Here is a 144,179-nt window from a genome sequence, read left to right on the forward strand (position 1 = left end):
CGACCCAACACGTCTACTATTTATTCTCTTTCATAGATGATAGGTTGAGAGAGATAATAAATCAGCCATGATGGAATTGCAGAGCATACTCACTGGGTCAAATGGCCTAATCCTGCTCCTCTATGTCTTATGGTCTTATGCTGCCTGACTTGCTGAGTTCTTCCAACGTTTTGTGCGTTACTGTGTTGTTCTTTTTTTTTTACTTTGTTGACTACAAGTTGACAAGTGGCTGTGTAAAAGTACAGCAAGACACTGAGCCAGAATTTTATAGCTAACAAAATGAAAGCTGTGCTTTGAATCACCAGTTCCCATGAAGTCACTATCATGAACCATGATTAGCAGCTGTGCTCTTCAATTGCTGTCACAGTGAGCCACAACGGTCTTGATTCGGACATCCTCAAGCGGTGGAATAGTGCCAATCAACACAGAAGAAACACTAGAATTCTGATTAGCTAAGAAGATTCTACTGTTACTTCAGTCACACACGCACTGATAAAACTCCCTTGTGTTGTTCTGAGGTCTCCCCACCAAAAGATGCCATTAAGAGCAGAAAAGTGACACAGATACATATTCTAACAGGGATATTTTGCAACTGGGCATTTGAGGCTGATTTACATATCTATGTGTTATAATGAGACAATGGGTTGAACAAGTTTAATTTACACATAGTTTGAGCAGATGTTTTAATGCGGAGAAGAGGGAGCTTTACATCTAACAGTCTCCTGCATGAGCCAGCAGCCTCAAGACTCCCTAATCTGAAATGGTACTGCTCTCAATAAAGGCATAGGTCACACTTGATGGGAAGGCATGGTTGGTACTCTGTGAGGGAGTTAAAACATATGGAGCTGGTACATGCGGATGATGTGAGGATACAGATGAACCAGGAATTCATTGAGTAGCAGAACAAGCTAAAGGGTTTTACTGGTCTACTCCTGTTCCTATATGCCTCTGTTATCTTCTGTACAAGTGCCCCACATCTGACCACTGAGTGCTTGGGTAATGTTAGAACAGAGGACAAAGTCCACTGTTAAATTTACAATGAAAGCAGACAAATAATTAATGGGATATGTGGGAGATGAAGCGAGGTTTTAGGACTGATGGTTGTTTATCCTCATGGTTGTACTTTTCCTACCTATCCATAAATACCAGTCAAATTTGACTCTAAGTTCAATTCTTCCAGTGAAACAAAAAACAATCTGTGAAGCAATGTGAGATTGAGTCAGTGTATTGTTGAAGCACTGAGAAAGATTAGTGTTACTGATAGACCAAGTAAAGTGAGACATGTTAAATTCTGGTGTTGAGACAGGCAACAGTTCCAGCATCTAATTCATGATATTCCATGACCACCCACCTCCCCACACTTCTCGTTATGGTCGATACCTGAATACAGGATGTATCTCATGACCACCACTTCCTCACACTTCTCACTACAGTACATAGTTTATGCAGGGTGTATCTCAAGGGCTTAGGTACTTAGATGCAACTCTTTTGTTGCACTGTTCTCTGAAGAACACAAGGTTAAACCATTCTGCACTCTCTCTCAAAACCACAGATATTCATCTTGGTCTCGTTACATACATGTCTCATGTTTTTATACCAGGTACTCATCCTCAGTGAAATCAAATCTCTGATAATATTGCCAAATTAGTGTTTGCTCTGTGCTGTAGTTCCATCTGTCTTTACCGGTTCATTGGGAGGACAACCCTATTGCCTACTGTTTTGATTTCCTGGAGGTTTTGCTCTTGATTTTGAGTCTTTACAGCCACAGACTACTTTGGGTGGGTTTCCACAAGTCTTGGCTCCAGCTGGCTTAGGCCGTCCACAACTACAGACTTCATTCCGTTGCTCATTTCCCCAGCCTTTAGGTGGTTTAGATTTTCCAGAGCAATTGGCTGGAGCTGGTTCAGAACTTTTAACTTCTGCGGTTGATGTGACAGTACAGCGACAGGGTTCTGCTGCTTTAGGCTTTACACAGGGAATGACTGGTGCATCGTTGTTTTTTCTGGGGCTTTCTACTGGTGTTTTGAATTGACAGCCACCAACCTCTGGCTCTGTTCTGGGAGCACTTTGTGCTGCTTTTGGCTTGTCAGTCATGCTCTCTTCTAGTTGCTGTTTTCCACAGGATGTTGCTTCTGACCATTTGGGTTCGGTACTAGCACTATCTTCTGCTGCTTTTGTGCAGCCACCTTGGGGTGGTTTTGGTTTTTGATCTGGGCTGTCTTCTGGTTTGGGTTTTGCACAGGTACCTTCTTTTGATGTTGATTTATTATCATTGTCCTCATTTACTGGCTTTGATTTCTCATCTTCTGGAGGCTTTGGTTTTGGACATGTTTGGCCCTCCTCCTCTTTTGCTAGTTCTGCAGGTGCTTTGTCCTTTTTTGATATTTCCTCAGGTGGTTTTTCCTCTTTTGGAACCTCCTCAGGTGGTTTCTCCTCTTTTGGAACCTCCTCAGGTGGTTTCTCCTCTTTTGGAACCTCCTCAGGTGGTTTCCCCTCTTTTAGAACCTCCTCAGGTGGCTGCCCCTCTTCTGGAGCTTCCTCAAGTAGTTTCTCCTCTTTTGGAACCTCCTCAGGTGGTTTCTCCTCTTTTAGAACCTCCTCAGGTGGTTTCTCCTCTTCTGGAACCTCCTCAGGTGGTTTCTCCCCTTTTAGAACCTCCTCAGGTGGTTTCTCCTCTTCTGGAACCTCCTCAGGTGGTTTCTCCCCTTTTAGAACCTCCTCAGGTGGTTTCTCCTCTTCTGGAACCTCCTCAGGTGGTTTCTCCTCTTTTAGAACCTCCTCAGGTGGTTTCCCCTCTTCTGTAGCTTCCTCAGGTGTTTTTTCCTCTTCTGGAGCTTCCTCAGGTAGTTTCTCCTCTTTTGGTGCTGCTTCCTCCTTTGGTGCTTCCTCCGATACTGCTCCTTCTTCAGGTGCTAGCTGTTCTTCTGCTGGCACTGTCTCCAGTCTTGTTGGTTTCTGCTCATCACTTGATACTTCCTCCTGTGCTACCACCTCTTCTTTTGTTTCTGCTGGCACTGACTCCTCTTCCACTGCTTCGGCAGGCATTGCTGGCTGCTCAACTTCCACAGGCGCGGCCTCCGGCTCCTTCTCCATTGTCACAGATACCAGCTGCCTTACAGTTGACACAGGCCTTCATGTGTGCTGCCGGGCAGTGAGTGCTAGCAGCTTGATGGAGCGGGGGCATCACAATGAAGCTTTGTCCTTTTGTCACCTGATGTACACTTGCTCAGACTACAGGGCTAAAGAGGTGGGATGGGGAAATTGATTTAACCTCTCCTGTTTATGGGATACTTCCTGCCTACAGTTATAGACTCGAAAATGGAACCCACCTGAACTCACTGGTGATGCTCACAGGAAGAGAGCAGCATCACACATGGCTTTGTTGTCCATTGCTTAGCAACCCTATGATTCTGGGATGTTTTTACAGATCAATGACACTCACTTTCATATGACTTCTAAAATTATCTTTGTTTCTTGTCCCATAATTGTCTGATCTACTGTTTATCAAAGGAAAAATTGATAGGAAGTTAATGGTAGTTTAATGCTATTCTGCAACACTGTATAAGCTAGGGACGCGAAGGCTATTTGGAGGTTTAACAGGAGTATCTGAAATCATGAAGTGCTTTCATAAATAAAAAAAAGAAAATATTTCAAGTTGTCAACAATCTGAATTTAAAGTAAATGGTAAAAGATCAGAAACAGGCAAGGAAAATGTGGTTTTATACATAAAATTGTGAATTTAAATAAACTAGGTTAAAGGTGCAGTGGTGGTGGCAGGGTAACTGGTTCAGTAATATCTTTCGAATGTTTTTTGTAACACCATTATAACACCAGCGGTCGGAAGATTGGGGTTTAATTCCTGAAAGGAGTTTCTATGCTCTCCCCATGGCCGTGTGGGTTTCTTCTGAGTGCTCTGGTTTCCTCCCACATTCTAATAAGACATACTGGTTAGGGCTAGTGAGTGCTGGGTATCTATGTTGGCACCAGAAATGAGGTGACACAGCACAATCCTTATTGATTTGAGTTGATGCAAATAACACATTTCACTGTATGTTTTGATATACATGTGACAAATAAAGCAAATCTTTATCTTTATATGAATTCTCACATACTCACACACTTCCTTCTGATTTTTTTAAGAACAGGATACTATTTTCAGCTGCAACGACAGTGAGGATTGTTTTTATGCCTGCAGCATTAACTCTCCTGTTGCTTATGTATAATTGCAATTATTGTTCCATTTACTTAATGAGAAAGCTTTTCCATGTATCTCTGGGTGCCTGAAGTAAAGATTAAAATAATAAGACCATAAGACAAAGGAGCAGAAGTTGGCCATTCGGCCCATCGAGTCTGCTCCGCCATTTTATCATGAGCTGATCCATTCTCCCATTTAGTCCCACTCCCCGGCCTTCACACCATAACCTTTGATGCCCTGGCTACTCAGATACCTATCAATCTCTGCCTTAAATACACCCCATGACTTGGCCTCCACTGCTGCCCGTGGCAACAAATTCCATAGATTCACCACCCTCTGACTAAAAAAATTTCTTCGCATTTCTGTTCTGAATGGGCACCCTTCAATCCTTAAGTCATGCCCTCTCGTACTAGACTCCCCCATCATGGGAAACAACTTTGCCACATCCACTCTGTCCATGCCTTTCAACATTCAAAATGTTTCTATGAGGTCTCCCCTCATTCTTCTAAACTCCAAGGAATACAGTCCAAGAGCGGACAAACATTCCTCATATGTTAACCCTCTCATTCCCGGAATCATTCTGGTGAATCTTCTCTGTACCCTCTCCAACATCAGCACATCCTTTCTTAAATAAGGAGACCAAAACTGCCCACAGTACTCCAAGTGAGGTCTCACCAGCGCCTTATAGAGCCTCAACATCACATCCCTACTCCTATACTCTATTCCGCTAGAAATGAATGCCGACATTGCATTCGCCTTCTTCACTACTGACTCAACCTGGAGGTTACCCTTAAGGGTATCCTGTACGAGGACTCCCAAGTCCCGTTGCATCTCCGAACTTTGAATTCTTTCCCCATTTAAATAATAGTCTGCCCGTTTATTTTTTCTGCCAAAGTGCATAACCATACACTTTCCAACATTGTACTTCATTTGCCACTTCTCTGCCCATTCTTCCAATCTATCCAAGTCTCTCTGCAGACTCTCCGTTTCCTCAGCACTACCGGCCCCTCCACCTATCTTCGTATCATCAGCAAACTTAGCCACAAGGCCATCTATTCCATAATCCAAATCATTGATGTACAACGTAAAAAGAAGCGGCCCCAACACGGACCCCTGTGGAACACCACTGGTAACCGGCAGCCAACCAGAATAGGATCCCTTTATTCCCACTCTCTGTTTCCTGCCAATCAGCCAACGCTCTATCCACATATGTAACTTTCCCGTAATTCCATGGGCTCTTATCTTGTTAAGTAGCCTCATGTGTGGCACCTTGTCAAGGCCTTTTGAAAATCCAAATATACAACATCTCCCTTGTCTAGCCTACTGGTAATTTCCTCAAAAAATTGTAATAGGTTTGTCAGGCAGGATTTTCCTTTAAGGAATCCATGCTGAGTTCTGCCTATCTTGTCACATGCCTCCAGGTACTCTGTAACCTCATTCTTAACAATCGACTCCAACAACATCCCAACCACCGATGTCAAGCTAACAGGTCTATAATTTCCTTTTTGCTTCCTTGCCCCCTTCTTAAATAGCGGAGTGACATTTGCAATCTCCCAGTCCTCCGGAACCATGCCAGAATCTATCGACTTTTGAAAGATCATTGCTAATGCCTCCGCAATCTCCACAGCTACTTCCTTCAGAACACGAGGGTGCATTCCATCTGGTCCGGGAGATTTATCTACCTTTAAACTATTCAGCTTCCTGAGTACTTTCTCTGTCGTAATTGTGACTGCGCGCACTTCTCTTCCCTGCCACCCTTGAGTGTCCGGTATACTGCTGATGTCTTCCTCAGTGAAGACTGATGCAAAATACTCGTTCAGTTCCTCTGCCATCTCCTTATCTCCCATTACAATTTCTCCAGCATCATTTTCTATTGGTCCTATATCTACCCTCACCTGTCTTTTACTCTTTATATACTTGAAAAAGCTTTTAGTATCCTCTTTGATATTATTTGCTAGCTTCCTTTCATAGTTAATCTTTTCCCTCTTAATGACCTTCTTGGTTTCCTTTTGTAAGGTTTTAAAAACTTCCCAATCCTCTGTCTTCCCAATAATTTTTGCTTCCTTGTATGCCCTCTCCTTTGCTTTAACTTTGGCTTTGACTTCTCTTGTCAACCACGGTTGCATTCTTTTTCCATTCAAAAATTTCTTCTTTTTTGGAATATACCTGTCTTGCACTTTCCTCACTTCTCGCATCAACTCCAGCCACTGCTGCTCTGCCGTCTTTCTTGCCAGTGTCCCTTTCCAGTCAACTTTGGCCAGTTCCTCTCTCATGCCACTATAATTTCCTTTACTCCACTGAAATACCGACACATCAGATTTCGGCTTCTCTTTTTCAAATTTCACAGTGAACTCAATCATGTTATGATCACTGCCTCCTAAGGGTTCCTTCACCTCAATCTCTCTAATCACCTCCGGTTCATTACACAATACCCAATCCAGTACAGCCAATCCCCTTGTGGGCTCAACAACAGGCTGTTCTAAAAAGCCATCTCATAGACATTCTACAAATTCTCTCTCTTGAGATCCAGTGCCAACCTGATTTTCCAATCCACTCGCATGTTAAAATCCCCCACAATTATCATAACACTGCCCTCTGACAAGCCTTTTCTATTTCCTGTTGTAATTTGTAGTCCACATCCCTGCAGCTGTTTGGAGGCCTATAAATAACTGCCATCAGGGTCCTTTTACCCCTGCAATTTCTTAGTTCAACCCATAAAGATTCTGCACCTTCGGATCCTATATCACCTCTTTCTAATGATTTAATATCATTTCTTACCAATAAAGCCACTCCTCCCCCTCTGCCTACCTTCCTATCCTTCTGATACACTGTGTATCCTTGGATGTTCAGCTCCCAGAGACATGCATCCTTTAGCCAGGTCTCAGTGATGGCCACAATATCATACCTGCCAATCTGTAGCTGTACGACACTCATCCTAATGGCTACAAATTTGCCCCATCACCTGCCTGTCTTTCCTGACATCTTTACTGCTCACTTTCTTAGATTTATTTCTGTTTTCCCCTTCCTCCGCTGTCATTCCGGTTCCTATCCCCCTGCCAAATTAGTTTAAACCCTCCCTAACAGCTCTATTAAATTTTCCCGCCAGGATATTGGTCCGCTTCGGGTTCAGGTGTAACCTGTCCTTTTTGAACAGGTCATACTTCCCCGAGAAGAGATCCCAATTATCCATAATGTCATGCTGAAAGCAATTGAGTCTTCACCTGATGTACACTGGAAAATCCAGTGTTACCACGTGTAGTCTGGTGCCTAACCACCCCATCACCACTACATACACATCAGCTACTCCTCTCCACCGTCCCACAGTACCCTTCATCCTCTCCCCCATGCACTGCCAATTTACATTTACCCTCCACACAGTAAGCTGGAAGTTCCCAAACTTTTTTTGGCTTCCAGACCACATCATTCTCACCCCGCTCTCCCTTTCCTCCATTACACAAAAACTATGAAGAATTTTGATTTATAATGCACAGTGACAGAAAATATGAACTGCAAAGTCAAAGCAACAGCAAATAATTGCAAAAATATTCAAATCTATTTGTTTACAAATAAAATTAATTCTTTATTTAATTACTGTAAAACAATTTTCATCAACAATTCTAGAGCATACATTAGTAGTCCAGCTAAGTAAAGTTCAAAGTAAATTTATTATCAAGGTACATATATGTCACTATATACAATCCTGAGATTCATTTACAGTACTTTCGGGCATTCACAGTAAATACAAAGAAACACAACAGAATCAATGAAAAACTGCACATAAGACTACACAACCAATACACTTCTTCATTGCCTTTTCATTTTTCAGGGAGATGGCTGGGCTTGCTGCAGTGATATCAGCTTCTCAACCTCCGGCTGAATGTCACTCAGGAGTCTCAGATTCCCACGTTCAGTAATTTGCAGCCTGTCTCATTGCTTTAAAAGAAGTTGGGTGACCGCACGGAAACTGTGCTCTACTAAATTTGATGTTGGAAAGGGAAGAAAGAAGATTTTGATCTTTTTCCACAGTGCTGGATAGTATTATAGTATTCAGAGATTTTTTTCTGTAACCAAAGGTCTTGATGATTGTTTTGAACCTTGGCTTCAGCTCAAAGTCATTTTGTAGCAAGAGTAGTTCTCCCTCCATCCCTCTTGAAAATTCCTCATTACAAGTGTTCAAGAATAGATTTATTACCCGATTTGGAATTTGGATCAAGAGAACATCCTGAAATCTCTCCGACATGCCTTTATGCAACTCACCCCAGTGGGCACAGTATACTTGGAGATCATCATCTGGTATTCCTCCTTTCTCTTCCAACTCAGAGAAGCTCAGAAACTGGAAAGGTCAAGACAGCCAATGTTGCATTTAAATAGGGTTAACTTAAACAGAAATGTGGAGACAACTGATTTGCCTTTGATAAGATTCATATAATTTCATAGCAATTGAAGATTGATTTAATTAAACTTTGTGAATAATTTTGACAACTAAGCAATGTCCTGACCAATATTCTTGTTGATTACTGAATGAAGCATTCAAGTCTTCTCAGAATTTTATCATAGTTTCAAAAAGTGTATTAAAGTGTCTCAGATGGTTTCCTTATGAAAGTCATCTGATGCAAGCATTCAAACTGTTAATCTTTCTCAATAAATAGCTCTCAGAATAGTTGAGATTCAGGAGTATGGGTCTTCATTTTATTTACCGCTATGACAACAGTATTTAATGATTTGTGCAGCTGATCCCTTACAGTAGATCTTATCTGTGAATTACACAGTGAATGGTAAATATGTTAGGTATAGTATTTTTCAAGAATGTAACAACCCCGCGGTGGAATCCTGTCATTGATGGTGCCCCTTCTATTGCACTAGTAAGAATGTTGGTAGCAGAATGCCCTTCTCTTTGAAAAGTTGCCCAACAACCTGAAGTATTGACTCCCCCTTCATACCTGTTTCTAAATCCCTTGCAAATAAGAACTCTTGAGCCATGTTTCATCTTTTATGAAGTGAACATAACCAAGAAGCAAATATTCGTTGTTTGGCAAAGTTAACTTATCTAACAAACTTATCAAATTCTGTTGTCCTAAGAATATTGCACAATGTGTCTTCCCCATTCTCAGACTGTTCATCTATTTGTCTTTGAACAGAATTGTCGCTGAGCAGAATTACTTTATTTGGTCTGGTGACTTATGCAAAACCATACTCAGAACCTCCCTTACTGCTGATAAAATCACTTTTCCAATTCTATAGGGCTGTCCAGATTTAACAACGAGCAATGAAATGTTGTATGAAGCATGCAGGGCATCACTGTTTTGTTAAGTGCTGGTAAACATGTTTTGAAGCATTTTCTGTTTCTGAGCTAATAAAACTGCTAACAATTCTACTAAATATACTTTCTCTGCACTACAATCTGCAGTTTCAAATTTCCCTTTGGGGGCTGTGTTTTTGAACTGTCTGAAAGGCCTAGTGTTTTGTGGCATCTTGAAGGATTTGGTGATTCGGACTCTCGAGAATGCACGTATGGCCGTGGCAGCCATTTTTTACTCTCGGGCTGAATTGAAGTGATGTGACCAGGGCCTGAGACTGAAAGATAAACCAAGGTTCAGCCAATTTAAGTTCCGTTCTTTATGCTGCCACAGATTTGAAGTAACAATCATTTCAATCTCCTTCATACTTGTATAATGAAGAATAACAATAAACAATCTGGAATCTTATTCCTCACTCCAGAACTGTTGCTGCCAGAACTCAGCACACCATTTATGTGAAACTGTTCTTGAAGCTTTTAGTCAAGACTGATCCAGCATCTTCAGAGACTCTTGGCAGTGGAGAACAGAAAACAAATGCCTTTCTGTTCAGTGATGTAATTCGTGTTCATTTATGAAGAAATCTGGCCAAAGGTTTTTTACATTATGAAGTAGACACGAATATATAAATTATAGATCAAGACCTGAGTGATGACGATGATAAAGTGAATAGTGCCACATTCACAGGAGGCCCATAGAGGCAGTGACAACAGAAGTCAATTTCAGTAATTTTTTTTGAGTATTTGATACTGGGAGTGGCAGGTTGATACGGGTGAGATTGTGAGGGTATTCAAGACAATGTGGTCCAAGAACATGTACTTGCCTTAGGCAGCCCAATACACATTCTGAGAAGATTCTCTGGAGCTGTGAAGGCTGAAGGAAATTCTGATATTGGTTTATAAGATTATGAGAGGTGTAGGTAAGAGTTGTCAGGCAGTATCTTTTTTCCAGGATTGATATGTCTAATATCAGAGGGCATGCATCTAAAGTGAGGGGAAGTTTTTACACAGAGAATGGTGGGTGCCTGGAAGGTGCTGCCTGGGGTGGTGGTAGAGGCAGATACATTAAGGATCTTTCGAGACGGTTAGATGGGCATATGAATATCAGGAAAATGAAAGGATATGGTCACTACAGTTAGTAGTTTTGTAAGCTGCCTGCCAGCATGGATCTCTTAGAAATAACAAAGAATTTTAGCTCCCGATAATGTCATTTTCACCTATTTACATATCTGCAATTTTCACTTAACTGTTGTATATCTGTAATTACACCTTTCAGGACATCTTAACATCACAGCAAATCAACACACTAAAAATGCTGGAAGAGCTCACTGTGCCGAGTTCCTTCAGGACTTTGTGTTTGTTGCTCAAGACTTCCAGCATCTGCAGTTTCTTGTTTGATTGACAGGCAATCAAGTACTTTTGAAATGTGATCATTCATAAGATATAGTAAATGTAGCATCCAATTTGAATATAGCTTGTCTCTGTTACGTGATAATGATCTGAAATCTCATTCTGAGACATTGGTATGGAATTAAATATTGTTCAATCTTCAAGGGATATTTGTTTTACCTATTTTCTAACAGTTCAGTGGAGATTCTTTTATATCCACATGACTATGCAAAAGTCTTAGGCACCCTAGCTATATATATGTGCCTAAGATGTTTGCACAATACTGTAGTAATTTTATGTATTGTACTGTACTGCTGCTGCTGCAAAAAATGATGACATATGTGAGTGATGATCAACCTGATTCTGATTTGGGTCGCTACTGTGGACTGAGAGTGGGAAGGGGACAGGGAAAGCAGAGGAAGCGGGAAGCACCAGAGAGGCAATCTACAATGGTGGATAAACCAATTGTTTGGAATCAAATAACCTTGCCTGGTGTCTCAGGGCTGGGTGTGTCTGCATCTGCATCACACCCTCCCTCTGACGCTCCACCCTTGCCATCCACTGCTCCCACTAGATTTACAAACTGGCTCTCGCTTCACGATGATAAATACAGTACTGTGCAAAAGTCTTAGCCACCCTAGCTATATATATAATATATACACTTAAAATTTTTGTACAGTACTATACCTGTTGGATTCTGAAGCTTTGCGATCCGAAGGACCTTTAGAAGTTAAGAATGAGACATAAAACTTGTTGGTTATGATCATTTTATTAAGTGTTACAACAGGAGAGGAGAGGAAGGGAGAAGCATGGTGAGAGACAAAAGTGAAAGAGCAGGCAGTCAAGAGCAGAGCAAGAGGGCAAGACAAAGGTGGGGCACTCTTCTTATAGGAGATTACTACAGGAACTCCCAACACAGAAGAGATTAGTGTGCAAACTTAAAGCACACGGTATTGGGGGTAAGGTATTGGTGTGGGTGGAGAATTGGTTAGCAGACAGGAAGCAAAGAGTGGGAATAAACGGGACCTTTTCAGAATGGCAGGCGGTGACTAGTGGGGTACCACAAGGCTCAGTGCTGGGACCCCAGTTGTTTACAATATATATTAATGACTTGGATGAGGGAATTAAATGCAGCATCTCCAAGTTTGCGGATGACACGAAGCTGGGTGGCAGTGTTAGCTGTGAGGAGGATGCTAAGAGGATGCAGGGTGACTTGGATAGGTTGGGTGAGTGGGCAAATTCATGGCAGATGCAATTTAATGTGGATAAATGTGAAGTTATCCACTTTGGGGGCAAAAATAGGAAAACAGATTATTATCTGAATGGTGGCTGATTAGGAAAAGGGGAGGTGCAACGAGACCTGGGTGTCATTATACACCAGTCATTGAAAGTGGGCATGCACGTACAGCAGGCGGTGAAAAAGGCGAATGGTATGCTGGCATTTATAGTGAGAGGATTCGAGTACAGGAGCAGGGAGGTACTACTGCAGTTGTACAAGGCCTTGGTGAGACCACACCTGGAGTATTGTGTGCAGTTTTGGTCCCCTAATCTGAGGAAAGACATCTTTGCCATAGAGGGAGTACAAAGAAGGTTCACCAGATTGATTCCTGGGATGGCAGGACTTTCATATGAAGAAAGACTGGATGAACTGGGCTTGTACTCGTTGGAATTTAGAAGATTGAGGGGGGATCTGATTGAAACGTATAAAATCCTAAAGGGATTGGACAGGCTAGATGCAGGAAGATTGTTCCTGATGTTGGGGAAGGCCAGAACGAGGGGCCACAGTTTGAGGATAGAGGGGAAGCCTTTTAGGACCGAGATTAGGAAAAACCTTCACACAGAGTGGTGAATTCTCTGCCACAGGAAACAGTTGAGGCCAGTTCATTGGCTATATTTAAGAGGGAGTTAGATATGGCCCTTGTGGCTACAGGGGTCAGGGGGTATGGAGGGAAGGCTGGGGCGGGGTTCTGAGTTGGATGATCAGCCATGATCATAATAAATGGCGATGCAGGCTCGAACGGCCAAATGGCCTACTCCTGCACCTATTTTCTATGTTTCTATGTTTCTATAACAATTAAGTACTGCCGAAGGGTTTCTGCCCGAAACATCGCTGACTGTACTTTTTTCCCCATAGATGTTGCCTGGCCTGCTGAGTTCCTCCAGCATTTTGTGTGTGTTGAACCAATCAAATAGACAGATTCAAGTAATGCAATACTCACAACTGAAACCAAGAAAATACAGACACAACTGTAATCACTGAAATACTGACTCAATGATTACATATTTAATATATATAATTATACAAAATATGAATGAGCATAAGGAAGTTAAACTATTAGAAAAGTAACAATTCTACAGCCCAATCCAACATACCTGAGGGAAATTCAAATCTACAGTTTGGTCAAAGGAACAAGTGCTGGAAGTATCTGTTTCACTATCATATCAACTACATCAATTTACTAACCATGGAGACTTTTCCCCAATATAAATAATCCCAGGTCCAGGTATAAATCAAAGCCCCACCATTTCCTGTCACTGGAGATTAACTGAAGTGAGCATCTTCACAAAGAGCTAGGATAACACCACACGTTTTTAATGACATGGGCACATTTTGAAAATACAACAGATTCGAATCCCTGTCATGAGCATCTCTCAGTTCAAGTACACAGTGAATAAATAGTTTTACTGAGAAGTATATATATTAGCACAGGATCTTTTATAAGATCACAAGACATAGTAGCAGAATTTGTCCATTTGGTCCACTGAGTCTGCTTCACCATTTGACCATGCTAATTAAGGACAATCAATACATAAGTAAACAGTTTTGTTAAATGATATTGAATCAAACGTACCCAGCAAATGTGGCCACACCAGTGAAGGATCAGTGTTTCAGGTTGAAACGCTTCCATCTGAATTGGGAATGGGTGAAGATCAACACAATCTGATGTGCAGGTAAGGACCGTGGTCTGTGACTGGTAGAAGGGAGGGGACATGATGAGATGTTCTCCCCCCAATCACCACTCCCCTCTGAGCCCCGTTAAATACAACCTTCACTTCACAGAACAGGAGAACCACGCTGCGTCGTGCTCCATGGCAATGTAAGATCTATTCGCGAAGACTCGACCTGGCTCCATGTGCTGAGGTATGTGCAGTGGACAGCACCTGACACCCTGGACCCATTGACCGACCCGCCAACCTACCGCGGCCGCGCGCCGCGATCCCGCCGTGCGCGCGCGTAGGAAAGCGCGGGACTCTGCAGGGGCGGCGCCGGACGGGCGTCTGACGTCATGTGGTACGTCGGGTGGCCCTTAGCGACGGGTCTCAGGTGTCACCGGAGTGGCGGTAATGCACCATTAAGCTGGATGCCAACTGCCGTAAAACAAGACACGGACAGACAGGTGTCACCGGTGTTGGAACCCTTCTGTGCCTCGGGGTGCACGGCACGGCGTGAGTGAGTGAGGGTCATGCGGATAGGGAGGGTGAGAGGAAAGCGGGGCTCATGGTCCCAGTCCCACCAGCACAGTGTTGTCCAACAACCCCACATACAATGCCGGAGGAACTCAAAAGGTCAGAGAGCATCCGTGGAGGGGAATGAACAGTCGACGTTTAGGGCCGAGACCCTTCAACTGGTTTCACAGTGACCAGCCCCAGGAGCGACCAACCATTGATAGAGCTGGAGAACTGGTGTAGATACCTTGCTGGGTCAATTTAGAAGGCAGATACCTCTATCGTACCTCATGAACATTACATACCTCATTGTTCTTGATCAACACACAAAACGCTGGAGAAACTCAGCAAGTCAGGCAGCATCTGTGGTGGGAATAAACAGTCGACAGTTTGGGCTGAGACTTACTATTTACTTATTTTGTAATTTACAGTAATTTTCTCTTTTTGTACTGCTGTCACAAAACAACAAATTTCACATCATATAAGACCTGTTTTTGATCAGTAATTGCCCCATCCTGTGGAGGAAATCTGATTGTGGCACTTATTGATACTCAGAAGAAAACGTGAACCATTGGATTAAGTCAGTGGGTCCAGCAGCATCTGTGGTGGCAAAGAGATGTTATTTCAGGCTGAAATCCTGCATTATAATCTTGAGTTTGGTAATTACATAAATCAGAAATTAAAATGATATTCACTTCTGAATATGACATGATTGCATTTTTAAAAACAGGGTCTAGTTCACTAATGTCCTATAGGGAAAGAACTTTGCCATCCTTCTCCAATCTGGCCTGAATGTAGGAGCCATAGGTTGGCTCATAAATGTTTTTGAATGGCTCAAATAGAGTAATTAATATGAGCTTTGTTAGGAGTGGCCAGAACCTGCAGGTGAATAATAATAATAAACAAAATAATTTGAACAAAAGGATTTAAGAGAAACAGCTAGACACAGGAAGTGCACTAGCTTTTCGTCCTTGGTTATCATTTTGGAGGACTGATATCTTGAGAGGTATTGTTGGGGCTTTGAAGAGGCTGTTCCAAAATAACCCTCTATCCTCAGTGGATTAGAGGGAATAGCTTGTTTTCCAGGCAGAACACCTTATTCAGCATCAGTTTGTATGATTACATGAAGCTGATTAAGAAGCAGACCCAGCTTCTGTGTGTATGAGAGAGACAGAATGGCTGCTCAGTTATCAGTGAGGCTTTGGAACTTCAAATAACTGAGGAAATAGATGCTGAGCTTTCACTGAGGGCTGACTTGGTTCCAAACTTCTACAGAATACACAAATACAAATTTTATTTTCCTCATAATTCCCCAATGGAATCTCACAGTTTAGAAGGAGATCATTTCTATGCTGTCTCTTTTAGAAAATTTCCACTTCTTTGTTTCTTCCTTGTGGTTATGGTACTAAATTTGTAAATGACCATCAGTTTGTGTCTGAGGTGTTAAAATGTACAATCTATATTCTTAGAAGCCTAGAGGTAACTCTGTCCAGCTGAGCTACATTGAGCCATGTTTCGTTCTTAATGTGCCGTTAAAGGATGTTGGGTGGAAATTGGGGTTTCCTGTTCATGCAGTTTATGGAATTTTTGTTGAGGGCCATCACTTGGAATGAAGTACCAACTCCATGGTTTTCTAACACAGCATAGATAGTGCTTTACAGGGAGGAGACAACTGAAGCAAAATGAAACCTAATTGAATTTATCATATCTGATGCAAGCTGTTAAACTCTCCTGCTTTTAGACCAGGATGGCCAATACAGATTATGACAGTGAACAAATGAAAGAAAGTATTAATGAAAAATACCCGCAAACAAGTGGATGCAGGAAAAATCTCTACACAGAGGTCAGTGTAAGGTGAGCAAGCCTGAAGTTATTTTATTATGGGGCAATGATATAGGACTGAGCCTCTGAGTTCTGTGTTCTGAGGCTGTTGATTTTGCATAGTAGTCAAAGTCAAAATGAGTTTATTATCAAAGTACATATATGCCATCATATACTACCTTGTGATTAATTTTCTTATAGGCATTTACAGGAAAATAAATAAATACAATAGAGTTTATGAAAATAAAGCTAAATATAAACAAAGAGTGACAAACAACCATTGTGCACTAAAAAATACCGAGAACAAGAGTTGTAGAATCCTTGAAAGTGAGTTTATAGGTTGTGGAATCAGTTCAGTGTTGTGGTAACTGAAGTTATCATGCTGGGTTGGCTGCTTGATAGTGGTAGGATAATAACTGTTACTAAACCTGGAGGTGTGGGACCCAAGGCGTGATACCTCCCACCCAATGGTAGTAGCGAGAAGAGATCATGGCTTGGATGGTGGGGGCTCTTAATGATGGAAGCTGCTTCTTGTAGATATGCTCATTGGTGAGGACGGCTTTGTCTGTGATGGACTGTGCTCTATCCACCACTTTCTGTAGTCTTTTCTGTTCTTGGCCTTTGGTGTTTCCATATCATCCATGATGTAATCACTTCAATCAGATACTCTCTATTGTACAGTACAGCAGTAGTATGAGTTGTTGTTCTTTGTGCCTTGATTTTCTGCTTTATTTGCACCTGATGCCTTTTCTGTTATTAACTTGAATGCAGCCCTTGATGTGAGGAGCGCATAATGTTTGTTTTATCAATTGGTACTCTTAAGGTCCACACAGTCAAACACAGATTTAGCGGTTGCTTAACTCTGGGTTCTACCTTTAGGAATTTGCTAATAAAAAATCTTTGATATGCTTGGTGCAGTTATAATGACAAAAATGTTTGGTTCATTTGCTCATGAAATTAATAATGTATTGGTAATCTGTTACAATCAGAAATTGAAATGTTGTTATTTATGAAAAATCATTAGACTACCCAACCTCTCACCCCCAACATCACTCTTACCCCCATCTCTCTTTGTCTTGGTCTGATGCCCCTCTTGGCAAATGAGTGTGTTAATGTCATGGACAAGATATAAATCTTGTTCTATGTTTAGTTGGTGTGTTCAGTCATGTTGGTGGTTGGACCCTACATTGGTCATTCCTCTGCAGATGTTGGAAATCCAAGCAACAGACTCAAAATGCTGGAGGAACTCAGCAGGCCAGGCAGCATCTATGGAAAAAAATACAATTGATATTTTGGGCCGAAACCTTTCAGCAGGTCATTCCTAATCACTAAGCAGTAAATGTTAGTGATTTACTAACATGTTGGCGCGTGACCAAGTGGTTAAGGCGTCGGCCTAGTGATCTGAAGGTCAGCTGAGGCAGCATGTTGTGTCCCTGAGCAAGGCACTTAATCACATATTGCTCTGCTATGACACAGGTGCCAAGCTGTATTGGCCCTAGTGCCCTTCCCTTGGACAACATCGGTGGCGTGGAGAGGGGAGACTTGCAGCATGGGCAACTGCCGGTCTTCCATACAACCCTTGCCCAGGCCTGCACCCTAGAAACCTCCCAAGGTGCAAATCTATGGTTTCACGAGACTAACGGATGCCTATTATTACATGTTGCAAGACAGCATGTGTGGAGTTTCAAGCTAGGTCAGGATCTGGATAAACTGTGATGTTCCAGTGTTTCTTATGTTCAGGATGTGCAGGGTAGTGAATGAAGGGAATTGGAGTATAAAGCTTGGATTAGTTTAACAACCACTACTTGCAGTCATAAAGTGCATTTAATAAAATATCCAAGGCACTCAAAAAAGTTTGATCAAAGATCTAGGTGTTGAACAACAAAATTAAAGAGAAAATTAGGTGTGTTAAGTTTTAAGAATGGGTTCTCAGTTCTCAGTTCTCAGTTCCCAAGCAACAGCAACTTGGCCATCAACGGTAGAACATCACGGGCTGAACCCTGCTGTACTGTTCCATGTATTTTGACAGCACCAGTTTCAGACACCCGCAACTGCAACTGTCCACTACCAGCTCCAAAGATTGTTAACATGTTGCATATTCCTGCATTATGGCTTCAGTTATGAACCTGGCAGGTGACCATTTTTGTCTGACTTACAAAAAGGAGTTGTACTTGTATCGTTTATTAGGATTGAGACACATAATTTATTTCCCAGTGAACAATCAAGAACACTCATTGCTCTGTCTCAGCACAGTAATGATTTTTTGTTCTGGATTTTAAAACAAATTTTAGAGATACAGTTAATCTCTAGAAATACAGATATTTTAGAGGGTGGAACAGGCCCTTCCAGCCCACCGAGCTGCCTGCCCAGCAGCCACCGATTTAACCTTTGCCTAATCACAGGACAATTTACAATGATCAAATACGTATGTCTTTGGACTGTAGGAGGAAACTAGAGCATCCAGAGAAAACACACGTGCACATGAAAAGAGTGTACAAATGTTCTTACAGGAAGATGCTGGAATTGAACTCCCAACTCTGACGACCAATGCTGCTACGTTAACGTGGTGCCCTTTCACTAAAAAGATTAATCGCACATTGATGATTCATTAGGGCTGCTTCCTGAACCCATGCTGAGTTCATCAATTTCATGAAGTTTACCTCCAACTTCCACCCTGCCATCAAATTTACTTGATATATCGTGTACACCTCTCTCCTCCTCCTGGATCTCTCTGTCTCCAACTCTGCAGGCAGAGACAACTGATATCTTTTATAAATGTACTGACTCTCACAGCTATCTTGACTATGCCTCTTCCTGCCCTATCACTTGTAAAATGCTATTCCTTTTTTCCTGTTCCTCCGTCTCCCCGCATTTTTTCTCAGACATGGCTTTCCATTCCAGAACATATGTCCTCCTCCTTTAAAGGACAGGCTTTCCCTTCCTCTACCGTTGATGCTACCCTCACCCACATCTTCTCCGTTTCCTAGAAATCTGCCCTTAGCCCATCTTCCTATTGCCATAACTGGGATAGAGTTCCCACACCCTTACCTACCACCTCATGAGCCTCCACATCCAGTACATCATTCTTCACAACTTCTGCCATCTTACCACTTAACACATCTTTCCTCCCCGCGCCCCCCCCCCCCCCGGGACTCTCCACTTTCTACAGTGATTGCTGTCTGTGACTTCTTTGTCCACTCACCCCTCCTTACTGATCTTCCTCCTGGCACTAATGGCTGTAAGTGGGGCAAGCATTACACCTGCCCCTACACTTCCACCCTCACCCACCATTCAGGCCCCCAAACAGTCCTAGGTGAGACAACACTTGAAGTTTGAAGTTTCATGCTTAGTTTCCTGATGCAGTTATTGATCTACAAGGTTATTTTTCTCTTTACCAGTAAGACCCTGTGTTTTGATAAACAAGATTCTGATCATGAACTGAAAAATGTTTCATGAAAATTATTGTACTAATGCTTTCCATGTTTAATTAAAAGTAACTCATTATTACTTTCAACACAACACACATCAAAGTTGCTGGTGAACGCAGCAGGCCAGGAAGAGGTACAGTTGACGTTTTGGGCTGAGACCCTTCATCAGGACTAACTGAAAGAAGACCTAGTAAGAGATTTGAAGAGATTCATTATTACTTTAGTGGAGGCAATAACCTATGTTAAAGGACAAGGTGTTACACTTTGGGAGGTCAAATGTAAGGAGAAGCTGTATAATCAACTTAATAACATTGATATACAGAGGGATCTTGGGGTCCGAGCTCCCTGAAAGTGGCCATGCAAGTAGATGGTGTGGTAATGAAGGCATACAGCATGCTTTCCTTCACTGGCCAGGCATTGGGTAAAAGAGTCAGGAAGTTGTGTTGCAGCTATGTACAACTTTAATTAGGTCACAATTAGGAGCATTGTGTACAATTCCGAATACCCCATTACAGGAGGGATGTGGAGTCTTTGGAAAGGGCATAGAACCATTTCACCAGGATGTTGCCTGGACTTGAGGGTATAAGCTACAAGGACAAACATGGTTTATTTTCTCGAGCGGCGGAGGCTAAGGGAAATCTGAAATCTGCTAGAGGCTTATAAAATTAGAGGGAGCGACAGGATATCTTTCTCCCAGGGTTGAAATGTTTAATACTAGAGAACATGCATATAAAATTAGAAGTTGGAAGTTTAAAGGAGCCTGTGGTGGCTGCCTGGAATGGGCTGCCATGGTTAATGAAAGAAGTAGATATGATAGTGACATTTCAAAGGCTTTTAGATAGTCACATAGATTGTGCAGGAAATGGAGGGATAGGAATCGTGCAAACAGAAGAGATATAGTTTAATTTGGCATCATGTTCATCACAGATTTTATGGACTAAAAGGCTTATACTGTATGTGTACTGAACTGCTCTGTGTTATATGATAGTAACGATGATCTTCATAGTTCTCCATGCCAGCTTGGCATGTTAAGGTTTATGAAACACTTATTCATACATTAGTTGCATTAGGTGAATTGGTGTTCAAAGAACTCCATTAAATGGAATGCCATGTGTACTGAATACATTTTTAAAAATCTCTGTGGTTTCAATTACTGATGAATACAATTGTCTAGGTAACAAATTGGTAACAATGTTTGGTTATTGTATCAAATTATACTGTTTGTCTCACCAAACAGTTCTTCCTGTCAACCCCTCTTCACTATATTCAAAGATTTTAAATGGTTCTCCCTGTATTTTATGGTAAACCTTGATAGAGAACAAAGACTAAATAAGATTGTGTTTCTTAATTTAAAAGATCCAGATGGTGCCACTGTAATCTAATTGTGGCACATACTGGTGCTACACCTATGTTTATTTCAAGAAGGATTTGACTCTAGGTATCATTGTACCCAAGTATCTGTGATTCTAATTTTCATTTTCTTGTAACAGAGAGGAATCCTGCAGCTTAGTGAATGAAGCAATGGCAACCTCAGATATGGAGGATTCCACAATGGATTTCACTGTCAAGCCCGCAAACTGTTTTGCAGGATCAGATTCCGGTGTAGAAGGGTTGTGCGAAAGAACAAAACAGCTAGTTAGCGAAATAAATAAAAGTAGAATAAGAGATCACAAGTTGATGACCAACTTTAAAGATATTCTTATTATGAAGGTAATTATACATCTTTCCTGTAACCAACCAAATGTTGCAACACTCTAATTTACGTATGGCAGGATTTTGTGTGAAGAATGTTAAGTGTTTGTGCATTAAGGGAATTATCTCTTTCACAAGATTTTATTCATCATGGAATTCTGTACCTCTAAAGAGCCTTGAATGCTTGCCAACTATTCCTTGTAGGCATCAAGTGCAGTAAAAGTTGTGACAAAGGAAATCTCATGCACAATTGCTTCCCTAATAGAGGATTATGGTTTCATGTTTGCAGCCTTCTCCTTTCATTTCCAGATTCAAGATTCAAAAATCAAGATTGATTATTTCATTCTTCAGTACCAAGTGTAAAAGAGAACGAAATGATTGTTACTCCGGGTTCGATACAGCATTAAACAATTGCACTCAGCATAAGGAATAAACAATAAAAATACCCTTTAAATACATCACATTAGCTTATATACATAGACTGATTGTGTGTACATAAAGTGACGCTAGCTACAGGGGTATCTATATATAAGATGACTCTGACAGGAAATGATAAAGCAGTGGTGGGAGGGGTGAAAGTGTTGATCGGCCCAGCGGCTTGAGGAAAGTAATTGTTTTGAGCCTGGCGATCCTGGCGTGGATACTGCGTAGCCTTTTCTCTGATGGGAGTGGCACAAACAGTCCATGAGCGGGGGTGGGGTCATTCATGATATTGCTGGCCTTTTTCAGTGGCACAGCAGTGGAAACACCTTGCCCAACCTTACATCAGCCCTGAACAATCCTACACAGTGATAAAGCTCACCAATGCCTCTTCTTTCTGAGGAGGCTGAAGAGAGCTGGATTACACACATCAATAATCACAATCTTCTACAAATGTGCATTTGAGAGCATCCTAATATGCTGCATTCACTATGTGGTATGGAAATGGCACCGAGGCACACAGGAGGGTTTTACAATGGGTAGCTAAAACTGCTCACCGCATCACTAACACCAGCCTACCCGCCATCAAGGGCGTATACAGAAAGGTGCCCAAATAACCGTTGGATTTGGTGATTTCAGCCAATGATAATGTGTAATTGGACTCAGATGAGAAAACAGAAAATAATCACCTTTCTCTGTTTCTTGATAATCAGGTGATTCAGTTCTGCAAAAATTCAGTTTAAAACGGGATTGGTATTAATCTTAATGATGCCCATTCACTGTGCAACAAAAGTGAGAAACAGGTCACGCGGGTGGGGATTGCAGGTGCAACTTGGGTGGATCCTCTCTTTTAGGAATAGGTGTGGGGATAGAGAGAATGCAGGGAAAAGATGTATAATCACTTGTGATTTTTAAGGTTTCAGAATTCTCTAAGAAGCTAGAAGAAAGATTGTTTGAAATCTACAGCAATGAGAATAAATTGATTGAGGACACTCTACAGGAGCTATTGACCAGCCTGGATAGAATCAGATGTTTAGAGTCTGAACTTAAACAGACCTGCAATGCCATGGCCACAGTCTACAAGGACATGTGTTCACATCCTGAAGTCTGAGTGGTATTTTATGACATGAGGTATTCTGTGGGATCAGTGTTTATTTTCTTCTTTTTTGGTGTACTAGGTAGATTTCTTTGTGGCCACTTGGCTTGATGATTTAATGTTTTTTTGCAATCCAGTACAGTTATGCTTTTGCCACAAAATGTCACAATGTACACTCTGTTGAGATATTATTTCTCAAACTTAGAGCTATATTTAATTAATACTCAACATAGATTTATATAATTTTGTTTGGCAAGTTCATCTCTTCTAACAATTGTAAAATAAATTACAGCTTTTGAAATGGCTTTAGATTAGTTTGTGATCTTTAAAAAGAGAAACACAAAGGTGGGGGGTAGTTGTATTGATGTATTAGTATAACATGTATTAACATAGTGAATGTACACTCAGCAGGTGCTTACTGTACTCTTTCCAGTCCCAAAGAATTTGTAGATAAATGGATTATTTGTTTACACTTCTAGAACACACACAACGGTAGTAAAATAGGAGCATATGGGGGATAACTCATTTTAAAATATTTTATTGATTATACATTCTGCTGTGCTTTTTGCAAAGTTAATGAATAGGGAGGACTGGCCTGTACTTGCCCAAGCTTAGATGAATGGGGTGGGGGAGAATCTCATTGAAACCTACTGAATATTGAAAGGCGGTAATAGAGTGGAGATGGAGACAGTGTTTCCAATAATGGGAAAATCTAGGAGCAGAGAGCACAGCCCAAAATACAAGAATGTCCCTTAAGAGATGAGGAAGGAATTTCTTTAGCCAGAGGGTGGTGAATCTGTGGAAGCCAAGTCATTGAGTACACTTTAAGTAGAGGCTGATAGGTTCTAGATTACCAAGTGTGTCAAAGATTATGGGAAGAAGGCAGGAGAGGGGTTGAGAGATATGATTAGTCATGATCAAATGTTGGAGGAGACTCAATGGGTTGAATGGCCTAATTCTGCCCCTGTATATGGACTATGCATTAATGATTTAATACTGCAAAGGGCAGATGAGAGGACACTTACACTCAGTTAACCTCTGATAGAGCCTTTATTCAAGAGAATTCTGTGATGAGGACTCTAACGGATCACTGAAGAGAAAGGAACATGGATATTCTAAATAACAGAACAGAGTACAGCATAAGAACGGCATTTGGCACACAATGTTGTGCTGAACCAGATAGACGGTAAATCAAAAACACCCAAACACTAGTCCCTCCATCTTCCTTACATGCACCTGCCTATCCAAATGTCTCATAAAAGCCTCTACTGCATTTGTCTCTACCCCCATACCAGGCATCCACTACTCCAAATAAAAACAACTTACCATCAAATCCCCCTTGAACCTTCAATGCATGCACTCTGGTTTTATACATTAAATAACTGATTTTTCCTACATTCACAGCTTCTGAGAGTTGGGTGGGTTTCAATCAGTTGTTCTGAAGTTTTGCCATTTCCCAGGGCTATCAAGGGAGCCAATCTAAATTGCTCCTATTAGTAATATAAATGAAGAATCCCAGTGGTAACTAGACCAGGCATTGATGGGTCTCTATCTAGGTGACAGTTTTGATAAAAGAAACAAATCAAAACTTCTAGAATAATATCTTTTTTCCATCTAAAATGGAAGAACAGTCAAAAAATACACCAAACTTTTCTTCCTGTATTTCAGTTTGTAACTCGGCATTATCTAAAAGTTTAGCTGTGCATTTTTTTCAGGATGGCATTTGTAGGCTGTGACAGATGTATTGTCACATTGTAATGACTTTACCAGTAAACCTGCAGCTAGCATCATCCAGTGACAAAGGTTGGATATCACAGTACTTAATGATTTTTTTAAAACAGATTAAGAAATTCCTGTCCAGAAACAGGCCATTCTTCTAATTGATTAATGCCTGTGTTAAGCTCCAAACAGCCTCTTCCAACACTATGTCCAATCTTGGTAACATAGCATTTTCTTTTTTTTTAATATAATTTTTATTAAGTTTTCAAACATAGCATTTTCTGCAGAGATGTATCATCTCTGCCTGGGTCTTGCCTTAATGAATTCAAATTGCCCACATGCACATTAATTTTCCTCCAGGTCCAATTTGACTCAATTTTATTTTCCCCATCAGATTTAAAGAAGCATTTTCTACTAACTGTGCAAATACAACTCCTTTATCCAAACATCCTTATCTATAAACTTGCACTTGATTTATGATTATATATTACGATTATTTAAAAACATGCATGGTGCCTGATAATATCATCCCCATTCCTTCAAGATGTAAACTATAGCACCAATCAGACCAATATTTACAGGGTAAAACAGTGGGAAAATTAAAAATAGAACTTATCTGCAAAGAGTTAGTATTTTCCCCTTTATCTTATACAATGCTTGATTAATAGTAGAATTTAACAGCATAATGTATGTAGCTGGCACAATTCTCCATTGTATCCCATGGAGTTCAAATCTCTTGTCAGCTTATCCATGACAGCAATTCCCAATCTAGAATTAGTGAAACATTACCATACAGGAGCAGCAAATCAAACAGATTCTGCAGATCCTGGAAAACCCATGGTAACACATAGAAAATGCTGGAGGAACTCAAGGTCAGACAGCATCTATGGAAAGGAATAAACTAGTCAATATTTTGGCTGAGTCCTGATGAAGGGCTGCAGCCTGAAATGTGGACTGTTTATTCCTTTCCATAGTTGCTGCCCAAAGCACAGAGCTCCTCCAGCATTTTGTATGTGTTACACAGAGCAGGAAGGGGCCATTTGGTTCATCAAGCCCACCCTGACCATACTATCCAAGAGTCCAACAGGCAGCATTACTGATTGTAAGGGAAAAGTTCCAACCCAAGATTATGAACTGAAGGCAATGAAGTGTAATGTATCAGTTTTAGGGCAGAAATGGTAGTGAATAGGGGCTGGGTGAGAAAAAGTTCAAGGAGGGCACAGTAGGGGAAAAGCATACAACAAACATTTCTATAAAAGAGGATCTTTATTATTTACTTCTGTAGATTAACAAAATAATCATGCTGAATTTAATTGTGTACAGGATTTACAAAAGAACATTTTCTTCCAATTCATATATTACATTTTATCCTTAGTTCAGGCTTGCATGTTATAGCTTATAACAATAGTGGCTTTACAAGCAGCATTTTGAAAACAATTTTTTCTTAAGTAACAGTAGCTGATGCACCAACACACTGTGAGGCAGCCAGATACAAATTTTACATAGTCAATACCTGTTATCCGGGAAAGAGTGGCTGTTGAAGGAGAGCTGTTTTCTTCCCAAAGGTAAAGATTCAGGAACAAAAGAGACAGTGGAGCTTCTATCCATCTGGAGACTGCAGAGAAATCTTAGGACAGAGGGACTTTGTAGCATATTGACAAGGATAATTTAATGGCTTGGTGAATAACTATGGAGAAGGAGCACTTTCTTTTAATTGTATAAAATATTCAATGAGCTTCAATGTTCAAATCTCGTAGGAGTCAAGTTTGTTAGGTAGTAACTGAGGCAACCTGTCACAAAACATTCCACATGCTGCGTTAAAGGTTAAAGATTAGTTTTATTTGTCACATGTACACTGAAATACGGTGAAACAAATTGTTTGCATCAGCGACCAACACAGTACAAGGATGTGCTGGGGCCACACTGCAAGTGTCGCTATGCTTCCAACACCAACATAGCTTGCCCTCCTTACTAACCTGAACCAGCATGTCTTTGGAATGTGGGAGGAAACCCATGTGGTCAGCAGAAAACAAAGTACTTTCAGTCAATGACAGGAAATGAACCCCAGTAACAGATGCTGTAAAGTGTTATGCTAACTGCTGTACTACCATTACTTTGATCAGCTAGGGGTTACCATAACCAAACACCCACTGTTCATGTTAGTAGTCTCCATGTCAAGCCATCATAAATTAACATGGGCAACTATGGTTTGTCTGACATAAAATGTACATGTGTTGAGATACCCCAACAAGAAATATCTATAGACACTCAGTGTTGTTCCGACATTGAAGTTTTACCAGCTAAAATGCTAAAACTTCTTACCCAATGGAGCTTTAGGAGTACCTTCGCCACATTATCTGCAGTGCAAGGAAGTAGCTAACTACTACATTCACGGACAGTTAGAGATAAAGAATGATTAGTGGTCTTGCCAACCACATCTACATCTAGAAAAACATAAACCTGCCTTTCCACGTCCAACATGGAATCAAACTGGCTCAATAAGAGCTCCCTTCATTGTGATTCTAGACCAGAATGATTTACACTTTCAGAAATAGTTCTCTTCCCTTATTTATTTTAAAAATTTTATTTAGAGATACAGTGCAGAACAGGCCCTTCCAGCCCAATAAGCTGTACTGCCCAGCAACCTCCCTGTTTTACACTAATCTAATCATGGGACAATGTACAATGACCAATTAACCTACTAACCAGCAGGTCTCAAGACTGTGGGAGGAAACCAGTAGAAACCCAAACGATCACAGGGGAAACATACATATTCCTTACAGAAGTTGCTGGAATTAACTCCAACACCCGAAGCTGCAAGTGTCATACTAACCGCTATGCTACCAGGCACCTGCCATTATTATATGGAAATTTATAACTAAGAGCTTTGGGATGGGGAAGGGATAAATAAGAGGAGCAATTAATGCAATTTCCTCTTGCCCCATCCACTGCATTATAAACCAATGATTTAGAAAACGATGGCCACAGTTTCCTACAATTAGGTCCAGCAGTCTGTGGCAATCTAGGTTTGTTACCATGGGACAACAGTTTGTTCCTTTGATTGGAATTAGTCTCAGTTTTTATGTGCAATCGAAAATCTATTAACAGTTAAGTGACACCTCCCCCATGTTATAAACATGTAAGAGGAAGCAATGCAATTTATAACTTGTGTTCAAGGGCAACCAGGTGTACATATTTAATATAAGTGAAGGCACAAATTAAGAGGCATATAATGGGTAGTTTAAAGCAGTTGCCTGGTATAGCATGGAGAGAATGAAAATTCATATTCTCTGGTGATTTCATTTGTGATCAAACTCTTGACATCCTGTACAAAAAATGAGGAGATCTGATAGTTTAAAAGATTCAGAATTGAAGTAAATTTCAAGGCATTACAAAAGCATTTTTAACAACCTGGTATGGTTCCAGAGGACTGTAATGTTGCAAATATAGTTCTGCCGTTTAAGAAAGGAGGGAGGCAGCAAAAGAAAATTACAGACCTATTAGTCTGACATCAGTAGTTCCAAAGTTATTGGAGTCGATCCTCAAGGACGAGGTTATGAAATACCTCAAGGTGCATGACAAGATAGGCCCAAGCCAGTATGGTTTCATGAAGGGAAGATCCTGCCTCACCAACCTATTGGAATTTTTTGAGATAATCTCAAATAAGATTGACAAGGGAGAGGCTGTGGATGTTGTGTATTTGGATTTTCAAAAGGCCTTTGATAAGGTGCCACATAAGAGGCTGCTTAATAAGATGCGAGCCTATGGAATTACAGGAAAGATATTGGAATGGGTGGAGCATTGGCTGATAGGCAGAAAGCAAAGGGTGGGAATAAAGGGATCCTATTCTGATTGGTTGTCGGTTACTACTGGTGTTCCGCAGGGGTCGGTGTTGGGGCCACTTCTTTTTACAATGTATATCAATGATTTAGATTATGGATTAAATGGTTTTGTGGCTAAGTTTCTGGATGACACCAAGATAGGTGGAGGAGCAGGAAGTGTTGAAGAAACGGTCAGTTTAGGAGAGTGGGCAAAGAAATGGCAGATGAGATACAATGTTGAGAAATGTACGGTTGTACATTTTGGAAGAAGAAATAATTAGGCAGATTATTACTTAGATGGGGAGAAAATTCAAAAATCGGAAGTGCAAAGGGACTTGGGGGTCCTCGTGCAGGATACCCTAAAGGTTAACCACCAGGTTGGATCGGCAGTAAGGAAAGCGAATGCTATGTTGGCATTCATTTCAAGAGGAATAGTGTATAAGAGTAAGGAGGTGTTGATGAGGCTCTATGGGGCACTGGTGAGACCTCATTTGGAATACTGTGTGCAGTTTTGGGCCCCCTATCTTAGAAGGGATGTACTGATGTTGGAGAGAGTTCAGAGATGATTTACGAGGATGATTCCTGGAATGCAGGGGCCAACATATGAGGAGCGTTTGTCAGCTCTAGGACTGTATTCATTAGAGTATAGAAGAATGAAAGGGGATCTCAGGAACATTTCGAATATTGAAAGGGTTGGACAGAGTAGATGTGGAAAGGCTGTTTCCCTTGGTGGGTGAGTCCAAGACAAGAGGCCACAGTCTTGGAATTAGAGGGTGCCCATTTAAAACAGAGATGAGGAGAAATTTTTGAGCCAGAGGGTCGTGGATTTATGGAATTCGTTGCCACATACAGCTGTGGAGGTCCGATCGTTGAGGGTGTTTAAGAAGGAGATTGATAGGTATCTAATTAGTCAGGGTATCAAGGAATATGGGGATAAAGCCAGAAATTGGAACTAGATGGGAGAATAGTTTAGCTCATGGTGGAGTGGTGGAGCAGACTCGATGGGCCGAATGGCCTACTTCTGCTCCTTTGTCTTGTGATCTTGTGAATCTGACAACAAGAATGTGGATGCATTTTTTTAAAAAAATCCAATTAAGTTCCTTCTCATCTACCATCCAAACATTAATTTCTTCCAAATTATTTGCTCAAAAGCAGTAGAATTTAAATGCCTAGAGTAACACGCAAAATACTGAAGGGACTCAACAGGATGGCAACATCTACGGAGGGGAATAAGCAGTGATATTTTGGGTCCATACCTTTCTTCAGGCCTGAAACATTTGTTTATTCCCCTCCATAGATGCTGCCTAACCTGCTTAATTCCATCAGCATTTAGTGTGCATTGCTCTGGATTTCCAGCATCTGCAGAATCTCGTGTTTATGAATTCAAATGCCTACTGCCTGGAATATTTATTTTGAAAGACAGAAGGTTACAGAGAAGAGGGAAACATGATTGGAGCATTCAAAGCTCCAATTAAAGGACCAACACGGCTGTCAGATGGCTGCCATTGTGATGTTTCTGTACAGTAAATATTTAATTTAAATCCAGTGCCAAACAGGGAGTTGATGAGACTTTTGTTTCAAAGTTACAACAGGTTAGGAAGTAAAACAAGCACAATGTAAATATCTTTAATAGTACAATAAACTAAATAAATACCGGAGGAGAGCAGCAATGGATCACCAAGCTCTTTCAAATATGCACATTGCTTCATGGTTCTACAGCAAAATAGTGTTTAGAGAGCTGACAGAAGTCAGTACATGGAATAACCCATCTTACCCAGAGATATGGCTCTACACACAAACAACTGTCAAGATGTTGTTTTTCCATTAGTCACTTTGTTGAACAATTGGGATCATTTCTCTATAGTGAAGGACTGCAGACCCGTGATTGCTTTTCCAAGAATCAGCGCGTGGATATCATGAGTACCTGAGGAAAGAAGCAGTGAAGGAGAAATTGTTAAAGCACAAGAGATTCTGCAGATGTAGGAATGCTTGAGCAACACACAGATGGAGAATTAGACCGGTATGGGGGATCTAGAGGAGTCCAAGGCAGCCTGTTATGAACAGTCAAGTCAACCAAGAGAGACCTTATTTTTGTAAGATTGAGAAGCATATAGTCAACAGACAGTTTCTTTCTTTTGGGATTGAAGTGTCTAACATTAGAGGGCAGAATTTAAGGTGAGAAGTGATAAGTTTAAAGGAGATTTACAGGTCAAGGATTTTTTTTCTTGCACAGAGAATGGTGGCACCCAGGGTACTGGTGGCAGCAAATACAATGCAAGAAGCTCTTAGGCAGGGACATGAATCTGCAGAGAATAGAGAAATATGGACTTGCGTAGGCAGAAGGAATTAGTTTAATTAGACATTTAATTAGTGTGGCACAACATGATGGACTGAAGGGCCTGTTTACTTTATTGTCGCCAAACAATTGATACTAGAGCGTACAATCATCACAGCAATTTGATTCTGCGCTTCGTGCTCCCTGGAGTAAAAATTTATAGTAAATAGTAAAAATTTAAATTATAAATCATAAATAGAAAATAGAAAAGGGAAAGTAAGGTAGTGCAAAAAACCGAGAGGCAGGTCCGGATATTTGGAGGGTACAGCCCAGATCCGGGTCAGGATCCATTCAGCAGTCTTATCACAGTTGGAAAGAAGCTGTTCCCAAATTTGACCGTATGAGTCTTCAAGCTCCTGAGCCTTCTCCCGGAGGGAAGAGGGACGAAAAGTGTGTTGGCTGGGTGGGTCGTGTCTTTGATTATCCTGGCAGCACTGCTCCGACAGCGTGCGGTGTAAAGTGAGTCCAAGGACGGAAGATTGGTTTGTATGATGTGCTGGGCTGTGTTTGCGATCTTCTGCAGCTTCTTCCAGTCTTGGACAGGACAACTTCCATACCAGGTTGTGATGCACCCTAGAAGAATGCTTTCTACGGTGCATCTATAAAAATTAGTGACGGTTTTAGGGGACAGGCCAAATTTCTTTAGCTTTCTCAGGAAGTAAAGGCGCTGGTGGGCCTTCTTGGCAGTGGACTCTGCTTGGTTGGACCAAGTCAGGTCATTTGTGATATTGACCCTGAGGAACTTAAAGCTTTTGACCTGTTCCACTTGTGCACCACCAATGTAAATGGGGTCGTGCGGTCCACTACTCCTTCTGAAGTCAACAACCAATTCCTTCGTCTTGCTGACGTTGAGGGATAGGTTATTGTCTTCGCACCATGCCACCAAACTCATCATTACCCGAGATACGGCCTACAATTGTGGTGTCATCAGCAAACTTATATATTGAGTTCGATGGAAACTTGGCTACACAATCATGGGTGTACAGTGAGTACAGCAGGGGGCTGAGTACTCAGCCTTGTGGGGCACTGGTGTTCAGAGTGATTGTAGAGGAGAGCTTGTCCCCTATTTTTACAGCCTGGGTCCTGTCTGTGAGGAAGTTGAAGATCCAGCTGCAGATCTGAGTGCTAAGGCCCAGGTTCCGGAGCTTAGGAATCAGTTTATTTGAAATGATGGTATTAAAGGCAGAGCTGTAGTCAATGAAAAGGAGCCTTACATATGCATCTCTTTTCTCCAGGTGTTCTAAGGAGGAATGTAGGGCCAGAGAGATGGCATCTGCCATTGACCTGTTGCTCCGGTAGGCGAATTGCAAAGCGTCGAGGTTGACCGATAGGCTGTGGTTGATGTGTTCCATAACCAATCGCTCGAAGCACTTCATAGCAATTGATGTCAGAGCCACAGGTCGATAGTCATTCAAGCATGCCACCTTGCTCTTCTTTGGCACTGGGATTATCGTTGCCTCTTAAAACACGAGAGGATCTTAGACTGAAGCAAGGAGCAGTTGAAGATGTCAGCAAACACTCCAGCTAGCTTGCTTGCACAGGCCCGGAAACCTGCCCTGTTCCTATGCTTTATGGTCTACATTCTATTGAAGGTGACTTACCAATGTCATAACTATTCATAGATCTCAAAAAGAAGCAGAGCAGTTCACAGAAGCTTTGGGAAAAGCAGCTCTATCATCCACAAGTTTAACATGAGATACTCTACGAAAGTGGTGTCAACTGAATCCGGCAACGACAGTACAGATCGAAGTTGAGACTACACACTAGTGAAATGTTCAATGGGTCTATACAGTAAACTTTTGCTACTTATAGAATTGCTCTATGATTAAATCCAATACAGAACGAATCAGATGCTTTGAGAAATGATCATTTTCCACAATGGAGGCAGTTCCGAAGTCTGACAGTCCTCTGAATGATGCTACAAGTGTGGAATTAGCCTCAGTGCAACAGGACGTGCAGGAAACAGTAATGGCAAATTGACAGTACAGAGAAGAAAGGTTAACCGAGATGACTGTTTCCAAGGGTAGTAGCAGGAAAGAGGAATTGTCCGTGTATCAAGAGAAGTGCATTGCATGTAACTGCAAGAAATTGCAAAGTGTTGTGGACACAACTCAGCACATCACAGGAACCTCTATGGACTCTACTGTACTTCTTACTACCTCAGTAAAGCAGCCAGCATAAACAAACACCCCACCCACCCTGGACGCTCTCTTCTCTCCCACTGGGCAGAAGATACATAGAAACATAGAAAACCTACAGCACAATACAGCCCCTTCAGCCCACAAAGCTGTGCCAAATATGTCCTTACCTTAGAATTACCTAGGGTTACCCATAACCCTCTATTTTTCTGAGCTCCATGTACCTGTCCAGGAGTCTCTTAAAAGATTTAAATCTTAAAGATCTTATCGTATCCACCTCCACCACCATCAACGACAGCCCATTCCATGCACTAACCACTCTGTAAAAAACTTACCCCTGACATCTCCTCTGTACCTACTTCCAAGCACCTTAAAACTGCCCTCTCATGCTAGCCATTCCAGCCCTAGGAAAAAGCCTCCGACTATCCACACAATAATCAATGCCTCTCATCATCTTCTACACCTCTAACGGGTCACCTCTCATCCTCTGTCACTCCAAGGAAAAAAGGCCGAGTTCACTCAACCTATTCTCATAAGGCGTGCTCCCCAATCCAGGCAACATCCTTGTAAATCTGCTCTGCACCCTTTCTATGGTTTCCACATCCTTCCTATAGGGAGGCAACTAGAACTGAGCACAGTACACCAAGTGGGGTCAGAGGTCCCAGAACAGATCCCTGAGGCATACCACTGGTGACCGACCTCCATGCAGAAATGACCCGTCTACGGTACGACCACTCTTTGCCTTCTGTGGGCAAGCCAGTTCTGGATCCACAAAGCGTGAGGCTCAAGGACAGCTTCTATCCCACTGTTATTGGACTCTTTGCGTCATAATGTACTTCATTATAACATAGAATAGTACAGCACAGTACAGGCCCTTCGGCCCACAATGTTGTGCCGACCCTCAAACCCCACCTCCCATATAACCCCCCACCTTAAATTCCTCCATATACCTGTCTAGTAGTCTCTTAAACTTCTCTAGTGTATCTGCCTCCACCACTGACTCAGGCAGTGCATTCCACGCACCAGCCACTCTCCGAGTAAAAAACCTTCCTCTAATATCCCCCTTGAACTTCCCACCCCTTACCTTAAAGCCATGTCCTCTTGTATTGAGCAGTGGTGCCCTGGGGAAGAGGCGCTGGCTATCCACTCTATCTATTCCTCTTATTATCTTGTACACCTCTATCATGTCTCATCTCATCCTCCTTCTCTCCAAAGAGTAAAGCCCTAGCTCCCTTAATCTCTGATCATAATGCATACTTTCTAAACCAGGCAGCATCCTGGTAAATCTCCTCTGTACCCTTTCCAATGCTTCCACATCCTTCTTATAGTGAGGTGACCAGAACTGAACACAGTACTCCAAGTGTGGCCTAACCAGAATTTTATAGAGCTGCATCATTACATCGTGACTCTTAAACTCTATCCCTTGACTTATGGAAGCTAACACCCCATAAGCTTTCTTAACTACCCTATCCACCTGTGAGGCAACTTTCAGGGATCTGTGGACATGTACCCCCAGATCCCTCTGCTCCTCCACACTACCAAGTATCCAGCCATTTACTTTGTACTCTGCCTTGGAGTTTGTCCTTCCATAGTGTACCACCTCACACTTCTCCAGGTTGAACTCCATCTGCCACTTCTCAGCCCACTTATGCATCCTATCAATGTCTCTCTGCAATCTTTGACAATCCTCTACACTATCTACAACACCACCAACCTTTGTGTCGTCTGCAAACTTGCCAACCCACCCTTCTACCCCCACATCCAGGTCGCTAGTAAAAATCACGAAAAGTAGAGGTCCCAGAATAGATCCTTGTGGGACACCACTAGTCATAATCCTCCAGTCTGAATGTACTCCCTCCACCACCACCCTCTGCATTCTGCAGGCAAGCCAATTCTGAATCCACCTGGCCAAACTTCCCTGGATCCCATGCCTTCTAACTTTCTGAATAAGCCTACCATGTGGAACCTTGTCAAATGCCTTATCCACATCCACTGCACTACCCTCATCTATATGCCTGGTCACCTCCTAAAAGAACTCTATCAGGCTTGTTAGACACGATCTGCCCTTCACAAAGCCATGCTGACTGTCCCCGATCAGACCATGATTCTCTAAATGCCTATAGATCCTATCTCTAAGAACCTTTTCCAACAGCTTTCCCACCACAGACGTAAGGCTCACTGGTCTATAATTACCCGGACTATCCCTACAACCTTTTTTGAACAAGGGGACAACATTTGCCTCCCTCCAGTCCTCCGGTACCATTCCCGTGGACAACGAGGACATAAAGATTCTAGCCAGAGGCTCTGCAATCTCTTCTCTCACCTCGTGGAGCAGCCTGGGAAATATTCTGTCAGGCCCTGGGGACTTATCTGTCCTAATGTATTTTAACAACTCCAACACCTCCTCTCCCTTAATATCAACATGCTCCAGAACATCAACCTCACTCATATTGTCCTCACCATCATCAAGTTCCCTCTCATTGGTGAATACCGAAGAGAAGTATTCATTGAGGACCTCGCTCACTTCCACAGCCTCCAGGCACATCTTCCCACCTTTATCTCTAATCGGTCCTACCTTCACTCCTGTCATCCTTATGTTCGTCACACAATTGAAGAATGCCTTGGGGTTTTCCTTTATCCTACTCGCCAAGGCCTTCTCATGCCTCCTTCTTGCTCTTCTCAGCCCCTTCTTAAGCTCCTTTCTTGCTTCCCTATATTCCTCAATAGACCCATCTGATCCTTGCTTCCTAAACCTCATGTATGCTGCCTTCTTCCACCTGACTAGATTTTCCACCTCTTACACTTTGTTTACTTGCACTGTATTTTTTGGTATCTTTTACACTTTATCCTACATCGTTTTTGTTTCAACTTATTCTAACTCAATACACTGTGATTTGATTTGTATGAACAGTATGCAAGACAATCTTTTCACTACATGCCAGTACGTGAGACAATAAAAAAACAATTCTAATCAGGGTGAGGAGCACTGGACTGAACACCAGCCACTGGTGGTGTGGTTTATCAGGTCTCATTCTTTAATGCAACAGTAAAAACACAACTGAGTGGTCTGATAGGACAGTTGAGAGAGACACACTGGAGATCTACGCAAACTAGGAGTCCACCATTCCACCCTTCAAGGCTATTAGACAAACTGCATCAATACCATTTCCTTGTAGTTTATTTTCTCTCATGTGCCTGTCTCTTTATTACCCATCTACACTAGGTAAATTTACAATAACCAGTTCACCTCCCAGCATGTCTCTGGGACGTAGCAGGAGACTGGTATACAAGTGTGAACCCCATGTACTCACAGAAGAACAAACTTCACCCAAATAGCACTCCAGATTGGGATCAGCGTAATAAATCGCTGCTCCTGATTAGCCCTTGATCTGTACCCCAGAATCAAATCTTCCACTCACTATATCAGAGCAGCAGTGTTAGGAGAAAACGGGGAGCTTTAATGTGCAAAACATGCCTGGGCTTTGAGGTCCCTCACCTTCATATGTGTTCACTGCCTCCAGATTCATGACATGCCGAATCACATGGTACTCGTCGGAAATGCCATTCCCGCCCAGCATGTCACGAGCTTGCCGGGCAATATCCAGAGCCTTCCCACAGGAATTCCGTTTTAACATTGAGATCATTTCAGGCGTGGCTCTAAGGAGAATAAAAGGAAACAACAGGTCAACAAGTTTCTGGAGGCACTCTGCTCTTGCCCAGTCTGGTGGTGTTTGCAGCTGTAATTTGTACACACTTATCTTCATCCTTTAAACGCCCGAGCTGCACACATGCATGGAGCCCCAGTGTGATCTCAGTTAACATGTCTGCCAGTTTCTTCTGGATAAGCTGGTTACGAGCAAGAGGAACGCCAAACTGAATCCTGTAATGGTACAAGAAAAAAACGTCACAATAAGGAATATCTCATGTTCACTAACCATAAGACATAGGAGCAGAATTAGGCCACTTGGTTCATCGAATCATTACCAACAACTACTGAGAAGTTGCTGCTGATTATTGTTATAGGTGTTTATTTTCCCCGTGTCGCACCAGACAGTCAGCCATTCTTGTCTGGCACGTGGTGTCAGGATTGGTCTCCTTTCGGACTAACCGGGTCACGATATAAACGTTCCTGACTTGACCCTTTTTTTTTTAAAAACGAGACTGAGTGGCTAGCTCGACGCTCAACCTGGCACGGATGGAAAGTGTGCTCGGGGAGCGGCCCGACTTGGATTCGAACTCGGGAACCTTTGCTCTGGAGTCCAGCGCTGATGCCATTGTGCCACCAGCTGGCCGTTATAGGTGGTGGATATTCACCATTATCTAGAAAGATTGCCAAGATTTACACAGATGTTGCCAGAATTCAAGGGCTGGAGTTACAGGGAGAAGCTGAACTTTATTACTTGGAGCGCAAGAAACTCTGGGGTGACCTTAGAGATGTGCATAAAATCATGAGGGGCATAGACAGGGTGCCTGTGCACAAACTTTCTCCCAGGACTGGAAAATCAAGAACTAAAGCGCACAGATTTAAGGAGGACCTGAGAGTCCCAAATGGTGGCGAGGAAGGAGGTGTAGAGGCAGGTGTAGCAGTTTTCCTGCTCAGTATTAGATCCTGGGTGCAACTGCCTTAAAAAAAAACAAAGACAAGACTCTAGCTGTCCAGAGCAGCTTCCAAGCTCTTCTTTTCCAGCACTGCTGCATCTTGCAAATGTAAGGTGGAATGACATCCTGATTCAGGTCACTGCAGTGCTTAATATCACATTCCTTCTCCCCCCATCCCCCAACCCACTTACCTATCCAGTGCATACTGCCGAGCTGTTTCCAGACAGAACTCAGCAGCTCCCAGGGCACCCCAGGCAATTCCATACCGTGCGTTGTTCAAACACCCAAAGGGACCCTGGAAGAGTCAAAGAGAAACAGAAACTTTACAGGATTCATTAGTCAGAGCTCCGATGTACCCCGCAGGAGAGAGATTGAAAAGCCGGCAGAGTGGTCCAACAACTTCTAACGCAATGTCAGCTAAACCAAACAGCCGCTTATTAACTACAGGAGCAAGTCGGAGGTCCATGAGCCAGTCCTCATAAGGGTATTGGAGGTGGTGAGGGTCAGTAACTTTAAATTCCTTGGAATGATCATATCAGAGGATCTGTCCTGGGATCAACACGCAAGTGCCAACACAGAGGATTCACGGCACAGCCTCTACTTTCTTAGAAGTTTGTGTAGGTTCAGCACGCCACATCAAACTTCAGTGGAGAGCATCTCATCATGTCTGGTATGGAAACACCAATGCCCAGAAACGGGAAAGTCTATGAAATGTGTGGGCACAGCCGAGACCATTAGAGAGAAAGCCCATCTCACCATTGAGGGCTTCTACAAGGAGCATGGCCACAAGAAAGCAGCCTTCATCAAAGACCTCCACCATCCAGGCTATTTTCTCTTCTTGCTATTACCATCGGTAAGGATGTACAGGAGCGTTAAGGTTCTACACCACCAGGTTTAGAAACAGTTATTACCCTTCAAACATCAGGCTCCTGAACTGGTGTAGCTAACTTCAACTTTGAACTGATTTCACAATCTACAGACTCCCTTTCAAGGGCTCTACAGCTCGTGTTCTTGGCATTATTTATTTACTAATTTGCACAATTTGTCTTCCATTGCAAATTGGTTGTTTGTCAGTCTTTATGTATAGTTTTTCAGAAAATTCTATTGTATTTCTTTATTTTCCTGTAAATGCCTGGAAGAAAAAGAATATCAAAGTAGTATAATATATTTACTTTGCCTTTGATTCAGTCCAAGGTTCAGTACTAGTAGAATTTTAATAGAAAAAGAGAAATCACAGGTCAAAGGTACACATTCTTGCTCTCCTGAGCAAAGATTTCAGGAACATTCAAACATTTAAAAAGCAAAGAAAAATCAACCTAGTACCTATCACGACTTCGGAGCATGGAACTTCTGACAAAGGCGTACTGAGATTTGGTTAGGGACTAGCTTTGTTTGTCACATGTAAACTGAATCAAAGCATACAGTGAAATAGACCTGCTGAGTTCCTACAGCATTTTGTGTGTTGCTTGAATTTCCAGCGTTTGCAGATTTTCTCTTGTTTGTAACAGTGAAATACATTGTTTACATTAACAACCAAGGATGTTCTTGGGGCAGCCTGTAAGTATACCATGTTTCTGGGACCAGCACAGCATGCCCACAACTTACTGATCTTAACCTTGTGTATTTTGACTGAGTGAGAAAACTGGATCACCCAGAGGAAGCCCATGAAGTCACTGGCAGAATGTACAAACACTTCACAGCAGGGGCAGGAATTAAACTCAGATCGCTGGCGCTATAAAACATTGTGCTAACTGCTAATTTCCTCGTGCTAGCTGCTAATCTACCGCATTACCCCATTAATAAAATGTTACAAAAATAAATAAAGTGCAAGAGAAATAACAAGGTACTGTTCATGGACCATTCAGAATTCTGATAACAGAACGGAAGAAGCTGTTTCTAAAATATTGAATTTGTCTTCAGGCTGCTATACCTCCTTCTCAATGGTAGTAACAAGGCGGCGTGTCCCAGATGGTGAGTCCTTAGTGATGGATGCTTTTAGAGACACTGCCTTGAGAAGATGTCCCTGATGGTGGGAAGAGCTATGCCTGTGATAAAGCTGGCTGAGTGTACATTTCAGGAATTATCTGAGAGAACCCATGTAGTCACAGGAGAACCTGCAAACTCCACAGAGACAGCATCCAAGGTCAAGATCGAGCCTGGCTCCTTGAAGTAGTGGTGCTGACTGCCACTCAGTTACTGAATTTGATCAATATGTGTCGTATGACCCCATTATATTGTTATTCTTATTATTTTCTCTATCCATGACTATGATTGTTCTTAGCAAATGTTTCTACAGAATTGGTTTGCCATTGCCTTCTTCTGAACAGTGTGACCCCAGCCATTATCAATACTCCAAAGATTGTTTGCCTCGAGTTAGTGGTCACATAACCAGGACTTGTGATATGCACGAACTGTCACACAGCTGTCCACTAACTGCTTCATGTGACCCCGATTCTGGGGAGGACAAGGCAGGTGCTACACCTTGCCCAAGGGTGACCTGCAGGCTAGTGGAGAGGAGACGCTTACCCCTCCTTTGGTAGAGACGTTCTCTACCCCGCCACCCTTTACACCACTGAAATTGTACTGTTTTGATCAACTGCAAGATGTCACCCCCAATCACAAGACCTAAAGACACGTTCGTATATTGAGGCTGTGTCTTCTGCTCCTGGTCTCCCCCACTACTGGAAACCTCCTCTCCACATCCACTCTATCTCAGTCTTCCAACATTCAATAGATTTCAAGGAGATCCCCCTCATTCTACTGAACTCCGTTAAGTACAAGCCCAGGGACATCAAACTCTCCTTCAAAGTTAGCCTGTTCACTCCCGAGATCATTCTCATGAATCTTCTCAGGATCCTCCTCAAGCCTATTATTTACGGCAGTGGTTCCCACCCACCGGGCCGCAAAGCATGTGCTAGGAAACGACATGATTTGGCGATATGAAACGATACCAGTCAGCTGCACCTTTCCTCAATCCGTCACGCACTGTTGAACTTGGAATAACCTATCAAATCATACCAAATAACACAAAACCTAAAATAACACCAACACAGTAAAAGCAGGAATGATATGATAAATACACAGCCTATATAAAGTAGAAATAATGTATGTACAGTGTAGTTTCACGTAACAGAATTGGGAAGATTAAGCCAAAACTGATTTGTGGAAAAAAACGGCACGTACACGCATGCGCACACAGGTGCCCGTGCAAGGCTTCGTGGTCATGGTAGTCTCTCCCGGGGTAAACACAAGTGTCCCATATTTGACTGCTACTTTTGTCCCTTATTTGGGAGTGAGAAAGTTGGCAACCCTACTTGAACACCCCCCCGCCCCCCCCCCCATTGGCCAGTCCGTAAGAATATTGTCAATATTAAACCTGTCCGCAGTGCAAAGAAGGTTGGGGATCCCTGATTTACAGGAGCCCTGCTCTTATGAGATAATCACTCACCCGGAGTCCCACTACATTGGGAAGCAGATTTTCAGCAGGAACCTCAACGTCCTCCATCAGAATCATCCCAGTGGACGAGGCCCGCAATGAGAACTTGCCTTCGATCTTTGGCATGGTCAGGCCCTTCATCCCCTTCTCCAGCAGGAAGCCACGTACTTTCCTATCGTCACACTTGGCCCAGACCACACAGATGTCAGCCATGGGGGAGTTAGTAATCCTGGCAGGAGAAACAGGCACAACCTTTCACAAGTGTTTTTCTTTTCCAATCAAGAACACAAGACACAAGAGCAGAATTAGGCCATTAGCCCCAACCGAGTCTGATCACCATGGCTAATTTATTATCCCCCTCAACCCCATGATCCTGTCTTCTCTCTGTCATCTTTGACACCCTTATTAATGAAGAACTTATCAACCTCTGCTTTAAATACACCGATGACTTGACTTCCACTGCTACCTCTGGCAATGAATTCCACAGATTCACCAGTCTGGCCCTCCATTCCCCACCTCTGTTCTAAAGGGATGCCCTTGGATTCTGAGGCTTGCCCTCTGGTCCTAGATTGGTTCACTCTGGGAAACATCCTCTCTCTGTCCACGCTTTTTATGGCTTTCATTATTTGATAAGTTTAAATGAGACCACCCTCTGCTATACACCAGGGAGTATAGGCCCAGAGCCATCAAACACTCCTCATACATTCCAAGAGGACCACAGCCTTTCATGGTTTGGAGGCTTGAGTGCCTCAACGACCCCGAGAGCTACACTGGCTGGAGTCAGGGCTTAATGCTTTGGCTCTTGGTATTGACACCCATGCCAAACAGGTCAAAGGGTAGAGGCCAGACTAAGAGTCGTCCTCTTGTCCTCCTGGTTTAAGGATTCAGCTCAGGACGAAGAACCCCGACTGGTAAAACAAAAATAGTTACAGAAACAGCAATGAGGAATCCATCCATATCTGAGTGTGATGATATTCCTGAGTATCTACCCGGAACTTGCATGACTAATAGTAGTGAAAACCGAGAAGCTACTGCCACAATGAAAGAAACTCTGAACACTGCCAGGGACGGCGGATCTTTATTGCTGCCCTAATTGGCAGAGGCGAAACGAGCAGTTAGTACGCTCTCAGGTCAAGTGAAAACCTTGGACCCCAAGTCGGTCACTCAGATTACCTCACATCTTGACATTCTGTACAAGTTGTGAGCCCTTGCAATTCAGGTAATCAATAGTAAACTTGTACAGCCTCCACCCACCTCTGTATTAGAATGAAGGAAAAGATGCAATCGATATTACACCACATTACCAGGTCTTTGATCCATTTAGTGTGTAGGTGTTACTACTAGTGTTGAACCTCGCCCTGGTTTCCATGCTTGAAGGATCACTTCCGTGGTTTGGTTCTGTTAGACCAAAGCAACCTAACAGTTCCCCTTTGGCTGCAGGGAAGCAAGGACAGAGAAACAAGATGAGCAATTACATTAAGGCAGATTACAGCCAAGCCAGATCCATCACACGTACATTGAAGCATACAGTGAAATGCACTGTTTTGTGTTAACAACCACACAACAACCAAGGATATGCTAGGGGCAGCCTGCAAGTGTCACCACACATTCCAGCACCAACATACCATTCCCACTATGTTCAGAACAAAACAAGCCCCCTTTTCAATCCTCTTACACACAAAGATGTAAAAATGTTTTGTGGGAATGCTGTTTTTCTTTCTTCTTTAAAGTTGATTCAACAGGAGACAGATTCAATTAAAATATTGCGATAGAATTACAACAAAAATTGTGTCAGGACAGACATCCACCACTAAGCAAGCTATTATTTCACAGTTCATTGTAAAGGAACCATGAGCTCATGCACTGGTCGTTAATCAGAGATAGTGACTAACCTAGCTTTGGAAGGTACCGTTGCTTCTGGTCTTCTGTACCATAGGCAGCAATTGGATACATGACAAGGGAGGACTGGACACTCATCACAGAGCGATAACTACTGTCTACCCGTTCGACTTCCCGTGCGATTAGTCCATAGGACACATAGGAGGTCCCTGCACAACCATAGCCTGTAAACAGAACCTACTATTAGACTCCCAATTCCAGTACCTACCCAGTCAGAAAAATCAAACTGCCTTTAAACCAATACCCAAGTGGTTCCCATTCCATTAAATTGCTCTTGAAAAAAAAAAGCAGAAACTGACATTGCATGAATACAAGAAAATCTGCAGAGGCTGTAAGCTGTGAGCAACACACAAGATGCTGGAGGAACTCAACAGGTCAGGCAGCATCTATGGAGGGAAATTAACATTTTTGGCCAAGATGGCAGATGCTAGAATAAGGTGGTGGGGGGAGGGGAAGGAGAAGGAGTACAAACTGGCAAGTGATCAGTGAGACCAAGTGAAGGGGAAGGTGGTTCGTGGGTGGGGATGAAATAAGAAGCTGGGATGGAACAAGTGGAAGAGGTAAAGAGCTGAAGAAGAAATCCAATAGGAGGGGACAATGGACCATGGAAGAAAAGGAAAGGGAAGAGAACCAGAGGGAGGGTTGGCAGGTGAGAGAAGAAAGGGCAAGAGGGGAACCACGATGGGAATGGAAAAAGAAAGAAGATGGGGGGATGGAGACAGAGAGATTATCAGAAGTTTTAAAAAAATCATCGATGATCGTGCCATTAGGTTGGAGGCTACCCAGAGTATGAGGTGTTGCTCCTCCAAATGAGTGCAGCCTCACTGTAGCAGCTGAGGAGGCCAAAGACAGACAAGCCCAAATGGGAATGAGAAGTCAAATTAAAATATGTGGCCAGTGGGAGGCGGATGAAGTGAAATTGCTCGACTGACATTATAGTTTGTTTAGCGGCTCAAGCCTCAAATTCTCTTTAAAGCAACGAGTGGTGAAGGTAAGTTCTGAATGTGTGTTACCTTTAATTGTGGAGCCCAGTACTCCCAGCTCACCCATCTCATGCACAATTTCACGGTGAAACACTGGGAGGAGGATGGAAAAATGTGAATGGTTAGAGATACAGTCATCAAATAAGAAACTTGTTTGAAAGTGGATTGAATATAATTAAGTACAATGATAGATTAACAGCAGACATTTCACGTTAGAGTCACAAAGCACTACAGCACAGAAACAAGTTCCTCAGCTCCCCAACCTGTTTTTCTGCCTTGTCCCATTGAGCTGCACCTGGACCATCGCCTTCCATACCCCTCCCCCATCCATGTACTTACTCAAACTTCTCTTTAATGTTGCATTCAACTCTATATCCACCACTTCTGCTGTTAACTCATTCCACTCTCACCACCTCACGTGAAGACTCCCTTCAAACATTTCACCTTTCATGCTTAATCTCTGGTTCTAGTCTCACCCAATCTCAGTGGAAAAACCTGCATGCGTTAACCCTATCTATACCCCTAATAATTTTGTACACTGGCATCAAATCTCCTTTATTCTCCTGTGCTCCAGGGAATAAAGAACTAACATTTAACCTTTCTCTGTAACTCGGGTCCTCAAGTCCCAGCAACATCCAAAACCAGAGGACATAGGTTAAGGGTGAAGGGGGAAAAGTTTAAAGGGAACATTGGGCTTCTTCACACAGAGTGGTGGGAGTGTGGAATGAGCTGCCAGATGAAGTGGTAAATGCGGGCTCACATAACATTTAAGAAAAGCTTGGACAGGTACATAGATGAGAGGTGTATGGAGGGATATGGTCCCGGTCCAGCTTTGCTTGTTTCAGGTGTGGTCCAGGTCTATATATGGTCCAGGTCTTGTGCAGTCATACGTAGAGATAGGACAGCTCCTCTCTGTTTTGTGTATTAGGCCATTATGCCTATTCTGTCATTTGTGTCTCGGTACTGTCAAGCAATAGATAAGTCTGACTCCAGCTTGGTATGTATGGGGGGTATCTGAATGAATATATCCATTCGTAAGGGGAATTGTGAGTTAGTTGGTGGATCGGGCATGAACAGTGACAGAAAGACTGTTCTTGTTTGAGCAACTAACTGAGTAAGCCCCGGGTGCTTTGAATAAAGAGTGTGTACTTATACAGTCTCTGAGTGACTTTATCCAGGTTCAACTTCCACAATGGCGCGTGTCTAATTGCTCTACTGTAGGATTGCTCATAAACACTTGCACTGTAAACTGGTCCATATCCACACCAAGAGACTTTCACACAAACAGCAGTGAGCTTACACAATGAGTGACACCGACCAAACCAGTCAGCATGGTTTAAGAGCACTCTCCTGTTCCTGTCTACCTAACCAACAAACACTAACTAAATCCCAGCTGCCCAAATGCTCAACTCTGCAACATAGTATCTGATAGCGTACCCCCACCAGGGAACAAATCCCACCAACTTAACCAGAGAACACTCAATAACGTGGTCATTACTCAAAAGAGAAAAAAAACTCCAACTCATTGGGAATGGAGCAGCAGTGCTCTGAATGGAGTCTGACAGCAGCTCATCATACCTTAAACAAGCAAAGCTGGACCGGGTGGGGGGGGTGGGGGGAGAGAACACAAAACAAAAATAATATGGGCACGTACTGCACGCACATAACAAGTCCAGTGTGCCAAAAGCTCTCTTTACTAGCTTGTCTACCTATGACACCACTTTAAAGGAATTATGGATTTGTATTCCCAGATCAGAGCCATGAAAGTTGTTCTGTGCAGTGTGCAGAGTAAAGAGCAATGGGGGGGAGGGGGCAGGGTCAGTCATCTGGACATTTAATCCTCACTCTTGTGAATTAACACCAATTGTGAGAACTTCAACAATGCATACAGTTCCCTTTATCACCCCAACTGACCAAGGATCGAGACTCACAGCTATTTCTGCCAAACATCTGGGCAAGAAATTAACACACCTCCCACTGAATCACATTCTCTACAGTCACTGACCTAAATTCAGCTCCTTTTCTAATAACAACTAGCCTTTAAGTTTGTAACTGACATAGAAGAGTATTGTTTGAATTTTGTGAATTGAATTGGGAGTCAAGAGTATGTTGATGTACCCAAACAAACTGCAATGGACATAGTTCAGCGTCTGTACCTTCATTTCGGTTTGCCATGAGAATCCTGGGCATCAGCTTTGTCTGGCAATATGCACGGAACGAGTCTCGAATCAGGATCTCCTCTTCTGTGAGTTGACCCTCCAGATTTAGGGCATCTCGCCAGTCAAACTGGACACCAGCCGCTGCTGGAGAGAATAGACCGATATTTTAAAAATTCCAGAAATTCCCAACCCAAAATCAACACTAACACCACAGTAAATACTCAGCTCGTAAGCTGTCTTACAGACATGATTAAATTTTCAACAGTGCTGTGCTTTAATCTGTTAACTGACTGCTAAAATAAATTCATTGGGATGATGATAGTCTCAAAACAGATCACATAGAAGACTATTACAGCTCAGGACATCAGATTTCAGAGTTCAATTCCAGTATCAGCTGCAAGTAGTCTGCAGCTTCTCCCCTTGGAATGTGTGGGTTTCCTCCAGGTGCTCTGGTTTCCTCCCACAGTCCAAAGTCATACTAGTTATTAGGTTAACTGGTTATTGCAAACCATTAAGCTAGGGTTAAATTGGGGGTTGCTGGGTAGCATAGATTGAAGGGCCAGAAAGGCCTATTCCACACTATATCTCAATAAACAAACAACGTCCGCACGAGAATATCCACACACAATGCAGTGAGTTTTAATTATGACCTACACTTTGAGGTTTTCGTCTCTTCAAATCTTTCATTTTTCTCTGTGAAAAGAAAGTAAATGCAGGTTATATTTTCCCTTTCACGATGTTAATTTCCTGCAATAAGCTTTCAATTTACATGAAAGTAAAATTCTGCAGATGCCTGAAATCTGAAATAAAATTATCAACCAGCCTCTCCTTCATCGACTGTCTATATTTCTTGCTGCCTCAGTAAAGCGGCCAGCATAATCAAACACCCCACCCACCCTGAATATTTTCTCTTCTCCCCTCTCCCATTGTGAATATTCTCTCTTCTCCCTTTTCCCATTGTGAATATTCTCTCTTCTCCCCTTTCCCATCGAGCAGAGGTGCAAAAGCCTGGAAATACCAGGCTCAAGGACAGCTTCCACCCCACTTGTCAGACTTTAGAATGGACCTCTTGTACTCGTGCCTCATAATCTAACTTGGTTTTTTATGCACATTATTGTTTACCTCTTTTGGTAGCTTTTGCACTTTATTCTACATTGTTATTGTTTTACCCTGTTCTACCTCAATGATCTGTATATACAGTATGCTAGAGAAGCTTTTTATTAAAATTAGCACTCTAATTACTAAAGGACTTCCCCACTGCACCACCCAGAATGAACATTTGGCCTCCTAATAAAGCTTTTCATACCTTGAGATCTCCCCAATTTAATCTAAGAATGGTCAATAGGTCCCAAACTTCTACAGCATAAAAAAAAGCATTAAGTCTGCCTGGATAAGGTGAAAACACAAAGGCCCTGTCTAATTCTCATTTGTTGCAGCTTACAACTGAGAATCCCATTGGCTTCTGAACTAAAGCTACAACCTTCCCTTTCTATTCACAGTTTTCTGTATTGCTGAGATACACAATACTGACTCACTGAAGTCCCTGAACTCAGACATAGAACTAGACCAAGACTTCTATCTCTGAAGTGTGGTGACACCCTCGATCACAGACTTGGAAAAGATCTCAGTGCCAATCTGCATTACTTGCGATCTCTCAAATTTAATATGACCAAGCGAAATCGTGCAGAAGTTGTTGCAGATTTGGAAAGTTCCCAAAAGCTCCAAAGGCCTTGAAGGACAGGATGAAAAAAGAGAAATTAAATTTCAATTCTTAAGACATACCTTACTGATTTAACTTTTTATTTTAAGATTTAAAACTTAGGGAGTCAGTAAAAGTGCAAACCTTTTACTACCATATTCCCAGGTAATACAGTATTGGGAAAACAACAGGAATTCTGCAGATGCTGGAAATTCAAGCAACACACATCAAAGTTGCTGGTGAACGCAGCAGGCCAGGCAGCATCTCTAGGAAGAGGTGCAGTCGACGTTTCAGGCCGAGACCCTTCGTCAGGACTAACTGAAGGAAGAGTGAGTAAGGGATTTGAAAGCTGGAGGGGGAGGGGGAGATGCAAAATGATAGGAGAAGACAGGAGGGGGAGGGATAGAGCCAAGAGCTGGACAGGTGATAGGTAAAAGGGGATACGAGAGGATCATGGGACAGGAGGTCCGGGAAGAAAGACGGGGGGGGTGACCCAGAGGATGGGCAAGAGGTATATTCAGACTCTCCTTTTTCTCCCTCTGTCCCTCTGAATATACCTCTTGCCCATCCTCTGGGTCACCCCCCCCCCGTCTTTCTTCCCGGACCTCCTGTCCCATGATCCTCTCGTATCCCCTTTTGCCAATCACCTGTCCAGCTCTCGGCTCTATCCCTCCCCCTCCTGTCTTCTCCTATCATATTGCATCTCCCCCTCCCCCTCCCACTTTCAAATCCCTTACTCACTCTTCCTTCAGTTAGTCCTGACGAAGGGTTTCGGCCTGAAACGTCGACTGCGCCTCTTCCTATAGATGCTGCCTGGCCTGCTGCGTTCACCAGCAACTTTGATGTGTGTTACAGTATTGGGAAGTTTGTCAGCAGCTACTTGTATTACAAGTTAATCAGGAATATCAAATTCTGCATAAATGAAGCTGTTTTCGGCATCTGTGGGAATTAACTTGGCACAGGCAAATAGTCAAACACCCCATCACCTTGGGATAGTGTAGTGGCGAGCGTAATGATTTACAGCGCCAGCGATCCGAGTCCAATTCCCGCCGTTGTCGATAAGGAATTTGCATGTTTTCCCCCACAACCACACGGGTTTTTCCCCACATTCCAAAGATGTACAGGTGCGGGTTAGGGAGCTGTGGGTGGGTTACGTTGGTGCCAGAAGCACACTGACACTTGTGGGTTGCTCACAGCACATCCTCAGATTGTGTGGGTCTCTCACACAAATGTCACACTTCCACTGCGTTTCGATGTACATGCGATAAATAAAGTAAATCTATTACCAAAGTACTTGTTACCACATACATCGCGGAGATTCATTTTCTTGTGGGCATACTCAATACATCCAATAACTGTAACAGGATCAGTGAAAGACCACACCAACAGGGTGGGCAACAATTGTGCAAATACACAAAAAATAAATAAGCAATAAATATCTTTAAACCATCTTAAAGTATTTTTAAAGCTAATCTTTAAACAAAGTCTGTCTCACTCCCTCTCTGCTGAGATGCTGTACTACTCATTCCCATTTTCCGTAGACTGCTCCTCTTCTGCCATGTCCCTCTGACAGGATGTAGACCTACCACCTCATTCCCTGCCCAACGTGTCTCCTCAGAGCAGCGACAACGAATTCCTGACCTATGATACTAAACGCTGTTCACGTTCTGCACTGGGGCACTGACATTCATGCTGTGCAGTGCAAGTTGTCACCCTGGGGAGCAGTTGGAACTACAAACTGCACTCAGCTAGCTGCACAAGTATTAATACTTGCACACACTCAGCTTTACCCAGCATTCGGGCACCCTTGCTCACTGCCTCCTCCCCTACTTCTTACCAAGTTTGACTACGAGGTCTGCGCGAATATTTACTTCAGTTCCTCTTTCGCATTGAGATTCTTGGTTCTGAAATTTCTGTCAGGTTTTCCAGAATCAGATTCATTATCACTGACATACATTGCAAAATTGGTTGTTTTGTGGTAGCATACAGAGCAATGCATAAAATTACTGTTACAATGAGAAATATAAATAAATAGTGCCAAAAGAGCAAAAATAGTGAGGTAATACAGGTTACAACCTTCCTTTAAAGAGATTCATGGAAGGAAACGATAATAGTTAGCCTTCCATGAGAAAATCTTCCATTTTCGCATTTTCATTATATAGCCTCATCTCTCTTTGTAAGGACACATTTGCCCTCATGACTTTTCCTTATCGCATATTCTCACAGTATCTTAGTTTCTTCTGGAGGGAAGGGACGCCTAACACCTCCTCTGATGGAATCGTATCTCCACCCCAACACACCACCCCAAAATTACAAGTTAACCAACTTAAATTACCATAAATAATACATAACCTACACAATAAAATAAAAACATTAGTGCAAGACAGAGAGAAAAAGAAATACAGTCCTGCATTGTTGAACATGATGGCAGTGTTGTTGAACTAGGTCTTCAAGCTCCTGCACTGCCTGCCTGCTCGATGGTAGCACAGAGAAGAGGGCTGGGGTGGGGTGGGGGGGGGGGCCTAGTTCTGCCTTGTTCCAAGACATCATCTTGTAAACGTTCTCAACAGTGGGCGAGGCTGTACCTACGATGGAACTGACTGAGTCAACCTCTCTGCAGCCTCGTATCCATGTCAGACATCCCACCTCTCCCTGAAGTTCCGGGAGTCTCCCGCATATCGATAGTGGCTCCCTGATGCCCAGAAATTATATGCAATATCCCAGAAATCAATTTTTTTGAGCGGGAGAGCGAGCATCCTGATTGGTCTCTCTTCGTGCTAAGAGCGGTCCCCAACCACCGGGCCACGAGGAAATGATATGAGTCAGCTGCACCTTTCCTCATTCCCTGTCACGCCCACTATTGAACTTGAACGCACGCGAGGTCATTACGCACGCGTCATCCATGTCAGCGCGGAAAGGAGATCAACTCCTCGAGCTTCCAAATGATGACGGGCTGAAAAGTATGTCTGACATAACACCTCTGTCGGCATTCTCGATCAAAGTCAAGGCTAAATATCCTGAGATAGCCACGAAAGCACTGAAAACGTTGCTTCCATTTCCAACACATCTCTGCAATGAATACTAAATTGCAGAATAGACAGGATATAACGAACCCCGTTCGCGTATCGCTGTCTCCCATCACCCCTCGATGGCACCGTCTTGTTGCAGGAAAACAAGCCCAGGGCTCCCACTGATTCAGTGATATTGGTGTGTTGCACTGACTTTATATGTTCATATGGGGAAAATATGTGCTGTGTGTTTAATATCCAAACGTTACTTAAAATGGTATGATGCTATTGACTATCACCTATATTCCAGTCGTGATTAACACCCCCCCACCCCCCGGTCGGCCGGTCCGCAAGAACATTGTCAATATTAAACTGGTCCAAGGTGCAAAAAATGTTGGGGACCCCGGCTAAGTAGACCTATCAATTTTCTGTGGACAGGCTTTACAGTCGACCTCAAAAATAATGACAGTGTTGCTCGCTGCACTGTTTGCAACAGTGACTTTTCTATTGCCCATGGTGGGTTAAAATGTAAAAGACATGTTGAGGTGAGTTTAACAGGTGTCATTCGTTCATTAGTGTAGCTAATGTTATTTAAACTAGCTGGCTAGCTGCTAAGAAGCTACACTATTGATGAGGCCAAACTCCCTGTAGACGATTAAAGTTGTAATAGAATAAACGTGATAATATAATATAAGTACATATTTTAATGTCACATTTTCTGCATATACCCAACTTGGTTTACAGATTAGACAAAATCACTAAACAAAGTATTACATACACCCTTAGAGGTCGGCGGGGGGGGGGTGGAATATGGGGTTGCGGGGGGCGGGGGTGCTACCTCCCTGAAAGGTGGTGATACCTCCCTGAAATGAGTTTTTGCAGGGTGGGATGTCTGCCCTGTGCGTTGGAGATTCCATAGCAGGTGGTGATGCAACCCGCTAGAAAGCGTGCATCTACAGAGCTTTTTGAGAACTTGCTGAATCTCCTTATTCTTCTAAGAAAGCAGGACCAGTGGCGTGCCTTCTTCATAGTTGCATTCCTAAACTGGGCCCAGAAATCTGCCTTTCCTCTCTTGATCGATCTCCCGTCTTCCTGTGCTGAGTTTAATTCGTCCCTATCCTCAGGCCTACCGCGATTCCTGGCAACTTTATAAATCTCATTTTAGGATGACATAGTTTGTAATGCTTTTTAATTTTTCTCCCGTCAGTCGGAAATGGTACATCTTTACTTTTGGAATTTTGCGTCTCAGAGAAATGTTTTTTCGGCAAATTAAGCATTGTTTCTTTAAATGATACGCTTCGCTGTAATACCTTCTGATGCATTTTCCCATTTAAATACAGCTAATTCTCCTCTCTCGCTTTGTTAAGGCTGGAACCTGGAAATTTCTTCTTTTTGACCTAATTCAAATTGGATCCATATTAATCCCTTCCCATGTCCGAGAAAGTTACACAACTGACATTCTTGGCCACGCTAATAATAAGCAACCCCGCACCTCACTATAAATAGATGTCCCCTCACCTCTTAGTGCCTTCGCCGTCCCCTGCGTCCGAAAGGAACTGGCGGCTGTCGGGAGCCTGTTCAGGAGCTTCCGAGTTACTTCGATCAGGGCCATGGCAGATGCTAGCGCTAGCACAGGTCAGGTCTGAGCTGCAGTGATTCCCCGCGGGATCCCTTCACGCCGAATTCCTGAAACGGGACACAGAACCAACAACCCCCGACCCTCCGCCGGAAAGAACACCTGATGATTGCGTAACCAACAGGAAGACACGCCCCCCTGGTCCGTAAAGTGACGTCACAAAGGGGTTGACGGGCAACCTCTGTAGCCGATTGCTGTTGCGAACGTGCGAAGGTAACACCCAGAGCCAATCAGCGCCCTCCTTCTGTACGCTCGTTGTAAGAGGCGGCGGGGTGAAGAACCGCCGCGTTCAATTGGTCTGCGGTGAAAGAGAGGGCTCGCCCACCTTATTAATCTGTATACAGCTCGTTGAGTCGGGGCGTTCTGTGCCCCTCTATGAGGTACAGATGGAAAGAAGCCAGCTATGATTAGTCACCGGGTTTCAGATGGTGTTCCTGTCTTTGCAACAGAATTTTTAGCAATCCTCTGGGCCTTATGGTGGATAGAAGACTCTCGACCGCGTAGGGTTATCATCTGTTCGGATTCTGCTGCTGTCTTAGAGGCTATAAAAGGGAGTAAATCAAAAGCTCGCCCTGATATAGTTAGTGAGATTCTCTCAGTGTTGTTTAGAGTAGGGAAGATGGGTTCTGCAGTTAGATTTTCATGGATACCTGGGCATGCTGGGGTGGAGGGAAATGAAATTGTGGATGGCATTGCAAAGTTTTCCTCACAGAGCAGGTAGGTAGAAATTAGAGTTCCCCTAGGCAGAGCAGAATTGAGAAGTAGGATTAAAAAAGGTATAGAGAAGAAGTGGCAGGAGGATTGGAAAAATGAATTAAAGGGCAGGCATTATTTTTCTAGTCACCCACTAGTTAAAAAGGTCTCAGACCTTTTAGATCGTAGAGATATGGTGAAATTTACAAGACTTAGGTTGGGGCATTGTGGGCTAAACTATTATTTAAAGATAATAGGAAAACATCCTACTGGATTATGTGACTGTGGTAGTCCAGAGACAGTCCAGCATGTTTTGCTGAGCTGTAATCGATACAAAATTGAAAGAAGCATATTGTTCAAGAGGCTATCTGGCTTAAATGTATTTTGGTTTTCTATTAAATCTTTGTTTGACCATAAAGAGAACCAACATCAGATTGAAGGGTTTATTATTCAGTTTATACGTGAGACTAGGTTATATTGGAGAATTTGAATTCCTTGAAGTTCTATAATTAATTATACATCCTGTGGAGGGCAGTAATACGCCTAGATGAGTCTAAACAGCCAGAAATAGAAGAAGAAGCTCGCTACGCTTTGACAGGTTCATTTGGGAGAAAGCAGTAGCTATTGTGGGTCAAACCAGTGTTTATTGTCCATTTCTGATCATCCTGTTTGTGAAATTCAGCGCACGTGGAATATTTAAAATTAACAACATCCAGGCTTCTCATACAGGGAGGATACATTGTTGGGATATTAACTGAGAATACAACACAATGAAGGGCTGGGAAAAATATTTGACAAGGTCTTCCAAGAGGACCACAACCTACCTTGTGGTTTGGAGGCTTGTGTGCCTCAATGAACCAGCAAGAGATGTTGGCTGAAGTTAGGGCTTTCTGCTTTCGCACTTGGTGGGGTCAGCCTTGCCAAACAGGTCAAGGCTGACTAAGAGTGGTCCAGTGGTCCTCCAGGTTTGGGGGTTCAGCTCAGGACTAACTACCCTGAACGGTAAAACAAAACTGTTAAGGAAACAGCAATGAAGAATCCTTGTACATCTGATCGTATTCCTAAATCTCCACCAGGAACTTGCATGACTGACTGTAGTGAAAACATGATGAGAGAAGCCCTGATCACTGCCAGAGATGAAGGATCTTCATTGCCACCATAAACGCCAGCAACGTAATGGGCAGTAGGTTATTGAAAGAGCATAAGACATAGGGGCAGAATTAGGCCATTTGGCCCATCGAGTCTGCTCCACCGTTCAATCATGACTGATCCTTTTCTTTTCCCCTCCTCAGCCCCACTCCCTGGCTTTCTCCCTGTAACCTTTGATGCCGTAGCTAATCAGAAATCTATCGATCTCCACCTTAAATATACCTGTGGTAACAAATTCCAGAAGTTCACCACCCTCTGGCTAAACAAATTTTTCTGCATCTCTGTTTTAAATGGATGACCTCTATCCTGATGCTGTGCCCTCCCTAGGACCGAGGTCTGAGAAGGCCCTGGGCACTACATGGTGAGTTCAGAGTGATTTGCTGGTGGATTGGGTCAAGGAAACCTCTGGTATCCCCTGTTCCCAGTACGCTGCACAATAATTGAAATGCTCCTGCACACAGTCTTTGTTGTTGCACAGCTGGAATTTTATTTTGGATAGTGTTAATATAATTTTGAAATCTACGTTAATGTAATTGTGAAATACGCTGTAATTAATTATGTTAATGAATATAATCCATAAGTTTTCTAAAAAAATTTAAAACATTTTCGAGCTTCAACGCATCTACATTGTCAGTATTTCAAGTTACAACTTAGTTACAAATTATTAACAAATGTAGAATGGGAGTTGATAGTTCATTGTTGATAAACCATCAATCTGTTAAATGCTGACACCGTCTACAAAAAAAAAATTTAAAGTGCTGCGCAGTTTTCAGGCCCTGTAAAAATTTCCTGCTCAGAGCAATGGTTGGTCCCTGCAGCTGTTAAAAAAAATTAGAGGTAACGTTGTTCTGGACACACGCAGACTCACCTTGCCAGGACTGGAAGAGAGTTATCAAGGGTGTGGATGTTGTCAGCTGTCTATGGCAGTGGTAGTTCATAGCACCACCCCACCACACCTCCATCCTAACGTTGTAACTGTGAACGAAGACACCAAGATTCACTGAAGCTGGTGGAGATACAAGTCTTTGTTCAGCAGAACAAGCAACAGGCATCACACTGCAGACACTCTTTGAAGAAGAGGGCCTCCTAACCTCTAAGTACATCACATTTTTATAACCTTAAGATCAATGATAACCAATACAATTTCAATGGTTACAATGACATCGTTCACTTCAATACTTGGGGTTGACGATGCTTCATTTAAATTACCTGTAATTTTCAAACACCTAAATCTTCACACCGATGCTACAGATGCCCTAGATTGAATGTTAATCACCATTGTCTGTGTGTGTGTGTGTCTGTGTGCATACAGGAATCTCTGGCTATCCATCCCATAGGATGATGATGGTTCCTTTCAGTCAGTTAGTGGGGTTTGATATGTGCGTCCTGGAGTGGCTGTACAGGCCAATCCTTGACGGGCACTGCCTGCCACATACTGGGCAGGTGAGGCCTGGAGGGGCAGCAGGGCAGAAGCTCTGTTGTGACGCTTCCTGTGGAATAGTTCATCACCAGTTGAATGGCCTATTGAGAAATACCTGTGTATATATCACTTAGGCCTGACAATGAAGATGAACTAATGCAAGAAAAGTCACAACCCGCTGAACAGGTTTTGTGAATGTGTCAGCTACTGGGCAGGAACGTTAGTCACTCAAATTTAGTCTTTTCCTATGGGGTTTAAATAACTTCTTCGGAACCAAAAAGCAAAGCGCTATTTAATCTAAAGATGAGTCTAATTTAGTTTAGGTGGCTATGTGTAGCCCTTAAACACTGTGGCATTGACTGTACAGTATCTGTTAAGTAGCAGAAAAGTACATTTCATCAAAAGGTAGCCACTGAGCAGGTACATTGTGACAGAACACCCAATTCATCACTGCATATATAAGTGCTGTATACTTATCTGAAGTAAAGTATGAACTTTATTTTTTTATAATTTATATGACCTTTTATCTTTGTGTACACAGTAATGTGGCTGAAAAACAAACAGCTTCACAATCTGTCAATGACAGTCTGGGCGGTACAATGGTGTAGCAGTTAGCGTAACGCGATTACAACGCTAACGAACCAGGCTCATTTACGCTGCTCTCTGTTCGTTCTCCCCACGTCTACATCGCTTTCCTCTGGATTACTCCCACATTCCAAAGACTAAAGGTTAGGGTTAGTGAGTTGTGGGCACTGGAAGCATTGTGACACTTTGCAGGCTACCACCAAGCACGTATTCACGCTGTGTCGGTTGTTGATGCAAACAACGTATTTCACTGTATGTTTCAATGTTTTGATGTACATCTGACAAATATAAAAAAAATAAACTATATAAAAAATCTTCAAGATGCTGTTGTTAATGAGCTTGTAGGTGAGTAGCTTACATGGGTGTAATTGGGCCAGAAGGGCCTGTATCTCTAAAGAATAAAACTAATCAATGATAAACCTGATTCGGATTCTGTATGCCATAGTGAGTAGAAACTGTAAAGGCAGAAGGGGGAGGGACGGAGCTTCTCCTATCATTTCTGATCTCCCCCTCTCCCTCCCACTTTCAAATCTCTGACTATCTCTTCTTTCAGTTAGTCCTGACGAAGGGTCTCGGCCCGAAACGTCGACTGTACCTCTTCCTAGAGATGCTGCCTGGCCTGCTGCGTTCACCAGCAACTTTTATGTGTTGCGATTTCTAAAATTTAGTCCTGACGAAGGGTCTCGGCCCGAAACGTTGACTGTGCTTCTTCCTATGGATGCTGTCTGGCCTGCTGCGTTCCACCAGCATTTTGTGTGTGTTTGTGTTTGTCTTCAGGCTCCTGTACCTCCTCCCTGGTGGTAGTAATGAGAAGAGCACATGTCCTAAGTTATGGTTGTTGCCTTTTTGAGGCATCGGTTTTTAAAGATGTCCTTGACACTGAGGGGACTGGTGCACTGCTCCAGTCATCACCAGCTCTCCAATGCTTCCCTGCTGGTGATAATTGGCACTGGAGCTTCCTGGCTCCTCCAGGACTCTGAGATCTCTACACCTCACTGCGTCTGTTGTGCTGGTGGTACAGCAGTGACTGCTGGCAGCACGCTGCTCTGCTTGTTGAGGGAATGGAGCAACAATCCCATTTCAGGGCACAAAGCGTGAATCTCCCAGGCAACAACGTCAGCCACGGCCTGGCACATGACACCAACATCCTTCAGCAGATCCACGTTGCCCCTCCCACCAACACTGGTATCAACGTCATGAATCTTGCTCCGGGCAATGTCCAGAAGGCCACCCGGTGCCAGGCAGCTTGGATTCTCAAGTACGATTTGTAATTCTTGCTCGTACATCAGCAATGCCTCATCTGCAACAAAACAGGAGCACAGGATATCAGTCATCACTACCTTTTACATTCTCTGTCTGTCCTGGTGAGGACAAAGGAGTTTCCTTTTGACTTGAACTGAGATTGAAGACTCAAGACATGGTAGATGTGGAATATGGAGTGGGAAACAAACTGCTGGGGGGTCTCAACCGAAAACTTCGATTGGATGGAAGATCTCAACCTCAAATGTCGACATCTTTCTTCCTTTCACAGGTGCTCCCTGACCCTTTGAGTTCCTCTAGCACTTTGCTCTTTGCTCCTGTGATAGATCAGGATGGCATGGTAGTGTAGCGGTTAGGGTAATGCTTTACAGTGACAGTGATCAGTGTTCAATTCCTGTCACTGTCTATAAGGAGTTTGTACATTCTCCCTCTGACTGTGTGGCTTTCCCCCCACCTCCCAAAAGCATACGGGTTAGTGTTAGTGAGTTGTGAGCATGCTATGTTAGTGCCAGAAGCATAGGGACACTTGCAGTCTCCCAGGTGTATTCTTGCACTCTGTTGATATTGATGCAAACAACACATTTCATTGTATTTCGATATCCATTGTGACAAATAAAATTAATATTGAATGTCTTAACCCAAAATGTTGACAGTTCCCTTCCTTCCAAAGATGCTGCTTGACTCAGTGAGTTCCTCCAGCACTTTGCTTTTTGCTACTGAACACGGATCAGTACAATCCCCTTTTTGCCTTGTTATTCAATCAGCAGAAATATTTGGGATTTTAGGCATTCTGCAGTGAGGAGTGTTTGGTTGGAATGGAGCTACATCTCCTAGAGTTTTAGAAGATAAAGCTTCTAAGAGCGATGTGGAGAGGTAAACTCCCCGTTCATAGACAGAAGGTCTGACAGTGCAGCAGTGGTCGAGAACCACACCAGGCTTGAACTTGTTCTCGCACCTCTGGAGGGGGAATCAGAGATGTTTGAATCGGGCAGTGTCAGCTGTTCTTAAGCTTTCTGAGTAAATTAAAATCTCTTTGATTGTTTGCCCAATCCCAGGGTAAACCTGATGCATTGCCTAAAGATGACTAGAGTTAGGAAGGATATGGAAGCTTTAGGGAGGGTGCAGAGGTGATTTACCAGGATGCTGCCTGGATTGGAGAGTGAAAAGTGATGTTGGACGATATGAGAATGACTCTCCTGTTGACTGAATCTGATCATATTGAGTTGTGGAGCAGGGTCAGGAAACCAGATTCAGTCAAAAGCAGAGTTGTTCTCCTATTATCCAACACCACTCTTCATTCTCTTCCTTGTACTCCATGACTCTTTTGTGGTCCAAATACCAAATATTGTCTAAAACTTGAGTACTTTAAATGATGTGCCCTCATTATCTCCAAAGGTCATAGAGTCATAGAACATTACAGCCAGCGCAGAAACAGGCCATTTGGCCCATCTAGTCTGTGTTTATCTATTATTCTGCCTCATCCCAATGACCTGCATCATAGCCCTCCATAGCCTTCCCATCCATGTCCTTATCCAAACCTTTTAAATGTTGAAATTGAACCGACACCCAACCACTTCTGCTGGCAGCTTGTTCCACACTCAAAGCTACATTTGATGTCAGAGAAATGTATACCATATACATCCTGAAATACTTCTTCTTCGCACTCTCGTCACCCTCTGAGGGAAATAGTTCCCCCTCGTAATCTACTTAAACATTTCACCTTTCACCCATAATTCACCCCTAGGTCTAGTCTCACCCAACCTCAGTGGAAAAAGGCTGCTTGCATTTGCCCTATCTATATCCCTCATAATTTTGCACATCTCCATCAAATCTCCACTCATTCTTCTACCCTCCAGGGAATAAATTCTTAACCTGTTCAACCTTTCTCTGTAACTCAGGTCTGTGACTTTCTGAGAGAAGTAGTCGTTCCTACCCACCCTTAACAGGTCACTCCTATTCTGAAACTATGGTCCCTAGCTCTTGATATCCTCACTAGGGAAACATCCTCTCATAATCCACACTGTAATCCCCCTCAGAAATGCTTGTTTCATTAAGATCTCATGTTATTCTTCTACAGTCCACTGAGTACACACCCAGCCTATTGAACTGTTCTTCATATGTAAATCCCTTTATTCAAGGAATCAACCCTACAGTACCTTAAATATACCAGTCCAGAAATATGAAACATAGAAAACCTACAGCACAATACAAGCCCTTTGGCCCACAAAGCTGTGCCGAACATGTTCTTACCTTAGAATTACCTCGGGTTACCCATAGCCTTCTATTTTTCTAAGCTCCATGTATCTATCCAGGAGTCTCTTAAAAGACCCATTCGTTTCCACCCCCACCACCACCCATTCCACGCATTTACCATTCTCTGCATAAAAAACTTACCCATGACTTCTCCTCTCTACCTAATGAAGCCACTTCTCCGTGGGTTGTCACTTTGTCGTGGTGGAGAAGCTTGTGATCCCGAGAGCAATGCCGTCTGGAGCTATGTTCCTGGTAGGGTCACCCATGACATCTCCTCTGTACCTAATGAAGCCAACACTGTTTGCAGTACTCCAGGTGCAGTCTCACCTGTTCCGTTGATCCTTGCGGTGAATGCATAGGGACCTACAGAACTGAGTAAGTCTCCTATCATCTAACCCTCGGTAAAAGAGGTGAGCAAATTGCAACTCGTGAGATTTTGCCGTGCAGAACATGTCTGCTGTACTTCCTATGTTTGGGACTTGACAGCTTTCATACCTGTTATCATGTAAATCCCAGGAGTGGCACAGTAGCATAATGGATAGCATAACACCTTTATAGCGCCAGTGACCCACATTGCTGTCTGTAAGGAGTTTATACGTTCTTCCTGACACCATGTGGGTTTCCTCTGGGTGCCCCAGTTTCCTCCCACATCTAACGTAGGTTAACTCGTTACACAGGTGTAATAGGGCAGTGCAGACTGGAATAAGTAAATTGTGGGTTTTGTTTACTGACTGCCATAAGACTAAAAGACACTGGAGCAGAATTAGGCCATTTGACCCATCAAGTCTGCTCCACCATTCCATCATGGCTGACTTATTTCCCTTCTCAACCCAATTCTCCCGACTCCTTACCATAATCTTTGACGTTCTTACTAACCAAGAAACTATCAACCTCTGCTTTAAATATACCCAATGACTTGGCCTCCACAGCTGTCTGTAGCAATGAACTCCACAGATTCACCACCCTCTGGCTAAAGATATTCCTCCTCATCCCTATTCTAAATTTGGCTACAGGAGGGGCAGGACTGGCAGCTTAATATTCCAGGGTTCTGATGTTTCAGATGTGATAGAGGCAGAGGAATGAAAGGTGGGGGTTGGGGTAGCATTGCTTGTCAGGGAAAATGTTACAGCAGTGCTTAGGCAGAACAGATTAGAGGGCTTGTCTACTGAGTCCTTATGGGTCGAGCTGAGAAACAGGAAAGGTATGGCCACATTAGTGGGGATGTGTTATAGACCGCCCAATAGTCAGCGAGAATTGGAGGAGCAAATCTGCAGAGAGATAGCAGGCAACTGCAGGAAACATAAAGTTGTGGTGGTAGGGGATTTTAATTTTCCACATATTGATTGGGACTCCCATACTGTTAGGGGTTTAGATGGGTTAGAGTTTGTAAAATGTGTTCAGGAAAGTTTTCTAGATCAATATATAGGGGTACCAACTAGAGAGGATGCAATATTAGATCTCCTAATAGGAAACAAGTTAGGACCAGTGACAGAAGTGTGTGTAGGGGAGCACTTTGGTTCCAGTGATCATAACACCATTAGTTTCAACTTGATCATAGATAAAGTTAGATCTGGTCCTAGGGTTGAGGTTCTAAACTGGAAGAAGGCCAAATTTGAAGAACTGAGAAAGGATCGAAAAATCGTGGATTGGAACAGGTTGTTCTCTGGCAAGGATGTGATTGGTAAGTGGGAAGACTTCAAAGGAGAAATTTTGAGAGTGCAGAGCTTGTATGTTCCTGTCAGGATTAAAGGCAAAGTGAATAGGAATAAGGAACCTTGCTCCTCAAGGGATATTGCAACTCTGATAAAAAAGAAGAGAGCGTTGTATGACATGTATAGGAAACGGAGTAAATAAGGTGTTTGAGGAGTATAAAAAGTGCAAGAAAATACTTAAGAAGGAAATCAGGAGGGCTAAAAGAAGACATGAGGTTGCCTTGGCTGTCAAAGTGAAGGATAATGCAAAGAGCTTTTACAGGTATATTAAGAGTAAAAGGATTGTAAGGGATAAAATTGGTCCTCTTGAAGATCAGAGTGGTCGGCTATGTGCGGAACCAAAAGAAATGGGGGAGATCTTAAATGGGTTTTTTGCGTCTGTATTTACTAAGGAAACTGGCATGAAGTCTATGGAATTAAGGGAAACAAGTAGTGAGATCATGGAAGCTGTACAGATTGAAAAGGAGGAGCTGCTTGCTATCTTGAGGCAAATTAAAGTGGATAAATCCCCAAGACCTGACAGGGTATTCCCTCGGACCTCGAAGGAGACTAGTGTTGAAATTTCAGGGGCCCTGGCAGATACACTTAAAATGTCAGTGTCTACAGGTGAGGTGCCGGAGGATTGGAGAATGGCTCATATTGTTCTGTTGTTTAAAAAAGGATCAAAAAGTAATCCAGGAAATTATAGGCCGGTAAATTTGACATTGGTAGTGGGTCAGTTATTGCAGGGAGTACTAAGAGACAGAATCTACGAGCATTTGGATAGACAGGGACTTATTAGGGAGAGTCAACATGGCTTTGTGCGTGGTAGGTCATGTTTGACCAATCTATTGGAGTTTTTCGAGGAGGTTACCAGGAAAGTGGATGAAGGGAAGGCAGTGGATATTGTCTACATGGACTTCAGTAAGGCCTTTGACAAGGTCCCACATGGGAGGTTAGTTAGGAAAATTCAGTCGCTAGGTATACATGGAGAGGTGGTAAATTGGATTAGACATTGGCTCAATGGAAGAAGCCAAAGAGTGGTAGTAGAGGATTGCTTCTCAGAGTGGAGGCCTGTGACTAGTGGTGTGCCACAGGGATCAGTGCTGGGTCCATCTGTATCAATGATCTGGATGATAATGTGGTAAATTGGATCAGCAAATTTGCTGATGATACAAAGATTGGAGGTGTAGTTGACAGTGAGGAAGGTTTTCAAAGCTTGCAGAGGAATTTGGACCAGCTGGAAAAATGGGCTGAAAAATAGCAGTTGGAGCTCAATACAGACAAGTGTGAGGTATTGCACTTTGGAAGGACAAACCAAGGTAGAACATACAGGGTAAATGGTAAGGCACTGAGGAGTGCAGTAGAACAGAGGGATCTGGGAATACAGATACAAAGTTCCCTAAAAGTGGCGTCACAGGTAGATAGGGTCGTAAAGAGAGCTTTTGGTACATTGGCCTTTATTAATCAAAGTATTGAGTACAAGAGCTGGAATGTTATGATGAGGTTGTACAAGGCATTGGTGAGGCCAAATCTGGAGTATTGTGTTCAGTTTTGGTCACCAAATTACAGGAAGGATATAAGTAAGGTTGAAAGAGTGCAGAGAAGGCTTACAAGGATGTTCCTGGGACTTGAAAAACTCAGTTACAGAGAAAGGTTGAATAGGTTAGGACTTTATTCCCTGGAGCGTAGAAGAATGAGGGGAGATTTAATAGAGGTATATAAAATCATGATGGGTATAGATAGAGTGAATGCAAGCAGGCTTTTTCCACTGAGGCAAGGGGAGAAAAAAAACCAGCGGACATGGGTTAAGGGTGAAGGGGGAAAAGTTTAAAGGGAACATTGGGGGGGCTTCTTCACACAGAGAGTCGTGGGGGTGTGGAATGAGCTGCCAGATGAGGTGGTAAATGCGGGTTCTTTTTTAACATTTAAGAATAAATTGGACAGATACATGGATGGGAGGTGTATGGAGGGATATTGTCTGTGTGCAGGTCAGTGGGACTAGGCAGAAAATGGTTTGGCACAGCCAAGAAGGGCCAAAAGGCCTGTTTCTGTGCTGTAGTTTTTCTATGGTTTCTATGGTTTCTAAATGGGCATCCTTCTATTCTGAGGCCGTGCCCTCTGGTCCTAGACTCCCCCATGAAAGGAAACATTTCCTTCATGTCCATTCTATCTAGACCTTTCAATATTCAATGTGTTTCAATGAGATCCCCCCACCATTCTTTTAAACTCCAGCAAGTACAGGCCGAGAGCCATCAAATGCTCTGTATACGTTAATCCTTTCAATCTTGGAATAATTCTCATGAACCTTCTCAGAACCTTCTTCAATGCCAACTGAAGTCCATGGTGCATGTCATTGCTTGGAGTTCCTGGTGAAGGTTGTGACTTACCCACTGGGATAAAATGAGCAACATTACCAAATAGAGAAAAGTACCCACCTACAACTTTGCCCAGACCTGCTCCAGCAGGCTTGATGTCATCCAAATCTTTATCTGAGAGGAGTTCCTGTGTGTAAGGAGAAATGCTCTTAATACAGAACTTCTCTTTAATGTTCCACTCTCCAACATGAACAGAAGGGGAACAAACTGTCATATCAGAAGTAGAAAGTGGTAACCGTGGTTTCTGAATTGCTTTGTGGGATTTTCTCCAGCACCAGCCTTTATCCTCCGGTACTTTATCACATTAGGAAGGAGATCAGACGTGCCAGGCCCCGTCCCTCTCTGTATCCCCTCATTTGTCACCGAGCTGTCAACAACTTCAAGGAGTGCTCAGTGCTATATACTTCCCCTCTCCAGAGGAAACATTGCAATGATCTCATCCAGAGCACCTATGGAGGGAAATAAACAATCGCCATTTCGAGCTGAGACCCTTCATTGGGACTGGAAAGGAAGGGAGCAGAACCCAGCATAAGGTCAAAGGGGAAAGGTGAGGAGTACAAGGTTAGGCCAAGTGAGAGGGAGGGTGGGTACATGGGGGAGAACGGATGAAGTAAAAGGTTGAGAGGGTATAGGTGGAAGTAAAAGGCTGAAGAAGCAATCTGTTAGGAGAGGAGAGTGGACCATGGGAGAAAGGGAAGGATGAAGGGAACCAGAGGGAGATGATGGCAGGTAAGGAGAAGAAAAGGGGTGAGAGGAGGGCCAGAATGGGGGTTGGAAAAAGAGAGAAGGAGGGAGGAGGGAAAAATTATTGAATCTTGGACAATTTGATGTTCATTCCATCAGGTTGGAGGCTACCCAGACAGAATATGAGGTGTTGTTTCCTCCAACCTGACTGTGGCCTCATTGTGGCAGTAGAGGAGGCCATGGACCGACACGTTGGAATGGAATGAATTGAAATGGGTGACCACCGGGAGATCCTGCCTTTAGTGGTAGATGGAACAAAGATGCTCGACAAAGCAGTCTTCGCAGTCTACATCAGATCCTTACCAATGTAGAAGAGGCTGCACCAAAAGCAATATATATAGTAGGTGGTTGACTTGCTGTTTTGGCTCGTTGGGCCAGCAAGTACGTGTACTAGGTCAGTTTGGGTGGCAGGGTGGAGATTGATCTCCTTCCCTCCTCTAGCCTGAAGATCACCTTCTTAGCCCCCCAGTCAGGGTCATGTGAAGCCTTGGGAGGAGATAATGGATGTTTGTATGAGCAGCTGGTGCATATCTCAAGTCCTGGTTATGTGACCACTGACACCAGGCAGACAATCTCTGAGGAATAATGGCTGCCTGGGGTCACCTATCTTGTCCAGAAGAAGTCAATGGCAAACCACTTATGACACGGCACATGATGAACCAACTGGGTCAGTGAGGGTGGATCTGAGATTGTAATCAGCTGCAAGATCAGGAAGCAGAAAATCTCAGCCATGGTCCTATTGTTTGATGCGTCCAGTTACTTTCCTGCTGGTAGCATGTTTATGTTGCAGTTGGTGTAACACTTTATAGTGCTAGTGACCCAGGTTCAATTCCTGCCACTGTCTGTAAGGCATTTGTACATTCTCCCCTTGGCCACATGGGTTTCCTCCAGGTGCTCTGGTTTCCTCCCACAGTCCAAAGATGTGCGGGTTAGGGTTAGTGAGTTGTGGGCACGTTATGTTGGCTCCGGAGGCATAGTGACACTCGTGGGCTGCCCCCAGTATCACGTTTACTGATTTGATTTGACGCATTTCACTGTATACTTTGATTTACGTGCACCAAATAAAACTAACTGTAACGAATGTCTGGTGAGAACAGTTTAGGGCTCAATCACACTGATCAGCAGTGGAAGGGACTGTTGATAATCAGGAACGTTAACATGAGAGGTCCCAGAAGGGAAAAGCTGACCCGTCTGAAGATGACAGGACTAGCTCACTCACCAAGAGGAAGTCTGTGCCTGAGGCTATTTCCCAATTATATTGTTAAGGAAGGAAGTTACAGCTGTTGTTTTGCTCTTCCCAGGGAGAGCTCCCCGGCTCTGGTGAGACTGACCTGAATGGTTTCATTGAAGTGGTTGAGGTGTTCAAACTTCGCGGCCAAACTGTGCAACATTCGCCAACATGCAGGGATGATGTCATAGTGCTGACTAATCAAGCACTTCAGTGCTACTAACCTAAACCAATGAAAAGATATGTCAAGAAAAGCATTTAACAGAATCTGCAGCAGGCTATCTTGGTTGGATGTCCACATCTACCTTCCCCCGTTTATCCCTCCATTGTCAGCAAGTCTAACACTAAAGTCTGCTCCTCTGTCACTCTAGAACAGGAGTTCCCAACCTGGGGTCTTCGGACCCCCAGGTTAATAGTAGGGGTCCATGGCATAAAAAAGGGTTGGGAATCCCTAATCTAGAAGGAACTGAACTAAATTGTGGTGAAGAGCAGGATTTGCCCTGTCACACCTCCCCTCACACAACCAGAAGGCACCAAAGTCAGTTTCCGCTCCCCAATAGATATCAGCTAAACTGCTGCCCATTCTCTTGAAAATGCTGTAGGATTGATGGTAGACAGGCTCCCCAAAGGAAAGGCCTTGCAGCATAGGAGATACCAACCTGTAGGTACCCAGAATGTCTTCCTTCAGAAAACTGTTGAGAATGTCGGTGTCAAGCGCCATCATCACCTTATGGAGGTTTCTGCCACTGAATGGGTCTCCAGGAGGACCTAAGACACAATAAAATGCACTGAAACATGGAAAAGTGTTTGAACTTAATGGTGTAAATCATAATCGTCAAACCATACAGCACAGGAAGAGACCATTAGCCCGTTGTGGCCAGGATGGTGGTCTGGAAGAGTGTATCACCTTATTTATTCTCATTGTATTTTATTAAGAGGTACAGCAAAGAAAAGGCCTTTCCAGCACTTTGAACCACATTGTCCAACAACCCCAACAGTTCCACTTTAACCTTAGTGTAATCATGGGACAATTTACAATAACCAATTAACCAATCTGGTAAGTCTTTGGACTGTGGGAGGAAACCAGAAGACCTGGAGAAAACCCACGTATTTAATGGGGAGGATGTCTTTATAGAGGGTGCCAGAATTGAATTCCGAACTCCGACACCGCAAGCTGGATTAGTGTTAACCGCTATGCTACATGCTTCCCTGTTAAGACCTTCCAGATTCACCAGTACTGCATTGTTTCTAAGCAATTCCTAGAATGGAGCTCTTAAGACCATAAGGCCACAGAACATAGGAGTAAAATTAGGTCGTTTGGCTCATTGAGTCTGCTCCGCCATCTGATCACGAACTGATTTATCATCCCTCTTACCCCCATTCTCTTGCCTTCTACCCATAACCTTTGATGCCCTTATTAATCAAGAAATGATCTACCTCTGCTTTAAATATACTCAATGACCTGGCCTCCACAGGATAATAAATTCCACAGATTCACCACCCTCTGGCTAAAGAAATTCCTCCTCATCCCTGTTATTAGAAAAGTCAGCATTTATTTACACGTCCCTACCTGCCCTTGAGAGGGTGGTGGTGAGCCTTACTTTTACACCCAGACTTTGGTATGGTGAAGGAGCTCCCTCAGTACTGTTGACTGGGAAGTTCTAGGATTAAACCTTAAGGTTGTTGCGGTGAAGGAGCTCCCTTGGTACTGTTGATTGGGAAGTTCGGTGATTTTGTATCAGCAATTAAATGCCCAAAACCCTCATAGAAATGCTCCCCAGAAACACACACAAAATGCTGGAGCTACTCAGCAGGCCAGGCAGCATCTATGAAAAAGAGTAAATAGTCGAAGTTTTGGGCCAAGGCCCTTCATCAGGACATCACCATCTGCAGGATTTCTCATGTTGGAAATGTTCCCCACCTCAGATATCCTGGGTCAGCCAAGGTCCAGTGAACTGTGTTAATTCTGATCTCCTGTTGCTGTCTTTGTGGAGTTTGCCCATTCTCCCTATGACTGTGTGGATTTCCCCTGAAGCACAGGTCAGTGGGGTAACTGGCTGGTGTAATTTGTCAAGTGTAGCTGGGTGAAGATTATAGACATATGAATGAGATTAAGTTACAGACAAGTAAGTAGGGGAAATGGAATTGCTGAGCTCATTCTGAGAGGCAGTATAGACTCAATGGTCCAAGTGGACCCTCCTGTTTCACTTGGAAATATACCGTGGGGAATATAATAATCAGAATTAACACTGGCATACTATGTCATGAAATTTGTTTTGCAGCAGCAGTACAGGGAAAAGCCAGAAACAAATTACAGAAATAGTGCAAGAAAGTAGTAATGAGGTAGTGTTTATGGACCATTCCAGAAATCCGATGGTGGGGGAAAAGAGGATGTTCTGAAAGGAAGGAGGAGAGAGATGAAAGAAGGAATAAGTCAACGATAATAATAAGCCAATGGTTCCTCGGTATTTTTGCCACAACCCACTTCAAGGAAAACAGTCTATTTCTGGCTACCGCGCCCACCTCCATTATTCCCAACACTGATTCTAAACAAGTAGAAAACTATTTGTTCTTGTAACTGTACCCCTCCTCATCTCATCATGGCAAACCCCACCACCTCATTACACCATGGGATTGAAATGATGTGGACCCCCTTACCCTCTCATTCAACCCTCTGCTGTTTCGTAAGTGTTAACGTCACCTTCAGTCAATGCGTTTGCTGCTTAGTTGCTTGCATAATTTCTCTAGGAAGAGGTACAGTTGACGTTTCGGGCCGAGACCCTTCGTCAGGACTAACTGAAGGAAGAGTTAGTAAGAGATTTGGAAGTGGGAGGGGGAGGGGGAGATCCAAAATGATAGGAGAAGACAGGAGGGGGAGGGATGGAGCCAAGAGCTGGACAGTTGATTGGCAAAAGGGATATGAGAGGATTTGGGGACAGGAGGCCCAGGGAGAAGGAAAAAGGGGAAGGGGGGGAAAACCCAGAGGACAGGCAAGGGGTATAGTCAGAGGGACAGAGAGAGAAAAAGAATGTGTGTATATAAATAAATAACGGAAGGGGTACGAGGGGGAGGTGGGGCATTAGCGGAAGTTTGAGAAGTCAATGTTCATGCCATCAGGTTGGAGGCTACCCAGATGGAATATAAGGTGTTGTTCCTCCAACCTGAGTGTGGCTTCATCTTTATAGTAGAGGAGGCCGTGGATAGACATATCAGAATGGGAATGGGATGTGGAATTAAAATGTGTGGCCACTGGGAGATCCTGCTTTCTCTGGCAGACAGAGCGTAGGTGTTCAGCAAAACGATCTCCCAGTCTGCGTCGGGTCTCGCCAATATATAGAAGGCCACAACTGGAGCACCGGACGCAGTATATCAATCACCCCAGCCGACTCACAGGTGAAGTGTCGCCTCACCTGGAAGGACTGTCTGGGGCCCTGAATGGTGGTAAGGGAGGAAGTGTAAGGGCATGTGTAGCACTTGTTCCACTTACAAGGATAAGTTCCAGGAGGGAGATCAGTGGGGAGGGATGGAGGGGGGAACGAATGGACAAGGGAGTCACGTAGGGAGCGATCCCTGCGGAAAGCGGGGTGGGGGAAGGGAAAGATGTGCTTAGTGATGGGATCCCGTTGGAGGTGGCGGAAGTTACGGATAATTATACGTTGGACCCGGAGGCTGGTGGGGTGGTAGGTGAGGACCAGGGGAACCCTATTCCTAGTGGGGTGGCGGGAGGATGGAGTGAGAGCAGATGTGCGTGAAATGGGGGAGATGCATTTGAGAGCAGAGTTGATGGTGGAGGAAGGGAAGCCCCTTTCTTTAAAAAAGGAGGACACCTCCCTCGTCTTGGAATGAAAGGTCTCATCCTGAGAGCAGATGCAGCAAAGACGGAGGAATTGCGAGAAGGGGATGGCATTTTTTCAAGAGACAGGGTGAGAAGAGGAATAGTCCAGATAGCTGTGAGAGTCAGTAGGCTTATAGTAGATATCAGTAGATAAGCTGTCTCCAGAGATAGAGACAGAAAGATCTAGAAAGGGGAGGGAGGTGTCGGAAATGGACCAGGTAAACTTGAGGGCAGGGTGAAAGTTGGCCCGACGCAGACTGGGAGATCGTTTTGCTGAACACCTATGCTCTGTCCGCCAGAGAAAGCAGGATCTCCCAGTGGCCACACATTTTAATTCCACATCCCATTCCCATTCTGATATGTCTATCCACAGCCTCCTCTACTGTAAAGATGAAGACACACTCAGGTTGGAGGAACAACACCTTATATTCCGTCTGGGTAGCCTCCAACCTGATGGCACGAACATTGACTTCTCTAACTTCCGCTAATGCCCCACCTCCCCCTTGTACCCCATCCGTTATTTATTTATATACACACATTCTTTCTCTCTCTCTCTCTTTTTTCTCCCTCTATCCCTCTGACTATACCCCTTGCCCATCCTCTGGGTTTTCCCCCCTCCCCCTTTTCCTTCTCCCTGGGCCTCCTGTCCCATAATCCTCTCATATCCCTTTTGCCAATCAACTGTCCAGCTCTTGGCTCCATCCCTCCCCCTCCTGTCTTCTCCTATCATTTTGGATCTCCCCTCCCCCTCCCACTTTTAAATCTCGTACTAGCTCTTCCTTCAGTTAGTCCTGACGAAGGGTCTCGGCCTGAAACGTCGACTGTACCTCTTCCTAGAGATGCTGCCTGGCCTGCTGCATTCACCAGCAACTTTGATGTGTGTTGCTTGAATTTCCAGCATCTTCAGAATTCCTCGTGTTTGCTTGCATAATTTATTTTGTTCTGCGGAGACAACTCAGCAGCTGCTGCCCTACATTGACCTACCAGTTCCGAAAGCTTAAGGATGGTTGGCACAGGACGTGGGAAAGGCAAGTTCCCACAGAAAGATGAGGGGGCTTCTGATGCAGGGTCTCAACACAAAGCATCAGCTGTCCATCTCCCTCCACAGACACTGAGGAGTGTCTGACTCACTGAGTTCCTCCAGCAGCTCAGTTTTTGGTCCTACCTCCAACCTTTGTTGCACTTGGACTGGGTGATTCCTCTTGAAAAATGAAAGAAACAAGTTTCTGTTTCTTCCCAAAGGCAAGAAACTTATCAGTCTCAAAATTCCTTAGAACTGCTCTGTTTTTACATTCAGTGACCACAGTATTAGGTACCTCCTATGCCCAATAATGTGGCCAATGAGTGTTCATGGTCTACTGCTGCTGTAGCCCCCCCCCCTTCAAGGTTCGACATGTGTGTTGAGAGATGCTCTTCTGTTGTAACACATTTGAGTAATATCGCTTTCCTGTCAGGTTGAACCAGTCTGGCCATTCTCCTCTGACCTCTCTCATTAACAAGGCAATTTCACCCACAGAACTGCTGCTCACTGAATATTTTTTGTTTTTTGAACTATTTCCTATAAACTCTAGAGAGTGTTGTGCATGAAAATCCCAGGAGATCAGCAATTTCTGAGATACTTAAATCAACCTGTCTGGCACCCCCACCAACAATCATTCCACGGTCAAAGTCACTTAGATCACATTTTTCCCCCATTCCAATGTTTGGTCTAAATAATAACTGAACCTCGACCATGTCTGTATGTTTTTAAGCATTGAGTTGCTGCCGCATGATTGATTGTTTAGATATTTGCATTAATGAGCAAGTGTACAGGTGTATCTAATAAAATAGCCACTAAGTGTAAAGATGGTGTGCAGTCACGTATCTGGAATGCACCATATTGCTCCCATTTCCAGCTGCCTGAACACTTGGGCATTTGAGCTGACTTTGTCATGCTGTTTTGGATAATAGTCTTCAGCCCAATGTGATCCTCCTCCTCCAAATGACATCACCAACGGTCCCCAAAGACCATCTTCAGTGTCACTGGTTGGAGAAATATCTTTATTTTCTCACAGAAGCAGCCTTTCTTGGTCTTGTCTCCCCTAAGATCACTCTTTAAAATATGTTCTTTGTCCCAAGACGACCTCAAATACTACATCACATGCGTTCCTGGTCAGCTTTGTTGTGGAGGACCTGACCGCCACCTTCAAAAAAAGTCTACGGCAATCAAAGAAGGCTGCTCACGGGAAATTAGGGAGGGCAGTAATTGTTCAGCACAGGCAGAGTGAGGAGACTCTGCCCCTTACCTGCCACACCTTTGTCCCTTTTGCATTTCATTTTAACTGGACACAGAAGGGAGAGAACAAAGTCAATTTATCACATTACACTCCCCAGTGAATGCACAAGGGAAGTTGTCCTAAAGTTCAGTGTGAGGCTACAGTCCACCACACATACACCCACAATGTCCCACTCTCTGTGTCCACATTAGGATGAGACTGTCTCATTTCACTGTATTTTTTGATGTACATGTGACAAATAGAGATATCTTTATAAGGGGGAAAGAATTTTGGAAGAATTGAGGTCAGCGGGCATGTATTTGATCCAGAAGACCTGCTCGTCTGATTGAGTTGAAGAGAAGTGAAGCAGACTGAGCCTTTAAAGATGAGAGTGAGAGAAACATTCCAAGTTCTAGGGAGGCGAGGAGCTAGTATTTCCCTGGGCTAGAATATCCAGTGGCAGGGGTCACAAGGTCAGCTGTTCAGGGCAATGATGAGAATAAAATTCCTCACCTGGAGGGCAATGGACCCTCTGGAATTTGCTGGGGGGACTCAGTGACTGACAAAGACTTGTTGATTGTTAGGTGTTAAGGCACTTGAGGGATTTGAGCTCAGTGTAGAAAGTCTTTCTGAGGTAAATCAGCTGTGGTTTTATGGAAATGAGGAACAAAGCACCCTCTATTTCTTATGATGGATAGTCATACAGCATGTAATAAGGCCCTTTAGCCCAACTCATTCATCCCGACTGTGATGCTCAGTGAGCTAGTCTCATTGGTTGCATTTTGCCCACAGCCCTCTAAACTACTTCTATCCATGCTCTCACCTAGGTGGGTTTTAAATATTGCTCCTGTACCAGTATCAGCTACTGTTTCTAGCAGCTTACTCCAAATACACACCATACTTCGTGTGAAGAAGCTGCCTCTGATATCACTTTAAATCTCTCACCTCTGTTCTTAAACCTTTGACCCCTTGTTTTTATCAAACCCCTCATGGGAGAAAGACAATGTGATTTGTTAATCGATTTCTGCTAAAACGGGAGTGGAGGGTGTGTTGGAGATGGGGGTCAGGGTGTGGTTGTGGGACTATCACTGGCAGTAGAGGGTGTGTTGGAGATGGGGTCAGGGTGTGGCTTTGTGAGGGTTGGTAGCAGTAGAAGGGGTATTGGAGATGGGGGTCAGGGTGTGGTGGTGGGAGGGTTGGTAGCAGTAGAAGGGGTGTTGGAGATGGGGGTCAGGGTGTGGTGGTGGGAGGTTTGGTGGCAGTAGAGGGTGTGTTGGAGATGGGGATCAGGGTGTGGTTGTGGGAGGGTTGGCAGTAGAGGGGGTATTGGAGGTGGGGGTCAGGTGTGGCTGTGGGAGGGTTGGCAGTAGAAGGGGTATTGGAGGTGGGGGTCAGGGTGTGGCTGTGGGAGGGTTGGTGGCAGTAGAAGGAGTGTTGGAGATGGGGGTTCAGGGTGTGGTTGTGGGAGGTTTGGTGGCAGTAGAAGGGGTATTGGAGGTGGGGGTCAGGTGTGGCTGTGGGAGGGTTGGCAGTAGAAGGGGTATTGGAGATGGGGTCAGGGTGTGGCTGTGGGAGGGTTGGCAGTAGAAGGAGTGTTGGAGATGGGGGTCAGGGTGTGGTGGTGGGTGGGTTGGTAGCGGAAGGAGTGTTGGAGATGGGGGTCAGGGTGTGGTGGTGGGAGGTTTGGTGGCAGTAGAAGGGGTGTTGGAGATGGGAGTCAGGGTGTGGCTGTGGGAAGGTTGGCAGTAGAGGGTGTGTTGGAGTTGGGGGTCAGGGTGTGGTTGTGGGAGGGTTGGCAGTAGAAGGAGTGTTGGAGATGGGGGTCATGGTGTGGCTGTGGGAGGGTTGGTGGCAGTAGAAGGGGTATTGGAGGGGGGTCAGGGTGTGGCTGTGGGAGGGTTGGTAGCAGTAGAAGGGGTATTGGAGATGGGGGTCAGGGTGTGGTGGTGGGAGGGTTGGCAGTAGAAGGGGTGTTGGAGATGGGGTCAGGTTGTGGTGGTGGGAGGGTTGGCAGTAGAGGGTGTGTTGGAGATGGAGGTCAGGGTGTGGTGGTGGGTGGGTTGGTAGCAGTAGAAGAGGTGTTGGAGATGGGGGTCAGGGTGTGGTTGTGGGAGGGTTGGCAGTAGAGGGTATGTTGGAGGTGGGGGTCAGGGTGTGGCTGTGGGAGAGTTGGCAGTAGAAGGGGTATTGGAGGGGGGTCAGGGTGTGGTGGTGGGAGGGTTGGCAGTAGAAGGGGTATTGGAGATGGGGGTCAGGTTGTGGTTGTGGGAGGGTTGGCAGTAGAGGGTGTGTTGGAGATGGGGGTCAGGGTGTGGTGATGGGAGGCTTGGTAGCAGTAGAAGGGGTGTTGGAGATGGGGGTCAGGGTGTGGCTGTGGGAGGGTTGGCAGTAGAAGGAGTGTTGGAGATGGGGGTCAGGGTGTGGTGGTGGGAGGTTTGGTGGCAGTAGAGGGTGTGTTGGAGTTGGGGGTCAGGGTATGGTGGTGGGAGGCTTGGTAGCAATAGAAGGGGTGTTGGAGATGGGGGTCAGGGTGTGGTTGTGGGAGGGTTGGCAGTAGAGGGGGTATTGGAGGTGGGGGTCAGGTGTGGCTGTGGGAGGGTTGGCAGTAGAAGGGGTGTTGGAGATGGGAGTCAGAGTGTGATGGTGGGAGGGTTGGTAGCGGTAGAAGGGGTATTGGAGACAGAATTCGAGGTATGCCTGTGGGAGGGTTGGTGGATTTCCCGGAACCTTGGTGAAAGGACAAGATGATCAATTCTTCCACTGAACAACCTGTGATAAATTCTTAGACTGCAAGGGGGAGAAGGATCCACCTCCACTACTGTGTCATCCTTGCCCACCACTCCTTTAGGTTTGTCAACAGCCAAATCTAGGATGCAGTCCTGGGATAGCTGAAAAGAAGAGAGACCTGGATTTACATAGCACCTTTTTGCAAAGCACTTTTCAGTCATTGAAGCTCTTTTGAAATGTAGTCACTGTGGGAAATATGGCAGCTGATTTGAGCAAGGCAAAATCTTACAAGGAGCAATATGAACATGAACAGATAAACTGTCTTTTTAGTAATTTTGACGGGACTAGAAGGATGTGCAGGGATTCCTCCAAAGAGCATGAGAGAAACTGCTGCATCCACCTAAAAAGCAGGCATGCCTTTGGTTTTTATGTTTCATTCAACAGATGACACCTCCAGCCCTGCAGAACCCTCACATGGTGTCAGGCTAGACAAGTGCGTCAAATCTGAGGAGTGGACTTAAATCTTACAACATTTGGATTTAGCAGAAAAGGCAAGCTGTGTTCCTACCAAATTGTAACTACAGAGTGTGGAAGTTGTTGGAAGGAGCAACAGTAACTGTTTAAAATGAAAATCACATTTCTGTTAATGGGAAACCATTAGAATTTAGTGAAGACCAACTTTGAAGGAGAAGGAGCTGTATCATTGAGTCACCAGTTATGCTTTATTGATTTTGAGAATTGGGAAATACCACTGAAGGAATTTCATCGACATGATTCATTGTAGAACATCGCTCTTCTACACTCCTGCTCAATTTTATTGAGCTTGGTCTCCATGTCGGCAGGTATTTCTGGAATGGCTAGATGTATCACTCGTTGGATCCCAAAGAAACCGTGCTCCAAAGCCACAGCGAGGAGGAAATAGTGGAGGTCCGGGAGGTCAGCAAAGAGGTTCCTGAACTCTGGAGACATGCTAATGAGCCCACAGTTGGTGATGATCGCCAGGTTGGTAAGGTATTCAAAGGCGAGTTGCCAGGCCCCAATATTTGCCGAAGGGATTGGAAATTGTCTCTGCAAGACCTTGCTGAATTTCATACTTTCCAACTTAATGCCCAGGAGATTGTTTAAGAAACTGAAAGAACCAGCGAGTGGGTAAACACTTGAGAAGAGAGACACAAAGCCAAATTTGATGAACAGCTCGAGGTAATCCTCCAGCAAGCCATCCTTCGAATCCTTCAGGTTGGCTTCTGTTTCAATCTGTTGAAAGCCAACATTGGCAGGGGTCACATGTTTTTTGTTTACGCGCACCAGCCTGTATTTTGTTGTCCAGTACGGGAGAACAGTATCGAAGAATTGCCCCATGACCTGGTGGACAAGGAGCTGGGCTGAGAGGACATTAGCCAACAAATTCAAGTCCTTCAGGTAGAAGGCAACATAGTAGTGCATGCCAAAATTGTTGATGAGGTAGAAGATGAGGACCTTGGTCATCAGGTGGTTTTCGTGAGTGGACACTAAGCGATGGTTCTCCTTCTCGGTGATGAGCTTGGCGAGGTAGAGGTAGACCCTGTTTAACACTTCAACACTGGTGCTGTAGACCAGGATTGGGGCATACGTCATCAACAAACTCTGCACTGATTGTTCTTTCTGGTCAAGTTCTCTGACCCTCTTGTCTGCAGTGAGGAACATTACGATGAGGGAGACACTGACAACCAGGCTTCCAGCTAGAAATGGGATGGATCTGAACGCCATTTTAATGCTGCGTTCCCTGTCAAGCACCAAAGGTTCTTTGGTTTGGTTGATTCCGATTTTTTCTTGGAAACCAGCTCTGACCTTATTAAAGCTCTCCATCTGTCTGAGGGTTCCCCATTTGAAAGCCAGCTCTGAGCTGCGGCGCTTCCAGCCCTCGAGGAACACGGTGGACCACAGCATGTTGTAGAGCGCGCAGACAATGCACCCACCGTGCTCCTTCAGGTTGGTGATGTAGAAGAACAGTTCCAGGACAGTCCGGAAGGCCAGGCCCCAGGTGAAGTAACCCAGGAAGCTAAAGTACAGGGCAATTGCCTCACCGAAGTAGTTTCGCAAAGCCTGCACAGGCTGGTCAATTAGGTAGCTGCGTTTCCTCCACAAGGCTTTCAGCTTCTCCAGCTCCTCCCGGTTGTGCATGGGGTACATTTTGGTTAATAGTTTGCTGCCCCACAGTTCCTCAAAGAGGTGCTTTCCGGGATAAAGTTTGGCCGTGGCCTCCCCAGGAATGTGCTCCTCATCTGTCGCCTTGAGGTTGTCCAGCACATACTTGATGATGTAGAGCATCTCGGCCGTGGTGAGGAGCTGGGTCTCTGTCTCACGGAAATTGTCGCGGTCTGCATAAGTAAAAGGTCGGAAGTTCCCATCTTTATAGACCTTCACCAGTGATACTTCCTCTGCCCCATGGAGCAGCCTCTCCAAGGTGGCCCCCACCAGAAGGACTGTCCCCTTGGAGTCTGAACGCTCGATCACCTTTACCTTCAACTCTGCCCCACCTGAGGACTTTGGGGCCTCGATGCGATGTATCAGCCAATCCACTGTCTCCTGCTGGGCTCTTGGGGCCAGGTCCAGGACAACAAGGGCCAGGGGGAAAGGGGAACTGCTCTGAACATCATTGTCCATCTATTGACCTAATTATCACAGGCAAACCAATTGTTTTCTTAACTGCTAGGTACTGAGAATTTGCTGAAAAAAACGTAGGTCTGACAAGCTATATTATTTTATGAATATGGGGCAATTGAGATAGTTTTATACCTTGCTTTAGTGGACAATGCTGCTCAGCAGACTGTATTTGGTTTAGGTCTGAGTGGCCTCTGAATAGCTGAAGGTTTTCCTACGATTAACTTGTGGTCTTTGTGATGTCATCGGTTATGTCATCGGTTATGTCATGAGTGTCATGAGTTATAAAGTTGCTCTCATTCTGGGGCACTTGCAGCATTATCCCGTCTTACCCCAGTCTCCCTTTCCTGAAGTTACTGTGTTGTTGGGAATGTCGTGGCCGAATAGGAAAGGCAAGGAAGAAAGGGTGAAGCTAAGATGGCTTCATAAGGCATCATGTGGCTATATTCTCAGTTTGGAAAGATCAAGGGGAGGCCTGGAGAATGAAAGGAAGGGATTGGAGGATTGCAGACACAGTTCCTGCTCCCCCGCCTAATCTAGATCCTGAAGGAAATGTCTTTAGAATCCCAGAAATTTATAGCATAACCGAGAACCCATCAAATCCGTAGTGGATAAAGATTCCTGCAGCCTAACTTCATATCCATGCCCCTGCCTATAGTTACATCTCCAAAAGAGTTGAATTATGAAACTGTAGGTTCCTCGGGCTCGAGTGTGTTGTAGATAGTGATAACTATATTTTCAAAGATTCAAAGATTCAAAAAACTTTATTGTCATTCTAACCGTACATCAGCTCTGCAGGGCAGAATGAGACAGCATTTCCCAGGAGCAGTACAATCATAACATAACAAACTCAACACTAAATAATAAACATAACAATAAATAGTAAAACACAACAGCCACATGTCAGTTAAAATCAAGTTATGAGTGTCCAGTGTGAGTTAAAAGTGTCCAAAAGCAGAGTCAGGTAGAGCAGCTATTTAGCAGTCTGACTGCTGTGGGAGGAAGCTGTTTAGTAGCCTTGTGGTTTTAGTTTTGATGCTCCTGTAACGTTTGCCTGATGGCAGAAGAACAAACAGTTCATGGAGAGGGGGTGAGGGGTCTTTAATGATGTGCCGTGTCTTCTGGACAGAAGGTAGGGAGACCCCAATAACCTTCTCTGCTCCCCTAACCACCCCCTGCAAGGCTTTTTTGTCGACAGCACTGCAGCTGGAGTACCAGGTTGTGATGCAAAAGGTCAGCACACTCTCAACCACGCCTCTGTAGAATGTAGTTAAGATGTTAGTGGGGAGTGGTGCTTGTTTAAGCTTCCTCAGAAAGTGCAATCTCTGCTGGGCCCGTTTCACAATCCCAGTGGTGTTCCTGGAGCAGGTGAGATTGTCCGAGATCTGCACCCCAAGGAACTTGATGTTTTCTACTCTCTCCACTGTGGAGCCACTGATGCTGAGGGGTGTGTGCTCAGGCTGAGACCGTCTGAAATCGACGATCATCTCCTTGGTTTTGGTGATATTAAGCATCAAGTTGTTATCCCTGCACCCGCTCTCTAGGTGTTTGACCTCCTCCCTGTACATTATTTCATCATTTTTGCTGATGAGCCCCACCACTGTGGTATCAGCAGCAAATTTAATGATCAGGTTCTCCTTGAATCTGGCTGCACAGTCATGTGTTAGCAGTGTAAACAGCAATGGGCTAAGCACACAGCTTTGTGGGAATCCAGTGCTCAGTGTGATGGAATCAGAGATTTAATTTGAAACTGAAAATAGTGTGCTTTCTGAAGTCCTGAATGTTACATAATATGCTATTGTAGCCATCTGAATAAACTTTAGTATATCAAAAGAATTGAATTACGCTTAGACTAAGGAGACATAAGAGACTGCAGGTGCAAGAATGCAGAGCAACAACCTGCTGGAAGAATTCAGCAGGTCAAGCAGCATCTGCTCCAGATTCGGGCGGATGCAGGGTGGAATGGGACTTGCTTTGCTGTTGTTGGTTTGTTGCCTTTTTGTGTTCTGTGTTCTGCCGAGCATTGTTGGCTATGTTGGCACAGGAATGTATGTTAACTCTTGCAAGCAGCCCCCAACACACCCCGGGGTGTATTGGGTAATGTAAACGGCACATTTCACTGTATGTTTCGATTTACATGTGATCAATAAATGAATATGAATCAAATGTTGAGGGTTGTGTGTTGACCATCATATAACACCCCACCTCTGATACCACAGGTAGTGTATTTTGACCTGAACAATTCTACACTTCTCAGTTCAGTCTTCACAGAGAGGATAATAGGCATAGATCAAGTGGACAGCCAACACCTTTCTGCCAGAGAAAGGAAGAAATGACTAATACGAAGGGGCATAATTTGGAAAGAATAGGGGGATGTCCGAGACACACAAACACGAGGAATTCTGCAGATGCTGGAAATTCAAGCAACACACATCAAAGTTGCTGGTCTCAACCTTGGGTCTCGGCCCGAAACGTTAACTGTACCTCTTCCTAGAGATGCTGCCTGGCCTGCTGCGTTCACCAGCAACTTTGATGTGTGATGTCTGAGACAGGTATTTTTACTCAGAATGGTGGGTGTGTGGAACATGCTGCCAGGAGTGATGGTAGGTTTCAATGTACATGTGATAAATAAATGAATCTAAATCTGAATATTAAATGCTACTCCAGACTCTGGAATCTGTAGTCCCCTGTGCTTGTACCTACACAGAGAAGGGATGGTATATCCTCCCGTCACTCACCCACTCTCTGGAAGTGAAACATCACAGCCTCCTTTGAAAGGAAAACGTTTTGGTAAAGTCCAACTGAGTCATGGTGAGGAAAACATTGCCACCTTTCCTCTTCATCCTCGAAGTAATACAGCACAAAGTACTTAACGATTGGAAGATAATGCCAGGGGGAGCCAGGGGCAGACTGAAGCACCTTGAAAGAGAAGGAGAATTTAGAATACACAGAGTAGCCCACACTCACACCCACCAGCCCACCAGTCAGGCTGAGAACCACTCATTGATTCTTCTGCAAGGATCGTCGCCTCATTGTGGTGAAGAGGCTTGGGAGTTACTGAAATGCTGAGTGTGATGCCGTCTGGTGCTGAGCTCCTCGTAGTGGCAAGGTCAAGGGGCAGGGTGCAGACAAAAAGTGACCTCAACAGTGGAGCTGGCCGTAGATGGTGACATAGTGAAGATGGCAGCAGCGAACGTGGAGGGAGGCTGCAGCAGTGTCATCTTGCATTCCATCCACTGGACCCTTACCCCGATCTGTCCAGGACCACGTGGTGGCTGCCCAAACATCAGCCTCGCAGACTTAAACAAAGTCATGCACAGGCATGCTACATCAAGAGAATGAACTGTAACATCCCAGATTAAATCTACCATCAGCAAGGGGCGAAGGTATTCAGTATTCAGAGCATGTGGATTCTGGATCAGCCCCTGCAGCCACCTGAGGACCCACCAACTGACAATCCCGTAGGAGAAGGTCACACTCGACTCAAATGATCATACTACTGCTACCAATCAATTTTAAGAATCATGTAACTTTTTGCTGTAATATTGAGGTCAAATGGCAGCAGGTAGCGTAGTGGTTAGCACAACACTTCACATCATCAGCTGTAAGTTCGGGGTTCAATTCCCACCACTGCCTGTAGGAAATTTGTACATTCTCCTCGTGACCAGGTGGGTTTTTTCTGGTTGTTCCAGTTACCTCCCACAGCCCAAAGACATTCAGGTTAAGAAGTTATGTACATGCTGTGTTAGCTCAGGAGGCATAGTGACACTTGTGGACTGCCCCCAGCACAACCCTCGCTGATTTGATTTGTGACAAATGTATGTTTCGATGTACAGGTGACATATAAAGCTATTCTTTATCTTTATCACTGTAGTATATTAAGTATATTAAGGCCTTTTTAGTCTTCTGCTTTTTCCTCTCTTTGTCTCTTACCATGCTTCCTCTTCCTCTTCTTTTTTGCTCTTGTAGGACTTAATAAAATGATCATAAGCAACAAGTTTTATGTATTATTTTTGACTTCCAAAGAAACTTTGGATCGCAGAGACATCAGGATCAACACTTGTTACCTTCAGGTATGTTTGATGCCCTTTGGCGGCGCTGAGGGCCAAGGCCTCAGTGAATGCCGATTGATATGTGAGGATGTCGTCGGCAGTCCAGCGGTGACCCTTGGACAGCCACATTGTGAAAGTCTGTGCCCTCTTCAGCCGCACCCTCAGTTCCTCCAGGTGTCTGTGCACTAGAAGCAGACAGAAAGTTAATCCAAGAAGTCCATCCATCAACTGTGGACATTGACCACAATCTCCATTTTCTCTTCCACAGTAAGGCCATTTGGCCTTACAGTTTGTGCTGGTTCATTTCCTCACTCATTTTCCCAACAACTTACTATTCCCACTTCCCCATTAACTGTGCTACCCCCACCCTCACTCACAGGCAAGGGGTAGTTTACTGCTGCCCTTTAACATGCTGATACATACCTCTGGGGTGTATGGGGTGTCCAGGGAGGGGTAGCACCGACTCGGAAGGACTACCACTACACACCTCTACAGGATGTTTGAGGAAACCAGAGTGCCATGTAAACACTCAGAGAACATGCAAACTCCACGCAGACAGTAGAGAACAGGATTGAACCTTGGTCTCGGGTGCAATGAGGCAGTGGCTGTACGGCTGCAGTCCTCTACTGGTCCTGAGCTGAGTTTCTTTCTACAGTTTCAGTAGGAAGTTGGACCATGGGTCCAAACAGAATTAGGCCATTTGGCCCATTGAGTCTGCTCCACCATTCCATCATGGCTGATTTACTTTCCCTCTCAACCCCATTCTCCTGCCTTCTCCTCATAACCTTTGACACCCTTACTAATCAACTTCCACTTTAAACCCTGCGACTTGGTCTCTACAGCCATCTGTGGCAATGAATTCCACGTATTCAGCATCTTCTGGCTAAATAAATTCATCATTATACACACAAAGTGCTGGAGGAATTCAGCAGGCCAGGCAGCATTTATGGAAAAAAGTAGTTGATGTTTCGGCCCACAGATAAGGGAGGTGCTGTAGTAGTCTGGCGGACTGACCTCTACATTACTGAGGCCCAGCACCAACTCTCAGACACCTCCTGATACTTACCCATTAAGGAACACCAGGCCAATGTCTCCCTCCAGACCTAACCAGTTCCCCTCCACCACCACTCTCCTCTGCCTAGTGGAACTTGTCCTAACTCTAAATAATTTCTCCTTTGGCTCCTCCCACTTCCTTCAAACTAAAGGAGTAGCCATGGGCACCCGCATGGGTCCCAGTTATGCCTGCCTGTTCGTCGGCCACATGGAACAGTCTATCTTCCAAACCTACACTGGTAACGGTCCTGCACTTTTCCTACACTACACCAATGACTGCATTGGTGCTGCTTCCTGCACCCATGCAGAACTTGTCGACATCATCCACTTTGCCTCCAACTGCCACCCTGCCCTCAAATTCACCTGGTCCATTTCTGAAACCTCCCTTACCTTTCTCAATCTCACTGTCTCTATCTCCAGAAACAGCTTATCCACTGATGTCTATTACAAACCCACCAACTCTCATAGCTACCTAGACTACACCTTGTCCCACCTTACCACTTGTAAAAACGCCATCCCCTTTTCTCAATTCCTCCATCTCCACCACACCTGCTCTCAGGATGAGGCTTTTCATTCTAGAACGAAGGAGATATTCTCCTTTTTCAAAGAAAGGGGCTTCCCTTCCCACACCATTAATGCTGCTCTCAAATGCATCTCTTCCATTTCATGCACGTCTGTACTTACTCCAATCTCCCACCATCCTACCAGGGATAGGGTTCCTTGTCCTCACCTACCACTCCACCATCATCCACTTCCAGCACATAATTGTCTGAAACATCTGCCATCTCCAATGGGATTCCACCACCAAGCACATTTCCCCTCCCCCCAACTTCCTGCTTTCCGCAGGGATCATTTGCTACACAACTTCCTTGTCCATTAGTCCCTCCCCACTGATCTCCCTCCTGGCACTTATCCTTGCAAGTGGAATAAGTTCTACACCTGCCTCTACACCTCCTCCCTTACTACCATTCAGGGCCTCAAACAGTCCTTCCAGGTGAGGTGACACTTCACCTGTGAGTCTGTTGAGTGTGTCTGGTGCTCCCAGTGTGGCCTCCCATATATCGGTGAGACCCGACGTAAATTGGCAGACCGCTTCTGCAGAGCACCTACACTCCATCTGCTAGAAGAAGTGGAATCTCCCAGTGGCTATGCATATTAATTCCACTTCCAATTCCTATTTCGATATGTTGATCTGTGGCCTTCTCTACTGTTGTGATGAGGCCACACTTAAGTTGGAGGAACAACACCTTGTACTCCGTTTGGGTAGCCTCCAACCTGATAGCATGAACATCGATTTCTCAAGTTTCCAGTAATCTCCCCCACCCCCACTCCCACCACCCTTTCACCATTCCCCATCCCCTTTTCTCTCTCTCACCTTATCTCATTGCCTGTCCATCACTTCCCTCTGGTGTTCCTCCCCCTTTTTCTTTCTTCTATGGCCTTCTGTCACTTTCACCAATCAACCTCCCAGCTCTTTACTCCCCTCCCCACCAGCTTTTAAATCCACTCCTCATCTTTTTTTCTCCAGTCCTGCTGAAGGATCTTGGCCTGAAAAGTTGACTGTACTCTTTTCCATAAGTACTGCCTGGCCTGCTAAGTTCCTCCAGCATTTTGTGTGTATTACTCAGATTTCCAGCATCTGCAGAGTTTCTCTTCTTTGTAAATTCATCATTACCTCTGTTCTAAAGGGACGTCCTTCTATTCTGAGACTGTACCCTCTGGTCCCAAACTCCCCCATTATAGGAAACATCATCTCCATGTCCACTGCATCTTGGCCTTTCAATATTCGATAAGTTTCAGAGAGATCCGCCCTCATTCTTCCAAACTTCAGTGCATACAGGCCCCATACAGGGTTCAATTTCTGCTGGTGACTGCAAGGAGTTTGTACATTCTCGCCTTGACTGAATGGGTTTCCTCTGGGTGTTCCAGTTTCCTTCCACATTCCAAAGATGAAAGAGTTAGGGTTAGTGAGTTGTGGGCATACTATGTTGGTGCCAGAAGCTGCCCCCAGCACATCGCAAGTGATGATGCAAATGATACATTTCACTGTATGTCGAAATGTTTTGATGTATATGTGACATGTGGCCAAGTGGTTAAGGCATTGGACTAGCTACCTGAAGGTTGTGAGTTCCAGCCCAGCCGAGGGAACGTGTTGTGCTCTTGAGCAAGGCACTTAATCACACGTTGCTCTGCAACGACACTGGTGCCAAGCTGTATGGGTCCTAATGCCCTTCCCTTGGACAACACTGGTGTTGTGGAGAGGGGAGACTTGCAGCATGGGCAACTGCTGGTCTTCCATACAACCTTGCCCAGGCTTGCGCCCTGGAGAGTGAAGGCTTTCCAGGCACAGATCCATGGTCTCGCAAGACTAACGGATGCCTTTTTTTTTAATACGTGACAAATAAAACCAATCTTTTTTTCTTTATCTTTTACATAAGGAGGCTGCCATTCGGGTTTACCTACACTGTATGATGTTGGTGCAAGGTCCTTGATATAACCTCACTGATAGTCATTCCAACCTTGCCAATGCATTAAAAATGAGCATGAAGGAAACAGTTCAAGCTATGCAGAGTAGTTGGGGATTGGAGTATTTAGTTGTCTCGACTATTCCAAGACCAGGTTGAGACCAGAGATGAAGGGTTTAGTCCATGAGGAGAGTTTGAGTTGCCCGGGACTGTACTCGCTGGAATTCAGAAGAATGAGAGGGGATCTTATAGAAACATGTAAAATTACAAAAGGGATAAAGATAGATGCAGGGAAGTTGTTTTCACTGGTAAGTAGACTAGAACTAGGGGATATAGCCTCAAGATTCAGCGGAATAGATTTAGAATGGGAAATGAGGAGAAACTGCTTTTCCCAGAGAGTAGTGAATCTGTGGAATTATCTGCCCAGGGATGCAAGAGAGGATAACTCATTCAAGATAATGAAGGTACAGTTAGAAATTTGCATAGCAGGGAGATTAAGGGTGATGGGGAAAAGGTCAGGGGGAGCAGAGTACACAGCCAGAACTGCCATGATCTTATTGACAGCAGAGCAGGCTCAACAGGGCCAGATGGCCGACTGCTGCTCCTGTTTCTTATGTTCTTACGTTTAATGGGGTGCCAGGCAGCTGTGACTTTCACCTGTTGGAAAGGCTGGACAGTAGGTGTCTGCAATGGATGACTCCCAAGCTTCACAAACCAGCAGGAATTTGAAATCTCACTCTCGCTAAATCATTTGAAATGTCAGCTGCCAATTAATCTCGTATTGAACTTTCATCTCTGAATTCTAAGAATTCAAACATTCGGGAGTTGTTGAAGGATTTGAGAAATTGTCAGTTAACATTTGGTTTCCCTGAGGGTGAGTCCAACAGGAAGGCACCAGGTTGAGTTCCACAAGCTGCATTTGTGCAACCCCTATGCTCAATTTTTAATCTCAGCAGGACAGTTTTGATGCGTATTTTGTCATGGGCTCCTGTACCATCCAACCATCACAGCCTTTAGTTCTAATCACTGAGTGGCAACCTGGAGAATGAATCTTTGCCAACGCTGTGTTTCCTCCCCCCACAAAGGCACAAGAACTGTAGGGGTGCTGGAGACCGAGACGCATCAGAACCATCTGGAGGTGAACCAGTCTTTGAGGCAGAGGATGCTGAGAAATGGAGTGAGTGTAAGTGGGCTTTTGATGGTTGGCATGAACATGACGGGGCAAAAGACCTGTCTCTGTGTGTACAGCCTATTGAATATTGAATATTGAAAGCTTAAATAGAGTGGACGTGAAGAGGATGTTTCCAGCAGTGGGGGAGTCTAGGACCAGAAGGCACAATCTCAGAATATAAGGATGTCCCTTTAGAACAAAGATGAGGAGGAATTTCTTTAGCCAGAGGGCAGTGAAACTGTGGAATTCATTGCTACAGAACAGCTGTAGAGGCCAAATCATGGGGTATATTTAAAGTGGAGATTGATAGGTTCTTGATTAGTAAGGGTGTCAAAGATTGCAGGGATAAGGCAGAAGAATGGTGTTGGGAGGGAAATTAAATCAGACCAGAACAAGTCAAGCAGAGTAAACTCGACAGGACGAATGGCCTGATTCTGCTCCTATGTCTTATGATCTCATCTGCGTAATGGAGCTGCATGTATCAGCACAGATTGGACCTTGAACACAAGATCCTCTTATCCTGGATGGGCTGATGACACATTTGCAGGGGTCACCAAGCCACGGTGGACACCATCTTGCTTTAAACCCACTTGTTGGTACAACCTCCTCACCGATGTTAGCATAAGCTTGAAGTGCTTCTTCGTGACATCCTGGAGGACCTTTGAGGTAGTAGAACTCAGTCAGTTCCAAACCATTACAGAACGGAGTTAGGGAGCTAAGCCAGGTAGCTGAGGTGTTCAAACCCAGACCCACGGCCACCTGAGAGAGAGGTTGGTAACAGAAATATTAGGGTACAGGCAGACAATAGACAACAGGTGCAGGAGTAGGCCATTCGGCCCTTCGAGCCAGTACCACCATTCACTGTGATCATGGCTGATCATCCACAATCAGTATCCAGTTCCTGCCTTCTCCCCATATCCCTTCACTCCGCTATCTTTAAGAGCTCTATCTAACTCTTTTTCTTGAAAGCATGCAGAGAATTGGCCTCCACTGCCTTCTGAGGCAGACATAACTCAATGCCTTTCTTCTCAGACAAGGTAACAATCCTTGGAGAAGTACCTGTCGCTTACCACACCATAAAGAAGTCATCGCTTCAAACGAGGGTCAAAGAACCATAAGGTGTGATTTTCATGTCGCTTGGCAGAGTATATTCCAACGGGATTGTTGAAACACCAGCCAATATTATTCTCCCCATTGAACAGAGAGTAAGCTAACCTTATCTCTGTCATTGCATTCTATCCCATCCCTCCTCAGAATGACTAAAACTGTCCTCTCCAATATTACAAAGATACAGTGATCCCTGGGTGTTTCTGAAGGCACGGAAATATGGATGTGGTGGAGTAGGATAATGTGGAGATTGTGTATCACATTAATTACAGCATCCCGTAGAATGCTGATATTCTATTTCAAGTTGATCATACCTTGAAGTCTTGGCATTGATGTGGAAAGTTATTGTTTCCCATCAAGGACATCTGCTCAAGGACACTAGGGAGGGTGTTAAGATTCAACGTGCAGAGAGCACTCTTTAACCCAAAAACCTCGAAGTCCGGAATCTGGAAGATGTGGTTCTCGTGATCATTCAGTTTCCGAGTGAAATGTAGGGTCTGATGGATAATTTCCTCATCTTTCTTCTGCCATAGTTCCATCCTGTTAGGAAGGAAGTCGATAAGAAGCTTTCACTTGGACAAACAGAAGCTAATGTTGCTTGGGCTATCCTAGGAAAGGCATAGACATCATGGCCCAAATGGCCTTGTGTGCTGTTGGTTTCTCTGATTCTCTATCTTCAGCTGAACCAAAACAATAAAGTTTGATATTTGTGAGGGACCCATGCCCCATGAAATGAAAACATTGGCAATCAAGTAATTTAGAAAGTCCAGAGAAGAAGATGGGTGCCCCATAATTTTTTAAAATCAGTCAATTTACAGGATTTGGTCAGGCCAATTTTTACTGTCCTTCCTGAATCACTGTTGTATGGGTTGTAGTGAGCTACAGCCCCAGGTGAAGGTAACTCTACAGAACTGTTGGGTGGGGGAGTTGCAGGGTACAGAGCCAGCAGCGATGAAGGTACTGTATGGTCCGGACATGAATTGGTTCTGGTCTTTGCCGTTGATACAGGATACCAAAGGTTTGGGAGGTGCTCCTGGAGTTGCCTAGCCAAGTAACTGCAGTGCAATTGTAGATGGTGTCCTCAGCAGCCTCTGTGTGCTCTTGGCAGACAGGATGAGTGTTTAGGATGGAAGAGAGACTCGACTTAACTGACCATTATTTTATACTTAGTTTCATTGATTAATCTTCTGTCTACCTGGCCCTCGCCCTTCTCCGCTCCTTCTCCCTCTCCGTCTATGATTCCTACTCCCTCTCCATCTCCCTTCTCCTTCTCTGTCACCCTCTCTGCTTCCCTTTCCCTCTCTGTCTCCATCTCCCTCCCCCTCTCCAAATCCCTCTCCCATTCCATCTCTGTCTCTGGTCTGTGTCTCCCTTTTCATTTCCACCTTCGTCTCCTTCTGCGTCTTCCTCTCCCTCTTTGACTCCCTCCCCCTCTCCATCTCCATCTCTATCTCCCTCTCCCTCTCTTTCCCTTTGCCTCTCCATCTCTGTCTCTGTCTCTCTCCCTCTCCCATCCCCTGCACCTCCCCGTATTTCTGCCTCTCTCTCCTCCTCTTCCACTCCCTCTCACTCATTTTCCCTAATATCCTTCTCTCATTTGTTTCAAAACTAGGCTACAGTCAGAGTCTCAAAGGGAGTGATGGGGTTGCACTCAGAGTGTGAAATATAGACTGAGGGAACGAGAGATGGAGGAAGAGAGAGAATCAGTGTGAGAGACAGAGAGAAGTGGTGTATGAAGGAGACAGAGAGGCAGTAATTGGGACCATTCCCCTGTTGTCCGTGGTGGATTTAAAATATGAAAGAAAATGTTGAACTCGATGGGTCAAGGACAGTGGAAGCAGACAGATCAATTGTCTTTGTTCCTGGAGATGGAGGCTACTGTTTTACATCTTCCATTTTGTGAGATGGAGTTGCCTTGCTTTCTGTGTTTTAAAGTGGACACAATGATGCCTCAGGTAATCTGCTGGACAGGAGATCATTTTCAAAGAAGTTATTTGTGAAGTGTTCTTTGATATAACATAATGTGCAGCTTTGTGAATGTTGGGGTTGGTGCCTGCCTGGAGTGATTCGAGCTCGTTGCTGAAGAGAACAAAAAAACCATAAATTACCAATTGACACTTGCTGGGAAGAGGGCAATAAATGAATGCTGGCCTGGAGCAGGACCAATAAAAAGATGTTAAAGGTCAATCAGATGACCTACAGCCAATGACACTGGAATATAACATTTGAATTGGAAAGGAACAAGTATAAAATGGACACTTCGGCGCCAGGGTCTGGGCGAAGAAATGATCGATCGTCTGGCCAACGGAAATCCCCTATTTCGGTGTATTAAATTGGACAAGTGGTCTGAGTGAATATTGGTACAGAGGGGATAGAAGAGTTTATGTTCTAAGCTGTTGGCCCAGGGTCAACATAGTTATGTTGTTGTCCGTACAGAGATAATAAAGTGTGAGCTTTGATTAATTACGAGTTACGTAGTGAATTTCCTAACCTTGTTCCGTTGACAAACAGTTAACACCCGCACATCAAGTAACTGCTGAATCTGCAATTTCCAAAAATCACAACTTAATTTGGGCAGGTCTAATTTATAAAAGCATTATTTATGGGAAGTATAATGATGTGAAAAAAGTTTTTTTGTGGCTCTTTGGGTATATGTTTTTGATTATTATTGGTAAAATCTGAAAAATTTGTTCCTATTTATATTTCATACCATACCTTAAGGAAGCCTTTATGAATTCTGAAGCTACTATTGGGTAAGGATTTGGTGGGAGAGGCAATTCAGAGAAGATTTTCTGTAAGCATTGTTCCCAGTGCCAATCCAGCCGGCAGTCTACACAGTACTGTAAAGAACAGAAAGAAATGTCAAATACCAAAGGGCGTGTACTTACAGCGAGAGGGGGTAAATTTAAAGGAGATATGTAGGACACACTTTTTTTTAATAAACACAGAGAGTGTTGGGTGCCTGGAATGGGATGTCAGGTGGTGGTGAAGGCAGTGTTTAAGGGACTGTTCGACATATGAATGGAGGGAAATGGATCATGTCCAGGAAGGAGAGATTTAGTTTAGTTTAGCATTCTGTACAGCATGGACACGATGGGCCAATGGGGCTGTTTCTGTGTTCTATGCTTTCCTTGTGAATGCTGTTTATCTGATGTGAGTCCGCTGCGAGTTTTTCATTGCACTTGACAATAAACTTGACTTTAGCTTTGACTTACTTCTGTGTTTGAACCTACAGAACGGTACAGCATAATACAGGCCATCAGCCCATGATGTTGTGCCAACTTTATAACTTACTCCAAGATCAATATAACCTTTTCCTCCTACTTAGCCCTCCACTTTTTTCATCCATGTGCCTATCTAAGAGTCTCTTAAATGTATTTACTTCTACCACCACCCCCGGTAAAGGGTTCCATGCACTCCCCACGCTCCGTGTAAATAAAAATACATCAGCCATCCCCCCTATACTTGCCTCCAAACACCTTAAAGTTACTGTATGCCCATTCATATTAGCCATCTCCACCCTGGGAAAAAGTCTCTGGCTGTCCACTCTATGCCTCTTATCATTTTCTATACCTCTATCAGGATACCTCTCATCCCACTTTGCTCCAAAGAGAAAGCTTGTTCAAACTATCCGCATAAGACATACTCTCTAGTCCAGACAGCATCCCTGGTAAATCTCCTCTGCACCCTCTCGAAAGCTTCCACATCCTTCCTATAATGAGGTGACCAGAACTGAACTGAACACAATATTCCAAAAGTGGTCTAACCAGGGTTTTATAGAACTGCAACATTACCTCGTTGCTCTTCAACCCCTAACTAATGAAAGCCAACATGCCTTCTTAACCAGCCTATGTTTTGAGACCACACTCTCTATAACATGTCATTCGATGACTTATAGATACAAAAAAAAAGAACTGCACAGAGGCTGCGTATGCTGTCAGGTTTTCCACGTGGTCAGGTTCGAATTCCATGCTGGTGCAGACTCTCCATTTGTGACCAGAGAACAGCTGGGCAGTCAGAGGTGCAGCCTTTAGATGAGACACTAAACTTCCCTCCCTCCTTCTCTAATGTGGTTTCAAAAATTCTACACATCTCAAGGATTATGAGGAAGCTTAAACAAGCATCACTCCCCACTAACATCTTAACTACGTTCTACAGAGGCGTGGTTGAGAGTGTGCTGACCTTTTGCATCACAACCTGGTACTCCAGCTGCAGTGCTGTCGACCAAAAAGCCTTGCAGAGGGTGGTTAGGGGAGCAGAGAAGGTTATTGGGGTCTCCCTACCTTCTGTCCAAAACCTCTTTCTGAGTCGATGCCTCCAGAAGACACGGTACATCATTAAAGACCCCTCACCCCCTCTCCATGAACTGTTTGTTCTTCTGCCATCAGGCAAACGTTACAGGAGCATCAAAACTAAAACCACAAGGCTACTAAACAGCTTCCTCCCACAGGCAGTCAGACTGCTAAATAGCTGCTCCACCCGACTCTGCTTTGGACACTTTTAACTTGCACTGGGCAGTTATAACTTGATTTTAACTGACATGTGGCTATTGTGTTTTACTATTTATTGTTATGTTTATTATTTAGTGCTGTGTTTGTTATGTTATGATTGTACTGCTCCTGAGAAACGCTGTCTCATTCTGACCTGCAGAGCTGATATACGGTTAGAATGACAATAAAGTTTTCTTGAACCTTTTGAATCTTTGAATCTTTGAATTAACTTCATTCACCAGATACATTTACACTTTTTTGCTGTGGTGTGTTGGTGTGACATGCAACAAGAAACAATATTCAACAATTCTAAAGAATAAAGAATTATATAAAAATAAAGTCAGAGATTAAAGATTAATCAGAGATTAAAGGATGGATATGGAGTAAAATGTGCATAAATAGCAGTATGTATTTACAATGTACACAGCATTATCAAAAGTGGTTTAAAGTGTCTACAGTGCAGAGCAGGGACAGGGGTCATAGATAGAGGGGGTGGTAGGGGCTAACTAAGTGAAGGGTCTCGAGCTGAAAATTCTTTCAAGTGTTTACAGTGCAGTGCAATGACAGAATAATTAGAATGGTTGATCAGATTAACTCCCTGGGGGAAATAACCTCCCCCTAGTTACAGTCACTGCACTGAAACAGTAACCTGGTCATTAACGCATCACCGTTTCTGGCAGCTTGCTGTGCACAGAATGGCTGCCAAATGTCCTTCATTAACTGATATGTGTCTCAGGATATCTTGAAGCCCTACAAAGTCTGATCCTAAACACATTCACCTTGCCTTGTGCTGTTGGGCTCACCACCTCCATGTCTGTGTTTAGGGACCCAGATTCTTTGCCGCAGGTAGGACAGTGGGACGGTTCTGGATGGAACTGGTTGGGGTTTGGGATGTTCTGTGTTTCTCTCACGGAGTGTGAATGTTTCCTTAAACTCCTGGTTGGGGGGGGGGCGGGCAGAATCAAGATACACTTCAAATGTTCATGAACCAGTTAATGCAGCACAGTACTGGTTAGTGTAATGCCTTACAGCGCTGATTGGGTTTGATTCCCCACGCTGCCTGTAAGCTGTTTGTATGCTATCCCTGTCGCTGTGAAGGCTTCCTCCTGCTTCTCAAGTTTCCTCCCACATTCCAAAGATAAGGGGTAGTAAGTTGTGGGCATGCTATGTAGGTGCCAGAAGCCTGGCAACATTTGCAGGATGAACCCATCACCTCACAAACTATGATATATGCGACATTTCACTGTATGTTTTGATGAGTTGATTCACATGTGACAAATAAAGCTAATCTTTCTTCTTTCTTTAGTGAAGAACACTTTGTGGAGATGTCACATTGCTCGAGGAGCCACCTACCTTTATGAGGGCAGCGTCCTGCTCCTCCTGACCGGTGGATTTTACATCTCCAGCCACATTAATGTGCTGCTCCCTGGTGTGTGGCAGTATGGGGGCACCATGGGGGAGATGCTCACTGTTAACCTGCAGTACAAGGCAGACAGGGTCAGTCCTGTTGTAGTGAACATCAGTCAGGGCAGCAGGGCAGGGCAGAGCCAGTACTCAGTCTGAGAATATCTATTTCTCTCGTGTTAGACAATTCTGAAAGGGAAATTGTCCAGATCTCCTCTTGGCTGGGGGTCCATGCAAATTAGTGGATCTGAATGGTTACTACACCAGGGATTCTTTTACCATATGTCTATACTGAATCCATGATCAGAGTATTCCAGCACAGAGTGCACCTCAGCCATAACAAAACATTCCTTATTGCCTCCTGCTCTACTTGTGGACAGGGCCTATTTGCTCCATAGTTGTGGTGACGAGTCATAAGCAAACAGCTTATGATGTAGAGGAAGCCATTTGCAACACCAAAGGCAACTTGTATTCTAGCACATCTGACTGGAAATGGAGAGATCAGAGGGCAGCATGGCAGCATAGCGGTTAGCAAAACGCCATTACAGAGCCAGCTGCTGTCTGTAATGAGATTGTACATTCTTCCCATGACCGTATGGGTTTCCTCCAAGTGTTCTGGTTTACTCCCATGTTCTAAAGGTTAGGATTAATAAATTGTTGGCTTAGAACATAGAAACGTAGAACAGTACAGCACAGTACAGGCCATTCAGCCCACAGTATTGTGTCATTCTTTTAACCTACTCTCAGACCAACCTAACCAACCCTCCCACATAGCCTTCCAGTTTGTATCATCCATATGCTTATTTAAGAGTTTCTTAAATGACCCTAATGTATCTGCCTCTACTAATACCCCTAATAGGGCATTCCACATACACACAATTCCCAGTAAAACACTTATCTTTGATGTTGCCCCCCCCCCCACCATTCTTTCCTCCAATCACCTTAAAATTATGCCCACACATATTATTAGCCAGTTCCATCTTGGGAAAAGTCTTGCCGTATACTCTGTTTATGCCCCTTATCATCTTCTATACCTCTATCAATTCATCTCTCATCCCCCTTCAATCCAAAGAGAAAAGCCCTAGTTCACTCAGCTTTTCCTCATAAGATGTGCTCTATAATCCAGGCGGCATCCTGGTAAATCTCCTCTGCACTCTCTCTATAAAGCTTCCACATCCTTCCAGAACTGATGTGACGAAAGTACACATAGACTAAGATATTGACTGTCCTGTGCTATCACCAGTGGGATCAACAGTTGATCTGCCACCTGTCTTCAGGAGAGCGAGATAAGTAAAGACAATGGAGCAGCATTTGGAAATGTTAATGAAGAGACGGGAGAGCTTAACGGAAGGAGACAGTGGTCTGGGAATTGTCAAGACCGGCTCCTCTTTGAACCCTGAACTGTTTGAAGTGATGGACAGGCGATACCCCAGCAGGGGGATAAAAAGGGACAGGTTCGCTAAGGCAACAGACACACGACACCCCGAGGTAACGAGACCCTGGAAGCGGTGCGTCTCCCACAAGTCGGTGGGAGTTTTGGAGGGCTGGTCGCGGGACCAAGCCATAGATGCACAGGGTGGAAAGGAACGATCGGCGGGAACCTGGTGTGTGTCCGCCCTTGCCTGGGTGTCACGTTCACTGCAGAGGAACGATCGTTTCTGAAACGGAGGGGTCACAGTCGGTGACCTCAGAAGACATTACAAAGGGCTCGCCCAAAAGCTGACTGCGAGTAATATCGAAGGTCTGTGTGGAAGCTGTTTTTGAATATTCATTCGCTTTCTCTCTCTCTCTCTCCCACGGCAGTGATTACTGTGAACTGAACTGAACACAATTGAACTGAACTTTGTGTCACTTTGAAACTGGTCATTTACCCCTAGACGACGATAGAGCTTGATTGATCCTATTATCCTAGTTTCTGTGTACATGTGTGTTTATCATTGCTGAACTGTTGTATTCATTATCCTTTTGATTAGAGTACTGTGTTGCTTATTTCTTTAATAAAACTTTCTTAGTTCCAGTAACCCAGACTCCAACTGAGTGATCCATTTCTGCTGGTTTGGCAACCCAGTTACGGGGTACGTAACACTGAACACAATATTTCAAGTATGGTCTAAGCAGGGTTTCACAGGACTGCAATGTTACCTTGCGACATGCTATGTTGGTGCTACAACATGTCGCAACATTTGCGGGCTGCTCCCAGCATATTCTCAAACAGCGTTGGCACAAAATGACACATTTCACTGTCTGTTTTGATGTACATGTGACAAATAAGGTTAAACGTTAATCAGTGTTCTCAGTACAAGTAATATCAGCAGGAGGAAAACCTGACGTTCCCACCCAATCCCTTGGCATTCCTATCTGGTGAATTAGGAGTCATCCTCACATGTCCTCAACAGAACTTTCCAAAGCGCCGCGACAATGGAAGCAGATGTTCTGTTCAGTAGTATTTGCTCTTCCAGTAACTGCCCAGTAGTCCCCATGGTACTACTTGGAGATGGGCCTATCTTACAATGATTGCAGGATCTGACCCTGTCCCATGCAAAAGCCAAGCCCTCCAACCCAATTATGCTTCTTATGTTAATTTATATTCCTGTTAATTTAAGTTCACGTTAACTTATGCTTGTTGTCTTCAATCTCTCACTGCTGCAGGCAGAGGTTCCCACCTGCTTTAAAATGATGACAATTATATCAGTACCCAAGAAGACCAGGGTGACCTGCCTTAATGACCATCAATCAGTTGCACTCACATCTACTGTGAGGAACTGCTTTGAGTGATTGGTCATGGCCAGAATCAGCTCCATTCTAAGCAAGGACCGGGACCCGCTGCAGTTTCTCTGTCACAAAATAGTGCCACAGTGGATGCAATCTCACTGGCTCTCCACTCAGCCTTGGATAAAATGCTGGAGATCTGAGCAACAGACACAGAATGCTGGAGGAACTCAGTGGGTCAGGCAGCATCTATGGAGTTTCAGTAAAGAGTTGACGTTTCAGGCTGAAACCCTTTATCAGGACTGGAAAGGAAGGGGGGAAACGACAGAATAAGGAGATAGGGAAGGAAGAGAATTATAAACTAGTCAAGGGTCTCAGTTCAAAACGTCGAATGTTTATTCCTCTAATAGATGCTGCCTGATCTGCTGAGTTCCTCCAGCATTTTGTGTGTTTGAAATTTTAATTCTTCCTCAGAATGTTGACATCACTCACAGGACCATCATTTATTTTTCACCTCCATCTACCTTGTTACCAACGATTAGACCGTCTGAATAAAGATTCGGACATGTTACTGACAGACGGTGGCTGTGTAATGGTAAAGATAAAAAATTTCCTCCAGTGCAGGATGAATGACATGCTGGTGGTTCACCGTCACTATTACTGGTTGTAGATTTTTATTCCACATTTATTTAATTACTCAGTTGAATCCATCTACACTGCTCGCTGCCTCAGTAAAGCAGCCAACGTAATCAAAGATCCTTCCCACCCCAGGCATTTCCTTTTCTCCCCTCTCCCACTGGTATGTACCACTAGACCCAACACAGACTCCTTGAGCTGGAGGGTCTTCTTCTGGGTTGTAGCAAATATAGAAAACATGATCAGGAGCCCAGAGTGCTGTCTGGAGATAAAGTTAGGGTTATACCCCAACCCCATCCCTTACCCTCCCCTCCATGGACTATGTCTCAGTAAAGTTGCAGGACCCTGGTCAGACCCCACTTGGAGTACTGTGCTCAGTTCTGGTCGCCTCACTACAGGAAGGATGTGGAAACCATAGAAAGGCTGCAGAGGAGATTTACAAGGATGTTGCCTGGATTGGGGAGCATGCCTTATGAGAATAGATTGAGTGAACTCAGCCTTTTCTCCTTGGAGCGACAGAGGATGAGAGGTGACCTGATAGAGGTGTATAAGATAATGAGAGGCATTGATCATGTGGATAGTCACAGGCTTTTCCCCAGGGCTGAAATGGCTAGCACAAGAGGGCCTAGTTTTAAGGTGCTTGGAAGCAGGTACAGAGGAGATGTCAGGGGTAAGTTTTTTTACGCAGAGAGTGGTGAGTGCGTGGAATGGGCTGCCGGCAGCGGTGGTGGAGGCGGAAAGGATAGGATCTTTTAAGAGACTCCTGGATGGATACATGGAGCTCAGAAAAATAGAGGGCTATGGGTAAGCCTAGGTAGTTCTAAGGTAAGGACATGTTCAGCACAGCTTTGTGGGCTGAAGGGCCTGTATTGTGCTGTATGTTTTCTATGTTTCTATGTATCCAGCATAATCACGACCCCTCCCATCCCTCCCCAGGCATTCTCCCTTCTCCCCACACCCAATGAGCAGAAGATACAAAAGCTGAAAGCATATACCACCAGTCAGCTTCCATCCTGTTATAAGAGTACTGAACAGTTGCTCAGTATGATAAGGTAGGCTCACAATCTACCTCGTTATGGGCTTGCACCATATTCTCAGCCTTTGTCTGTGACTGCATCACTTTTTTCTGCAATCTATTATTGTTTTCCCTTGTTCTCAAAGCACCGTGCAATGAATTGATTTGTATGGATGGCACACAAAGTAAAGTTTATCACCGTATCTCGGTACACGTGACAATAATAAACAAATTTACCCATTTACATTGCTGTGGTTCAGATTCTTGGATCAAGAATCTCAACCTCTGGATCATACATCTAGTAACATAACCATTCTGTAGCCTCAATATTTTCCTGTCACGAGGCAGAAGAGGAGAATGGGTTAGATGTTACGTGATGACCACTGCATTTTGATGGCTTCCACAGGTGAACAGCCTCACAGTTCCAGCCTGCACAAGAAATACAGGACATGTGTAGAACGCAGAATGTAGAGCAGTACACCACAGGCCCTTCAGCCCACGTTGTTGTGTCGACCTAATAACCTACCCTAAAATCAATCTAATGATTCCCTTCCACATAGCCCTCCAATTTTCTGTCATCCACGTGCCTAACTAAGATTTTCTTAAATACCCCAATGTATCTGTCTCTACCACCACGCCTGGCAGGCACTCCCACACACCCACCACTCTCTATGTAAAAAGAATGACCTCTGACAAACCCCCATAGTTTCCTTCGATCACCTTAAAATTATACCCCCTTGTAATTGCCATTTCTGCCCTGGGAAAAGATCTCTGGCTGTCAACTCAATCTATCAAGTCATGTCTCATGTTCCCTGAATAAAGCCAGTTGAACTATCCAGGGTTAGTTGCTGGTGTAAATTACAAAAAGGGAGAAAATGAGCAAAATAATTGGTCCATATTCACAGGGATGTGCCGTTAATTACTGCACTCACAGCAATCACACAGAAATCACTCCCAGTTTGCCGTTACCTGCTGGTTGCCTGGGCTTGTTTCCTGACAGACATCTTCTGCTCCTTTCTTCATGTCAATTAACACCGGCACCCAGGGCAGGGAGTCCTCCACTGCCTGAATCAACATCACTGTTCCAACAGACAGCACCTGGAGGCAGACACATATGTCAACTCTGTACCAACCTAACAAAATAATCACTCACTAACCCCACACCTCAACACCACCCTGCCATGAGCTCGCAGAGCAGACCTGGATGATACTAATTTACAGGAGATGAGAACTAAATGGGAGCCTTTTGGCCCATTGTACCAGTATTGGTTCTAGCCCATCAAATTGTTTTAGTCCTGAATAAACTCTTCTCAGGTTTCCAGCCGGGAATTTTAACAAAGATGAATGTCTCAGTCTAAGTAAGAACTGGAATTCAATTGTAGACAAGGTGGGAGAGCAGAAACCTGATTGGATGAGGACTAACCAATCAGGAAGGATGAACTACTGGTGTATAAATACCACTGGACCAGACATGACCAGGCATCATCCCTGATGAAGGTGGCAAAGTTTGTCAGTTATAATCGATACTTGTACCCGGCGTAAGCCCAAGAAGAGTTCATTTGTCATGTACACCAGGAAAGAACTAGATCCTGTTTTAGTCCCGTTTAGAGAGTATGTCTTATGATCATAGGTTGAGTTAGCAAGGGCTTTGCTCTTTGGCATGAAGGAAGATAAGGGGTGACTTGATAGAAGTGTACAAAATGATAAGAGGCATAGGTCAAGAGGACAGCCAGAGACATTTTTCCAGGGTGAAAGGGGGGAGGAGCATTATTTTAATGTGATTGGAGGGAAGTAAAGGGGGAGGCGTGTTAGAGTTTGAATTTTACACAGAGAGTAGTGGGTCTGTGGAACGTGCTGCCAGGGCTAGTGATAGAGAGAGATACGTTAGGGACATTCAAGAGACTGTTAGGTAGGCACATAGATGATAGAAAAATGGAGGGCTATGTGGGAGGGAAGGGTTAGATTAATCTTAGATGGGGTTAAAAAGTCAGCACAACATCGTGGGCCAAAGGGCCTGTACAGTGCTGTAATATTTTGTTACTTCACACAGTTTTGTTTTATTTTCTCCCTTTTGAAGTACATGTTGCAGTTTATATCAGATGTGGTTTCCCAATCGCCAGCTGTGGTGAAACATTTCCGTCTCTGGTGGTTCTTGAGTGACAATGTTATTCTCACTTCCCTTTGAGGATCCTCACTCAGTGACCACTCAGCTGCCTCAGAGCCCGTGGAAACAACCTCCTCTGCTTTACCCCCATACTCCTTCAATAGATATCCATTATGGCTCAGCTCCAGGGGAAAATATTCCCTACCTTTCCAGGGCACAGCTTACATCCTAATTTCTATGTTCAACAGAGAAAGTCAACAAGAACTGTCAAGGCTGGAAACCTGGAGTGAACAGAGAAATACTCGAGCCCTCGACACATTTAATGAAAGGTCTCTGACCTGAAAAGTTAACTCTCTCTCCACAGATGCTGAAATATTGTATTTCAATATTTTTAAGTTTTACATAGAACATAGAACAGTACAACACTGTCGTGCTGACCTCTTAACCTATTCCAAGTCCAATCTAACCCTTTGCTTCTACATAGCACTCCGCTTTCCCATCATCCATGTGCCTATCTAAGAGTCTCTTAGATATTCCTAATGAATCTGCCTCAGCCTCTACTGCAAATGGGACTAGCATTTTGGTCAGAATACGCAAGTTGGCTGAAGGGCCAGTTTGACCCTATGACCTTGGCAGTGCATTTCATGCTCCCATCACTCTCTATGTGAAAAAAATCAACTCTGACATCTCTCCTATATTTTCCTCCGGTATTAGCCTTAGGAAAATGTATCTGGCTATCCACTCTGTCTGTACCTCTTATCATATTGTGCACCTCTATCAAGTCACTTCTCATTCTCCTTCACTCCAAAGAGAAAACCCATAGCTCACTCAACCTATCCTCTTAAGATATGCTCTGTAATCTAGGCAGTATCCCGGTAAACAACACACATCAAAGTTGCTGGTGAACGCAGCAGGCCAGGCAGCATCTCTAGGAAGAGGTACAGTCGATGATTCAGGCCGAGACCCTTCGTCAGGAATCTCCTGTTTTTACTGATTCTGTGCCCTGTTACAGATTACTACACAGTAAATGTCAGAACTGAAGATGACTTGTTGGTGATCGGTTGGCTGTTGAGACTGCAGGAGGTGAATTTCTGGGGGTAGCCAAATTTGAAGAATCTTTCTGAGATTCAGATATTAGCTTTATTTGACACAGGTATAGCGAGACATCAAAACACACAATGAAATGTGTCATTTGTGTCTATGACCAACACAGACCGAGAATGCACAGGGGGCAGCCTGCAAGGGTTGACGTGCTCTAGTATCAACATAGCACGGTAACAGTTTACTAATCTTAACTGACGTGTCTTTGGAACGTGGGAGGAACCTGGAGCACCCGGAGGAACCCCATGTGTCACCGGGAGAACTCCTTACAGACAGCGGCGGAAGTCAAATTCTAACCTTACAGCAGGTGCTATAAAGCGTTGAGCTAACCACTATGATATTGTGCCACCTAAATCACTGACTGGCCTGACTTTGGCTGAAATCAATGTTCAACAGTCTCAAATACCTGTTGCACTTATTGTGTTGATGGTAATGAAGAACGGTTGGAACCCTGTGGTCGATCTAAGAGATTACGGTGATCAAGGAGTGGTGTGTAGGGGTGTGGGTGAGGGACAGGGGAAGGTTCAAGTGGTTCTATTTTAATATCAGAGGAAGTATACAGTATACAACCTGAAATTCCTACTCTTCAGAGACATTGAAGAAATCTTCATTTATGTATTCACTGGGCCAGGATTGACAAGACCACATTTATTGCCCATCCTGATTGCCCTTGAGCAGATAGTGAAGAGCCACCGGTCAGATAGCGAGAGTCTGTGTGGTGACTGTGTTACCGCTAAGATGTTATGCAGAGAGTTCCAGTACCAAGACCCAATTAAGGAATCATGGTTGGCCGCTCATCCAGGAGAAAGAAAACTGATCTCAAACCCCCAATGCCTTGTGACTATACCCACTCATGGGAAGGCTCTGGAGTAAACCTCAGGGAAGAATCTGCTGGAGTCCCTAAGGCAGTCTTACATCGAGTCCAATGCTGACTGGTAACTCCTGTGATACCGCTGGTGCCAAAGTGTATCGGTCTGCCGTTCCTTTCCTTCGTCAGCTGGATGGAGAAGGGGAGCCTACTACATGGGCAGCAGCTTGCTCTCTAGTTTACACTGCCCTGGCTTCCAATGGAGGTGTACCATCCTCAGTCAGTGAGATTTAAGAGGAACCAACCAGTGGTGGTGAGACTGCAGCCCCTGTCCATCAGGCTTGGGGGGTTGTACTGTTATTACCCGTTAACAGGACTCATTCCTCCATCACACTTTATTTACAAGTGTACAAGGAGAACAGCCTGGCCTCAGCCACCACACTGTTTGAAAATATGAACAAAGAAAGGCCAATATTATACAGAAACTGACTAGTTGGATACAGATTGGTGACCTCGTGGATGTTAAAATTTGCATAATCCATTCCCAATGCGGCTGGTGGCATAGTGGCATCAGCGCTGGACTTTGGGGCGAGAGGTCCCAAGTTCGAATCCGGCCGGCTCCCTTGCATACTCTCCATCCGTGCCTGGGTTGAGTGTCCAGCGAACAACTCGATCTCGTAAAAAAAACCTGGAGAGGGATGGGCTCCGCCAGGTTTCAGATGCCCAAGACACACCGCACGATGAGCATACTAAAAAGCTTGTCATGACGGCACCCCGACAACTCCACCTGGAGTTAAGCACGCGCATACCCACACACACACACACACACACACACACACACACACACTCACACACACACACACACACACACACACACACACACACACACACACACACACACACATACACACACACACTCACACACACACACACACACACACACACACACACACACACATACACACACACACTCACACACACACACACACACACACACACTCACACACACACACACATACACACACACACTCACACACACACACACACACACACACACACACGCGTGCGCACACACACATACACACACACACACACACACACACACACACTCTATTACCAACCACATTACAGGTGTCAATAACTAATGGAATCTATGGATTAAAAGCCAATAATACTTCAGAATTAGTATAACTGATAAATAGTAAGTATCACCCTGAAATCCTTTGTTTTACATCCTTACCTTGCCTTGGTATGTCTTCCACTGTGCAAAGGGGAGCTCTACTCTTCTAAGACCTTTTTTGCCTGGGCTGACTGCACATTGTAAACTATCCCGTCTTGATGAAGGGTCTCGCTCCGAAACATCAACTGTTTATTCCCATCCATATTTGCTGCCTAACATGCTGACTTCCTCCAGCATTTTGTGTGTGCTGCTCTGAACTTCCAGCAACTGCAGGATCTCTAGTGTCTGTAAACTATCCTTTTCTGGACATGATCATAACCCTTGTCTTACTGCAGCTTCCACACTGCTTCCTTACAGCTCTACCTACCGCCCGGAAGTTGTTGAGAAGTTTTCTGGAAGGACCTTCCAATAGAGCATGCAGTGCTGACACCATCCCTCTCTTCAACATTCTGCCGAGGGTCACAAAATCAGATGAGACCTTCTGGTAATTGGAATCCGAAAAATCAGAAACCAGCTTCCTGCATTTGTCAGCTACGACTGGATAGATCTCTCTGTGATTGACCTATTACATTGGAAAGCAACAGTCAAACAGAAAGACACAGTAAGTTCATTAAATCTGTGGTATAACTACGAGGGGTGATTAATAAATTCATGGCTTTAGGTAGAAGGAGTCAATTTTAGAAAACCTAGCACATTTATTTTGCATGTAATGAGAGCGTCTTGGAGCTCCAGGTGGTCCATAGCAGGGATAACTGATAAGTTTGTGGCCTAAGGTAGAAGGAGATGAGTTATACAGCTCTTGTTACATGCACATGCAGTTCAACTCCTTGAGTGAAAATGCAGGAAGTTTGAAGTTAATAACTCATCTCCTACCTTAGGCCACGAACTTATCAATCACCCCTGCTGTGGACCACTTTCTGGAGGTCCAAGACGCCGACTTCTACAAAGAAGAGATCCGTATGCTCCACGACCGCTAGACTAAGTGTGTAAATGTAGGAAAAATACATGTGCCAGGTTTTCTAAAATTGACTCCTTCTGCCTTAGGCCACAAATTTATCAATCACCCCTTGTATTTCTCTCCTCTTTCTCAACAGCAACAGTGTAAAGATTTAAGATTACTTGTATTTGTCATACATACATCAAAACATCGAAACATGCATTGAAGTGAATCCTTCAAGTTCAATTTCAAGTTCAGTTTATTGTTATTCAACATACCCACGTACACTGGTAAACCAAAGAACATTCCTCTGGACACAGGTACACAACATTGTACATATATATAACTCACAAACACACAACACATAAAGTAATATTATCACAAATAAATTAACAAATAGTAAGGGGTGTAAACCACAGAAGTTAAAAAGTATTATGCTGTTGGTGCTTCATGCATGGGTGTGGCGGGCAGTTTCGTAGTCTCACGACCTTCATTTGCATCAAATCAATGAGGATTGTGCTGGAGGCAGCCTGCAAGTGTCACCATGCTTCCAGTGCCAAATAGCATGCCCACAACTCACAAACATTAACCGGTATGCCTTTGGACTGTGGGAGGAAACCCACGCAGTCACGGTGAGTACTCACAATCTCCTTACAGACAGTGGTGAGAATCAGCCCACACCATGAAGCATTGCGCTAACCAGCCGCCACCATGCTGTTGTATCTTCATGGAGTCAGAGGTATACAACATGGAAAAGGCACTTCAATCTAACTTGCCCATGCTGTCCAAGGTGCCTTCCTGAGATAGTCCATTCATAGAAACATAGAAACATAGAAAATAGGTGCAGGAGTAGGCCATTCGGCCCTTCGAGCCTGCACCGCCATTTATTATGATCACGGCTGATCATCCAACTCAGAACCCAGCCTTCCCTCCATACCCCCTGACCCCTGTAGCCACAAGGGCCATATCTAACTTCCTTTTAAACATAGCTAATGAACTGGCCTCAACAGTTTGCTGTGGCAGAGAATTCCACAGATTCACCACTCTCTGTGTGAAGAAGTTTTTCCTAATCTCGGTCCTAAAAGGCTTCCCCTCTATCCTCAAACTGTGACCCCTCGTTCTGGACCTCCCCAACATCGGGAACAATCTTCCCGCATCTAGCCTGTCCAATCCCTTTAGGATCTTATACGTTTCAATCAGATCCCCCCTCAATCTTCTAAATTCCAACGAGTACAAGCCCAGTTCATCCAGTCTTTCTTCATATGAAAGACCTGCCATCCCAGGAATCAATCTGGTGAACCTTCTTTGTACTCCCTCTATGGCAAAGATGTCTTTCCTCAGATTAGGGGACCAAAACTGCACACAATACTCCAGGTGTGGTCTCACCAAGGCCTTGTACAACTGCAGTAGTACCTCCCTGCTCCTGTACTCGAATCCTCTCGCTATAAATGCCAGCATACCGTTCGCCTTTTTCACCGCCTGCTGTACCTGCATGCCCACTTTCAATGACTGGTGTATAATGACACCCAGGTCTCGTTGCACCTCCCCTTTTCCTAATCGGCCACCATTCAGATAATAATCTGTTTTTCTATTTTTGCCACCAAAGTGGATAACTTCACATTTATCCACATTAAATTGTATCTGCCATGAGTTTGCCCACTCACCCAACCTATCCAAGTCACCCTGCATCCTCTTAGCATCCTCCTCACTGCTAACACTGCCACCCAGCTTCGTGTCATCCGCAAACTTGGAGATGCTGCATTTAATTCCCTCATCCAAGTCATTAATATATATTGTAAACAACTGGGGTCCCAGCACTGAGCCTTGCATTTTTCCCATATCCATTAAATCCTGCCATATCCATGAGCTGGTCCGTGTGTCCTTTAAACACTGTCACTGTACCTACCTTGACTGCTTCCACTGGCAACTCATTCAGTGCAGTAAAATCCCTGATGGATTTTACAGGGGCATTTTCAGACAAAGTTTGACCCATAATGAATGTTAAACCGGGTGATTAGATTAGATTAGATTAGATTTAAATTTAACCAGAGAGACTGCCTTGAGGAAATGTTTTAAGAGAAAGGCAGAGAAGTTTGGGGAGGAAATTCAGGAGTCAGAGCCCTAGAGACTGAAGGCATGGCCCTCAGTGATGCAGTGACTGACACTAAGAAGTCCCAAAAGGCAGAATCTCAGGGCTGGAAAAGCACTACAGTATGGATACAAGCAACACACAAGCAATGCTGGAGGAACTCAGCAGGCCAGGCAGTTTATGGAAAAGAATACAGTCGATGTTTCGGGCGAGATCCTTCAGCAGGACTGGAGAAAAAGAGATGGAGTAGATTTAAAAGCTGGGGGAGGGGAGGGAGAAACACAAAGTGATAGGTAAAACTGGGGGTGGGGGATGAAGTAAAGAGCTGGGAAGTTGTTTGGTGAAAGAGATACCTGGCTGGAGAAAGGGGAACCTAATAGAGGACAGAAGGGAGGCGATGGGTAGGCAAGGAGATAGGCAAGAGAGGGAAAAGGGGGTGGAGAGTGGAGATGGAGAGAGAGGGGCTATTATCAGAAGTTCAAGGAACTGATGTTCATGGAGGTTACCCAGACAGAATATAAGGTGTAGTTCCTTCAACCTGAGTGTGGTCTCAGTACAGGAGGCCATGGATTGACATATTGGAATGGGAATGAGAAATGGAATTAATATGGGTGGACACTGGGAAATCCTACTTCATCTGGCATACGGACTTGGTCCTCGGCAGAAGCGGTCTGCCAATCTACGTCAGGTCTCACTGATATACAGGAGGCCACACCAGGAGTACCGGACACAGTATATAACCCAACACGTTCAAAGGTGAAATCTTGCCTCGCTTGTTCCTTGCAAGTGGAACAAGTGCTACAGCTGCCCCTACACTTCCTCCCTCACTACCATTCAGGGCCCTGAACAGTCCTTCCAGGTGAGGCAACACTTCACATGTCGACTGTACTCTTCTCCATTGATGCTGCCTGGGCTACTGAGTTCCTCCAGCACTTTGGGGGGGAGCTTCTTCACTCAGTGGTGATGAGAGTGTGGAACGAGCTGCCAGCAGCACTGCTGGCTGTGGTTTCGATTGTAACATTAAAGAGAAGTTTGAGTAAGTACATAGATGGGGGTGGGGAGGAGTATGGAACACTTCATATATCATCCAGTAGCACTGTGACGAAGTGTTTTGAGAGGTTGGTGATGAAATGTACCAACTTTTGCCTGAGAAACAACTTGGATCCGCTCCAGTTTGCCTTATATCACAACAAGTTAACAGCAAATGCCATTTCACTGATGACTGTGTGGCTGAGCACAGCTCCAATGCCATATTTAAGTTTGCTGATGACACCACTGTCATAGGCCGACTAAGTGCCATTACGAAGAAAACACAGCAGCGCCTCTACTTTCTTAGAAGTCTGCGAAGATTCGGCATGTCATCTAAAACTCTGACAAACTTCTAGAGATGTGCGGTGAAGAGTATATTGTCTGGTTGCACCTTGGCCTGGAATGGAAACACCAACGCACAGGAATGGAAATGCCTATTAAAAGTCGTGGGATACAGCCCTGTCCATCACAGGTAAATCCCTTCCCACTATTGAGCGTGTCTTCACGGAGTGCCATCGCAGGAAAGCATCATCCATTATCAGGGACCCTCACCTTCCAGGCCATCCCTCTTCTCACTGCTGCCATCAGGAAGAAGTTACAGGAGCCTCAGGACCCATACCACCAGGTTCAGGTCCAGGAATAGCTATTATTCCTCAGCTATCAAGTTCATGAACCATTTGGGAAAACTTCACTCATCTTCACTTGCCCCATCATTGAAATGTTCCCACAACCTATGGACTCACTTCTGTATTTTAAACTCCAAGCAGAGTGTACCAAAAAAATATTCTAAATGTTCAAAATGCCTTTACCTCCACAGCCTCAGATTCCAGCAGGAGGCAGATGGTCTGCGTTAGGTTTAGGATGTTCCATATTCGAGAGGCAGAACCATGAAGAAATCTATGAAGCTGCATTAAGCCCTGGGTAAAAAGGAAAAAAGACGGCCTCATTAAAGAGCTCAAGATTTCTGCTGACCATCTCCATCAGTCAAGTACCTGAAATGTGAATGGGCAGGAGGAAAGGGTAGGGGGAATATCAGAGGTAAATTTTTCACACAGGGTGTGGTGGGTGTCTGGCCTCAATGTGACAGCAGAGGAAGTCATGTATAGACATGTTACAATGGGAATAGGAAGTCATATTGAAATGAGTAACCCTCAGGAGATCCTAGCCATTGTGGAGGACAGAGCAAAGCTGCTCGATGAAGTGATCCCGGCTTTTGGGTGGAGGGAGAAAAGGATTTATAAAGCTGACATGTATTCAATGCCCTTTAACAGGAACATTGGGTATTGGGTGTCATTAAAGCTCAATTCAGTGATGGCTCTCCACTCATCTCCAAGACACACCCTGCCTGTACCAGAGAATGGTTTTCCTTTTCCCAGTCTCGCCAGACATCTCTCAAAATCAGCACCTCTTTCACCTCGAGGGATGATGCAGCAAGTGCTCAGGACACCTCCAGCTAGTTTCCCTTCAATTCGTGCACCATCCTGACTTGAAAACGTGTCCCGTTAGTTCATTGTCACGGGATTATTGTCTGGACAAACAACTCTTCTCAGTCTCCTTCATCCTAAGGAAAAGAAATCCAGCCTCTGCAATCTCTCCTCATGACTGATACGATCCAGCCCCAGCAACAATGCAAGGCAGGCAACATCCTGGTAAACTTCCTCTGCATTGTTTCAATGTAATCTCCATTATTTTGTGTGGCACTAGACCTGCGCACAGTACCCTAACTGTGGCTTTACCGCTGTTTAATAGATGCTGTGGTCTCTGCTTTTATCGTCTATGTCCCAGCAATAGGAGGTAACCACTCTATGTGCCTTTTTAACCATCTTATCTAACTCTGCTACAACCTTCAGAAATCCTTGGACTTGCAAACCAAGTCACCTATTCCTCTGTATCCCTGGAGTCGACCATTCCTGTGCATGTCTTACCCTTGCTTGCATCACACTTACCAGGATCAAGTTCCATCTATCGTCCCTCTGATCATCATCCAATCATTATCTTCATGATTCGATCATTTTATCAACCGATCATTATCTTCATGATCCTACACTAGAGCCCAAAGTCTGCGAACCTCTGCGAATCCGCCAGGGAAGTCAAAGGCCCAAGTCTATGAGTCTGCAAATCCACTGGAGGCTGAAGACAGCCGGTCCTGGGGTTAGAGGACTGTGTATGTGGGTGAGTAGGGAGTGAGGGTGAGAAATGGGACTTGTTTTGTTCTGTTTTGTTGTGATCTGTGTTGTTCTGCCAAATATTGTGGTCATGCTATGTTGGCACCAGAATGTGTGGGGATCCAGAGATAAAGACAGTAACGGGCCTTCCCAGCTCGATGAGTCTCACCACCCAATTACACCCATGTGACCAAGTAAGCTACTAACCCACACATCTTTGGAATGTGGGAGGAAGCTGGAGCACCCAGGGGGTCATGGGGAGTACAGACGGTGGCAGGATTTGAACCTAGGTCACTGGTGCTGTAATACTGTTATAGTAACAGCTACACTACCGTGCTCTGGTCATTACCTCAGCATTCACCAGATGTTGTTGCACACCAATCCCACACTGATCTTCCTGCTTTCCACATCTGGTTGTAAAGTGACTGAGATTGGGAAACACCATAAGACCATAAGACATAGGAGCAGAATTGGGCCAATTAACCCATCGAGTCTGCTCTGCCATTTCATTAGGGCTGATCCCAGATCCCACTCAACCCCATACACCTGCCTTCTTTCCATAACCTTTGATAACCTGACCAATCATTCTCTAAATTCCCCCACATTCTTTAAATTCCAGTGAGCACAGGCCCAAAGCTGCCAAACGCTCCTCATATGTTAACACTTTCATTCCCAGAATCATCCTTACAAACCTCCTCTGGACTCTCTCCAATGACAACATATCCTTATTGAGATATGGGGACAAAACTGTTGATAATACTCCAATTGCAGCCTGATCAGTGTCTTATAAAGCCTCAGCATTATAGAAACATAGAAAACCCTCAGCACAATACAGGCCCTTTGGCCCACAGAGTTGTGCCGAGCATGTCCCTACCTTAGAAATTACTAGGCTTACCTATAGCCCTCTATTTTTCTAAGTTCCATATACCTATCCAAAAGTCTCTTAAAAGACCCTATCGTATCCGCCTCCACCACCGTTGCCGGCAGCCCATTCCACGCACTCACCACTCTCTGAGTAAAAAACTTACCCCCGACATCTCCTCTGTACCTACTCCCCAGCACCTTAAACCTGTGTCCTCTTGTGGCAACCATCTCAGTCCTGGGAAAAAGCCTCTGACGATCCCCACGATCAATGCCTCTCATCATCTTATACACCTCTATCAGGTCACCTCATCCTCCGTCGCTCCAAGGAGAAAAGGTCGAGTTCACTCAACCATTCTCATAAGGCATGCTTCCCAATCCAGGCAACATCCTTGTAAATCTCCTCTGCACCCTTTCTATGGCTTCCACGTCCTTCCTGTTGTGAGGTGACCAGAACTGAGCAGAGTACTCCAAGTGGGGTCTGACCAGGGTCCTATATAGCTGCAGCGTTACCTCTCGGCTCCTAAGTTCAATTCCACGATTGACGAATGCCAATTATGTTCTAATTTTTATATTCTGTTCTCCTTGAAATGTATGCTAACATTGCATTTGCCTTCTTTACCACAGACTTAACCTGTAAATTAATCTTCTGGGAGTCTTGCACAAGGACTCCCAAGTCTCTCTGCACCTCTGATGTTTGAACCTTCTCCTCATTTAGATAATAGTCCGCACTATTGTCCCTTTTATCAAAAAGCAATATCATTCATTTCCTGACATCTGCCACTTTTTTGCCCATTCTTCCAATTTGTCTAAGTCCTTCTGCAATCACATTGCTTCCTCAGCCCTAGCTACACCTCCACCTACCTTCACATCATCTGCAATACTGACCCCTGAGGAACACCACTAGTCACTGGCAGCCAACCAGAAAAAGCCCCCTTTATTCCCACTTGTTGCTTCCTGCCTGTCTCTCCTGTAATGCCATGGGATTTTGTCTTGTTAAGCAGCCTCACGTGTGGCACCTCATCAAATGCCTTCTGAAAATCCAAGTAACTGATGTCCACTGCCTCTCCTTTGTCCACCCTGCTTGTTACTTCCTCAAAGAATTTTATCAGATTTGTCAGGCAAGATTTCCCTTTACGGAAACCACGCTGACTTTGATTTATTTTATTATTTGTCTCCAAGTACCCCGAAACCTCATCCTTAATAATCGACTCCAACACTTTCCCAACCACTAGGGTTAGGTTAACTGGCCTATAATTTCCTTTCTTTCACTTCCTCTCTTCTAAAGAGTGGAGAGACATTTGAAATCCCAAACCACCTGGGAGCGAGCAGGAAAACTGTGTCATCATGTGGAACTCTCACCTCCAGCAGATGCTGCTCTCTGTCCGTCATCTGCGGTCCATGCTCCTGGTTCCCAGAGTTTCCCAGCTCCGTGAGAATCATTAGGATGGAGAAATAGGTAATGTCAAATGCTCCTGTGCTCAGTGGAATACATGCGATTCTCCGCAACATGCTTGCTCTGATGGTCTGCAAGACAAGGCTAGAATCTGGGCAGTGTTTGCCTTGCTCTGTATACTGGAAGCCATGAAGAGGCACCTTGGAAGGGGTTGAAATGCTTCTCTGAGCATCCCTCGGCCACTCGCCTGGCTGAGCTACAGGTACACAGAACACAGTGAAAAGCTGAGGTGAATACTGACTGTGCAGAACAACCCAGTGTGTCATGACTTGTCACTTTCAGATGATCCTAATCTCCATTTTGCTGATTACAGCGAGACAAAAGCTGTCCTTGGGCCAGGTGGTACATGCCTTCAGGCCTTTGTATCTTCTGGCTGACAGAGGAGGGGGAAGAGAGAATCCCTGGGGTGGGTTGGAGACTATGATAATGCTGGCTGCTTTACTGAGGCAGTAGCAAGTGCAGACAGTCTCATGGAGGGAAAGCTTGTTTCCGTGATGTCCACAACTCTCTTAACTGATGTAAATTTGTAATTACTATAAAATTTTAAGTTACTCTTTAATTTCAATCTGCATCTCAGCGTCACTGTTTACAAGCTAATATAATCCTGGGTGGGACTTTGGCAGTTGAGGAACAGCAGTAAGACCTCACGGACACAGGGAGCCAGGGAACTGTAGGTATCCTACTGGGGCAAATGTGGGACATGCAGGGGGTTACTGACAATCCTGCTCATTGTGTCACCCCCAACAGAATAAGATGAGGGTTTTAAAAATCTGTCCCTTAATATTTCCTATGAGACACAGGAGCAGAATGAGGCCATTCGGCCCATTGAGTCCACTCGGCTATTCCATCATGGCTGATTTCTGTCCCAACCCCATTCTCCTGCCTTCCCTTGTAACCTTTGGCACCCTTACTAATCAAGAAACTAACAACCACCCTTTTAAATATACCCAATGACTTGGCTTCCGCAGCTGTCTGTGGCAACAAATTCCACAGATTCACCACCCTCTGGCTAATCTCTGCTCTATTCTAAAAGGATGTCCTTGTAATCTGAGGCTGTATCATCAGGCCCTAGACTTCGCATATCCTCTCTACGTCCACTCTATCTAGGTTTTCAATATTCTATCCGTTTCATTCTTCTAAACCCCAGGAAGTACAGCCCCAAAGCCATCAAACACTCCTCATACATTAAATCTTTTATTCCTGCAATGATTCTCATAGAGCTCCTCTGGACTCTCTCCAATGCCAGCACATCTTTTCTTAAATAAGGAGCCAAAACTGCTCACAATACTCCCAAATGCAGTCCAACCTCAGCATTACATCCTTGCTTTTATATCCCAGTCCTCTTGAAATGAATGCTAACATTGCATTCGCCTTCCTTATCACCAACTCAACCTGCAAGATAAACTTCAGGGAATCCTGCACTGGGATTCCCAAATCCTTTCCACCTCAGATTTCTGAATTCACTCCACATTTAGAAAATGGTCTCTGCCTTTATTCCTTATACCAAAATGCATGACCATGCACTTCCCTACACTGTAGAATATAGAATAAGGAGTTGGGGGAGGAGGGTGGGCCAGAGTACAAGCTGGCTGGTGATAGGTGAGATCAGAAAGGGAGAAAAGTGAGACAGGGTCTCCCTCAACTCCCTTTGAACAGAAGATTTAAAGTTCCTCAGAGAAGGTATGCACAGTGGAGCAGCAAATCATAGACACACGAGGTCCTGCAGATGCTGGAAGTCATAAACATAAGTGATTGCATCACCTGCAGAATCTCTTTGTTACAGAATGATCTGCCTGGATGCAAACAAGCAAATGTCCTGTGTCCTAGTACACGTCAGACAATGAGGCGGTTTATCTGATACCCACGATTATGGGAGGCCTTGCTCCGTGGGTGCTGCAGGTCCTTGTCGATAGCCTCCTTCCTTGGGATGAACAGCCCACAGTAGGCTTCCGCATGACTCTGCTGGAGAAAGACGCTGGAGTACAGGTGGATCAGAGGAAGCTCGGAGTAATCGAAAACCCTGCAGAGAAGAGGGAAGCAATCACGCTGAGATAGCAACACACACAAAATGCAGGAGGAATTCAGCCGGCCAAGATCAGTGTGAACAGCTGATGTTTTGGGCCGAGACACTGCATTAGAACCCTATGCTGAGATGGGGTGGACCTTTATTTACGGAGGGTCCAGGGGCTGGAAGCAGGAGGTGCAGACTCACTTCGATCCCAGGTTTGATCCCAGCCTAGAGTGCTGTTGGTGTGAAGTTTGCACGTTCTCCCTGAGAACATATGGGCCCCCAGGTGCTTCGGTTACCACCCACATCCCAACGACCTGCTGGCTGGTTGTGTAGGCAATCACAAGAGTGCAGTTGGGTGACAGGAGAACAAGGAAGAGCTGGTGGGAATATGTCATAGAGATGTTGGTGAGGAATGGGATTGATGGGATTTTCAGCATAGACTCAATGGGCCAGGTGGCCTCCTTCTCAATGGTAAGGAAATATGAGATCTCTGGAAAGGGAAAACAAGGCTGAAGGGTATTTCTAACAACGTTGCTCTTCCTCAGTGCTGCAGCCCAAATCTCGACCACATTGGCGAGCTACGTGTTCTCAGCCCACTGGCTGCTGGCCTGGAGTGAGTCACACACACACACATTCAGACACAGACACACATTCACACGCAGGTTCAGACACACACACTCGCATACACACATACACACCCACACACACATGCACACACTCTCATGTTCAGACACATATACCCACATACACACACACACTCACACTCATATGTTCAGACACAACACTGGCACACACAGACACACTCGTTCAGACATACACACTCGCACACACACACACACACACACACACACACACTCCCACACTCACACGTTCAGACACACACACGCACAAGCACATTCAGACACACACACACACACACACACACACACTCATGCACACACGTACACACACAAGCACAAGCACACATACATTTTTCATTGCGTCTGTGCATCTGACCATAAACTCTACCTTGAGTTTGGGTCTCGGCACAGTGCACGGGTCTGGGGGTGGAGTCAGTACGTGTTTCTGCTGTGTGTTGAGCTAGATCGGCATGGATCCACGTCGACCTACCTTGAGTAGGTTCACCCACTCCTACCTCTCCTCCATGTACCCATCTGAGGGCCGAATGAGGCTCAGGCTGTACAGCTTTGCCCCCGTGACGAAGTCCTCGCCATTCACGTTCAGTTGCCACAGGCACTGCAGCCGAGCCATCTGCTTTACAGACACGGCTGCTGAGACACAGGAGTGAAAGTCATCAGGGAGGTCTGTCAGCTGGTCCTACAGGTGAGGAGAGGGCAAAGATGATGAGAGAGAGTGAGATGGGCAGATGGATCGGTCCGATAACAGGACCCGGTGACCCAGTCATTACTGGTGCTGTCTCAGATCTCCAGGAGCTCAGGAGGAGGTTAATCCTGACTGGAATGGAGTGGACATGGCTGCCAGCCAGTGCATCGCAAGATCCCACAACCATCGGTTCCTGCATAATAGACCCACACCTCATGTTTTCCTGTCAACACTGCTGTCCTGTCCCTTTCTGGGCGCTCACCTCCCAAAGCTCTGCCTGGATCGTTGATACTCCCCCAAGCAAGGGGTGGTGTCCATAAAAGACCCAGCCGCAGTGCGGGTGGTGAATCCCATAGCTCTGCGCCAAGGAGACAGCGACATCCGTGCACCGAGTGAGGGCTCTGAGGGCAGCGTGCGGGCTCCTGAGGGGACCGACACACAGCAGCTTCCACAGAGAACAGTCAGCTCCATTCCACTCAGTCTGTCAGCAGTCTTGACTGACGGACCAATGTTGGTCCGGGCACCAGTGAACATCCTGTTAGAGGTGTGGAGAGGCAGATACATGGGACAGTTAAGAAACTCTTAAAGAGGGATATGGATGATAGAAAAATGGAGGCTATGTAGGAGGGAAGGGTTAGGTTGACCCTAGAGTAGGATCAAGTGTTGACAACGTTGTGGGCCAAAAGGCCTGTACTGTGCTGTAATGTTCTAGGTTCTATGTGCTACACTCCATGACCACTTCATGAATCACACCTGTACACCTGCACGTTAATGCAAATATATAATCAGCCAATCATGTGGCAGCAACTCAATGCATAAAAGAATTCAGACATGGTCAAGAGGTTTAGTTGCTTAGACCAAACATTAGAATGATGAATAAATGTGATCTAAGTGTCTTTGACCTTGGAATGGTTGCTGCTGCCAGACAGGGTGGTTTGAATATCTCAGACACTGCTGATCTCCTGCAATTTTCACACACAACAGCCTCTAGAGTTTACAGTGAATGGTGTGAAAAACAAAAAAAAATCCAGTGAGCCGCAGTTCTGTGGGTGAAAATGCATTTTTAATGAGAAAAGTCAGAGGAGAATGGCCAGACTGGTTCAGTAACAGTAACTCAAATAGCTACATGTTAAACAGTGGTGTGCAAAAGAGCATCTCTGAACACACAGCATATTGAACCTTGAAGTGGATGGACTTCAGCACCATGAACATCCACTCAGTACCTATTTTATTAGGTACTGAAGGTACCTAATACAGTGGCCACTGTGTCTATGTTCAATGTTCTATAACATGGGGTGGGGCACCACATGGGCCGTGGTGCTTTTGTTCAGCCATTTCCTTCAGGGCAGGAGTTTCAGGGCAGGAGATTCAGGGCAGGAGTTTCAGGGCAGGAGATTCAGGGCAGGAGTTTCAGGGCAGGAGATTCAGGGCAGGAGTTTCAGGGCATGAGATTCAGGGCAGCAGTTTCAGGGCAGGAGTTTCAGGGTAGGAGATTCAGGGCAGGAGATTCAGGGCAGGAGTTTCTGGGCATGAGTTTCAGGGCAGGAGTTTCAGGGCAGGAGATTCAGGGCAGGAGTTTCAGGGCAGGAGTTTCAGGGCAGGAGATTCAGGGCAGGAGATTCAGGGCAGGAGTTTCAGAGCAGTAGTTTCAGGGCAGGAGATTCAGGGCAGCTATGGAAAGGCAATAGGTGCTGATCGCTAAACATCACATAAAGGAAAAGAGGAAAGTGACTGTTCATCATCCATCACCAACAGATCTGACAGTGAGGTACTCACTCTGGAGAAAACTTTCCTTTGTCCATTTTTATCGATAGGGATAACCAACCTGCAACAGAAGGACAGACCAGTGAGGATGGCGGTAACCGGTGTGCAGAAGCAAGCGTACAGTACATCAGAATCAGGTTTATTAATTCTGACATATATTGTGAAGTTTAAACACATGAGATTCTGCAGATGCTGTCAATCTGGAGTAACACAAACAAATTGCTGGAGGAACCCAAGCAGCATCTGTGGAAAGGAATAATCAGTCGACATTTTGGGCATTTTGGCCTGAAAGGTTAACTGGTTATTCCTTTCCACAGATGTTGTCCTGAATCTTGTTGTTTTGCGGCAGCAGTATAATGTAATACCTAATAAAAATAAGAAATATATATTAAAAATTAAATTAAATAAGTAATGCAGAAAGAGAGAATTAGGGGTAGTGAGGTAGTGTTTTTGTGTTGGACATGAGAATGGGGGTCGGGGGGGATCTCATTGAAAACTACAAGAGTATTGGAAGGCCTAGATAGTGTGACATGCAGAGGATTTTTCCAATAGTGAGAGAGTCTAGGACCAGAAGGCACAACCTCAGAATAAAAAGAGGCCCCTTCAGAACAGAGAATAGGAGGAATTTCTTTAGCCAGAGAGCGATGAATCTGTAGAATTCTTTGGCACAGACGGCTGTGGAGGCCAATTCATTGAGTATATTTAAAAACTTTTCAAATCTCTTACTAACTCTTCCTTCAGTTAGTCCTGACGAAGGGTCTCGGCCTGAAACGTCGACTGTACCTCTTCCTAGAGATGCTGCCTGGCCTGCTGTGTTCACCAGCAACTTTGATGTGTGTTGCTTGAATTTCCAGCATCTGCAGAATTCCTGTTGTTGAGTATATTTAAAGCTGAGATTGATAGGATCTTGATTGGTAAGGTGTCAAAGATTACAGGGAGAAGGTGGGAGAATGGGCTTGAGAGGGGTAATAAATCAGCCATGATGGAATGGTGAAGTAGACTCGAGGGGCAAACTAGCCTAGTTCTGCTCCTGTGTCTTATGGAATTATGTGCAACTAGTGTAAGTGTTGTTGTGGGGCTGAAGGACTTCTTTCTGTGCTGGGTAACTTTTCCATTTCTGAGCACAGATCACCAGATTGAAACCCTGGCTGCTTTTCCTTTTTCCCAAAGTTCTGTGGTGTGACAGGTCCTCCCAGCCTTTCCCAATTCTGTTCCAGATTTCCAGTATCCTAGTTCTTTAAATTGTTCCAATGTGCTCAACATTCCCAAACCCTTCCCAGCTTCTGGGAATTACCTAAAGACCAGGTGGTTTTCCTGTTTGACTGTCCTAATGATATCGCTCCTGATGCATTCTGCATAGACAGATACGGCTCTCTGGACATCTGAACTGATGATGATGAAATTTAGGAGAACATCTACAGCAGGCGGCAGGTCATAGAAAGTTCCAGTAAAAATGCCCGGGCCCGTGAGAGCAGATATCACCTGAACCTGAAAATGACATAGTAATTTTCAAAATTAATTTATTGATCCAACAGTCTTCATATGCTGTAATCGAGTCAAACATCCAGATGGTGCCGTGAATGGTATGGTTAACTCTAAGTGTACCAAAACCGTTTGTGGAACACAGGATCGAATTCTTTCTGCCGAATGTCTGGGCTCCGGGATCAAGTCCCACTCCAGAACCTTGAGCTCCAAGCTTCAAGGGATTTTCTCAGAAACACTTCCGAGATTCAGAAACCACTTCTCACAGTACAGAGCCAGGCCCTTTAGCCCATCTAGCCAATACTGAACTACTAGAATATAGAGCATAGGATATTAGAGCACAATACAGGCCCTTCAGCCATGATGTTGTGCTGACCTTCTAACATACTGTAAGATCAATGTAACCCTTCCCTCCTATATAACCCTCCATTTTTCTATCATCTATGCATCTTCTTAATAACCTTACCAACTTGCACAGCATCTGTGGACTCCAAAATCTCTCTGTTTCTCCACATTGCTAAGAATCCTGCCATTAATCTTGTACCCTGCCGTCAGGTTCAACCTTCCAAAGTGTATCACGTAGCACTTTTTTTGCACTGAAAGCCACCTGCCACTTTCACGGAAGAGTCACCAAAGGATCTGCAGAGATAGACTCACTGAGTAGGCAGGGGACTGAGGCAGACTGGTGGGAGGAGGTGTGACATTGGCCAGCAGCTGGTTGTATTGTTTGACGTGAGCAGGAGAGACGCAGCGGAGAACACTAGGTAGTCCCCACACCTGGGAGGAGCTGCGGGCACCTGTGGGTTTCAACAATAAAAATTACATTTAGGGAGCCATGGATCCTCAGTACCGTGACCACTGCGCCCAAGGTTCAAACACACAAAGCACATGGGCTGGGCAACGTAACGATTATCTGAAATTTCTCAAGAATAAGATGTATTAGATTGATTGCGAGGATGTGGCAGGTGCACATGTGGCCACTTGATAGCGCGGTGAATCAGTTGGATCTCCTGCGTACGCAGGGCTCTTTGGCACGGGCTTTGCAGTGCCCATGTTTTCAACACAGCCGGCCTGATTTGTTGTTCGCACACTAAAGTTGCCCAGCGTGTACAGAGGTTAACACAACTCAGCAAAAACGCTTCATCCTACAGCTCAGTTGTCATTATTGCTCCACGCGTACGTAACACCCGCCCTCCCGGTACCCTGAGGATAGTCTGACAAAGTGGAGTTAGTTTCTGTTTGGCACAGGGAGCGACTGTGATCTGTCAGCAGGTGATGGAGAAAGATCTGACTGTAACTGTTAGAACTGGATAGGTGTGTATCCAGTAACCAGAGGGTCGTAGGGCAAGAGCAGGAGGAGGGACAAGCTGGATCACTCTGACCAACTGCTAGTGCAGATACAAGAGGCCATATAGCTTCTTTCCACACTGTAGGATCCCATGGAGGTACAATTCTGCAATGAACTCGTCTATTGATCAAGGCCATGGTTTATCACAGAGTCATAGAGCACTAGAGCATAGAACAGTGTTATGGTCTAAACAGCGCTTCAGCCCATCTAGTCCATGCCTAGTCCCATCGACCTGAAACGGGACCACCCTCCATACTCCGCCCGTCCATGTACTTATTCAAGTTTCTCTTTCACGTTGCAATTGAACCACATCCACCAGTTCCGATGGCAGCTCTTTCCACGTTTGCCCCACCTCTGAGTGAAAAGGTTTCTCCTCGGGTTCTCCTTAAATAAAAACATAGAAACATAGAAAACCTACAGCACAATACAGGCCCTTCGGCCCACAATGCTGTGCCGATCATGTACTTACTTTAGAAATTACCTAGGGTTGCCCATAGCCTTTATTTTCCTAAGCTCCATGTACCTGTTCAGGAGTCTCTTTAAAGACCCTATCGTATCCGCCTCCAGCAGCCCATTCCACGCACTCACCACTCTGTGCAAAAAACTTACCCCTGACATCTCCTCTGTACCTACTTCCAAGCACCTTAAAACTGTGCCCTCTCATGTTAGCCATGGGAAAAAGCCTCTAACTATCCACGTGATCAATGCCTCTCATCATCTTATACACCTCTTTCAAGTCACCTCTCATCCTCCACTGTTCCAAGGAGAAAAGGCCGAGTTCACTCAATCTATTCTCATTAGGCATGCTCCCCAATCCACACAACATCCTTGTAAGTCTCCTCTGCACCCTTTCTACAATTTCCACATCCTTCCTGTAGTGAGGTGACCAGAACTGAGCACAGTACTCCAAGTGGGGTCTGACCAGGCTCCTATATAGCTGTAACATTACCTCTTGGCTCTTAAACTCAATCCCATGTTTGAGGAAGACCAATGCACTGTATGTCTTCTTAACCACAGAGTCAACCTGCACAGCAGCTTTGAGTGTCCTATGGACTCGGACCCCAAGATCCCTCTGATCCTCCACACTGTCTTACCATTAATACTATATTCTGCCATCATATTTGACCTACCAAAATGAATCACCTCACACTTATCTGGATTGAACTCCATCTGCCACTTCTCAGCTCAGTTTTGCATCCTATCAATGTCCCACTGTAACCTCTGACAGCCCTCCACACTATCCACAACACCCCCAACCTTTGTGTCATCAGAAAACTTACTAACCCATCCCTCCACTTCCTCATCCAGGTCATTTTTAAAAATCACGAAGGGTAAGGGTCCCAGAACAGATCCCTGAGGCACTCCACTGGTGACCGACCTTCATGCAGAATATGACCCGTCTACAACCACTCTTTGCCTTCTGTGGGCAAGCCAGTTCTGGATCCACAAATCAGGATCCCCTTGGATCCCATGCCTCCTTACTTTCTCAATAAGCCTGGCATGGGGTACCTTATCAAATGCCTTGCTGAAATCCATATACGCTACATCTACAGCTTTACCTTCATCAATGTGTTTAGTCACATCCTCAAAAAATTCAATCAGACTCGTAAGGCATAACTGCCTTTGACAAAGCCATGCTGACTGTTCCTAATCATATTATGCCTCTCCGAATGTTCATAAATCCTGCCTCTCAGGATCTTTTCCATCAACTTACCAACCAATCACTGAAGCAAGAATATTTTACCTTTCACCCTTAATCTCTGACCTCTAGTTCTAGTCTCACTCAACCTCAGCAAAAAAAAAGTCAACTTGCATTTACCCATGTCTACATCTCATCCTTTTGTACACCTTATCAAATCTCCCATCATTCTCCTGTGCTCCAGGGAACAAAGTCCTAACCTGTTCAACCTTTCTGTATAACTCAGATCCTCAAGTCCTGGCAACGTACATGTAAATTTTCTCTGCACTCTTTCCATCTCATTGATACCTTTTCTTTAGGTGGGTGAATAGAACTGCATACAATACTCTAAATTTGTCTTCTTATACGACTTCAACATAATACTCCAATTCCTGTACTCAATACTTTGATTTATAGGTAGTAGGCAATATACCTTCTTTTTATAAATACAGCTCTGTGGTGATAAAAGTTCTGATCAATTTTTTCTATATATTGTAAGGTTGGCTTGGAGTTGGGTAGTGGGAGGTTGGAGTTGGGGTGGTAACTAACTTTATACAATTCTACTATGGGTGCTTTTCCTTAACTGTTATGAACTGTACATTTGATATGTTTGTTTTGCACTGTATAAACCTCTAGTTTACTGTTTTTTTGTTGTTGCATTGTAGAAACTTATAAAAATTAATTTAAAAAGTACTTTGATTTATGAAGGTCAAAGTGCTGAAAGCTTTCTTTAAGATCCTGCCTACCTGAGATGTCACTTTCAAAGAACCGTGGATCCGTATTTCCAGGTTTCCAGAGGTAAATAAAGTAGAACAATAACAATGTTGAATCAACACACACAAAATGCTGGTGGAACGCAGCAGGCCAGGCAGCATCTATAGGAAGTACAGTCAACATTTCGGGCCGAGACCCTTCATCAGGACTACCCGAAAAAAGAGATAGTAAGAGATTTGAAAGTGGGAGGAGGAGACCCGAAATGATAGGAGAAGACAGGAGGGGGAGGGATGAAGCCAAGAGCTGGGACGTTGATTGGCAAAAGGGATACAGAGCTGGAGAAGGGGGAGTATCATAGGATGGAGGGCCTTGGAAGAAAAAAGGGGGAGGGGAGCATCAGAGGAAGATGGAGAACAGGCAAGGAGTTATTGTGAGAAGGAAAGAGAGAAAATAAATAATAAATAATAAATTAGGGATGGGGTAAGAATGGGAGGAGGGGTATTAACGGAAGTTAGAGAAATCAATGTTCATGCCATCAGGTTGGAGGCTACCTAGGCGGAATATAAGGTGGTGTTCCTCCAACCTAGGTGTGGCTTCATCTCGAACGATGTTGAATGAAGTGTTACAGTACGGTGAAAGTGCAGTGCAGGTAAGTAGTAAGGTATAAGGCCATAACAAGGTGGTTTGTGTGCCGATGCCCACTGTTCCCAAGTAAGCTCGGACAGCGACCATTACTGGACAGTGTGGTGTCTTGGTGAACACAATGCTCTCCACAGAGAGACCCCAGTTACTACACCTGATACGTATCCAATGGCAGTGGAAACTGTCGGTAAGCTCAGATCGGGAAGAATTCTTTCAGGTGGAGTGAATTTAGTTAACCGGAACCTGCAAGACAGAAAACGCAGTGCAGTGCAATAACGATCACGAGAAAGGCAAACAATTCAAGTGTAATTGGTTCACTTTTGTGACTTGCACAGGTGGGACTTGCCAGGTGGATTAATTTTTCACCAAAAGTCACAGAGTCACACAGCATGAAAACAGACCTTTCCGCCCAACACATCTATGCTGACCAAGATGTCCCTCTCAGCTGTTTTTTTTTTACCTGTGTTTGGCCCAATAAGTTTTCCTGTTTATGTAGCCGTCTAAATTTTTTTATGTTAATGTATCTGCCTCAAACAATTCCTCTGGCGGCTCATTCAATACACTGACCATCGTCTGCATGAAGCAGTTGCCCCTTGTGCTCCCATTAAATCTCAGCCCTCTCAGCTGAAACTCTTGTCCATAAGATCTAGAAGCAGAATTAGGCCATTCAGCCCATTGGGGCTGCTCTGCCATTCCACATTGGCTGATTTATTTTCCCTCTCAAGCCCCATTCTCCTGCCTTCTCCCTATAATCTTTGATACCCCTACTAATCAAGAACCTATGAACCTCCACTTTAAATATACAATGACTTGCGTGCATATTTATCTGTGACAATTAATTCCACAGATTCACCACCTCTCCACAGCTACCATATCTGGGCCTTTCAATATGTGATAGGTTTCGATGAGATTTCCCTCTATAGGTCTAGAGTGATCAAACACGCCTCACATGTTAACCCTTTCATTCCCAGGATCATTTTTGTGAACCTCCTCTAGACCCTCTCCAATGTCAACACATCTTTTCTTAGATAAGCTTCTCACAAACTCCAAATGTGGTGTGACTAATGCCTTGCTGCCTAGTTCATTTATTTACCAATCTGTGCATTAACCTTATCTATGCACTTGTAATTTTATACACCTCTATCAGATCACCCCTCAGTGGCCCTACTACACTTGGAGATGTTTCATTCCTGCAATATCTCTGACCTTCATCCTGGCACCATTGGCAGCCACGTTTTCAGTTACCAAGTCTGCATTCCCCTCCCAAAATCCCTCTGCCTCTTCTTAACTCACTTTAAAATCCTAAATCTTTGTTCATGTTTTTGATTTCTTGATTTTCATTTTGCATTAAGGTCTCAGATGTTTTTTAAAATACCCTTCATTTTTCACGATCAAGTTATTTTTGGGAAGGTCAGCACGTGCAACCTTTCTCCATTCGCCATTGAACTTGTGTAGCTTCTATTTCTGAATTACCGACTGAACTTCTGAACCATCATCAAAGACCCCCACCATCCAGGCTTTGCCATCTTCTCACTGCTGCCATCAGGCAGGAGGTACAGAAGCCTTAGGTCCCACACCACCAGGTTCAGAAACATGTATTACCATACAAACATCAGGCTGCGGAACCCGTGTTGCTGAACTGACTTCACAACCTATGGACTTACTTTTAAGGACTTTATAACTCACTTTCTCAGAATTATTTATTTTTAAATTTTATTTCAATTTGCCTTCCTTTGCACATTGGCTGTTAGTCATTCTTCGTTTATGTACAGTTTTTCATAAACTCTTTGTTTTTCTTTATTTTCCTGTCAATGCCTGCAAGAAAATGTAGCCCCCCTGGCCAGCCTCAGGGTCGCTCGGCTCGCTGTCGTCTAGGGAAACAGCCCTTGGCCCCACCAAACTGGGTAATCAGTTTCTGTGGATGCTATGTGATGTACCCCACCCCCTCCAAATACCAGATACGATTAAATGATTTACAGTTTATAGATATTATTGGAACTATATAATTAATAGAGAATAAAATATAAAAGGTGCCACATTTATCAAAGTTCAATCTCTTTGTGCACAAACAGTTGGAGCTCAGGACCCTTCTTCCTCACCCTGCGACCCCTCAGACCACCTCGACCGGCCGCCTAGGACCAACAATGGTGGTCAACCAGACGCTCCACACGAGTCCGTCTCCGTCTCCTCTCCTTGCTGAACACCCCACTTGGGGTCCGACCCCGTTAGCAGACATCACAGCACCTGGTCCATCCTCTGTCCCTCTCTCCCGCTTTCTCCCCCAAAACCCCACGCATACAAAATCTTACAGACACACCAAAAGCATAACAACTATCCCAATTGGTTCATAACACCTTCTTATCAGTAACGTAATCCAAACAAACTACTAGCGGGAGGACTTTCTCAGCAGTTAACATAACAAAGAAGCCCTTTCAATTACAACATAACAAAGAAGCTATTTTAATTATACTACGCAGTGACATTAAAAAAAGAAACCCCTTACAAAAATAAATCTCAAGGTTGTATATGGTGATCTACTCTCAGTGGCCACTTTATTAGGTACACCTACTCATTAATGCAAATATCTAATCATGTGACATCAACTTAATGTATAAAAGCATGCAGACATGGTCAAGAGGTTCAGTTGTTGTTCAGACCAAACATCACAATGGGGAAAAACTGTGATCTAGTGACTTTGTCTGTGGAATGATTGTCAGTGCCAAATGGGGTGTTTGAGTATCTCAGAAACTGCTGATCTCCTGGGATTTTCATGCACAGCAGTCTCTGGAGTTTTCAGAGGATGGTGCAAAAAAACAGAAAAAATATCTGGTGAACGACTGTTCTGGGGGTGAAAACCATTTGTCAACGACAGAGGTCAGAGGAGAATGTCTAGACTGGCTCAAGCTAACAGGAAGGCAACAGCAAATCAAATAACCATGTGTTACAACAGTAGTGTGCAGGAGAGCATCTCTGAATGCACAACATGTTGAACCTTGAAGTGGGTGGACTACAGCAGCAGAATACCAGACCAGGTTCCACTCCTGAAGCCACCTTATTCTCTCCTGTCTTTAATAAAGTGGCCACTGAGTGTACACATACTTCGATAGTAAATTTATTTTTATCCCCTTTGTTCCTTTAAACCCAACTGCTAACTACTCTAGTGGGATTTGACATGGGACTCTAGATTATTAGATTAGGATACTGGATTACAAGATCAGGAACAACCAATATTTTCTCTTACCCTTCTGCCTGCTGCTGGACCTGACGGAAGAGGCTCGGATATGGATTTTGTGGCAGTTCTGTCCTCAGCAGCCTGGCATACAGGTCCTCTAGAAGTCCCTGAAGTCCAGTTGCATCCAAGTATTTCCACAGCAGGTTTAACCTTCGTGCTACGCTCGGGTTGCTAGATTGTGGAACCGTGAGCCTCTCAAAAATCTGGCCAGACATCTCCTTACTCTCAGCAATGCCTTTCATTCTCTGCAATTCACAGGGTCCAGTCATTGAAAATAATACTTAGTGACCTGTGGAGAAACAGTTTGTGCTTCAGATCAGGGGTTGAGGATGGTTCTATCTCCACAAACACTGAACATTTGTAGCATTTTCTGGTTTTCACTTCGGCATCTGCAGTATTTTGTATTCCTCCTGTGCCGTAGCCAGCAATACCTCAGGCTTAACTCAGTAAGGAATATCACTGGGGAAGGCAAAGAGGATCCTGTTCAGACAAATGGAACACTAGAAACAGGGGAACTGAAAGCAGAAATCGATGGGAATGTTCAGCAGGTCAAGTAGTATCTGCGGAGGGAGGATCAGTTAGTGTCTGAGGTCAGAGGACAGAAGTGTAGTTTAATGTTATGTGGGCAGTCCTGGAAACGAAGTTACAGAGAAACATCAGACAGAGGCAAAATACTCAGATGAGTCATTTCTTGTTTTGCTCGCTGAAATCTCCAGAGAAGTTGGTAAGGTATATTTCATGTACCACAGTGGCGGAAATCACTGCTTTCCTTCTCTTTGTGACACAGAATATGTCCATTCAGCCCATCAGAACCATGTAGGCTCACGACAGAGGAATTACTTACTCTCCTCACTCTATTTTCTGTATCCCTGTAGTTCTGCCCCCCCCACACACAAACACACACACAAATATCAATGCTTCTTTGATTCTTTTGCTGCTATGGAGATTAATTCACAGCAGCCAATTAACCTGCCAGTGCAGCTTTGGGATGGGGAGGTAACTGGAGCACTCGAGGGAAACCAGAACACCCAGGGAAGGCAGAGCACCTAAAAGTCTGAGAGCATGTACCAATAAACTCAGCTTCTAGCCTGCTGTTATATAACTATTGAATAGTTCTCCAGCATGATAAAATGGACTCTTAATCTCACAGTCGTTATGACTTTGCACCTTAGTGTCTACCTGAACTTTCTCTATAACTGTAACACTGTATTGGTTTCCATTGTATTACTTCAATGCACTGTTGTAATGAATTGATTTGTGTGAATAGAATGCAATTTTCTCAGTATATATGACAATTAAAATTCAAATAGTATTTCCACGCCATTAGGTACAGTTTCAATCCCACAGGATAGCTAACAATTCATGAAAGATAAAAATAGAAAAAAAACTACCGCTTTATTTCTCTTGTTTATTTCTCAGAAACATTAGAGAGTCCAGCTCAGAGTAAGAAAGCCAGAATCTCTGGGTGATTTCCAAGAGGTAAAATGGAATTGGGTCCTGGAGGAGTAATGGATGGTACCACTAGGTGGTGCTGCCTCCACAGTCTGACTGGCGCTCCAGCACTGATAACCCTTCCCCCTCCAGCACTGATAACCCTTCACCCACCCTGGGCTTGCACTGAGAAACTGAGATCAGACTCTGTCTGGAAAGCACCACAGGAAGTCATCACTAAATATAAAACTTTTCACAGCTGTATAATAGCAAGGGATACTTCAGAATCAATATCAGGTTCATTATCGTCTGCATATGTTGTGAATATATTTTTGTTTTTGTACAGTGCAATATATAAAATATACTATAATTTACAGTAAGAAATATATTAAAAAAGAAGCAGTGCAAAAATAAAATACAGCGAGGCAGTGTTTCGTGGGTTCATGGACGTGGAGAAATCTGGAGGCGAAGAAGCTGTTCCTAAAACGTTGCGTGTGTGTCTTCAGGCTCCAGTAGGTCCGCCCCTGTGGTAGTATAATGAGAAGGCTTGTCCCGGATGGTGAGGGCTCTTTATGATGGATGCCAGCTTTCTGAGGCACCGTCGTTTAAAAAATGTCAATTGAGTCATTCGTTTAAAAAATAATGAGTTGTGCTTCAAGTGTGATACCACCCAGTTTAGTCACTGGAACATCTTTCTGTGTCAAGGGCAGAAATTGTTGATGGCCACACTGAAGCAGAAGAGACAAAAAAATGTTTGAAGTGTTGTGCGCGCTCAGCTTCCTGCTCTGCTCGCATTACACGTACGACTGTGGGACTAAGCATAGATCCCATGCTATCGCTTTATGTTTGTTGATGACACCACAGTCATTGACCGATTCAAAGGTGGCGCCGAATCAGCAGATAGGAGGGAGATTGAAAATCTGGCTGAGAGGTGCCACTACAACTTCTTACTCAATGTCAGCAAGACCAAGGAGCTGGTTATTGATTTCAAGAGGAGGAACCCGGGGGTTCATGAGCCAGTCCTCATCGGGGAATCAGAGGTGGAGAGGGTCAGCAACTTTAAACTCCGTGGCGTTTCAAAGGACATGTCCTGGGCTCAGCACATAAATGCAATTAGAAGGAAGCATGGCGGTTTGCAAAGATTCGGTATGGCATCAAATCAAATCTCCATAGAAGTGTGGGGGAAGAGCATATTGACTGGCTGCGTCACAGCCTGGTACATTACTGAACACCAATGCTCTGAACGGAAAATCCTACAAAAAGTAGCGGATACAGCCCAGTGCGTCGCGAGTAAAGCCCTCCTCGCTTAAGTAAATCAGCGTCCGTCACCAGGGATCCCCCACCGCCCAGGTCCTGCTCTCTTCTCGCTGCTGCCATCGGGAACTAGGTACAGGAGCCTCAAGATTCACACCACCAGCTTCAGGAACAGTTATTACCCCTTAGCCACCAGGCGCTTGCACCAGAGGGGTAATTTCACACAGCTTCCCTTGCCGCATCACCGAATTGTTCTCATTACACGTTCGAGGTCTCTTCATCTCATGTTCTCCGTATTTATTGCTTAGTTATTTCTAATGATCATTCTTTTTATTTTGTATTTACACAATTTGTAGTCTTATGCACACTGCTTGTCCGCCCTGTTGGGTGCGGTCTTTCATTGATTCTTTTATGGTTATTGGATTTACTGAAAACGAATCTCAGTGCTGTATATGGCAACATATATGTACTTTGATTATAAACTTACTTTGAACTTTGAATTGCTCTCTCCCCATACCCTAGGGTGCCTAGAAATGTATATCTCTCCTTAAATATATTGTGTGTCTCTGCCCCACCCCCACCATCAACTTGTTTGTTTACCATTTCAACCCCAGACCCTCTCCTGAGACCATGTCCTGGACAACCCGCCAAACTCGGCCAGAGCTTAGAACATTTCGATGAGATCTCCCCTTGCTCTTCTGAACTCAAGCCAGTTGAGATCTAGAGAAACCAGAAGCCACAGATGCTGGAGTCTGGAGCAACACACAAAGATGCTGGAGAAACAGACAATCGACATCTCGGGTCTGAAAGATAGGGGACAACGGCTCATGTATCGAGACGGAGGGGAGGGGGCGCAGTAGGAGCTGGCACGTGGATCCAGGTGAAGAGGGGCGAAGGGCAGATGGAGGAAGGGTAGAGACAGAGGCTGAGAGGTGACACTGGAGTGCAGATAGTGGAATCTGATCGGAGAGGAAGGAGGAGCATTGAGGGAGGTGGGGAGGGCAGATGGGGACGGTGGGATGGGGTGGGGGGAAGTGTATGGGCGATGGGCTGACGGAATGTGTGGAGCAGGGGAAGAAACAGGGTGGTGGGGGTTGTCGGCCCAGTCTGTCATTGTACAACAGTCCCATCATCCCAGTAGTCAGCCTGATAAATCTTCACTGTTCCCGCTGTACGGCCGTTACTTATTAGGCGAGGAGGTCGAAGCTGCAGACTCATCTCCAGATGTGGTGTGTCCGACACCCAGTACTGTATCAGTTAGTAGGACCTCTCTGGTAAGGGCTATTTCCCCCGATGTCGCACACGCTCTCTAGGAAGACCTTGCCCACTTTCCCACGCCGCCCTGCAGCCCTCCGAGGTCATTGCGCCTCCAGCCACTCCCCCCCCACCCCCATTCCTTATTCATGGGGCATTAAAGCACCTTTCCTTCCTCAATCCGTTACCCCGCGACTCACAAGCACCCCTCGGTGTGCACTTGAAGCCTCTCGTAGTTAAATGGTTGAATGTACTTACTGGGCGGCCGGTCAGGGCCCGATTTTACCTCCGCTGAGCTGTTGGGGGAATCGCGGTAGCGCGTCCCTGGTAACGGGCGGTGTGAGTGGCAGGAAGCATGTGTAACCCGGAACTCGGCGCTCGTCGACAGCAGCCGGACCCGCTGACTCTGACCGCACCTTGCACAACGACCAGACACCACATCCCCGCGACAAGACGAGTTACCATCCTCCAACAGAAAATAGAATAAAGAGAACGAAAAGTGAAATAAATAAAGATAGATAAAATGAGGTCGAGAAGAGATAGCAGATAGAAAAGGCATGCAACAAGGGCAAAGTTGCGATAATCATGGAATTTCAATACCCGAATAGAATAGGAAAACCCGGTTGGTATTGGATGCCAAGAGAGGGAATTTATAGAATGCCTACGAGACGGCTTTTAGAGCAGCTTGTGGTTGAGACCGCTCGGGGATAAACTATTCTGGATTGGCTGTTACGTCATGATCAGGATTTGATTAGGGAGTTTAAGGACCCTTGGGAAGCAGTGATCATAATATGATGGAATTCACCCTGCGATTTGAGAAGTTAGAAGCTAAAATCAGATGTATCAGCATTACAGTGGAGTAACGGGAGTTTCAGGGGCATGAGAGAAGAGATGACCAAAGTTGATTGGAAGGAGACACTAGAAGGGATGACGGCAGAACTGCAATGACTTGTGTTTCTGGGGAAAATTCAGTAAGTGCCTGAAAGATACATCCATAGATGAAGAAATCAATAAATAAGGCAAGATGACAAGAGAAGTCAAAGACAACATAAAAGCGAAAGAGAAACCAGATAATATAGCAAAATTAGTAGGAAGGTAGATGAGTGGGAAGCTTTTAAAAACCACCTGAAGGCAATAAAAAGTAAAGAGAGAAATGATTAAATATGAAAGGAAGCTAGCTGATAATACAAAAGAGGGTGCAAAAAGTTTTTTTTTCAGGTATATAAAGAGTAAAAGAGAGATGAGAGTGGATATTGGACCACTGGAAAATGACACTGGAGAGGAAACAATGGGGCAGAAAGAACTAGCAGTATGCAAGTGTACCAGAGAGCAAAAGTGAGTGTCTTTGTTATTACTAAGGAAAAGGTGCTTGGGAGGCTGAACGGGCTGAGGGCAGATAAGTCACCCGGACCAGATGAACTGCTCTCCAGGGTTGTGAAAGACGTAGCTGAAGAAATTATGGAGGCAGTAGTAATGATCTCTTAAGAATCACTAGATTCTTGAATGGTTCTGGCGGACTGGATAATTGCAAATGTTATTCCACTCTTTAAGAAGGAAGTGAGGCAGAAGAAAGGATATTATAGGCTAGTTATCCTGATTTTATTGATTGGAAAGATGTTGGAGTCCATTATTAAGGATGAGGATTCGGGGTTCTTGGAGGCACATGATAAAATAGGCCAAAATCAGCATGGTTTTCTAAGGGGAAAATCTTGCCTGGCAAATCTGTTGGAATTCTTTGAGGAAATAACATGCAGGATAGACAAAGGAGATGTTGTTTACTCGAATTTTCAGAAGGTCTTTGACAAGGTGCTGCCCATGAGGCTGCTTAACAAAATAAGAGCCCATGGTATTTCAGGAAAGGTACTATCATGAATAGAAGATTGGCTGACTGGCAGGAGGCAAAGAGTGGTAATAAAGGGGGCCTTTTCTGGTTGTCTGCTGGTGTCCAGCAGTGTACTGCAGGATTCTTTTCATGTTGATTGTCAATGATTTGGATGAAGGAATTGATGGCTATGTGACCAAGGCTGCAAACAATAGATACAAAGATAGCTGGAAGGGCAGGGAATGCTGAGGAAGCAGGATGTCTGCAGAAGGACTTAAACAGATTGGGGTCATAAGCAAGAAGTTGCAGATGGAATATAATGTTAGGAAGAGCATGGTCATGTGGTTTGGCATAAGAAGTAAAGGCATGGACTATTAAAGGTTGATTTGCAGGTTTAGTCAGTGGTGAGGAAGGCAAATACAATGTTAGCATTCATTTCTGGAGGACTAGAATAAAAAAGCAAGGATGTAATACTGAGCCTTTATAAGAAATTGGTCAGACCACACTTGGAAGATTGTGAGCAGTTTTGGGCTGCTTATCTAAGAAAAGATGTCCTGGCATTGGAAAGGGTCCAGGGGAGGTTCACAAGGATGATTCCAGGAATGAAAAGTTAACATATGAGGAGCGGTTTGATAGCTCTGGGTCTGTACTCCCTGGAGTTCAGAATAATGAGGGTGCATCTCATTGAAACCTATTGATAATTGAAAGTTCTGGATAGTATTGACATGAAGAGTATGTTTCCTGGAGTGGAGAAATCAAGGACCAGAGGGCACAGACTTAGAATTGAGGAATGTCCATTTAGAACAGAGATGAAAAGTTTCATTAGAAGGTCTGCAGAATTTGTTGCCACAGACAGATGTGGAGGTATATTTAAAGTAGTGGTTGAAAGGTTGTGGATTCATTAGGGCATCAAAGGTTACGTGGAGAAGGCAGGAAAATGGGGTTGAGATGGATGATGTATCAGACAGAATAGAGTGGCAGACCAGACCTGATGGGCCAAACGACCTAATTCTACTTCTGTGTCTTATGGTTGAATAGGGAAATATGAACGAGTATACATTCCTCCTACAGGTGCTAGTTTTATCCAGCTGATGGTGTGAGGCTCCAGAGTTCAGTGGGTTTGGGACAAGGAGGGGCTGCACTGATTAGGGATTAAAGATTAGCTTCATCTGTCAATATTAGATAGAGTAGTCATGGGGGGGTGTATCTTATAAAAGTTCATAGCTTAAATTAAGTTTATTATCAAAGTACATTAATGTCACTATCTACTACTCTGAGATTCATTTTATTGAAGGCATTCACAGTAACACAGAGAAATACAACAGAATCAATGAAATACTACACACAAGCAATGACCGACAAGCCTCCAGTGTGTAATACAAGACAAATTGCAAATACAAAAAAACAAGAAAATAAATTAATACCTAGATCCATGATATTGAGAATATGTGTTGCATGGTCTATAAATGATACTGAAAACATCAATTGTATATCCAGTCTCCACCTCAGCTTTTGAAGCTCTAGGGAGAACAACCCAAGTTTGTCCCAGCTCTCTGTTTATGGCCTCCATTCTAACGCTGATTGGCCTCTTCTGCTGGTGAACCTTATTCTGTAAAGGAGTTAAAATGACACTGCCAGTACAGGTAACTGAAAGGATGACACCATTATGGTGCTTATAAACAGAACACCGAGTAATGAGCAACAAGATCATGATCATTTTTCACAAAGTTCTCCAGGCCAGGGTACAATACCCTGAATCTGACTCTGTACCAGGATACTGTGCCCTGACTCTGTACCAGGGTACTGTGCCCAGACCCTGACACCCCGTACCACGATCAGTACCCTGACTCTGACTCTATACCAGGGTACTGTGCCCTGACTGTGTACCAGATTACTGTGCCCTGATTTTGGCACCCTGTACCAGGATACTGTGCCCTGACTCCGGCATTCTGCACCATGGTACTGTACCCTGATTCCGTCTCTGTACCGGGGCACTGTGCCCTGACTCAGGCACTCTGACTCATTAAAATGACATTAATGTCATTGAGATAATTTACAAGTGCTGAATATAAATTATACTTTTAATCAAATAAACATCTTGCCATTGTGTTTCACCTCTGAAATACAATAGTGATATGTTTTCATGACTAAAAGCATAATCGGTCAGCCAGAAACAAATCCTGTACCAACTTTTCTGGAGAGTGTCCAAGTGGTGGTATTTAAGGGGGATCTTTACGTGATGAATATATTAGCGACAAGAGAGTCCTGAGGAAGGAATTCAGGAGTTTGGGAACAAAACGAATTGTTACCAGATCATTGGACGGACGGTGCTACAGCATTTCATGCTCTGTGTGGTACGCATGCAGACGATACCGGCGAAGTTAGCACCTATTCTACATCCATCTGCAGTGTGCCATGGTTTCCCTGAGTGTCAAAGAGAAGGTCAAGGATGAGAAGTTGAGACTGAGGGAAGGTCGAACAGTTCTGATAAAACTTTCGTTACTTTTGCCCTGCACACCGACCTTTGCTTCTTTCTGTCTCTCTCTCTAGAGGCTGCCTGATGTTGTCATTTAATTTAAATTTAAGAATTCCAAAATCTGTTTTGCTTTTGCAGAAACTCCTTTCGCCAAAGCACAGGAGTCTTGGTACAGATGTTATGGAAGTTTACAATTGTAATAGAGTCCGTGTAGGGTGAAGAGGATGATATCTCTTCTGGATGCACAGATGCTTCTTGGCTGTGGCATGGTTAGACCGGATGGGCTTTTAGCGATGTTCACTCCGAGGAACTTGAAGATCTCCACCCTCTGGACCCCAGAACTGTTGCATCAAAACAACACATTCCATGTCCTGTAAGACAGTGATAACAACTCTGATTCTGAAATGGTTGTTTGATACCAGCATTTAAGCAGACTCAAGTAGCTCGGGCTTGGTCTGATTCCGAGCTCAACATGGGCAGTGCCCTGAGGGGAAGCTAAAGGCAGCTGGCCCGGAACCTGTGCTCGCTGCAATTCCAAGTGAATTTCAGAGGCAATGCTACAAGAAAGGGGCGAGAGTGTGACACTGGATTTAGGGGAGATCAGTGGGAGCCGCACAGCAAACCCAGGCACGGTACAGTACAGTATGTGGGTAACAGACCGAACGACCGGGTGGCGGGAAGGCCGGCTAGACTCCCCGCGCGTGCCGCTGGGGAGAGTAACAAAAATAAACAACGTCACAACATGACTGACGTAAGAGGTATTGTTGCCCTTTCGTACTCTCTGATTGGCCGGCGATCGTGTCTTCGAACGCCGGTTTCAATTCCAGACGTTGCTAGGGACGACGGCGCAGATCGGCGTTCCCATTGGCCGGTGCGACGTCAATCAGGCCCCGAGCCGATTCCGGGAAGCTGGTGAAGCCGGGGTGTTTGTAGTAGAGGCTTTCTCCTGTTCTCGGTGCCGGAGCCAGGGGAAGGGAGATCATAGCAATGGTCAAAAGCATGTTCGGCGGTGACAAACTGAGCAGGGCTGCTGCGCAGGGTAACTGGCGAGAGGTAAAACGTCTTCTGAACGAAGAGAAGGTGAATGTGAACGCGGTTAATAAATACGGACAGACCGCACTGCAGGTTGGTGCCTTCTGAAAAATAAGTCGCGCCAGTTTATCCCGTGCAATGCTTAAGAAATTTGTCGATTCGGGAGTTGAATCTGTATTTTGTCCGTTTTCCCCCCTTTAAACATTTACGTTTTGTTTATTATTTTCTCTCGGAAACTGCCGAGCTTAAAGGTCTTCGGAGAATAGCATTTCTACTTAATGAGTAACTGTCGGTGTATTTATTGTGAGGGGATTTGAACGTCTTTAGGTTGTGATACCTCTGTCCGTGACGCCGTAACAACCTGCGCTTTCTGCCTGTTGTCTGTCTCTGTGGGGACAGCTGAAATTGGACATATTTTTATTTGTTAACCCCCGCCCCCCCGCATAGCTTCGCAACATTTGTGAATGATAAAAGGTCAAGTTTTTGTGAGCTGGGGGATGAGAAGATACGTGGGACGGAGCCACCGCCAAAGGATCTGACTGTTCGAATGTTTTTTTTTAAGATTTAAAAGGCAGACTCATTGTGAAATACACAGTGACACATTAATATTGAGGAGGCGGAGCTTACACCCGGGTGATTGTGGCACGGGGAACAAGCCTTCATAATTATTGAGCGTGCAACTAGTTCCTGGAATTAAATATTGTCAACACTCCCCACTAAATTCTAATGAGCAGTGCTCGTTTAAAAACACTTCTATCGCCACACCTGTTAAAAGATTGTTTTAAACGGAACCGCGTGAGCTCATGTATACATCGGCATTATTTATTTGTACCGTCATTCCAGGAATGTTGTTTTGCAACTAAGATGTTTGTTCCAGTAACTCTAAGGTGGCAGGCTTTAGACTTTAGAATAGTAGAAGGAAATAACATTTAAAAAATTAGTTTGAAGATCTGGAGGTTGTTGTATAGATTCCAGTAGAACAGGAACACAGTGGAAACAAATGTAAGAATGACTTCCAGAGGATACTTACTAAAACAAATTCTAAACACGAACAACACACATAAAAAAAATGCTGGTGAAGGCAGCAGGTCAGGCAGCATCTATAGGAAGAGGTACAGTCGACGGTTCGGGCCGAGACCCTTCGTCAGGACTAACTGAAAGGAGAGATAGTAAGAGATTCGAAAGTGAAAAATTTCCTCGTGTTTGCGTAAACACGAATTCTGTAGATGCTGGAAAGCCAGAGCAACGCACACAAAATACTGGGGGAACTCAGCAAGTCGGGCAGCATCCATGGAGGGGGATAAACGGTCGACATTTCTCGTTGAGACTCTTTGTCAGGACTAGAAAGGGAGGAAGAAGTCACAAAGAGGTGGGGGAGGGGGAGCAGTGCGATCACTCGATAGAGTATGATGTTTTCCCAGGGATTGTCTATTGGTGAGTCCTCCGATGACTGTCGAGGCCGATTAGTGGTGGTTGTGGTTGGGGAAGGAGTTAGGGGAGACGAGACTGAGGTAAATGAATTGAGAAGCTGGGGGGGGTGATGGGCGGAAGAGAGACCTGTTGTAATAGAGGGTTAGGGGCCTTGTTTAAATATGGCAGCCTTGATTCTCCAGGTGGGGGGGGGAGGGGGGAGAAGGTTGCTTGCTTTCAAGGGCCATTGTATTGTGCCTGATGAAGGTGCTGTGTTGTTGGGATATCTGAAATATAGACAAGTTCTGTGAAGCAAGAAAATCAGGTAAAGGCTGGTGTGTGATTTGGAGGGAAGGGAGCTGGTGGATGGTATGGGAGGTGCTGGTGGAAAAAGTCTGGCTGAGTCCTGTGGGGGCACTTTGTGGGGGTAAGGACTGTAAACTGGGTGGAGGTGTGCAAATGCTGAGGCTGAGAAACGGGTTTCCAATTAGCGAATTTGTCCCAGAGGGCGTGGAGGGTTTTGACTCATCCAGCCAAACGAAGTTTCTGGTTCATGTCATACAGAGCTTGTGTCTTTCAGCTAAAGAGACCCAGGTTCAATCTTCACCTCCTGGCTGACTGTGGTGGTTGCACATTCTCATGGTGACCACCTGGGTTTTCCCCTCCCAAGACCTGTGGGAAGGATAATTAAAGTGTCATACCTGACTTTGCTTCCTGTTCAATTAAGTTTAGATTAAACCATAAGGGGGATACATTTGCTCTTTTGCCAAAATAGAAAATTGTGGTGCCTCGACAACATTGAGTTGGGCAGACAAGGAGGGAACATTGCAGAAGGCAAAGAGTGATTGTAGATGGGTCATATTCTGCATGGAGGTCAGTGACCAGTGGTGTGCCTCAGGGATCTGTTCTGGGACCCTTACTCTTCATGATTTTTATAAATGATCTGGATGAGGAAGTGGAGGGATGGGTCAGTAAATTTACTGATGACACAAAGGTTAGGGGTGTTGTGGCTCGTGTGGAAGGCCGTCAGAAGTTCCAGCGGGACATTGATTCAATGCAAAACTGGGCTGAAGTGACAGATGGGGTTCAACCCAGGTAAGTGTGAGGTGGTTCATTTTGAAAGTATGATGGCAGAATGTAGTATTAATGGTAAGACTCTTGGTAGTGTGGAGGATCAGAGGAATCTTGGGTCTGTGTCCATAGGACACTAAGATGCTGCGCGGGTTGACTGTGTGGTTAAGAAGGCGTACGGTGCATTGGCCTTCATCAACCGAGAAACTTGAGTTCAAGAGCGAAGAAGTAATGTTACAGCTGTATAGGACCCTGGTCAGACCCCACTTGGAGGACTGTACTCAGTACAGGAAGGATGCGGAAACTATAGAAAGGGTGCAGAGGAGATTTACAAGGATGTTGCTGGATTGGGGAGCATGCCTTATGAAAATAGTTTGAGTGAACTTGGCCTTTTCTCCTTGGAGTGGCGGAGGATGAGAGGTGACCTGATAGATGATGAGGTATTGGTCGTGTGGATAGTCAAGAGGCTTTTTCCCAGGGCTGAAATGGCTAACATGAGAGGGCACAGTTTTAAGGTGCTTGGAAGGAGGTACAGAGGGGATGTCGGGGTGTTTTTTTTTTAACACAGAGAGTGGTGAGTGCGTGGAATGGGCTGCCAGCGACGGTGGTGGAGTCGGATACAATAGGGTTTTTTAAGAGGCTCCTGGATAGGTACATGGGCTATGGGTAACGCTAGGTAATTTCTAAAGTAAGTACATGCTTGGCACAGCATCTGGGCCGAAGGGCCTGTATTGTACTGTAGGTTTTCTATGTTTCTATTTAGCACCGGCTGCTAACTTTCTCCATATAAATAAACTTGAATTTTTGCCAGAGACTTGCATCAGTATGTCTGTCAAACTCCCTCTATCACAGCTGTAAAATAATGTAAACATTTCCTTACACGCCTTCCTGTCAGCTTCCCGCACAGCTGCGGGGAAGTGCCAACAACTCAATTACTACCTTTGCTTGTAATCGTTATGACCAGGCGCCTTAACAACCCATAGGCACACAACGTCTACAAGGTGTTGTGTTGAAAAGTAAAGCACTGCAGTGTCCAAATTGTTTTTATATGAATGGTAAATGAAGTTCAGGGTCCAGCGATTTTCAACAGTTAGTAGTAGCTTAGCTTCCATGCAGCCAACTCCCAGTGCCAGCCACATGGAACATACTCCACTTCCACAGATCCATCAGAGTTGCCGCACAAGTTGATAGGGTTGTTAAGAAGGCATATGGTATGTTGGTTGTCATTGGTTAGAGGATTAAGTTCAAGAGCCAAGGAGTAATGTTTCAGCTCTATAAAACCCTGGTTAGACCACACTAGGAATATTGTGTTCAGTTCTGTTTGCCTCATTTGAGGAAGGATGCGCAATCTTTAGAGAGAGTGCAGGGGAGATGTACCAAGATGATGGCTGGATCAGGGACATATCTTATGAGGATAGGTTGAGCAAGCTAGGAATTTTCTCTTTGGAGTAAAGGAGGATGAGGTGCAACTTGATAAAGGTGTTCAAGATGATAAGGGGCATAGATACAGTAGTAGATAACCAGAGACATTGCCAGGGTGGAAATGGCTAGTATGAGGGGGCATAATTTCCATTTGGAGGAAAGTATAGGGCAGGGAAAGGGAATGTCAGAAGTTTTTTTTACACATTGGTGAGTGCATGGGATGCCCGGCCTGGGGTGATGGTAGAGGCAGATGCATTAGGGGCATTTAACAAACTTTTAGGCATATTAATGATAGAAAAACTGGAGGGCTGTGTGGGAGGGAAGAGTTGGATTACTCTTTGAGTAGGTTATAAAGTCAGGACAAAACTGTGGGCTGAAGAGTCTGCGCTGTACTGTTCTATGTACGATATGTCCTATATTCTATGTCACAGTCATAGAACACTACAGTGCAGAAAATGGCCCTACAGCGCATCTAGTCCAAACTGAACTGTGCTTCTCGTTGCATTGACCTGCACGCAGACCATACCCCTCTATCCATCTACCTATCCAAATTTCTCTAAAGTGTTGAAATTGAACCTGTATCCATCACTTCTGCTGGCAGCTCGTTCTACCCTTGTACCACTGTCTGAGTGAAGAAGATCTCCCTCAAAATCCTCTTAAACATTCCCCAGCCCATGAGCTCCAGTTCTTGTCTCACCCAACCTCAGTGGAAATAGTCTGCTTGCATTTGTAATCTTAGTTGCCCTTTACGGTTATGATATTATTCTTGGGTTTTGCTTGTACAGCAGTGTTTACAAACTCAAAATGTTAACAACAAATGCAAGGATATAATTTAATAAAAAATGAAATCTATTGTGTACAGAAGGTTTTTATGGCCTCATTGTCTTTCCCCTTCCAGGTGATGATGATGGGGTGTACCTTTGTTGCAGAGGAGCTACTGAAGAATGGAGCGGACCCCAATGTCCAGGATAAAAACGGCTTTGCCCCAGCACACGACGTAGCCCGCAGTGGTTTCTTGGATACCATGGTGGTCCTGATGAAGTACCAATCTGATGTAAACTTGGAGGATGCCTCGGGCTGTCTACCAATACACCTGGCTGCCCAACAGGGCCACCTAAATCTTGTGCAGTTCCTGGCTCCCAGGTCATGCATTTGGCATAAGAACGGCAGAGGGCAGACCCCACTTGATGTGGCACGGGTTTCGGGCAGAACTGAAGTGGTGGAATGGTTGGAGCAAGTAATACAATCCCAAAGCTCACAGTGATTTCCCCAGCTGCTGGGACACCAACGTTTCCTCAATTTAACCTCCTCAAAGCATGGTCTACTCCGTATTGCACTGTTAATTCCATTTTTTTTTTAAATTTTTACGTCGCTCCTTGGGTCTTGAACTAGAGTGGAAGCTCTTCCACCCCCAAATTTTGGTGGCCATCTTGCCCCTAAAAGTAGCCAAATAACTTAATCATCGATGAGCAGATTTCTTTCTTTACTTATGCCACCTTATCGTTGTGTAAATTCAAATGGGAGCTACAATGAACAGCGCATGAGAGTTTGCATGTGTGGCCTCAGGAGCTCTAGGCATTGCAGAGGCTCAGTCTGCAGTGATCAATTCCACAGACTTGGTATTTGGAAACGTGCACCTTTAGAAGGCTGCTTGGGTGGAAGAGAACTCTGGTGCATGGGCAGAGAGCACAGCTGGGAGCTGTGGTCACTGGATCTGGAGATCAGCACTGAACCACGAGATCTCAGAGACTTGGGGTGCGTGGAGGGTGAGGGAGGTGTGGAATCAGTTGTTCTGCCCAGGTGGCCTCAGTAAGAGTGCCTCAGGGAAAAGAGTGTCTCTGAAATAGGAATAACCCATATACAAGGGGAGTTAAAGATCCAAGGCTTCATTTTGTTTTAACCAGTGAGTGTTTACATTGATTTAAAGTACTGTAAAATTAAGTTGTGCTTTACAATTTTTTGAAGTTAAAATGGTTTATTATTTTGTGTTTCCTTTTCAGTTCTTGAAAGGAAACAGAACAGTTAATGTAGCAATGAACTTGCCCTGAGTGCTCTAGTGATTCATAAATGAGTGTGTTTTCATTTATTTTTTTTTAAGAGTTATTGTCCCCATTGACTTAAATGCACCCTTTTTTCTGAAACAAATTTAAGAGTATGTTTATCTTTAGAAGATATGGTGAAGCACTTAAATTTCTGGGTGTGATCTATTTGAGCAACATTGCACATACACAAGGCATGTTTGCAGATTTCACAGAACAGGAACTGTATACTAAAGTGTGGATGGGGTGTGAATGACAAAACAAACAAATTCTAGAATCTCAGAGTTATGGATGCATAACATGGCTCTTTGGATGTATATGGAAGCAGAGACAAGTTTATCCGGATTGAATAGATACTAAGGGGAATCCACTAACCAGTTTTACACAACTACAATGATGGAAACATCCCCACTGGGTGAAGAGCAGTCCTGGGACCTGTTTTAATTCTTGCCACTTACTTTATGCATCAGACTAACAGCATCTTTAGATTTCGTTTAGTTGATGGCATGTGGAAGCTGAAAGTTTGAAGCTTAAATTTTCACACAGAAAGATTCAATTTTCCTCAAAACTGATACTGTGGGCAACACATTGTTGAAAGCACTCTAATGCAGACAGTGAAATCCAGTCAACATTTCAAATCTTCTGTCCATAGTGTTACTGTAATTGTTGTGATCGAGAGTCTATTAAACTTGTAATAGTGCAAGGGTGTGCCCACAGATGTAGTTACCTCAGCCTAATTTCCATATAAGGTGTGTGTCATATGCAAAACAAGTCGAGTATTTTTGTTGCCCATTTATTGCCCACAGGCTGAAGACTTGGCAAGTGGTTTCTTCCCCTGGAATTGTATCTGCCTTGGAGGAGACAAAGGTAGAGAACTCCCAGAACAGGTTAAGCAATCTGATCTTGTCCAAGGTCTACCCCAAGAATGACACAAATGAGCTCCTCTCCACTTGGATGGGGAGGATGGGAACCATTCTTGCTTCCTCCTCCTGTCAGATGATCTTTTGGAAAGAAGGGGAACAGTTTAAATGAAAATTGACAAAGATAAAGAGATAATGTTCCCATATTTTGCTTAAATCTTTTATTCAAATTGTTGATTTAATTTCCTTGTACTTTTGTGTCGGGGTGACAAAATGCTGAAGTAAAAACTTGTGGTCAACCTGTTGCTCTAGTGTGCTCTTATCAAGAATCTGTGTGGTTTCTCATCCATCTCTCCAACCTCAAAAGTTCCAATATCACCTTGTCCGTGACAAGCAATTAATCAGCTTATGGCTTTTCCTGTGGCTGTATTCATTCAGCTTTCACCTTGCCTGCTTTGTCTATCACACATAAACATTCTCACTCCTGGGTCAGATGGTTGTGGGATCAAGCACTAACCCTCAGACCTGAGCACAAAAATCCAGGCTGATAATTCAGTGAGAGTAGGCTGCATCATTGAAGGAGCCTCAGCTTATATTGCAGACAGGTGAAGGTAAAAGGTTCCAGGAAATATTCTGAAGAGGACTGAAGTTAGCCCTCAGGTCCTAGGCACTATTTACACTTACTTAACATCACTAAAACCTGATTATCTGGCCACATTGTTCATGAGATCCCACTGTGTGCAAAATGGCTGCTGCATTTCCAATATTTTAACAGCGATGCTTTAAAATTCTATTCTTGCCCATAGGACAATTTAGAAGCCATGGGAAATTCCACAGAAATTTTGCCTTTGGAAACTTTTCTTGTGACGTATTACTAGGAGCCTTATCAATTTCTTTCCTTATTGGAGCTCCTCATTTGTATCCATTTTATGTGCAGGGCTGGGATGTTTTTGGCTTTACTAGTGCAGTTTCAAAGTGTTGCTGTTGTTATTGTTCAGCACGAGTTTGAAGTTTTGAAATCTATTTATCATTTGCATAGATCATTAACTTAAAGGTCCTTGACATTGAGAATAAGGGCATGGGGCTGCCTGCCGGTTAAGACAATCCCAAGTAGATGGTCCCTGTGGAAAGTGAGGAATCTGAGTTGGGAATGTTCTGAAGACTTTATAGGTTGATGTTGCACATGTAATTATATTTATGAAGTTGAATTTATTGTTGAGTGGATTATAATTTTTAAAATTGCAAATAAATTATACATGTGAAAATTAAAAATTGTGCCTGTGTCTGTTTTTCTTTCCCCAATAGAGACAGGCTGGAATAACTGTTGTTAAAACATGGGAACATGGGTAGGCCACAGACTCTTGTGGTAATGTCTATTCATAAAGTATTGTGCAAAAATCTTAGGTACCCTAGCTACATATATTGAGCACAAGACTTTTGCCTCGGAGTCATAGAAAAGTACAGCACAAAAACATACCCTTTGGCCTATCTAGTCTGTGTTGAACCATTTAAACTGCCTACTCCATTGACGGGTACCAGGACCATAGCCATATCCTGTACCTATGCAAACTTCTCTAAACGTTGAAATTGACCATGCATATACCACTTATGCTGACAGTTTGTTCCACATTCTCATGACCCTTTGAGTGAAGAAGCTTCCCCTTGTGTTCCCCTTAAACTTTTTACCTTTCACCCTTAACTCATGAACTCTGGTTGTAGTCCCACACAACCTCAATGGAAAAAGCCCGCTTGCATTTACCCTATCTATACCCCTCATAACACTGGATAACAAAACTTTTGAAAATGTTGCTTCCTTGGAAATTTTTTGATTATGATAGACACCTTCCCTTCTGAAAGAGTGAAGTGACGTTTCCAACCTTCCAGTCCTCTGGGACCATGCCAAAATCGAGAGGTTCTTGAAAGATCATGACCAATGCATCCATTATCTCTTCAGCAACCTCCTTCAGGCCTCTGGGATGTAGTCCATCTGTCCCAGATGACTTATCCACCTTAAGACCTTTCAGTTTGCCTTGCACTTTTTCCTTTCTAATAGCAACAGCACACACTCTTGCTCCTTGACACTCAGGGACCTCTGGCACGCTGCCAGTGGCTTCCACAGTAAAAAAAAACTGATGAAAAGTACTCATTAATTTCATCTGCCATTTCTTTGTCCCCCATTACTACCTCACCAGCACAATCTTCCAGTGCTCCATTATCAACTCTCACTTCCCATTCACTGGGTGAAACCGGGAGGGGAGGGCTGGGAAGTTGATTGATGAAAGAGGTACAGGGCTGGAGAAGGGGGGCAGATGATAGGAGAGGACCGAAGGTCATGGAAGAAAGAAAAGGAGGGAGGAGCACCAGAGGGAGGCAATGAACAGGCAAAGAGATAAGGTGAGAGAAACCTTCACCTTGTGTTTCTCCCTCCACTCCCCCTACTTTTAAATTGACTGTTCTCTTTTTTCCCTCCAGTCCTGCAGTCTCAGCCTGAAATATCATGAACGACATCAACCCAGGCCACAGATCCTAAAGGAGACCCTGAAAAAATGTGGACCAACTTGCATTCCTCCAACATGTCTGGGCATCTCAAAGCATTACTGAGATAATATCAGGCCTGTGTTTGTAAAGACCCCGTGCAAACCAACATAGGCATCCTCTCCCAGTCCAACAACCAACACTAAGCCCTGCTTACACTCTATGATCTCCAATATGTAGGTAACACATACAAAATTCTGGAAGTTGGCCAGCAATTATGGAGAAGAATAAATTTACATACCCAACAACAGAGCCCCCTTCTGATTACTACCATCAGGGAGGAGATACAGGTGCATGAAGACCCATACTCAATGCTTTAGGGACATCATCTTCACCTCCACTATCAAATGTTTGAATGGTCTATGAACACTACCTCACTATTTCTTTTTAATATATTCTTATTGTAATTTATAGTAATTTTATGTATTGCACTCTACCACTGCTTTAAAACAACAAATTAAATGATATGTCAGTGA

At 44.4% G+C, this 144,179-nt stretch overlaps 4 protein-coding genes across 7 annotated transcripts; 2 read left to right on the forward strand and 2 right to left on the reverse strand.

Moving 5' to 3' along the window:
* Nucleotides 1–14,192: 14,192 nt before the first annotated feature.
* Nucleotides 14,193–23,080, forward strand: LOC134339386 (synaptonemal complex central element protein 2-like). 2 transcript variants are annotated; one of them, XM_063035841.1, is made up of 4 exons: nucleotides 14,193–14,328; nucleotides 16,066–16,178; nucleotides 21,064–21,283; nucleotides 22,602–23,080. In XM_063035841.1, exons 2-4 carry the CDS (start codon nucleotides 16,072–16,074, stop codon nucleotides 22,794–22,796), a joined length of 522 nt encoding a protein of 173 aa, XP_062891911.1. In that variant the 5' UTR covers nucleotides 14,193–14,328; nucleotides 16,066–16,071; the 3' UTR covers nucleotides 22,797–23,080. The 2 variants fall into 2 exon arrangements, with proteins under 2 accessions (XP_062891911.1, XP_062891912.1); XM_063035842.1 differs by having other exon boundaries at nucleotides 14,209–14,324.
* A 3,828-nt stretch (nucleotides 23,081–26,908) lies between these two features.
* Nucleotides 26,909–52,321, reverse strand: LOC134339240 (glutaryl-CoA dehydrogenase, mitochondrial-like). 2 transcript variants are annotated; one of them, XM_063035581.1, is made up of 11 exons: nucleotides 52,096–52,321; nucleotides 46,525–46,563; nucleotides 45,868–46,011; nucleotides 43,742–43,804; nucleotides 42,722–42,892; nucleotides 42,134–42,263; nucleotides 40,842–41,058; nucleotides 37,585–37,688; nucleotides 36,549–36,674; nucleotides 36,291–36,451; nucleotides 26,909–30,245 (listed from the first exon to the last, which is right to left on the reverse strand). In XM_063035581.1, the coding sequence occupies exons 1-11, from the start codon at nucleotides 52,187–52,189 to the stop codon at nucleotides 30,172–30,174; spliced, it is 1,323 nt and encodes a 440-aa protein (XP_062891651.1). In that variant the 5' UTR covers nucleotides 52,190–52,321; the 3' UTR covers nucleotides 26,909–30,171. The 2 variants fall into 2 exon arrangements, with proteins under 2 accessions (XP_062891651.1, XP_062891650.1); XM_063035580.1 differs by having other exon boundaries at nucleotides 45,868–46,014.
* Nucleotides 52,322–57,052: 4,731 nt separating this feature from the next.
* Nucleotides 57,053–118,536, reverse strand: LOC134339297 (uncharacterized). The gene is made up of 20 exons (XM_063035674.1): nucleotides 118,455–118,536; nucleotides 118,141–118,280; nucleotides 117,296–117,489; nucleotides 116,014–116,062; nucleotides 114,050–114,231; nucleotides 112,769–112,923; nucleotides 110,810–111,099; nucleotides 107,231–107,338; nucleotides 102,734–102,928; nucleotides 98,143–98,271; nucleotides 92,763–92,885; nucleotides 89,635–89,759; nucleotides 87,234–87,459; nucleotides 86,424–86,571; nucleotides 81,139–81,308; nucleotides 79,810–79,990; nucleotides 66,274–66,382; nucleotides 65,718–65,838; nucleotides 63,703–63,769; nucleotides 57,053–57,360 (listed from the first exon to the last, which is right to left on the reverse strand). Exons 1-20 carry the CDS (start codon nucleotides 118,534–118,536, stop codon nucleotides 57,053–57,055), a joined length of 3,102 nt encoding a protein of 1,033 aa, XP_062891744.1.
* Nucleotides 118,537–134,210: 15,674 nt separating this feature from the next.
* Nucleotides 134,211–142,423, forward strand: LOC134339330 (cyclin-dependent kinase 4 inhibitor D-like). 2 transcript variants are annotated; one of them, XM_063035738.1, is made up of 2 exons: nucleotides 134,211–134,414; nucleotides 139,168–142,423. In XM_063035738.1, the coding sequence occupies exons 1-2, from the start codon at nucleotides 134,322–134,324 to the stop codon at nucleotides 139,531–139,533; spliced, it is 459 nt and encodes a 152-aa protein (XP_062891808.1). In that variant the 5' UTR covers nucleotides 134,211–134,321; the 3' UTR covers nucleotides 139,534–142,423. The 2 variants fall into 2 exon arrangements, with proteins under 2 accessions (XP_062891808.1, XP_062891807.1); XM_063035737.1 differs by having other exon boundaries at nucleotides 134,216–134,459.
* Nucleotides 142,424–144,179: the final 1,756 nt, after the last annotated feature.

This window comes from Mobula hypostoma, chromosome 29 (genome assembly GCF_963921235.1).
Source record: "Mobula hypostoma chromosome 29, sMobHyp1.1, whole genome shotgun sequence".
NCBI classification, from domain to species: domain Eukaryota; kingdom Metazoa; phylum Chordata; class Chondrichthyes; order Myliobatiformes; family Myliobatidae; genus Mobula; species Mobula hypostoma.

Bases quoted from the DNA above. Each gene is read 5' to 3' on its own strand.
- LOC134339386 (XM_063035841.1), top strand. From the start codon at position 16,072: ATGGCCAATACAGATTATGACAGTGAACAAATGAAAGAAAGTATTAAT. The intron at 16,179-21,063 runs GTGAGCAAGCCT...TTCTTGTAACAG, and splicing joins TACACAGAGGTCAGTGTAAG to AGAGGAATCCTGCAGCTTAG. The intron at 21,284-22,601 runs GTAATTATACAT...GTGATTTTTAAG, and splicing joins AAGATATTCTTATTATGAAG to GTTTCAGAATTCTCTAAGAA.
- LOC134339240 (XM_063035580.1), bottom strand. From the start codon at position 52,189: ATGGCCCTGATCGAAGTAACTCGGAAGCTCCTGAACAGGCTCCCGACA. The intron at 36,452-36,548 runs GTGTGTACAAAT...TATTCTCCTTAG, and splicing joins CGTTTAAAGGATGAAGATAA to AGCCACGCCTGAAATGATCT. The intron at 30,246-36,290 runs GTGAGGGACCTC...TTCTTTCCTCAG, and splicing joins GGCAGTGAACACATATGAAG to GTACTCATGATATCCACGCG.
- LOC134339297 (XM_063035674.1), bottom strand. From the start codon at position 118,536: ATGGGCACTGCAAAGCCCGTGCCAAAGAGCCCTGCGTACGCAGGAGAT. The intron at 118,281-118,454 runs GTGCACCTGCCA...TGAAACCCACAG, and splicing joins GCGCTATCAAGTGGCCACAT to GTGCCCGCAGCTCCTCCCAG. The intron at 107,339-110,809 runs GTGAGAGTTCCA...CTTTTTACCCAG, and splicing joins GAGAGCAGCATCTGCTGGAG to GGCTTAATGCAGCTTCATAG.
- LOC134339330 (XM_063035737.1), top strand. From the start codon at position 134,322: ATGGTCAAAAGCATGTTCGGCGGTGACAAACTGAGCAGGGCTGCTGCG. The intron at 134,460-139,167 runs GTTGGTGCCTTC...TTCCCCTTCCAG, and splicing joins ACGGACAGACCGCACTGCAG to GTGATGATGATGGGGTGTAC.